The sequence below is a fragment of the Lolium rigidum genome, chromosome 6 (genome assembly GCF_022539505.1).
Source record: "Lolium rigidum isolate FL_2022 chromosome 6, APGP_CSIRO_Lrig_0.1, whole genome shotgun sequence".
Taxonomy (NCBI): Eukaryota; Viridiplantae; Streptophyta; class Magnoliopsida; order Poales; family Poaceae; genus Lolium; species Lolium rigidum.
Window position 1 is genome coordinate 281528704 of NC_061513.1, and position 144179 is coordinate 281672882.

The window sequence follows — 144179 nt, forward strand, 5'->3', positions numbered from 1 at the left end:
CTTCCCAATGGTGTTAACACCGTTTCTTGATGCCACTGCATTTAAAAAAAGAATTAACAAGCAAAAATTAAAAACAAGCAAACAAAGACTAAAAACAAGACAAATAAAATACGATGCAAAATCAAAAAAGAGATAAGAGAGCTCACAGTGATGTTACCTCCCCAAGGTTTGGTGAGACACGGTGGCAGAAATATCTTCAGGCGCCAGAAAATGTCCTGCAATTACAGTGGGAATTTCTATGAGCTTCTCACGCAGCAACCACTATAATGTAACTCTTCTCAGCTCCACGGCAATGGAGCCAGAAAATGTCTTGATGACGTTGGGACTCCAAGTGCAGAGTGGTGTGTCAGCGTAGTATTTTCCCCACAAGGGTGACTCGAGGGTTTATATCGAACTCTCGGGGAATTGGATGTAAGAGAATTCTCCTCTCTCTTCTTCAAGCAATCCTGCAGGTAAAGTAAATGTCTTGTGTCCCCAACTCCACTGTGTGGTTGTCAAACACAAGGTTTCGTGTAAGTAAATAACACAAGTAGAAATAAAACAGGTAAAAACTAAACTGGTTAAAATAACTAAGTAAAAATTGTAAAGAGGTTGATTGTTTTTGGTGTAATGGATGCAAATAGGAAAAGTAAATATTTTTGTATTTTTTGGATTAAAATAGTGCACAAATAGAAAACAAGGTAAAAGCAATATAAATGTGTTTCTTATGATAAAAAGTCGACCGGGATTCATGGGTTCACTTGACTATTCTCTCTTAAATTTGTGGTGGACAAAAAGCAATTCATCAATAAGATATGAAGGTGCATATAATATTATATGTAAGATCAGAATTAATATGAGCATCACGTCCTATCATAGAGATGATACAACACACCTCTCTTATACTCCACAAGAAAGAAACTTCATCAATCTTGTATTAAGAATTAACAGAGCATAGGAATAAGTACTTTGACATGAAGTTTGAATATCAAATATGCTACCTTGAACAAACAAGATCATCATTATTGTCACATGATGAACATAGCACATGCATTCACTTTATCCCTAGTGAGGTAGCAAAAGAAAGGCAAATTCATAATATATCTTGAACATATTGTCAATATCCAATCACTAAAACCATGCTACTCCATCTAATACACACATCACCCCACACACGTTCTTGCACATAAGTTTGATCAGAACAAATACATAAGAACGGGGTACATAATATGCATCTATCAATACATCTCACTGTATAATAAGATCAGATCTCATAAAATAATATCATACAATAAGGATCCACCACATAGGTATTACAAATATGACCATAATCATGATAGGAAGCTCATATGGCACTAAAAACTATGAAGAACATAAGAGAAATAGATCAATCTACTATCACAAACCTGTAGTCCAGAGGTGGACTACTCCCTCTTGGTCATGGAGATGATGATGAAGACGTTGGAGAAGGTGGAAATCCCTCTGGCGGTGATCCCGATGGAGTTTCCCCCTCCAATCTTCTCTGCAGCTGCCTCGGTTTCCGTGTTTTCTGTGTTTGTGCGGCGCTCTCCTCCTGAGAACTCTTCGGGGTCATATAGATAGTCATTTTTAGAGAAAAATACGTCGATTCGCGAAAGATAAGGGCAAACAAGTGATCGACGGCTGAAAGAGGGGAGGGTGGCGCAGCCTCCCTTTCTGGCCGCGCCACCTGGCCTGTTTTGGCCCTCAAGCCTCTCCAGGTGAGTTTCCAGGGCCCATACTGCTTCTCCCGATGAAAAAGTGACGCTCCAAAAATCCCCGGTCAATTTGACTCCGTATAGGTCTCTGAAAGTGAAAAATACACAAAACCTATGGTTTTTCTGTTCTGCAGCGTTATAACCCAAATAAAGGGGATCATTGGTCAATCCCCATAAATCAATGTAAAACATCGTATTATCATCATATATGTTATAAATATGTGGAAATTCAATATGATAAAGGACAAAGTTCATGTATGCATTTTACGTGCATCACATACCCATGTCAACCCCCTTGTCAATGACCTCACATGTCTCATCCTCCAGTACGCGGATACCCTAATTATTATCCGCTCTATTCCACTGCATGTGGCCAATCTAAAAAGAATCCTGGATGATTTCTCCTCTGACACCGGCCTCACCTTAACTTCCACAAAAGCACTTTCGTTCCCATTAAAACTAACCAGCGCACCGTCGTTGTCAAGGCCACTTTCTTTGGTTGTGCTATCTCTTCCTTCCCCAAAAATACCTCGGCCTTCCGATCTGTAACCACAAGCTCCGCATTGTGGACTTCAACCCCAATTATGTCGAAATGTGACATGTGACTTTCCGCGTACCATGGACGATCCTTTCCCATTATGCGTCGTCTTCTCCTTGTCAACTCTGTCGTAACTTCTATTATTTCTTATGTTATATGAGCTGGTCTCCTCTCGGCTGTAGTATCTGATTCAATCAACAAAAGACGACACACCTTTCTCTGATCCGGTGAATAAACACGCAAGGCACTATCTTGTTGCACTTCTGGGTCAGAGGTTTCTCCTCACATCACCATCTACTATGACTACATGACACATGATCTACGACTAAAGTCTCTACTCGAGTCTACGACTTGGGCTACTAACATGGACACGAACCATCTGGTACCCAAAGTAACCATATAGGGTGCGGCCCAACCGGAGGCCCACTTGATGCCCTTCTAAAGACCACGAAGCCCATGATAATCTGGCAACTATGAAGCATTCAGAGCCCATGTTCCTAGCTTGTCGAATAAGGATAAGCCCAAGATTAGCGAACCCTACAGTTCTCCTCTAACTTGTAACCGACCAGCTCATGGTACCTAAGACCTAGCCTCCTATATAAAGGCTAGGAGGGGTCGCCACACGGGAGAAACAATCATAGAACACCATCATAACCATCACATTAACATTGTAACCTTCAATGATAATCAAGATTAGACTAGCAGAAAGTAGGGTATTACCCTGCGGGGGTCTGAACATGTGTAAATCATGCCTTCTACCTCCTTGTTATCCAATTAATTCGCAGTACATCTCTTTTTCCCTAAACCTAAGTTCATCCCATGAACATTTCCATGGATAGCCCATGTCAATTGGTACTCAAAGCAGGCAAATCAGAAGGTTATACCCCCTGACATCTACCAGTTAACATGCTTCTGTTCTTCTAATGCATATTATATATGCTGCATGATATGGTCGTGTTGGCACTGTTGTTGCTGTCGAGTCATGCGGTGATCGCATTGGCAAGAGAATTGTGCTTCCACACATATTTCCTGGTGGTGACTGCGACATGCAGCAGATGTTACTGGATGTGATAGGTCTTCTTAAATGTATCTAAGTGCATAACATTAAATATTTCTTTGTTTTTGATAGGTCTAACACTAGTAGAAAAAGAGGCTTCCGTCCACCCCCATTAGTCCCGGAAATATTCGAACCGCGACTAAAGGGGGCTTTCGTCGCGGTTCGGGAGGCGACCCGCGAATAATGCTCCATCCGCGACGGAAGGGTACCCCTTTAGTCGCGGTTGGTAACATCAACCGGGACTAAAAGGCTATGGAGGGATGCGGCCGGCGGAAAAACCTTTAGTCGCGGTTGGGGACACCAACCGCGACTAAAGGGTACCCCTTTAGTCGCGGTTGGTGTCCCCAACCGCGACTAGAGTTTTTTACTCCCACACACCCTGCACCCCCCCCCCCGTGGATCGCCTTTTTTTGGTTTGTAAAATACAAAAGAAAATGATAGAAAATTCAAAAAAAATTGTTTTCAGATTCTTGTATGTTATGCAACCTACTATTCGGAGAAATTAAGAAATTCGAATTTCCACTTTTTTTGCAAAAAAAGTTCAAAAAATGGTAAAACCGCAATAACCGTAAATGGTTTACCCGGTTAGCCAATTTTTAGATTCTCAAAATTCCAAATGGAAATACAAAAGCAGAAAGATTTTAGTTTTTTCTATAAATTATGGATTTTATTTTTTTTAATTTTTTAAAACCTAAAATTAATAATTTCATTCTGCATAAAGATTACTATCATTTTTACCCAATTTTTAGATTTTCAAATTTTAAGGTTTTAGGTTTGGCAAAAAAAAAATTTAATTAATTAATAAAATTAAAAATAATACAAATTAAAAAGTTAATGTTTATTTATTTATTCAATATTATTATTACATCATTACTTTTGTTTATTAAAATAATTATTTGAAATTCAAACAATAAAAGAAATGTGACATCGATCAACATGTTAATAGGATTGATATGATACTACTATCACATACATGCGCGCGAAGCACTTGGATGCGGAACGGAATGGAACTCGGAAGTTAAGCGTGCTAGAGGTGGAGTTGTGGGAGGATGGGTGACCGAGCGGGAAGTTTGACCACGAGTAAGTAATTTGACTAGAGATAAGTGTAGTTAGAGATAGAGACTAAGCTATGCAAATAACTGAAATAAGAGAAATTCTGAAAAAAAAAGAAAAAAAAACGGAGTGAAAAAAATTAGAAATCCAAATGAATTAAAAAATTTAACGAAATAGCCTTTAGTCCCGGTTGGGGACACCAACCGCGACTAAAGGTCCTTCGCCCAGGCGCACGGTAGCCGCCCACGTGGACGGGCCTTTAGTCGCGGTTCGTAAGCAACCGCAACTAAAGGGGGGGCCTTTAGTCGCGCTCACTGGTAGAAAAATGGCCTTCCGTCCAGCCCCATTAGTCGCCAAAATATAGGAACCGCGACTAATGGGGTCTTTAGTCGCGGTTCGGGTGGCGAACCGCGACTAAAGAGCTGGGCCCAGCGTGCTCGCTGGCCAGCTGTTGGACGGGAGGGGCTTTAGTCGCGGTTGGCCAGGCCAACCGCGACTAAAGGTTCCCGAAGGCCTTTAGTCGCGGTTGGCCAGGCCAACCGGGACTAAAGGCCCATCCCTATAAAAGAGCCTCAGCTCACAGCACTTAGCCATTTGGTGCCACTTCTCTTCACAAGCTTCACAGGGGGTGTAGGTTTGCTTTTGGTTCCTCTTATGCACACAAGGTGTTTGATAAAAATGCCCCAAGAGCATGAAACAAACATGATATGAAGTGTTGGAGCCACACTTGAGCTTCCTTATTTATTTTTTCCTCCTCGATCGCGGTTAGCAACTTGAACCTTTTCATGTGTCATTGATAAAATATGCATGTGTGTAGTTCATTGTTTAATTTATATTGTTTGTAGCTAGTTAGTTTAACAAATGCATGATGGTTAATTGTATATTTTATATTATAATAATGCAGATGAATCGGCAATGGATGTACGGTAACCGACTCTCCGGCGAGTTCACTACGGGTTTGAAAGATTTCCTCGTAGTGGCTAATGCGAACAAGCAGGGGGGTTTTGTTATCTGTCCATGTGTTAACTGTAAGAATCAGAAGGGTTACTCTTCCTCAAGAGATGTTCACATGCACCTGCTTCGGCATGGTTTTATGCCAAGCTATAATTGTTGGACCAAGCATGGAGAAAAAGAGGGGTTATAATGGAAGAAGATGAAGAAGGGGATGATTTCATCGATGAAAGCTATCTTGTTCATTTCGGTGATACTTTCATGGAGGATGCTGAAGGTGAAGGGGAAGGTGAAGGGGAAGGTGAAGAAGAGGCACGTGATGAGCCCGTTGATGATCTTGGTCGGACCATTGCTGATGCACAGAGACGCTGCGAAATTGAAAAGGAGAGGGAGAATTTGGATCGCATGTTAGAGGATCACAGAAAGGCGATGTACCCCGGATGCGATGATGGTCTGAAAAAGCTGGGCTGCACTACTCGGATTTGCTGAAATGGAAGGCACGAGCAGGTGTAGCTGACTCGGCATTTGAAAACTTGCTGAAAATGTTGAAGAATATGTTTCCAAAGAATAACGAGTTGCCCGCCGATACGTACGAAGCAAAGAAGGTTGTCTGCCCTCTAGGTTTAGAGGTTCTGAAGATACATGCATGCATCAACGATCGTATCCTCTACCGCGGTGAATACGAGAATTTGAATGAATGCCCGGTATGCACTCGCATTGCGTTATAAGATCGGAGGCGATGACCCCGGTGGCGATGTTGAGGGCCAGAAACCCAGGAAGAGGGTTCCCGCCAAGGTGATGTGGTATGCTCCTATAATACCACGGTTGAAATGTCCGTTCGAGAACAAAGAGCATGCCTAGTTGTTGCGATGGCACAAAGAGGACCGTAAGTCGGACGGGGAGTTGAGACACCCCGCAGATGGAACGCAATGGAGAAAGATCGACAGAGAGTTCAAAGATTTTGCAGCTGACGCAAGGAACATAAGATTTGGTCTAAGTACAGATGGCATGAATCCTTTTGGCGAGCAGAGCTCCAGCCATAGCATCTGGTCCGTGACTCTATGTATCTACAACCTTCCTCCTTGGTTGTGCATGAAGCGGAAGTTCATTATGATGCCAGTGCTCATCCAAGGTCCGAAGCAACCCGGCAACGACATCGATGTGTACCTAAGGCCATTAGTTGATGAACTTTTACAGCTGTGGGGCAGACCTGGTGTCCGTGTGTGGGATGAGCACAAAGAAGAGGAATTTGACCTACGAGCGTTGCTTTTCGTAACCATCAACGATTGGCCTGCTCTTAGTAACCTTTCGGGACTGTCAAATAAGGGATACAATGCATGCACACACTGCTTACATGAGACTGAAAGTGTACATTTGCCAAATTGTAAGAAGAACGTGTACCTTGGGCATCGCCAATTTCTTCCGAAAATTCATCCAGTAAGAAAGAAAGGCAAGCATTACAACAGCAAGGCAGATCACCGGCCGAAGCCTGCGGAACGTACTGGTGCTGAGGTATTTGATATGGTCAAGGATTTGAAAGTCATCTTTGGAAAGGGTCCTGGCGGACAATCAGTTCCGAAGGGAGCTGACGGGCACGCAGCCATGTGGAAGAAGAAATCTATATTCTGGGAGCTAGAATATTGGAAAGTCCTAGAAGTCCGCTCTGCAATCGATGTGATGCACATTACGAAGAATAGTTGCGTGAACCTCCTAAGCTTCTTGGGCGTGTATGGGAAGACAAATGATACAAAGGAAGCACGGCAGGACCAGTGATACTCTCCGACGTATCGATAATTTCTTATGTTCCATGCCACATTATTGATGATATCTACATGTTTTATGCACACTTTATGTCATATTCGTGCATTTTCTGGAACTAACCTATTAACAAGATGCCGAAGAGCCGATTGCTTGTTTTCTGCTGTTTTTGGTTTCGAAATCCTAGTAACGAAATATTCTCGGAATTGGACGAAATCAACGCACGGGGTCCTATTTTGCCACGAAGCTTCCGGAAGACCGAAGAGGAGTCGAAGTGGGGCCACGAGGCGCCGCCACACTAGGGCGGCGCGGCCCGGGCCCCGGCGGCGCCGACCTAGGGTGTGGGGCCCTCGTGTGGCCCCCGCGTTGCCCTTCCGCCTACTTAAAGCCTCCGTCGCGAAACCCCCGGTGCCGAGAGCCACAATACGGAAAACCTTCCGGAGACGCCGCCGCCGCCAATCCCATCTCGGGGGATTACGGAGATCTCCTCCGGCACCCTTCCGGAGAGGGGATTCATCTCCCGGAGGACTCTTCACCGCCATGGTCGCCTCCGGAGTGATGAGTGAGTAGTTCACCCCTGGACTATGGGTCCATAGCAGTAGCTAGATGGTTGTCTTCTCCTCATTGTGCTTCATTGTTGGATCTTGTGAGCTGCCTAACATGATCAAGATCATCTATCCGTAATGCTATATGTTGTGTTTGTCGGGATCCGATGGATAGAGAATACTATGTTATGTTAATTATCAAGTTATTACCTATGTGTTGTTTATGATCTTGCATGCTCTCCGTTATTAGTAGAGGCTCGCCAAGTTTTTGCTCTTAACTCCAAGAGGGAGTATTTATGCTCGATAGTGGGTTCATGCCTCCATTGATATCCGGGACGAGTGACGAAAGTTCTAAGGTTGTGGATGTGCTTGTTGCCACTAGGGATAAAACATTGATGCTATGTCTAAGGATGTAGTTGTTGATTACATTACGCACCATACTTAATGCAATTGTCTGTTGCTTTGCAACTTAATACTGGAAGGGGTTCGGATGATAACCTGAAGGTGGACTTTTTAGGCATAGATGCATGCTGGATGGCGGTCTATGTAATTCCCAATTAAATCTCACTATATTTATCATGACATGTATGTGCATTGTTATGCCCTCTCTATTTGTTAATTGCCCGACTGTAATTTGTTCACCCAACATGCTTTTATCTTATGGGAGAGACACCTCTAGTGAACTGTGGACCCCGGTCCATTCTTTTATACTTGAAATACAAATCTGTCTGCAATACTTGTTTTACTCGTTTTCTTGCAAACAATCATCTTCCACACAATACGGTTAACCCTTTGTTACAGCAAGCCGGTGAGATTGACAACCTCACTGTTTCGTTGGGGCAAAGTACTTTGGTTGTGTTGTGCAGGTTCCACGTTGGCGCCGGAATCTCCGGTGTTGCGCCGCACTACATCCCGCCGCCATCAACCTTCAACGTGCTTCTTGGCTCCTCCTGGTTCGATAAACCTTGGTTTCTTTCTGAGGGAAAACTTGCTGCTGTGCGCATCATACCTTCCTCTTGGGGTTCCCAACGAACGTGTGAGTTACACGCCATCAACCAGCAACGTTTGAAAGACCCTGATAACCGGCATCCGGAATGGTTTCAAGGTCGTGCCAGCTACGCTCTGACCAAAGAAGAGAAGGTCATCTTTTTTGAATGCCTGAGCAGTATGAAGGTCCCGTCTGGATTCTCGTCCAATATAAAGGGAATAATAAACATGGCGGAGAAAAAGTTCCAAAACCTGAAGTCTCACGACCGCCACGTGATTATGACGCAATTGCTTCCGATTGCTTTGAGGGGGCTCCTGCCGGAAAATGTTCGAGTAGCCATTGTGAAGCTATGTGCATTCCTCAATGCAATCTCTCCGAAGGTAATCAATCCAGAAGTTCTACCACGGTTACAGAACGATGTGGTCCAATGTCTTGTCAGTTTCGAGTTGGTGTTCCCGCCATCCTTCTTCAACATTATGACGCACCTCCTAGTTCACCTAGTCGAAGAGATTTCTGATACGTCTCCGACGTATCGATAATTTCTTATGTTCTATGCCATATTATTGATGATACCTACATGTTTTATGCACACTTTATGTCATATTCGTGCATTTTCTGGAACTAACCTATTAACAAGATGCCGAAGTGCCGATTGTTGTTTTCTGCTGTTTTTGGTTTCGAAATCCTAGTAACGTAATATTCTCGGAATTGGACGAAATCAAGTCCCGGGGTCCTATTTTGCCACGAACCTTCCGGAAGACCGAAAAGGATACGAAGTGGGGCCACGAGGGGCTGCCACCATAGGGCGGCGCGGCCCAGCCCTTGGCCGCGCCGACTCGTGGTGTGGGGCCCCCGTGTGGCCCCCACGTCGCCCTTCCGCCTACTTAAAGCCTTCGTCGCGAAACCCCCGATGCGAAAAACCACGATACGGAAAACCTTCCGGAGACGCCGCCGCCGCCAATCCCATCTCGGGGATTCGGAGATCTCCTCCGGCACCTCGCCGGAGAGGGGATTCATCTCCCGGAGGACTCTACACCGCCATGGTCGCCTCCGGAGTGATGAGTGAGTAGTTCACCCCTGGACTATGGGTCCATAGCAGTAGCTAGATGGTTGTCTTCTCCTCATTGTGCTTCATTGTTGGATCTTGTGAGCTGCCTAACATGATCAAGATCATCTATCTGTAATACTCTATGTTGTGTTTGTCGGGATCCGATGGATAGAGAATACCATGTTATGTTAATTATCAAGTTATTACATATGTGTTGTTTATGATCTTGCATGCTCTCCGTTACTAGTAGAGGCTCGGCCAAGTTTTTGCTTTTAACTCCAAGAGGGAGTATTTATGCTCGATAGTGGGTTCATGCCCGCATTGACACCTGGGACGAGTGACGAAAAGTTCTAAGGTTGTGTTGTGCTTGTTGCCACTAGGGATAAAACATTGGCGCTATGTCCGAGGATGTAGTTGTTGATTACATTACGCACCATACTTAATGCAATTGCATGTTGCTTTGCAACTTAATACTCGGAAGGGGTTCGGATGATAACCTGAAGGTGGACTTTTAGGCATAGATGCAGTTGGATAGCGGTCTATGTACTTTGTCGTAATGCCCAATTAAATCTCACTTGTACTTATCATGACATGTATGTGCATTGTTATGCCCTCTCTATTTGTCAATTGCCCGATCGTAATTTGTTCACCCAACATGCTTTTATCTTATGGGAGAGACACCTCTAGTGAACTGTGGACCCCGGTCCATTCTTTAATACCTGAAATACAAATCTGTCTGCAATACTTGTTTTTACCTGTTTTCTCTGCAAACAATCATCTTCCACACAATACGGTTAATCCTTTGTTACAGCAAGCCGGTGAGATTGACAACCTCACTGTTTCGTTGGGGCAAAGTACTTTGGTTGTGTTGTGCAGGTTCCACGTTGGCGCCGGAATCCCTGGTGTTGCGCCGCACTACATCCCGCCGCCATCAACCTTCAACGTGCTTCTTGGCTCCTACTGGTTCGATAAACCTTGGTTTCTTACTGAGGGAAACTTGCTGCTGTATGCATCACACCTTCCACTTGGGGTTCCCAACAGGCGTGTGCTTTACGCGTCATCAAGCTAAATTTCTGGCGCCGTTGCCGGGGAGATCAAGACACGTTGCAAGGGGAGTCTCCACTTCTCAATCTCTTTACTTTGTTTTTGTCTTGCCTTATTTTATTTACTACTTTGTTTGCTGCACTTATATCAAAACACAAAAAAATTAGTTGCTAGATTTACTTTATTTACTGTCTTGCACTCTATATCAAAAACACAAAAAATTAGTTACTTGCATTTACTTTACTTATTTCATCATGTTTCCTTTTAATTTTACCACAAAAGACATACCGGTAGGACGCGGGTCTATAATTGGGAGAAACAATATAGAAGAATTTTTCACTCATGTTAGTACCACTGAAGATTTTGAAGATAGACACTTGGTAGAACTTGCTCCTACTTATGAAATTGCTGCTGCTGCTTTAGTTCGCATGTTGGAAACTAAATTTGTTAATCACAATCCTATAATCCAACATATGTTTCTTACACTTGGTGATATGGAAGAGGGGAAAAGAAAGATTTTGTTTTAGAAACCCTTCTTAGAGAATTTGGTGGTCTAGCAAGAGAGGCTAGAAAGGTCTTTGCTAAATTTAATATGCTTGGTTCTCATACTAATTTTGTTAGTCTCCTTGAAAAAATGGACATGGATAGAATAAGGTACACTAATAATATTAATGATGGTGGGGAGATCAAAGCACCAATACCATGTAAACTCCTAGCTATGAATGATGCACTAGAAAATAACTATGCTTGGCTTGTTCCTGAAAATTTGTTTGATGAGAGCAGCAAGCCCAAGACTAATGAAAAGGGAGCCGCTGAAACTTATGTATCCAACATACTATGCATGGTTGAGAAAACTCCCAACACCCCTGGTAAGAATGTTGATGCTTCGTCTCTTGATGTTACTTGATATACACTTTCTGCGCCTAGCTGAAAGGCGTTAAAGAAAAGCGCTTATGGGAGACAACCCATGTTTTTACTACATCACTTTGTTTTATATTTGTGTCTTGGAAGTTGTTTACTACTGTAGCAACCTCTCCTTATCTTAGTTTTGAGTTTTGTTGTGCCAAGTAAAGTCTTTGATAGTAAAGTAAGTACTAGATTTGGATTACTGCGCAGTTACAGATTTCTTTGCTGTCACGAATCTGGGTCTATCTCCCTGTAGGTAGCTCATAAAATTAAGCCAATTTACGTGCATGATCCTCAGTTATGTACGCAACTTTCATTCAATTTGGGCATTTTCGTTTGAGCAAGTCGGGTGGCCTAATAAAATCCATCTTTACGGACTGTTCTGTTTTGACAGATTCTGTCTTTTATTTCGCATTGCCTCTTTTGCTATGTTTGATGAATTTCTTTGATCCATTAATGTCCAGTAGCTTTATGCAATGTCTAGAAGTGTTAAGAATGATTGTGTCACCTCTGAACATGTGAATTTTTATTATGCACTAACCCTCTAATGAGTTGTTTCGAGTTTGGTGTGGAGGAAGTTTTCAAGGATCAAGAGAGGAGTATGATGCAATATGATCAAGGAGAGTGAAAGCTCTAAGCTTGGGGATGCCCCGGTGGTTCACCCCTGCATATTCTAAGAAGACTCAAGCGTCTAAGCTTGGGGATGCCTTGGGCATCCCCTTCTTCATCGACAACATTATGAGGTTCCTCCCCTGAAACTATATTTTTATTCCGTCACATCTTATGCACTTTGCTTGGAGCGTCGGTTTGTTTTTGTTTTTGTTTTGTTTGAATAAAATGGATCCTAGCATTCACTTTGTGGGAGAGAGACACGCTCCGCTGTAGCATATGGACAAGTATGTCCTTAGGCTCTACTCATAGTATTCATGGCGAAGTTTCTTCTTCGTTAAATTGTTATATGGTTGGAATTGGAAAATGCTACATGTAGTAACTCTAAAATGTCTTGGATAATTTGATACTTGGCAATTGTTGTGCTCATGTTTAAGCTCTTGCATCATATAATTTGCACCCATTAATGAAGAAACACTTAGAGCTTGCTAATTTGGTTTGCATATTTGGTTTCTCTAGAGTCTAGATAATATCTAGTATTGAGTTTTGAACAACAAGGAAGACGGTGTAGAGTCTTATGATGTTTACAATATGTCTTTTATGTGAGTTTTGCTGCACCGTTCATCCTTGTGTTTGTTTCAAATAACCTTGCTAGCCTAAACCTTGTATCGAGAGGGAATACTTCTCATGCATCCAAAATACTTGAGCCAACCACTATGCCATTTGTGTCCACCATACCTACCTACTACATGGTATTTCTCCGCCATTCCAAAGTAAATTGCTTGAGTGCTACCTTTAAAATTCCATCATTCACCTTTGCAATATATAGCTCATGGTACAAATAGCTTAAAAACTATTGTGGTATTGAATATGTACTTATGCACTTTATCTCTTATTAAGTTGCTTGTTGTGCGATAACCATGTTTACGGGGACGCCATTAACTATTCCTTGTTGAATATCATGTGAGTTGCTATGCATGTCCGTCTTGTATCAAGTAAGAGAGATCTACCACCTTAATGGTTGGAGCATGCATATTGTTAGAGAAGAACATTGGGCCGCTAACTAAAACCATGAATCATGGTGGAAGTTTCAGTTTTGGACATATATCCTCAATCTCATATGAGAATAATAATTGTTGCCACATGCTTATGCATTAAAGAGGAGTCCATTATCTGTTGTCCATGTTGTCCCGGTATGGATGTCTAAGTTGAGAATAATCAAAAGCGAGAAATCCAAAATGCGAGCTTTCTCCTTAGACCTTTGTACAGGGCGGCATGGAGGTACCCCATTGTGACACTTGGTTAAAACATGTGCATTGCAAAGATCCGGTAGTCCAAGCTAATTAGGACAAGGTGCGGGCACTATTAGTATACTATGCATGAGGCTTGCAACTTGTAAGATATAACTTTCATAACTCATATGCTTTATTACTACCGTTGACAAAATTGTTTCATGTTTTCAAAATAAAAGCTCTAGCACAAATATAGCAATCGATGCTTTCCTCTTTGAAGGACCATTCTTTTACTTTTATGTTGAGTCAGTTCACCTATCTCTCTCTACCTCAAGAAGCAAACACTTGTGTGAACTGTGCATTGATTCCTACATACTTGCATATTGCACTTGTTATATTACTCTATGTTGACAATTATCCATGAGATATACATGTTACAAGTTGAATGCAACCGCTGAAACTTAATCTTCCTTTGTGTTGCTTCAATGCCTTTAGTTTGATTTATTGCTTTATGAGTTAACTCTTATGCAAGACTTATTAATGCTTGTCTTGAAATACTATTCATGAAAAGTCTTTGCTTTATGATTCACTTGTTTACTCATGTCATTACCATTGTTTTGATCGCTGCATCCACTACATATGTTTACAAATAGTATGATCAAGATTATGATGGCATGTCACTTCAGAAATTATCTTTGTTATCGTTTTACCTGCTCGGGACGAGCAGAACTAAGCTTGGGGATGCTTGATACGTCTCCGACGTATCGATAATTTCTTATGTTCTATGCCATATTATTGATGATACCTACATGTTTTATGCACACTTTATGTCATATTCGTGCATTTTCTGGAACTAACCTATTAACAAGATGCCGAAGTGCCAGTTGCTGTTTTCTGCTGTTTTTGGTTTCAGAAATCCTAGTAACGAAATATTCTCGGAATTGGATGAAATCAAGTCCCAGGGTCCTATTTTGCCACGAACCTTCCAGAAGACCGAAAAGGATACGAAGTGGGGCCACGAGGGGCTGCCACCATAGGGCGGCGCGGCCCAGCCCTTGGCCGCGCCGACCTGTGGTGTGGGGCCCCCGTGTGGCCCCCACGTCGCCCTTCCGCCTACTTAAAGCCTTCGTCGCGAAACCCACGATGCGAAAAACCACGATACGGAAAACCTTCCGGAGACGCCGCCGCCAATCCCATCTCGGGGGATTCGGAGATCTCCTCCGGCACCCTGCCGGAGAGGGGATTCATCTCCGGAGAACTCTACACCGCCATGGTCGCCTCCGGAGTGATGAGTGAGTAGTTCACCCCTGGACTATGGGTCCATAGCGAGTAGCTAGATGGTTGTCTTCTCCTCATTGTGCTTCATTGTTGGATCTTGTGAGCTGCCTAACATGATCAAGATCATCTATCTCGTAATACTCTATGTTGTGTTTGTCGGGATCCGATGGATAGAGAATACCATGTTATGTTAATTATCAAGTTATTACATATGTGTTGTTTATGATCTTGCATGCTCTCCGTTACTAGTAGAGGCTCTGGCCAAGTTTTTGCTTTTTAACTCCAAGAGGGAGTATTTATGCTCGATAGTGGGTTCATGCCTGCATTGACACCTGGGACAGATGACGAGGAAGTTCTAAGGTTGTGTTGTGTCTGTTGCCACTAGGGATAAAACATTGGCGCTATGTCCGAGGATGTAGTTGTTGATTACATTACGCACCATACTTAATGCAATTGTCTGTTGCTTTGCAACTTAATACTGGAAGGGGTTCGGATGATAACCTGAAGGTGGACTTTTTAGGCATAGATGCTGTTGGATGGCGGTCTATGTACTTTGTCGTAATGCCCAATTAAATCTCACTTGTACTTATCATGACATGTATGTGCATTGTTATGCCCTCTCTATTTGTCAATTGCCCGACTGTAATTTGTTCACCCAACATGCTTTTATCTTATGGGAGAGACACCTCTAGTGATCTGTGGACCCCGGTCCATTCTTTAATACTGAAATACAAATCTGCTGCAATACTTGTTTTTACTGTTTTCTTTGTAAACAATCATCTTCCACACAATACGGTTAATCCTTTGTTACAGCAAGCCGGTGAGATTGACAACCTCACTGTTTCGTTGGGGCAAAGTACTTTGGTTGTGTTGTGCAGGTTCCACGTTGGCGCTGGAATCCTTGGTGTTGCGCCGCACTACATCCCGCCGCCATCAACCTTCAACATGCTTCTTGGCTCCTACTGGTTCGATAAACCTTGGTTTCTTACTGAGGGAAACTTGCTGCTGTACGCATCACACCTTCCACTTGGGGTTCCCAACGGGCGTGTGCTTTACGCGTCATCAATTTCCATTCTCGGTCCTGTATTTCTACACAATATGTTCCCCTTCGAGAGGTTCATGGGAGTATTAAAGAAATATGTTCGTAACCGTGCTAGGCCAGAAGGAAGCATCGCCAAGGGCTATGGAAATGAGGAGGTAATTGAGTTTTGTGTTGACTTTGTTCCTGACCTTAAGCCGATTGGTCTTCCTCGATCGCGGCACGAGGGGAGACTAAGTGGAAAAGGTACGATCGGAAGGAAATCAACGATATGTATGGACGTCCATTCTCTGATTGAAGCACACCACACAGTTCTGACCAATTCCAGCTTGGTGGCTCCGTACTTTGAGAAACATAAGAATATTTTACGCTCGGACAACCCGGGGAAGCCTGAATCCTGGATTAGGAAGGCCCACATGGAGACTTTCGGCAGTTGGTTGAGAAAACATTTAATGAATGACAATAAGGTTGTAGATCAGCTGTACATGTTGGCCAAGACACCATCTTCGACTATAACGACTTTCCAAGGGTACGAGATAAATGGGAATACATTTTACACGATCGCCCAAGATAAAAAGAGCACCAACCAAAACAGTGGTGTCCGCTTTGATGCAGCAACCGAGAATGGGCAAAAGGTCACATATTATGGTTACATAGAGGAGATATGGGAACTTGACTATGGACCCTCCTTTAAGGTCCCTTTGTTCCGGTGCAAATGGTTCAAGCTAACAGGAGGTGGGGTAAAGGTGGACCAGCAATACGGAATGACAATGGTGGATTTCAACAATCTTGGTTACCTTGACGAACCATTCGTCCTAGCGAAAGATGTCGCTCAGGTTTTCTATGTGAAGGACATGAGTAGCAAACGGAGGAAACGGAAAGATAAGAAAACGATCAGTACATCATGCGATGATCCAAAGCACCACATTGTTCTTTCAGGGAAAAGAAACATCGTGGGAGTGGAGGACAAGACAGACATGTCAGAAGATTATAATATGTTTGGTGAAATTCCGCCCTTCAAAGTGAACACCGACCCAAGCATTAAGTTAAATGATGAGGATGCTCCATGGATACGGTCCAATCGTAAGCAAGCGGGGACACAAGGGAAGAAATGATGTGTAATAATTTATTGTACCAAACTTTGTTGAATGGATCATGTGAATTATATTATCCGTGATGTGTTCCGGTGTCCATTTTCGAATGATTCGATTGATTCGAGATAGCACCGATGATACATGAAATTTGGAGTGATTTAGTCATACTCCTGCCTAGGCGTATAATATGCATACTCGTAGTCTTCATAGTCGCCGCCGTTGTGCCGGTAGTCGTCGCCTTCTAAGTTGCCGCCGTCGTCGTCGCTGCTTTGTCGTCGCTGTCGTCGGGGCGGCGCTCGTGGCTCGAACTGAGGGTAGCGCAGGCGGGGGATATCGCCGGCCGTGATGTAGTCCATGACGCTCTGCAGAGTCCGACCGTACCACCATAGCCGACGGCCGGCCTCGTGGAAGTTCCCAGGAGGCAGACCGTCCTCCTCATACCTGGCGAGCGCCCTCTCACTCCGATTGATAAAGAAGGCGTCCCAAGTATGCTGGTTATCGGGATGCCAGCGGGGATTCATCCGCTGCTCCGGCGTGAGGTCGAGGTAGTAGTGGTTCGTGATGGCCGCCCGGCGCGCGGTACCACGAGGGAGGGGAGGGACCGGCACGCCGCCGGCGCTTAGGCTCCAGCCGGCGGGGACACGGTAGCCCGGTGGGCAAGGGTAGTTCGAGGCGCAAAGCTCCTCCACCTGCTGGTAGGTTAGAGTGGGTGCGGTGGAAGCCATGAGAGAGTGATGAGAGATTGTAGAGATGTGATAATGCTGGCCAAGCCGGGCTACATATATGTAGTGACAAATGGTGGGAAAAATGGGAGCGGGAAGACAGGAGGCGGGAAGAAAGTGGTGGGAAGAAAGAGGCGGGAAGACAGGAGGCGGGAAGAAATTGGCGGGAAGAAAGAGGCGGGAAGAGCGGGTCGGCGGAAAGACGAGAGGCGGGAAGAAAGTGGCGGGAAGAAAGAGGCGGGAAGACAGGAGGCGGGAAGAAATTGGCGGGAAGAAAGAGGCGGGAAGAGCGGGTCGGCGGAAAGACAGAGGCGAGAAGAGGGGGCCGGCTGAAAGACAGAGGCGGGAAGAGGGGCCGACGGAAAGACAGAGGCGGAAAGAGGGGGCCGGCGCCGGAAAGACAGAGCCTCCTCCTTCGAATCTGGCCATGTATCCGCGCCGGAAAGACGGAACCACTTTATTGAACAAAAACAACCGAAAAAAACTTTATAGACTAAATTTAAACTAATAGAACCGACAACGACTTTATTGAAATTACAATAAAATAGATAAATTACTAGTCTAGTCTCTACTCGTCGTCGGAGGTTGTCTCCGTCCAAATGTCATCCCATCGAGGGTCGTTTTCGGTCCAAGTTGTATTCTGGTTCTCGAGCTCGAAGGCGGCGACGGCCCGACGGTGGCGCCTGTTGGACCTGCGTTGTGCCCTAAGGTTAGCAAAGAACACGTCGGTGTTGTCGACATTGTTGGGGAACTGCGCCCTCCAGCGGCGCATCAGCGCTCGTCGCGCTCGGCGATGGCGATCCTGCGCTGCAACTGGCGGTGCCGGCGACGGTCCTCGTCATCGACGAGGCACGGCGGTGGCGCGAGGAACTCCGCCTCCTCTAGCGATTCAACATCCGGGAAGTTAATGTCGCGCCCTGGCAGCCGAAAGCGCCACGCCGCCGCGTCGTAAGCGCGCGCCGCCGGCCTCCGGCGTGTTGTACGTGCCGAGGGTGAGGCGGAAGCCACCGGCGCGTATCTCGGCGGTGAACCTACCGCTCGGACGCACTCGAACGCCACGGAAACCGGACGCTCCTCGACGACGTGGAGGCATCCGGGAGATGAATGAGCGGAGGCGGTGGCGGCGTGTGGTTGCGCCCGCACTCGTCGCTCTATATAGCGCACGCGGGGCATGGCACGTGTAAGCAACGGCTACACACGTCGCACGCCGGCGTCGGCGGGGCGAGGCACGTGGAAGCGGTGGCTACACGTCGCACGGGAAAAGACAGGAGGCGGGAAGAAAGTGGCGGGTGGGATAAGGATGTTTGGGTAAGCTTTAGTCCCGGCTGGAGGGTGCAACCGTGATTAAAGGTAGCGGGAAGAACTGGCGGGAAGACTAAATGTTTGGGTATTTTTAACATTTTGAATTGAATTAGTTTTATTTTTCTGAAATTTTTGATATATTATTTGTATTTTAACATTTTGAATTGAATTAGTTTTATTTTTCTGAATTTATTGATATATTATATGTATTTTAAACATTTTGAATTGAATTAGTTTTATTTTTCTTTACTTTTTGATATATTATTTGTATTTTTCAGATTTTGAAATGAATTAGTTTTATTTTTCTGAATTTATTGATATATTATATGTATTTTAAACATTTTGAATTGAATTAGTCTTATTTTTCTGAAATTTTTGATATATTATTTGTATATTTCAGATTTTGAAATGAATTAGTTTTATTTTTCTGAATTTATTGATATATTATATGTATTTTAAACATTTTGAATTGAATTAGTTTTATTTTTCTGAAATTTTTGATATATTATTTGTATTTTTCACATTTTGAAATGAATTAGTTTTATTTTTCTAAATTTATTGATATATTATATGTATTTTATACATTTCGAATTGAATTAGTTTAATTTTTCTGAATTTTTTGATATATTATTTGTATTTTATGATTTTGAAATGAATTAGTTTTATTTTTCTGAGTTTTTCTGTATTTTTAACATTTTCAAAAACAAAAAGTAATTTGAAAATACCTCCAACCGCGACTAAAGGTCTGTGCGCGCGGGAACGAAAAACCCGGCGAAAAAAGCCTTTAGTCGCGGCTGGTCTGGCCAGCCGCGACTAAAGGGTACCCTTTAGTCGCGGGTCGCCTCCCCAACCGCGACTAAAGGGGTGGCGCTATAAATACTCGCGGGCGCGAACGGCCGGCCAGTTCTTCTTCTTCTCCTCGAACCGTCAGGCTGCGCGCGCGGAGATCGATCCTCTCAGACGCCGCCGTTGTCCGTCGCCGCCGTCGTCCGTCGCCGAACGCCGCCGTATGTTGCTGCCCTCCCGTCTGCGTGCGCTAATCGATCGAGCCCCTCCCGGCCGCCGCTCTCCTACCGCGCCGCCGCGACGATGGAGACACGACGGCACCGCCGCCGCCCCTCGCCGCTTCCCCCACGAGTGTCCCCTCGCCGCTGCCGCGCGCCCTCTCCCGGCCGTCGTCCGCTGCACGGCACCGCCGCCGGCGCCCTCGCCGCGCGCACGCGGGGTGCGCCCCGCTCGGCAGCAGAGAACCAGAGAGGAGAGGAGCGAGAGAACCAGAGAGTTTTTTGGTTTTTTTTTGTTTTTTTTAAATCGTAACTAAGTTTTTTTAATTAAGATTGTAACTTAATTAAATTTTAAACGTGTATTATATGTGAAGAAGAACTTAGTAACAATTCAAAAAACTAAAAAAAAACTTAGTTACAAATTCAAAAACCAAAACTAAAACGGAGTTACAAATTTAATTACACTTTTTTGTTTACTGAACACAACAAATTTACTTAATTAACTAAAATCTTGACTTAATAAAATTAAAACTTAACAATTTTGACTTAAAATTTTGACTTTTTTTGACTTAATAATTTTGACTTAAAATCTTGACTTAATAAAACGTACCAGATCTAGGGGGAGACGGAGGCCGGCGGCCGGCCGGGGGCGCGCGCCACACACACTTACTAGGGCGGCGCGCCGCACACACGCACTAGGGCGCCGAGGACACATAACTTAACCACCGCGCGTATATGGAGGGGGCAGCGCTCGTCGCCCCTCCGTATACGCGCGGTGTTTTTTTTTTGGGATCGAGAGGGGGCGGCGAGGGTTATGTGTCCTCGGCACCGCCACCGCCCTTTCGCCACCGCCCTTTCACAACCGCCACCGCGCGCGTATACTGAGGGGGGAGCGAGCCCCTCGTCGCCCCCTCCGTATACGCGCGGTGTTTTTTTTGGGATCGAGATCAGGGGGCGGCGAGGGTTATGTGTGTGTTGTCCTCGCCTCCCTCTCGCGCTCTTCCGCGACACCCTCTCCCACCCCTTCCAGCTCGCCGGCCCCCTCCTTTTGCCACCACCCTTTTGCCACCGCCACCGCCCCCCTTCTTCACTCAATTAATTTGTTTTTACTACATGTTTTCAGGACTGACATATGGCGGACGATAGAACTGACCCGATTATGGACAACTATGATCCGGACGCTGAAGACCTTATGTTCGGCATCATAAACGGCGATATTGTATATGTGCCGACCGGACAAGAAGAAGATGATATCTCTTCTTATCTGAACCTTGACGGTGAAGATGAAGGGCACCGTCAACAAGATGATGTCGAAGAAACGTCGATAAACGACGATCTTCAATTGGAAGTAGCAACCACCTCCGGCGCCGAGGTATATATATACATTGAGCCTCTGGTGATACAAACTAACTGATTTGAATAAATATGTGTGTACTAACGCGCGCGACTCTCTTTCTTATTTTAGCCCTCGGCCGGATCGTCGAAACAATCGAGTACGTCGTCAAAGCGTGGCGCAACCAAGACGATGAAACAAGGAGAAACATGCACCATCGAGGTTGTCGACAGTGCAACCGGCAGGCCGCTGGAGCCCCGCAAGAACGCCACCAAGTTTGTCAACCAATGCGGAGCCATTGTTAGAGACAACGTCTCGATCACCGTCCAGGAGTGGAATGAGACAAAGAAGGCACGAGTTGGTTTCACTTTTGTCGATGAGAGAACAAAAAAAGATTGCTTCAAGAAGCTTATGGAACATTTCGTTCTGCTGCGGTCAGAAACCCACCGGCGGGCAGCGACTGGCAACACCGTAGAGCCGGGAATCTCCCAGGACTGCGGCTGGCCCTGGTCCCTCCGAGCGACGGCCCGCAAAGCCTTCTGCGCACACGTCCGATGCTGATGCAAGGGCGTGCCACCTGACCTATACCTGGTCAGGAAGGTGTTGGATGATGCCTCGCTTAGTTTCCTGCATGGCATACACGTAAACAATAAATACGAGCCTCGATCGGCTCTCAGGTTATCCTGTGAATCCGCTCAAAGAGCCGATCCACCCATGATTCATACAAGGTGTACGAATATATGGTGGTCCTGCTTGATCAAGATAAAGCTAAAGTGATCTACGACGATTTAGGGTTTTCACCGCATAATCGGATCATCCTACTCACGATTGGGCCTCGCGGCCACGCACGGTGATCGTGAGCCGGTCCTAGACAAGGCCTAAAAACCAACACGAGGTTGATCCCGGAACATCCTCGTCTAGGACTAGCAAACGACACCCTACGCGCCGCTGGATCCTCCAACCCTTTGTAAGGCCTAAATATTGCAGATATTAAACTAATCCTTGAAGAACAAGGAGCAATCGTAACGGATCGGATCTACTAAACGATGATCAAGCGGGGTGCTGCCCTTACACCCGTGACAGGCGTAAGGGCGGCTAGATGCCTAAGGGTTGCACGATGATAGCATATGATACGAAGAACAATGCTAACCCTAAAACACCTATGATAACTACGTTGCTCGCCATCAAAAAGGCTTCGAGCACGAGCAACGCATGGGGGACGAGTAATGCGTGCGCTGCCTAGATCGCAAGATGCGATCTAGGCAGCATGGTGCTTACCCGGAAGAAACCCTCGAGACGGGGGAGTTGGCGATGCGCCGAGATTGGTTGTGGTGAACGTTGGTTGTTGTTTATTCCATAAACCCTAGATACATATTTATAGTCCGGGGGACTTTCTAATTTAGGCGTGCACCAAACCGTGCACGGGTAAAACTCTAACTTCTAAACTAAGATGCGATCTACTATGTTACAGATACACGGGCAATTTAGCCCAAACTTGATACACAAGGCCGATTCATGTATTTCTTCCATGTATACTCTTCAAGTCCATCCTGATCGCGGCCCACCTCTGATCCGGTCAAATTCTGGTGATAACACATGCCCCCCTGGTTTTGGAAATGACATTTCCAAAATCATTATGCTTTTCCTTCGTCGGGTCATGTCGTGGCAGAGCAGAAACTGCCGCAGTATCCTTCATCATGATGCCTTACCTCCTCCACTTCTCCGCGTGGCCTGACAAATTTTTTTTTCTGTTGGGCACCACTTCCTCGGAAACTGCTGTGGCATTGAACCTCCACTATATCCCCTTTTATTTAACCGTTCCAAACAGTTCGCTTCTTCATCCCCTTCGCATTAGCACTCCAAAAGCCCTCCTGCGCCACCATGTCTTCTTCTTCCTCCTCCTCATCGGGACTTTCCATCGAGTCCTCTTCCTCCCAAGAGCCGACGCCAGAACAGGACCCGCAGGAGGTCCATGTGGCCAACATCCGCCGCGCCATAGAGGCCGGGGAGGAGTCCTCCCATGACTTCGCCGTCTGGTCCGAGGACGACAAGTCCTCAACGGACGGGGAGAGCGACCTCCGCTTCCTCGCCGACGGGGAATCGGAGGAGGAGAGCGATGACGATCGCTTCTCCTGGGACGACTTCACCTCCTCCGAGGAGGCGAAGGAGGAGGAGGAGGACGACGACGACGGCAGCTCCTCCGACGAGCCGCCGGCCAAGCGCTCCTGCCCCTGGCCGGGGAACTTCAGCGACTTCGACAGCAACGACGACGACGCTGACGAGGAGGACGAGGACAACGAGGGTCCTGTCGGCGGTCGTTACAGCAGCGACGACGAGCCCGCCGGGAGTAGCGCCGACAGCGGCGACGGCGACGACGAGGGCAGCGATGGCCCGTAGATAGGACCACTAGCATAGGATCAGTAGTAGTAGACGGGGCAATGTATCCCCATAGTACTTCCTTTTGGGAGCCATCAGCTCTTTATGTAAGAAATTTCGTTTATCAATGAAGGAATTCCCCCAATTTGATTTTGCCGATTTCCTTTATACCAATTTAGCCGATTTCCCCTCATACTGATTTTGCCGATTGTCCACTTAGCCAATGCTCAATGAACCGATGGCAACGCATCGGTCTCTCATAATTCGTCCTTCATCTCTTCAACCACAGGGTGATCGTGAACTTGGTCAATGCTCAATAAGCCGATGTCAACACATCAATCCCTCAGGATTTATCCTTCATCTTTTCGACCAATGAGTTTGAGTTCTGCTGGATCACCACCTTTGAAGAAAATCACGTCGCAGGACTAGCCGATGGCCACCCAATCGGCTCCCAAAAACAGAGCATCCACCAGGCCAGCTGCCCCCCGAGCCCCAGTCGAGGTGAAAACAGTGATGAGGACACGTAAATCAGACAAATGGACCTGAGCTCGATCATTGCAGAGCCAGTCACAGTCGATCACCCCATCTTGCGTTGAAAGCCGATACTGCAGATGGTCACCAACCAAAACTCCTCTGACAAAGAGTTGGAGGCCCTCGTTGACAAGGGATTAACTTGTCAATGCCTATGAATTATAGGCTAGGGTTTAGTTAGAAGTAGAGGGCAAGTAGATCTCGAAGGTTTCAGCCGAAAAGTACTCGACGAATATGAAAACTAGGGTTTGCAGACAATGATTCGATGATCTTCTCGTCCCTCGACCCCCCCTTTATATAGGTGGAGCCGAGGGATTCGTGCTATACAAGGATTACGGAGTCCGGGACGGTTTCTAACTCATCCCGCCAGATTTACAAATAATACTTCCTATTACAACTCTATCTTTTCCTTAAATACATCTTGGGCTGTCGAGTCTTCTTATTCTTCGGGTAGTGGGCCTTCAATAAACCCCGGGTACTATATTAGGCAGGCCCATTTGGGATGCCTATGTCAGTAGCCCCGAGATTTTGCTTGAATCGTAGAATCGGGGAAAATCTCCATTGTCTATTTTTATTCGAAAGCTTTTAACTTTTATACTTTTTCTCATAAAATTCTATATTGTACAGGGATATTGGTAGTTGGGGCTAGTTCATCCGACGGATCGGGTACTAGTTAACTCGCTCTAGTGGCAATCCGCAAAAACCTACTTCAAAATCACGTCCCTGGACATGATTTCGGGATACTGGTGTAAACTTCGACAGGCGCCGCTTAAGGTCTTACCATTCTGTCGAGTCCCAGTTAAATTTATCGAGTACCTAACGCGTCCGTTAGGATTTTTCTTCGTATCTGTTGATACGGATAAAAGTAGCAGAGCGCAGTCTTCGGCGATGCCACGCCCAGCAGAATAGGTCTGGGGTCTTACCTTCGCAATTTTGCGGCATTCAGAAATTGATCGCAACTTCGGCGTTCGAGAATATATTGTCGAGTGCTTTTCCGGCTGTTGGAATGGCACATTTTATTGAGTCAAATATGACTTATATTGCTTTCCCGATGGGAGTATATGGAGAGTTAATGATAACTCGAAATATACTCTCTTGCTTGTTCTATTTTTCCTTTGTTAATTTCATCGGGCACGCGAACGGCGTTCCCGATGGGAGTAGCTCCCGAGGCTACAGCCAAGAACTTGTGCTTGGTTGTAGGCTCAACATTTTAGTCCACCTTGTCACTATATTGCCATTATCTCTTGATATTCTTTCCTCCTTCTTCTTCTCTCTTTTTTTTTTTTTTTTTTTTTTATTTATCGGGTGCGCGAACAGCGCTCCTGATGGGAGTAGCCCCCGAGGCTACAGCCAAGAACTTGTGCTTGACTGTAGGCTCAACATTTTCTATATTTGCCATTGTCGAAAGTTTTCTTTTTTCGAAGTAGCCCCCGAGCATTTGGGCAAAAACTTGTTTCCGACCAAAGGCTCCTGATGCATTCAAATAACTTATCCTGTCGCCATTCTCCTTTCTCTTGTCGACATATTTTCCCTTGTCAAATTTTCTTCAACTCTATCACCTGGTCGATATTTTTCTGCTTTGTGGGTCCATCGTTCCCACCATGTTGACACGTCGTGCAAGTGGGGGACACACGTCCTCCGCTTTTTCCGGTGCTCGTGCGGTAACGCCTATTCCCGATAAAAATACTTTTTTGCCCTTGTAACCAGAAAATCAATTCTCACCACACGATTTCCTCATCCAACGGTACACTGCTTCACCCAATTCTTATATAAACCTGTCTTCAACCTCCGTTCATCCCCTCGCTTGCGCCGCTCACCTGTTCCTCTTCGCAAATCTTCCTCTCGCGCCCAATCTTCGCCGATTTCCCGCTCTCGCATACATTGCTCAATCCGCTTCCGTGGATGCCGCCGCGTGCGCGTTTGACCCGCCACAGCACTCCAGAGTCCGCGATGGCCGCCGAAGATCTTGAGTGGGAGAGATCCAAGATCTCCAACCAAGACGCCAACCTGATGAAAAGGCTTGGCCTGATGAAGAAGGAAGGCGCCATCCGCTTTCCCAGTGAAGAAAGCTATCCCAAGCCTCCAATGGAGTATCGGGTTAGTTTCGTTGATCATCTTATCCGCGGCCTCTCTACCCCAATCCATGATTTCCTCCGCGGTCTTCTCTTTGTCTATGGGATTCAACCGCATCATCCGACCCCCAATTCCATCCTTCACATTTCTATTTTTATCACCCTTTGCGAATGCTTTCTTGGAGTCGCTCCTAATTGGGCTCTTTGGAAACGCATCTTACGCCTCCGCCGCAATGGCTCCCACAACGTCACTTATAACATAGGTGGCGTTGTTATCCGTATTCGTACTGATGTCGATTATTTCGACGTCAAGTTTCCTGATTCTGTCCAAGGATGGCGCAAGAAGTGGCTTTACATTCACGAAGAAAGCGCCAACTCCGTTGAGCACAACATAATTCCCTTCGACGGGAGTGCCAAAATTCAGCGCCGTCGCTCCCGGGATGCCGAAGCTTCGAGGAAGAGAAAAAGGCGACAGAGGCGCTCATGTCTCGCATTCGCCGGCTTCAAAATACTCGAGGCGAGGAGCTATCCGGTGTTCAAATCACTCGCTTACTTCCTTAGGATTAGAGTGCAGCCTCTTCGGGCTCGCAAAAATCCCCTTTGGACGTACTCGGTGAAAATGACGCCAACGGAATCTCCGGTAACCTTTCCACCAAGGACTTGGAGAAGTTGGTTCGAAGACTTTCTCGCCTGGGCAAAGATCCAGTTCCTTCTTCTTGTCGCGTGGAACCATACAGCTCCACCAATCCACTCCCCAAGGTATTTTGTCTTTCCGCGTTTTTATCTTGTTGCGCCCTTTTTTTTCCTGCATCTCATTGTATTGTCATCTCTTTTCGTTTTCTTTGGTTTCTTATTTTTTCAGGACCATCCTAGTATAACTTCCCTTCCTCCTCTTCCTGAGGGTGGAGAAGTCGAAGAAATGACCGTCGTTGCCGACGATACTCAAGGCTCTTCTGTCCCCGAAAGTGAAGTCGCGGGTTCTCACAAATCTGCGGCTTCTCATGAGAGAGAGGTTGAGTCTGAAGCTAGTGAATCGACTGAATCCCTTCCTCCTGCTGTTTCTCCGAAGAACAAAAGGAAAAGGACTGAAGTCGAGGATTCCGGCATTTCTAAGGCTGAAGAAGTTGTTCCTTCGATCCGAAGGCAGCTTATGATCCTTATTTTGAGTCCCTCATCAGCTCGTAAGTCAATTTTATCTCTCCTCCTCTTTTTGATGTACTCGAAAGATTTAACTCTGTCTTGCTTTTTGTACTCGTCGATTTTTTTTACTAGTGATGAGGAAGAAGTACCGATTCATCGACGTAGCTCCTCGGACCAGCACGTCACGTATCGTGCTTGTTTCGGACACGTTAGTTGAAGGAGATGAAACATCGCCTCCCCAACAAAACGTCGTCACTACTACTCCACCATCGAGCCCCCTTGTCCCTTCGCCAAAAAGGGCAAGGGTTGAAATGATCGTTGAGCCTCCTCCTCAATTGGGCAGTTCTTCCTCGCAGCTCTTGGATGATGTAAGTTTATCGAGATCTATATTTCCTCTATTTTGCTTTTGTGGACCTTTACTTTGTGTAATGCCGAAATTTTTCCCCTTCTTTCCTTCTTCTTTGACAGCCTATGATCAAGGATCTTATCCGCATTGGGTCCCAATTTATTGGGTACCGCGAGTATGCCGACAGAGCCGAAGGTGACGACTTTTATACTTGCTGTTTTTCCTTGGTTTTTTACTGCTGCTTGCTTGTCGCTATTTTTGATCTTTCTTCTCTTCCTTTTCCTTTCTCAACGAGAAAAACTTGCGGAAGCTAACCAACGTGCCGAAATACTTTCTCGGAATCTTGAGAAAAGTGAAACGGCTCGCAAGAAAGCTGAGCTTGCTGCTAGCGAAGCCAGAGCTGAAGCTGATGATGCCAAAGCAAAGGCTGCTAGTGTCGAAGAATTGCAGCAAAGGCTCAAAGATGCTGAATCTGCCTTGCACGAGCAAAAATCTGCACAGGTTGCACGAGAACAAGGGATCATCAAGCGTCTGAATTCGCAAAGTCGACGTACACTGAGTAATATCACTTGTCCCTTCTATTTTGTTTGTACTTCTTGTTTCTTGGTTTTTGACTAATGTTCTTTCTTGTGTGGCAGCCCAAACCAACCAAGATTTTGACCTGGAAAAGCTCGTCAATGACCCTCTTCTTGACGCACTTTCTCTTCTAGAGTCCCATGGACGCGAAATTCGTGAAGGCGTGGCCAATGCCGGTGGGGCTTTGTCGGCGTTGTTCCCCTACTTCTTCCCGAAGAAAGAGGAACCTTCGACTTTCCTTGACCTCGCCAAGATGTTCAATACATCGGAAGATCTTGGGCTGAAAGCTGCGCCATGAGAACATGAAGGTAGCCGTTGAAAATACTGTTGCTGCGGTTGCTGACAGTCGGCAGACTCTCGACTGGACGAAGGTTGGCGACACCGATCTGATAGAACAGTCGAGGTGGAAGTCACTGATGAAGGCGGCCAAGCCCAATACGAAGAAAATCTTGGCGTATCTCGGGATCCGGCCAACGTCGACTCCTAGTTCGTCAAGGCCGGAGGTCTAGTTGCATGCCTCTGTTTTTCTTTTGCTTCTTTTGCTCTTGTCGCCAAAGTAGTCTTTTGGCGACACGTATTTCCCTAGCTCCACTGTAGTGCCCTTGTAATTATTCTCAAGAGATTAATGAAGAACTCTATCTTTGCCTGTTTTTTAATGTTGTTCTGTTTAAATTTCAGTTGATATTTGATAACTATACTCCAATTCCTACTCCTTCCAATGCTTCGCCTTCTTCCCGCGCGGAGAGAACTATGCGATACTGCACTTTGTCGATGATACCTTGTCGCAAGAATTGAATGATCTTCGACAACAACTTCGATATGCGAAAAAGCAAACACTTGCGATGATGGAGCGAGTCTCGTAAATCATCCGAAGCCGAAAAAGTTGCCCTTCGACAAGCCCGCGAGGCTGTGGCTGCTAAGGAGATTGCTGTTTCGAAGCTGAAAAAGCGGTCACTCGAGAAAATTTCATGCTCGAGTTAATGAATGAGGCCAGATGCAGATATGTCGGGTATGTTTGTCTCGTCTTGTGATATCTTTCATCTTCATGCTATTGTCTCCTAAAGGTTGTCCCTTCGTTGTGTTGATAGGTGCCTTTATTGATGCTTGCTGCCGAGGAAGAGAGGGTAAACACTAGGACAAACCTCCTTGTCAATCTTTCCTTGGACCATGGTTCTTTGTTTTGGGCCACTCCGGAGAGGACCCGCCAAATTACCAGATTTCAGGATCGTACCTCTCAAACCCGTGATTTCCTTCACTTACGTACCAAAACCTTATCTATGGTTTACAACTCCATGTTTCCTCGGAATGTCCCACCAAAAACTCTTCCTGAATTGATGGAAAGGTTCAAAGATGCTCGCAGTATCCACGATTTTGTCAAAGCACAAGCGGTAGCCGGTGCCGCATTTGCTCTTATCATGCTCCAGATCTGTCACTCAAAGCTTGACCTTGCCCAAGTTGTCGAGAGGGTTCATCAAAAGGTAAAACGCCGGAGAGTTGGTGTTGATAGGATTAACACGAAGGTTACACCTATAGCCGAAGAAATGATTGAGGACCTTCTTCGGATGGATGCCGACTTTTTGCCGATGGCCATTATGCCGACTTTCTTGGTGTCTGCTCTGAAGAGAACAGAGTTACTCTTGATGACATACTTGAATCAAGACTAGTTATTTGCTTCTTGTAGAAATTTCTTCTTTGTAGTCCATGACTATATTGTAAAGCAACCATTATATTTCTATGTTTGCCTAGCCCCGAGTGTTTCGGTGACTTTTTACTATATTTGTATACTTGCGAGGTTGTGGACCAAGGCATTTATACATTGAAGGCAAATATGAGCCCCGAGCTTTCACTGAGTACTATTTTGTATTTTTATTGACTCACGAGGTATTTGAATACCAAGGCAAGATTTTTTTCTTCTTTTGTTGATGAACTATATTGAAATTCGTCGGAGCGATGACTTTGGTCGCGTTGACAAAGAAAAAGGTGATATAGCCACTATCTTTATTATATTGCAGCACCGCGAGCCCGCCTCATTAAAAACCTTCTCCGGCCCCACTCGGTGCCCCGAAAAAGGAAAAGAGTGCGTCAGAAAACTCGCGGGCGTTTCGAGTACATTGAAGTTTTACAAGGACTATATTTCGACTCTAGGCGTAGAACCGCCCGAGTTGCGCCACGTTCCGGGGTTTGGCTCCTCCACCCCTGTCTTCTTGTCCTTTATCCTGTATGCTCCTCCTCCGATTACTTCCGTGACGATGTAAGGGCCGAGCCACGGTGACTCGAGTTTTTCATGACTTTTTTGCGTGAGCCGAAGAACTAGGTCGCCCACCTGAAAAGATCTTGGCCGCAAACGTCGACTGTGGTAATTCTTCAAGTCCTGTTGATATTTGGTTACTCGAGACAATACTTCATCTCGAGCTTCATCAAGTGCGTCCACATCATCTTCTAATGCTTTTCTCGACGTTTCTTCGTCATACTCCGCGACACGTGGAGAGTTGTGCTCTATCTCGATTGGTAGTACTGCTTCGCTCCATGTACCGGAAAAACGGAGTTTCCTGTGTCGCTGTATTTGGAGTTGTTCGGATGCTCCACAACACACTTGGTAGTTCTTCGGGCCGGGTATGTCGAGCTTTTTCTAGTGGTCCTAACAAGCGCTTCTTGATGCCATTGCGAGATGATGCCATTGGCTTTCTCGACTTGCCCATTGGTTTGAGGATGTGCAAGCTGATGCAAAGTTCAGCTTGATACCCACCTCTTCGCAATAGTCTTTGAATTCATTGGACGTGAAGTTGCTGCCGTTGTACTGTGACGATGTCTGTGGGGCACTCCAAACCTGAAGACGAGGTCTTTTATGAATTTTATCTGCAGATGCTCCGTCCGGTGAATTTATCGGTTTCGCTTCTATCCACTTTGTGAATTTGTCGACGGCTACTAGCATGTATTCCTTTCCTCCTGGCGACGATTTGTGTAACTTGCCAACCATGTCGAGTCCCCATTGTGCAAAGGGCCATGACAAAGGTATTGGTGCTAGCTGTGCTGCTGGAGAGTGAGGTTTTGCGGCAAACCTTTGACACGCGTCGCAAGTTCGTACTATGTCCTTAGCGTCCTCTATTGCTGTCAACCGGTAGAATCCTGCCCGAAAAACCTTGGCTGCGATAGCTCGACTACTTGCGTGGTGGCCACATATTCCTTCATGTACGTCCTTTAGAATTATTCTTCCTTCTTCGGGTGTAACGCACCTTTGCAAGACGCCTGAAATACTTCGCTTATATAATTCTCCCTTAACCACCGTGAAAGCTTTGGAGCGTCGGATTACTCGCCTTGCCTCAAGCTGGATCATCCGGTATTTCTTTCCTGAGGATATATGATATGTATGGCTGCATCCATGGTATCCGTATTACTAGGACCAGGTCTTGCTCTTCTTCTTCTTCCTCTTGCTTCTCCTTGATAGCCCCGAGGGTTTCTTCTCCTTCTTTTTGATTTTGTCGTCTCGGTGGATCTCTCTGTTATCTCCTCCCAAAATACACCTGGTGGGACTGCAAGGCACTGCGACCCGATGTTTGCAAGAACGTCGGCTTCGTCGTTGCTCAATCTGCTAATATGTTTTACTTCGCATCCATCGAACAATTTCTCGAGCTCATTGTACACCTCCTTGTATGCCATCATGCTATTATTGACTGCGTCACATTGGTTCATAACTTGCTGAGCTACCAACTGTGAGTCGCCAAAGATTTTTAGTCGAGTTGCTCCGCAGGTCTTTCGCCATCTTCATCCCGTGTATGAGAGCCTCATATTCCGCTTCATTGTTAGATGCGTTGGGGAACGTCATACGAAGGATGTACTTCAACTTGTCGCCTTCGGGTGATATGAGTACTACTCTGCGCCGGCCCCTTCTAGCCTCTTGGACCCATCGAAGTTCATGGTCCGGGTTCTCGATAAATCTGGGGGTCCTGTATTTGGCAACTCCATCCACTCTGCGATGAAGTCCGGTAGTATTTGCGACTTTATTGCTTTTCTTTTTCATACGTGATGTCCCGAGGGGAAAGTTCTATTCCCCAAAGGGAGACACGACCCGTAGCTTCTGGGTTGTTCGAGTATATTTGACAAAGGAGCTTCATTGACCACTATGATCGGGTGTGCCGAAAAATAGTGGCGCAATTTTCGTGCTTGTCGTGAACACTCCATATGCTAGCTTTTGGTACCGAGGGTACCTGCTGTTTCGAGGGCGACAAGACTTCGCTCACGAAGTATACTGGTCGCTGCACTCCATGGATTTTCCCTTCTTCTTCTCTTTCGACAACTAACACCGTGCTAACCACTTGGGGCGTGGCTGCAATATACGACGGGAGAGGTTCCTTTTCCTTAGGAGCCACTAAGATTGGTGGTGTCGATATTTTTCGCTTTAGATCTTCGAAAGCTCGATCAGCTTCTTCGTTCCACTGGAATTTATCTCCTTGCTTTATCAGCGCATAAAATGGTAGTGCTTTTTCTCCTAACATGGCGACGAATCTGCTCAGAGCTGCGACTCGCCCAGTTAGCTGCTTGTATTTCTTTCAACTTCGTTGGCTTCCTCATTGTTACTATGGCTTGTATTTTGTCGGGATTTGCTTCAATCCCTCTTGCTGAAACTAGAAATCCCGAAGTTCTCCTGCTGGGACCCCAAAGAACACTTCGTCGGGTTCGGCTTGAGGCGGAATTTGTCGAGGTTGTCAAAAGTTTCTTTGAGATCCTCGATCAGCGTTGCCCCCTTTTTTGATGTTATGACGACATCATCGATGTATACTTGCACGTTTTTCCCAATCTGTGTTGCTAAACACTTCTGCATCATCCTCTGATATGTTGCTCCCGCATTTTTTAGACCGAAGGGCATTGTCTTGTAGCAAAACACGCCGTAAGGTGTAATAAACGCTGTCTTGGCTTCATCATCTTCTTTTAGTCTGATCTGGTTATAACCAGAGTATGCATCCAAAAAGGAAAGACGTTCACAACCTGCCGTGGAGTCGATAATTTGATCGATCCTTGGGAGGGGAAAGTGATCCTTAGGGCAATGTTTGTTGAGACACGTGAAGTCGACGCACATGCGAAGGACTGTCGTGTTTTTCTTTGGCACCATCACTGGGTTAGCTACCCATGTGGCTTATGTAGATATCTCTCGATAAAACCAGCTTCCTCTAGTCTATTTATTTCGATAGCATGGATTTGCGGTTTGGTTCCGAAAAGCGCCGCAAAGGTTGTCCGATTGGTTTACGTTGTTGGATCCAAATTTAGGTGGTGCTCGGCAAGTTCCCTGGGTACTCCTGGCATGTCAGCTGGACACCATGCGAAGATTTTCCAGTTCTCACGGAGGAACTCGACGAGCGCGCTTTCCTATGCGATATCCATGTTGTTTGCAATGGATGTCGTCTTTTTTGGATCTGTCGGGTGAATCTGCACCTCCTTAGAATTTTTCTCTGTGTTGAAAGTTGATTCCTTGTTTGGCCTTCCGACGTCTGGCAGTACGTCGTAATCAGTCATGCTCTTCGACGCCAAGTATTCCGCTTGCATCCCGAAGGTTTCTGACAATCGATGGAAATCCTTGTCGCACTTATCAGCTAAAGCAAAACTCCCTTTGACCGTGATTGGTCCCTTGGGTCCAGGCAATCTCCATAACAGGTATGTATAGTGTGGTACTGCCATAAATCTAGCGTATGCTTGGTCGTCCCAACAAAGCGTGGGTACTGCGATGGGAAATCCACGACTTCAAACTCCAGCTTCTCGATTCTATAATTTTCTCGGGTTCCAAACTGAACGTCGAGGTTGATCTTCCCCAATGGGTAACTTGGTTTCTCTGGTGTGATGCCGTGGAACCTTGTGTCTGTTGGCTTCAGGTTTGCTAAGGATATGTTCATCTTCCTCAATGTATCTGCATACATGAGGTTTAAGCTGCTGCCACCATCTATGAATACTCGAGAAACGTCAAATCCTGCGATAACTGCTGGGGGAATGAGTGCTCGACCGCCCCGGTCGAGGAACTTGCTGCGGGTGGTCCGCTATGGTGAAGCCGATGTCTTGTCCTGACCAATTGAGGTACTCAACTGTTGGTGGAGGCATTTTCTCCGCCATGAACACCTGTCGCGAGATTACTTTTTGAGCTCTATTGGATGGCCTTCCCTTCTGAATCATCGACACTGCTCCGTTGGAGTTAGGATCAACATAGGGTGGTGGTGCTGGTGCTGCCGCTATTCGAGCTGGTGTTGATTGCCTTACGTAATCAGCGGGAGGTGGCGGTAGATGAATTTCGCTCCTAGGCTCCCGAGGGTTTCTCTGTGCTGCTCGTGCGTGAGCGTTTCGCACATCTGAACATTGCTTGGAAATTTCGACAATCTTTCGCGAGGTGTCCTGACTGTCTTTTCCCATTGCTATCGAGGAAAAAATGCATATGGCACGGTCCGTTCAGCATTTCTTCGGGAGACATAAAAGGTCGTGGAAACCTTGGCCCACTATTTTGCCTGTTACGGGAGTCGTCCCTATTATCGCCTCGCTGCTCATTGCTTCTCTGATAATCATCTCTGTTGCTTGCTCCTGTATTTGACCGAAATCCTGCCGAAATTTGCCCCGGGGCGTCGTAATTCGGATACTGCCGAGAAATCGTCGCCTCGTCTGATAATTTCGACTACGGTCCTCCTCGGCGACTGTGTCGTTTATTGTGGACAGCGTCTTCTCCGTCTGCCCATCTATTTGCTATCTCCATCAACGCGGATATTGTTTTTGGATTGGTCCTTCCCAAGTCCTCGACAAAATCTCCGCGCCTGATTCCTGCGACAAACGCATCTATTGCTCTCTCGTCAGATATATTTTATGCAGAGTTTTTTATGATGTTCCACCTTTGGATGTATTTTCTCATTGACTCATCTGGCTTTTGTCGACACGCCCTCAGCTCTTCCAACGATGCAGGCTTTTTGCATGTGGATACTGAAGTTTTTGACGAAAACGTCCTCGAAACTTTCCCAGTTGTCGATGGATCCTGGCGGAAGTTTTTGATCCAAGATCGTGCGGCTCCACTTAGGTGCACCTGAATACTTTGCATGGCTGTTGCTCTAGTTCCTCCGAGTTAGCTTTACGCGTCTCGAGGTAATCGATAGCTGATCCTCCGGGTCTTGCGGGCCGTCGAACTTTTTGAAGTGATCGGGTAACTTGAATCTGAGGGGACTCGAGTTTTCGGACTCTTCTCGTGAAACAAGGTAGACCACACATATCCTCGTCATTAAGCTCCGGGGACTGCCGATGATCTCTTCTGCTTTGCCTTGCTGCGTCGACCCTTGCTTGTACTCCTGTGTCTCTTGCTCCACTTGGTCCTTCCGGAGCTGCCGCCGTTGCTGCTTGCAGGTCGTGGACTATTTTGCCTTGCCTTGCTCCTTCGGGAGGCGTTGCTACGACAGCTGTCCCCATAGCTCCAACTCCTGCCAATGCCATGTTGTATAATGTTTCCCTTGGATCTCACGGGGGTGGCTTGGATGCGAGGATGTAAGCTTGTGTCGCCATATACCCGGCTTACGGTGTCCTAGGGATAATATTTCCTCTTGTATCTATCGACATAAAGGACATGTCGAGGTTTTGAACCAAGTACTCTCTGTCTGCCTTCGGGTATGTGTTGTAGCCTTGATCTTCCTCTCGTTCCGAGCCTCCCTGTGGCTATCACCCGAAACTCTAGATTGTCCACTTAGATCTGCCCTTCTCTGCTGGATGCGAAGCTGCCTCCTTTCTCCGTTTAGCTCAGCTGTCTGTTTTTCTATTTCTCGGGCAGTTCGTGCGAGCATATATTGATAAGCTTGCAGTTCTTGAGCTGTAGCTGTTGTCGTCATTGGTTCTGAACCATCTATGGCTTTTGCCGCTCTATCCCGGGCTGCCTGTGGAAGTTGGACTCTGACGCGTGGTGTGGGCCCGACATATTTAGTGCCCATACCTCTCCTTAGATCTGAGGGATCGACAAAAGGATTTCCCAATTGATCGAAAGCCTCCGATGTTTCCTCTTGATCTTCGATAGCATAAATCTGATGATATTTTGTACTCAGATCTATGTTGGGTTCGGTGACATCATTGTTGAGATTGATGAAGACCTTGCCCACTGTGAGAGATTTGTCGACGAAGTCGTAACTGTCGACATCGCTTGAGCCATCGCTTATATATGAGTCCGGAGATGACCCAGACGATGCGTTGCTGAAGATCTTGGCGAGTTTCTCTCTTGCTCTGGTGCTGACGTAGCGTGTTGCCGAAGTTTCTTCTTCTGACTCAGTTGATGATGCATAGCTTGAAAATTCAGAATCGACCGCCGACGATCCCGACGAAATCGGAATTTCGACACGATACGATCCTTCTTTCTTGACGCGAAAGTGGAACCTTCCGAACGTCATCTCCAAGGGCTCCGCCAGATACGCATATGCATCCAAACGGGAGGGTGGGTGAGGAACAAAATCAACAGGACCAGTAGCGATCTGTTTACCTCGATCCATAGTGTTGCTCCCGGTTGACGATGTCGAAGATCTTGAACGTGCCATCGAGATCAGATCCTTACGCCTCTAATCCCCACGAGACGGCGCCAATTGACAAGGGATTAACTTGTCAATGCCTATGAATTATAGGCTAGGGTTTAGTTAGAAGTAGAGGGCAAGTAGATCTCGAAGGTTTCAGCCGAAAAGTACTCGACGAATATGAAAACTAGGGTTTGCGAGACAATGATTCGATGATCTTCTCGTCCCTCGACCCCCCCTTTATATAGGTGGAGCCGAGGGATTCGTGCTATACAAGGATTACAGAGTCCGGGACGGTTTCTAACTCATCCCGCCAGGATTTACAAATAATACTTCCTATTACAACTCTATCTTTTCCTTAAATACATCTTGGGCTGTCGAGTCTTCTTATTCTTCGGGTAGTGGGCCTTCAATAAACCCCGGGTACTATATTAGGCAGGCCCATTTGGGATGCCTATGTCACTCGTGTCTTGAACGCGCAACTGGTAGATCCTGTGTCATTGTGCTAGAGTCGATGGCTATGCATCGGCTTTGTTCCTCATGATGAATTTTTTTTTACGGGCCGATTTCCCTATCAGCCCCCAATGTTTCACTGCACATGTATCGCACATGTTCATCTGATTAGGTGCCCCCCGAGCCGATTCTGCCAGGTAACTGCTGAAATCGGCTCTGTGGTTAGCCAAGACACTATATGTGAACGTCGGCTCTGTTAGGACCAGTGTGGACTTCTTCCAGCTCATCAGCCGACGCAACCCCATTGCCCATTAGATTGGCGTTGAACCCAGGCAGAATGGATGGTGAGGATAATTTTGGCCGATTGCTGGAATCGGCCTCCACGTTGCTTGCTCGATGAAGGTTTTTGCAATGTTCCTTCATCTTTTCCTTGGGGCCGATCGCCTGGATCGGCATCGCCACGTTTGTTCATCGATGTTGCTCTTGTTACACGGTCAGGCCGGTGGATAAAACCAGCCTAACCCCGTTCTTTGTCACGTCGATGCGCTCGCAGTCGTCCAAATTGATGCCTGAGAGTGGCTCTTGGCCTGATGTCTCCCAAACGTTCATGCCAGCCGTTGAAATTTCGGCTGAATCATCTGCGTGGACGACTTCTACTTCATCTCCATCCCACTGTATTAGGCATTGGTGCATCGTGGATGGAATGCAACAGTTGGCGTGGATCCAATCTCTCCCTAGTAGGACATCATAGGAACTTTTGATGTCGACAATGAAGAACGTCGTAGGGACAGTTTTTCTTCCTATGGTCAGATCGACATTCAGAACACCTTGTGCGTCAGATGCTTGTCCGTTGAAATCGCTCAGTGTCACATTGGTCTTGATCAGATCCGAGCTGGAGCGTCCCAACCGACGTAGCATGGAGTATGGCATAATGTTAACTGCCGCTCCGGTGTCCACCAACATCTTGTTGACAGGCTTCCCATTGATGTAACCTCGCAAGTATAGGGCCTTCAGATGCCTGTAGCTTCGTTCTCGTGGCTTCTCGAAGATGACCGGTCGTGGGCCGCAGTCAAGTTGTGCCACAGGTGCTTCGTCTAATCCTGGAGCACTAAACTCCGTTGGAAGGATGAACACCATGTTCGTGCCAGCCGATGTATCATCATCGGTTTTCTTTTGTCTGGGGCGCCACTCTTTCCTTTGTGGCCGACCTTCTTCGTCCAGGGTTCGCTGAATTTTAGCGGCCAGATCAGGCCGCGCCTTCCTCAACGTATGCAGGTACAACCTTTCAGCTTCCTCCAACCCACGTAGTCGTTGAACCCTTCGCTTTTGGGAACGGCTGAGCCCATCAGGGCACCACCTTGGCCGATGATACCTGTCTTCTTCTCCATCATCGTCCTCTAGTTCCTCGAGATCTTCCACCTGAGTGGACTCAGCGTGCTTGTTCCGAGGCGGGAGAGGCCCTAGACGTTTGAATACGGACACGTTAGCTGCATCCTTCTTCTTTTGTTTGCATTCTGGGCAGTTGCCGATTGTAGGCAATCGGCTCATTCCTGAATCCCAGCAGTGTCTGAAGAAGGGGCAGTCCCAGTGCCTATCCACGTCATCTTGGTCTCTCGATTTTCCCTTGGCGTGGCGCTCATATCGCTCCTCGCCGCGATCATGCCGACGACGTCTCCTGTCGTCCCTAGCTAGACGATCTTTTTCATCATCGTCATTGTATCGTCGGCGTTGGTCATATTGACCCACATACTTGTTGAGGAGGTGCTCAGAGAGAGGTCGCTGATATCTCACGTTCTTCACTTCTCCCTCTGTGATGTAGCGCTTGCCATCATGACGGAGCCGATCGCGTGGAGCGGATTCCTCTGTATCCTTGCTATGAGAGCAGCTGCCCTCATCTCCGTCCTTACCGAGTGGTGCCCGAGGTCCTACCATGTTGATATGGCATGAGAAATCTGGCTGGCACCCTCCGGGGTAAGTGCACTCCACCATGTTAACGGCGGGGAAGGGGTGTGTGTCGACCTTCATGGCGTACTGGTTGAAAATTAGCCGCCTTTTTTCTATCGCCATTTGGATCTGCTGACGCCACACCCTGCAGTCGTTGGTGGCGTGGGTGAACGTGTTATGCCACTTGCAGTATGGCTTTCCGTTCAACTCCTGCACCGTGGGGATCTTGTGGCCTTCGGGTACCTTCAGCTGCTTCTCGTTGAGTAGGAGGTCGAAAATCTGCTCAGCTTTGGTCACGTCAAAGTCGAACCCTTTTGGAGGACCTTGTGGCTTAACCCACTTACATGACACGGGGCTTGCCGTCCGAGTCCATTCAGCCACTGCTACCTCCTGATCTCCCGTAACACCTTCATCCTCGTCTGCCTCAACCAGGACCACCGCACGCTTGAATTTGTCCTGGTAAACATCTGGGTGGCGCTGTTCATATGCCGACAGCTTCTGCACCATGTGCGCCAATGAAGGGTAGTCACGCTTGGGAGGCCACGTCCTTGATCAATGATGAGAGACCCACCACCGCCAACTCGATCGCTTCTTTTTCACTTACGTGAACCGAATAGCATCGGTTCCTAACGGTCCTGAAGCGCTGGATGTATTCCGACACTTGTTTCCCCGCGCTTCGTCATACTTGTGCAAGATCGGCAATGCCAGCCTCGGAAGCTTCGGAGTGATATCGTAGGTGGAACCGCTCTTCCAAGCTGCTTCCAAGTCCGGACCGAGTTCGGTGGCAGCGATGTGTACCACCCGAAAGCCGATCCCGTGAGGGATCGTGCGAAGAACCTCACACGCAGCTCGTCTGATGCTGAGATAGTGCCCAGATGTGCCAAATATCGGCTCACATGCTCGATGGAGCTGGAACCATCCGATCCACTAAACTTTGTAAAGTCAGGGAGCAGATATTTGGGAGGTAGCGGGATCAATTCGTACTCGTTGGGGTACGGCTTGGTATAGCCGATTGTCCTCCTTTTCGGCATCATGCCGAACTGGTCTTTCAGAATTGTACAAATCTCATCCGCGGTGATGGCTGAAGGCGTTGAACCCTGAAGATTCGCCGGGGTGGCATACTTGGCCAGCCATGCTTGCTTTTCCAGCTCTGAGCCAACTGCAGGAGCTGAGCTCTGGGGGTTTGTCGGAGTGGCATACTTGGTTAACCACGTGTGCTTCTCAATATCTGCTCCCGACGTTCCTCCTGCTGTTCCAGAAGTCCCTGCTGTTGCAGCCTGGTTCGAGAGTGCCCGATTCATCGCAGTCTGGCATGTATGCGCACGTGTATCCGTGCGGGATCTCCTTGGGCGCCTCATGTAGGAATTGGTAGTCACTTGGGTCACCACCAATCTTGTAGACGACGTAGGCCGATGAGTTCGGCACTTCTGGCGCTGCCAACGCGAACGGCAGCGGTGGACGGGAGTGGAGTGGCATCTCTCCTTGGTACGTCCCCGGAGCCGGTCCCGACGGAGAGTACCGATGGCTCATGATTTCCTGGATCACGCGAAGAGCGACACGCTCCAAAGTGTTCACCGAGCTCTCGTAATGGCGGTGCAGCGAATGAGCCACCATGAAGTTGATCTCCTGACGCAGCGACCTGGTGCGTTCTTCTGACGGGGCGGACAGGTCCACTCCATCGAGCGCGCCTTCAGGTGAGAACCCCTTCCACCTGATGCCATGGGAGCGGGTTCTGTGGAAAGAGCCGATGAGGTCGGCTTCGAGGACTGCCTTGATCTCGTCATGCTTCCTCTTGAGCTCGTCAGTCAGATCCTTGATACGTCTCCAACGTATCGATAATTTCTTGTGTTCCATGCCACATTATTCATGTTATCTACATGTTATATGCACACTTTATGTCATATTCGTGCATTTTCTGGAACTAACCTATTAACAAGATGCCGAAGTGCCAGTTCCGTTTTACTGCTGTTTTTGTTTCAGAAATCCTAGTAACGAAATATTCTCGGAATCGGACGAAATCAACGCCCGGGTTCCTATTTTACCCGGAAGCATCCAGAACACACGAGAACCGCCGGAAAAGGGGGCAGGGCCACCACACCACACCCCGGCGCGGCCAAGGGGGCGCCCCCTAGGGTGTGGGCCCCCCGTAAGCCCTCCCGCGCCGCCTCTCCGCCTATATAAAGCCCCTGACCTAAAAACCTCGGGGCGTTCGACGAAAACCACGAAAACCTTCGAGAGCCGCCGCCATCGCGAAGCCAAGATCTGGGGGACAGGAGTCTCTGTTCCGGCACCCTGCCGGAGCGGGGAAGTGCCCCCGGAAGGCTTCTCCATCGACACCGCTGCCATCTCCACCGCCATCTTCATCACCGCTGCTGCTCCCATGAGGAGGGAGTAGTTCTCCATCGAGGCTCGGGGCTGTACCGGTAGCTATGTGGTTCATCTCTCTCCTATGTGTTTCAATACAATAATCTCATGAGCTGCCTTACATGATTGAGATTCATATGATGATGCTTGTAATCTAGATGTCATTATGCTAGTCAAGTGAGTTTTACTTATGTGATCTCCGGAGACTCCTTGTCCCACGTGTGTAAAGGTGACAGTGTGTGCACCGTGTGGGTCTCTTAGGCCATATTTCACAGAATACTTACTCAATGTTGAATGGCATAGTGAGGTGCTTATTTATATCTCTTTAAGATTGCAACATGTTGTATCACAATTTATCTATGTGCTACTCTAGTGATTTGTTATTAAAGTAGTTTATTCCTCCTGCATGTGTGCAAAGGTGACGATGCGTGCACCGTGCTAGTACTTGGTTTATGCTATGATCATGATCTCTTGTAGATTGCGAAGTTAACTATTGCTATGATAATATTGATGTGATCTATTCCTCCTACATATGCATGAAGGTGACGAGTGTGCATGCTATGCTAGTACTTGGTTTAGTCTATTGATCTATCTTACACTAAAGGTTACTAAAATATGAGCATTATTGTGGAGCTTGTTAACTCCGGCATTGAGGGTTCGTGTAATCCTACGCAATGTGTTCATCATCCAACAAAGTGTAGAGTATGCATTTATCTGTTCTGTTATGTGATCAATGTTGAGAGTGTCCACTAGTGAAAGTCTATTCCCTAGGCCTTGTTCCTAAATACTGCTGAGTTACTCGCTGCTTGTTTACTATTCGTCGCGTTACTACTACTGCGTTACTACTGCTTGTTTATCGTCCTGGGCAAAGCACTTTTCCGGTGTCGTTGCCGTTGCTACTGCTTATTCATACCACCTGTATTTCACTATCTCTTCGCCGAACTAGTGCACCTATTAGGTGTGTTGGGGACACAAGAGACTTCTTGCTTTGTGGTTGCGGGGTTGCATGAGAGGGATATCTTTGACCTCTTCCTCCCCGAGTTCGATAAACCTTGGGTATCCACTTAAGGGAAACTTGCTGCTGTTCTACAAACCTCTGCTCTTGGGGGCCCAACACTGTCTACAGGAAAGGAGGGGGAACGTAGACATCAAGCACTTTTCTGGCGCCGTTGCCGGGGAGGAAAGGTAAAAGGCTTTCATACTACGGTCTCAGGTAAAGTATTTTTCTGGCGCCGTTGTGTGTGTGCTCAAAGCTATTTCCTTTAGATCCTGCAATTGCATCTTGTTGTTTCTTGTTTACACTAGTTTGGCATAATATACAAGAGTGAGCTTCTTATTCTATTTCCTGATTTAAAACATGGATTGTTTGATGCGAAAATTAAAAAACCTATGAAATCTTATTTGCATGCCGGTAGTAATATTAGTATGAACGCTTTGAACACCATTGTTGACAATAATATAGAAAGTTCTAAGCTTGGGGAAGCTGGTTTTCATGATATTTTTAGTCCCCCAAGCATTGAGGAGAAAATTTTCTTTGATGATACTTTGCCTCCTATTTGTGATGATAATGATAGTGGTCTTTTGGCGCCACCTACTATGGAGAGTAAATTTTGTTGTGATTATACTATGCCTCCTACACTTGATGAGAATAATAATGATAGCTACTTTGTTGAATTTGCTCCCACTACAACTAATAAAATTGATTATGCTTATGTGGAGAGTAATAATTTTATGCATGAGACTCATGATACGAATGCTTTATGTGATAGTTATATTGTTGAGTTTGCTCATGATGCTACTGAAAGTTATTATGAGAGAGGAAAATATGGTTGTAGAAATTTTCATGTTACTAAAATGCCTCTCTATGTGCTGAAATTTTTGAAGCTACACTTGTTTTATCTTCCTATGCTTGTTACTTTGCTCTTCATGAACTTGTTTATTTACAAGATTCCTATGCATAGGAAGCATGTTAGACTTAAATGTGTTTTTAATTTGCCTCTTGATGCACTCTTTTGCTTCAAATACTATTTCTTGCGATTGCATCATTAAAACTGCTGAGCCCATCTTAATGGCTAAAAAGAAAGAACTTCTTGGGAGATAACCCATGTGTTATTTTGCTACAGTACTTTGTTTTATATTTGTGTCTTGGAAGTTGTTTACTACTGTAGCAACCTCTCCTTATCTTAGTTTTGTGTTTTGTTGTGCCAAGTAAAGTCTTCGATAGTAAAGTAAGTACTAGATTTGGATTACTGCGCAGAAACAGATTTCTTTGCTGTCACGAATCTGGGTCTAATTCTCTGTAGGTAACTCAGAAAATTATGCCAATTTACGTGAGTGATCCTCAGATATGTACGCAACTTTCATTCAATTTGAGCATTTTCATTTGAGAAAGTCTGGTGGCCTAATAAAATCCATATTTACGGACTGTTCTGTTTTGATAGATTCTGCCTTTTATTTCGCATTGCCTCTTTTGCTATGTTGGATGAATTTCTTTGATCCATTAATGTCCAGTAGCTTTATGCAATGTCCAGAAGTGTTAAGAATGATTGTGTCACCTCTGAACATGTTAATTTTTATTGTCCACTAACCCTCTAAAGAGTTGTTTCGAGTTTGGTGTGGAGGAAGTTTTCAAGGGTCAAGAGAGGAGGATGATATACTACGATCAAGAAGAGTGAAAAGTCTAAGCTTGGGGATGCCCCGGTGGTTCATCCCTGCATATATCAAGAAGACTCAAGTGTCTAAGCTTGGGGATGCCCAAGGCATCCCCTTCTTCATCGATAAATTATCAGGTTCCTTCTCTTGAAACTATATTTTTATTCGGTCACATCTTATGTGCTTTACTTGGAGCGTCTGTGTGCTTTTGTTTTTGTTTTTGTTTGAATAAATTGGATTACATCATGCATGTGTGGGAGAGAGACACGCTCCGCTGGTTCATATGAACACATGTGTTCTTAGCTCATAATATTCATGGCGAAGTTTCCTCTTCGTTAAATTGTTATATGGTTGGAATTGGAAAATGATACATGTAGTAATTGCTATAATGTCTTGGGTAATGTGATACTTGGCAATTGTTGTGCTCATGTTTAAGCTCTTGCATCATATACTTTGCACCTATTAGTGAAGAATACATAGAGCATGCTAAAATTTGGTTTGCATAATTGGTCTCTCTAAAGTCTAGATAATTTCTAGTATTGAGTTTTGAACAACAAGGAAGACGGTGTAGAGTCTTATAATGTTTTCAATATGTCTTTTATGTGAGTTTTGCTGCACCGGTTCATCCTTGTGTTTGTTTCAAATAACCTTGCTAGCCTAAACCTTGTATCGAGAGGGAATACTTCTCATGCATCCAAAATACTTGAGCCAACCACTATGCCATTTGTGTCCACCATATCTACCTATACTACATGGTATTTTCCCGCCATTCCAAAGTAAATTGCTTGAGTGCTACCTTTAAAATTCCATCATTCACCTTTGCAATATATAGCTCATGGGACAAATAGCTTAAAAACTATTGTAGTATTGAATATGTACTTATGCACTTTATCTCTTATTAAGTTGCTTGTTGTGCGATAACCATGTTCACTGGGGAACGCCATCAACTCATTGTTGAATTTCATGTGAGTTGCTATGCATGTTCGTCTTGTCTGAAGTAAGGGCGATCTACACTGAGTTGAATGGTTTGAGCATGCATATTGTGAGAGAAGAACATTGGGCCGCTAACTAAAGCCATGATCCATGGTGGAAGTTTCAGTTTTGGACAAACATCCTCAAGTCTCTAATGAGAAAAGAATTAATTGTTGTCAAATGCTTAAAGCATTAAAAGAGGAGTCCATTATCTGTTGTCTATGTTGTCCCGGTATGGATGTCTAAGTTGAGAATAATCAAAAGCGAGAAATCCAAATGCGAGCTTTCTCCTTAGACCTTTGTACAGGCGGCATAGAGGTACCCCTTTGTGAAACTTGGTTAAAGCATATGTATTGCGGTGATAATCCAGGTAGCCAAGCTAATTAGGACAAGGTGCGGGCACTATTGGTACACTATGCATGAGGCTTGCAACTTATAAGATATAATTTACATGATGCATATGCTTTATTACTACCGTTGACAAAATTGTTTCATGTTTTCAAAATCAAAGCTCTAGCACAAATATAGCAATCGATGCTTTTCCTCTATGGAGGACCATTCTTTTACTTTCATTGTTGAGTCAGTTCACCTATTTCTCTCCATCTCAAGAAGCAAACACTTGTGTGAACTCGTGCATTGATTCCTACATACTTGCATATTGTACTTGTTATATTACTCTATGTTGACTATTATCCATGAGATATACATGTTACAAGTTGAAAGCAACCGCTGAAACTTAATCTTCCTTTGTGTTGCTTCAATACCTTTACTTTGAATTATTACTTTATGAGTTAACTCTTATGCAAGACTTATTGATGCTTGTCTTGAAGTGCTATTCATGAAAAGTCTTTGCTTTATGATTCAGCTTGTTTACCCATGTCATATACATTGTTTTGATCGCTGCATTCACTACATATGCTTTACAAATAGTATGATCAAGTTTATGATGGCATGTCACTCCAGTAAATTATCTTTGTTATCATTTTACCTCGCCGGACGAGCAGAACTAAGCTTGGGGATGCCGATACGTCTCCAACGTATCGATAATTTCTTGTGTTCCATGCCACATTATTGATGTTATCTACATGTTATATGCACACTTTATGTCATATTCGTGCATTTTCTGGAACTAACCTATTAACAAGATGCCGAAGTGCCGTTCTCGTTTTCTCGCTGTTTTTGGTTTCGAAATCCTAGTAACGAAATATTCTCGGAATCGGACGAAATCAACGCCCGAGTTCCTATTTTACCCGGAAGCATCCAGAACACACGAGAACCGCCGGAGAAGGGGGCAGGGCCACCACACCACACCCCGGCGCGGCCAAGGGGGCGCGCCCCCTAGGGTGTGGGCCCCCCGTAAGACCTCCTGCGCCGCCTCTCCGCCTATATAAAGCCCCCGACCTAAAAACCTCGGGGCGTTCGACGAAAACCACGAAAACCTTCCGGAGCCGCCGCCATCGCGAAGCCAAGATCCGGGGGACAGGAGTCTCCGTTCCGGCACCCTGCCGGAGCGGGGAAGTGCCCCCGGAAGGCTTCTCCATCGACACCGCTGCCATCTCCACCGCCATCTTCATCACCGCTGCTGCTCCCATGAGGAGGGAGTAGTTCTCCATCGAGGCTCGGGGCTGTACCGGTAGCTATGTGGTTCATCTCTCTCCTATGTGTTTCAATACAATAATCTCATGAGCTGCCTTACATGATTGAGATTCATATGATGATGCTTGTAATCTAGATGTCATTATGCTAGTCAAGTGAGTTTTACTTATGTGATCTCCGGAGACTCCTTGTCCCACGTGTGTAAAGGTGACGAGTGTGTGCACCGTGTGGGTCTCTTAGGCCATATTTCACAGAATACTTACTCAATGTTGAATGGCATAGTGAGGTGCTTATTTATATCTCTTTAAGATTGCAACATGTTGTATCACAATTTATCTATGTGCTACTCTAGTGATTTGTTATTAAAGTAGTTTATTCCTCCTGCATGTGTGCAAAGGTGACAGTGCGTGCACCGTGCTAGTACTTGGTTTATGCTATGATCATGATCTCTTGTAGATTGCGAAGTTAACTATTGCTATGATAATATTGATGTGATCTATTCCTCCTACATATGCATGAAGGTGACAGTGTGCATGCTATGCTAGTACTTGGTTTAGTCTATTGATCTATCTTACACTAAAGGTTACTAAAATATGAGCATTATTGTGGAGCTTGTTAACTCCGGCATTGAGGGTTCGTGTAATCCTACGCAATGTGTTCATCATCCAACAAAGTGTAGAGTATGCATTTATCTATTCTGTTATGTGATCAATGTTGAGAGTGTCCACTAGTGAAAGTCTATTCCCTAGGCCTTGTTCCTAAATACTGCTGAGTTACTACTACTGCGTTACTACTGCTTGTTTACTGTCCTGGGCAAAGCACTTTTCTGGTGTCGTTGCTGTTGCTACTGCTTATTCATACCACCTGTATTTCACTATCTCTTCGCCGAACTAGTGCACCTATTAGGTGTGTTGGGGACACAAGAGACTTCTTGCTTTGTGGTTGCAGGGTTGCATGAGAGGGATATCTTTGACCTCTTCCTCCCTGAGTTCGATAAACCTTGGGTATCCACTTAAGGGAAACTTGCTGCTGTTCTACAAACCTCTGCTCTTGGGGGCCCAACACTGTCTACAGGAAAGGAGGGGGAACGTAGACATCAATCCTCGTACTTGACCGGAGTGCCTTCCGCCATCTCAGATGTAGATGGCGATGCGGTGGATGTCGAAGATTGTCCCACCGGGCGTGCCAGAATGTGTTGCGGTCAGAAACCCACCGGCGGGCAGCGACTGGCAACACCGTAGAGCCGGGAATCTCCCAGGACTGCGGCTGGCCCTGGTCCCTCCGAGCGACGGCCCGCAAAGCCTTCTGCGCACACGTCCGATGCTGATGCAGAGGCGTGCCACCCGACCTATACCTGGTCGGGAAGGTGTTGGATGATGCCTCGCTTAGTTTCCTCGCATGGCATACACGTAAACATTAAATACGAGCCTCGATCGGCTCTCGAGGTTATCCTGTGAATCGGCTCAAAGAGCCGATCCACCCATGATTCATACAAGGTGTACGAATATATGGTGGTCCTGCTTGATCAAGATAAAGCTAAAGTGATCTACGACGATTTAGGGTTTTCACCGCATAATCGGATCATCCTACTCACGATTGGGCCTCGCGGCCACGCACGGTGATCGTGAGCCGGTCCTAGACAAGGCCTAAAAACCAACACGAGGTTGATCCCCGGAACATCCCGTCTAGGACTAGCAAACGACACCCTACGCGCCGCTGGATCCTCCAACCCTTTGTAAGGCCTAACTATTGCAGATATTAAACTAATCCTTGAAGAACAAGGAGCAATCGTAACGGATCGGATCTACTAAACGATGATCAAGCGGGTGCCGCCCTTACACCCGTGATAGGCGTAAGGGCGGCTAGATGCCTAAGGGTTGCACGACGATAGCATATGATACGAAGAACAATGCTAACCCTAAAACACCTATGATAACTACGTTGCTCGCCATCAAAAAGGCTTCAACACGAGCAACGCATGGGGGACGAGTAAACGTGCGCTGCCTAGATCGCAAGATGCGATCTAGGCAGCATGGTGCTTACCCGGAAGAAACCCTCGAGACGGGGGAGTTGGCGATGCGCCGAGATTGGTTGTGGTGAACGTTGGTTGTTGTTTATTCCATAAACCCTAGATACATATTTATAGTCCAGGGGACTTTCTAATTTAGGCGTGCACCAAACCGTGCACGGGTAAAACTCTAACTTCTAAACTAAGATGCGATCTACTATGTTACAGATACACGGGCAATTTAGCCCAAACTTGATACACAAGGCCGATTCATGTATTTCTTCCATGTATACTCTTCAAGTCCATCCTGATCGCGGCCCACCTCTGATCCGGTCAAATTCTGGTGATAACACGTTCTACCTCCGGAATACAACAAATTCGATGAGGAGGGTAACAAGATTGAGGAAAACAAGGAGATGAGGAGTCTAGTCAAAAAGTTCGCTCTTCATAAGATGTCCGCGGCATTCCGGAAATTCAAGCAAAATCTAGCCCATGACTTTGTCAAGGAGAACAAGACTCCGGATTTCAAAGCACAATATGAGAAACTGAAACATGATTGGCCAGAATTTGTGAAGCAAAAGAAATCGGAGCAGTTCCTTGAAATATCGAAAAAAATAAGGAAAATGCGGCTAAGAAGGAGTACAATCATATTATGGGGCCAGGAGGGTATCGCCTTTGGGAGCCTAGGTGGGAGAAGATGGAGAACGAGCTGAGGGCGTGAGGAATCCGTCCAGGTATGGAGGGATGGGACCCAAGGGCCAAAAGCTGGTGGTACGGGCATGGGGGATCGCTGAACCCGGAGACAGGGGAGTGTGTTTACCGGGGCAAAATAATTAAACCCACCCAAAAGCTTATTGAGGCAATGAGGGATGCTCAAGAGGGGAAGATCAAGTTCAACAGAGAGAACGACGCGCTGACAAAAGCCCTTGGGAATCCTGAACACGGAGGATGTGTACGAGGCATGGGGCACATTCTGTGGAAAATAGGGTTCCCCCAGAACGATGACCCGTACGGTTACAGAAGCCGTAAGAGAAAGATGGATCGGGAAGCAGATGTTGTCGCACGGTTGGCATCGGAAATGGATGTGATGAAGAAAACCGTGAGTTTACTAGTAGCCGAAAGAGATGCAGCTCGGGCACAGCATGAAGATCATCCATTGGATCTCGGAAGCCAGCAGCAGAAAAGCAGCGTGGCTTCCACGGAGGCCCCACCGGCTGGTGCACCGACGATCGAAATTACTGCACCGGAGCCTCTGGTGGTGGAAATTACTGCACCGGAGCCTCCTCGCTACCCCGTGGATGATATAAAGGAGATGAAAGAATGTCATCTGTATTATCCTATCGGGAACATGTCCATGAAGGTAGCCATCGGCAGTGCTTTACCATGTTTACCGGAGCACTCCACCACAACAACCCCATTCAAGATGGCTATGCTCGTGTCACGGTGGAGGACATAGTCCAAGGGTTTGAGGACCTGGACATTGACATTGCTACACCTGAAGGGGCGAGAAGACTTGGAGATGTCAAGCGCCAGTTCATTCTATGGCAAAAGAAGTTTATCAAGTTTCCAGGCGAGGCGCCAACAAGTCCACCCCCCTACGGTGGTGGTGGCGGTGGCGGTGGTGGTGGTGGTGGTGCTTCACCTACACCTCCTTCGCGTCAGCCGACGCCGCCCCCCAATTCACCTCCGGCGGGTAAGCAGCCGCCGCCCCCCAGTCCTCGTCCGGCGGGTGATCAGACGCCGCCCCCCAATCCACCTTTGGCGAAGAAGCAGAAGCAGTCCTGGGTTATTAACCCGGACCCTTATGTACCTAGAACCACAAAGGTACCGGAGCCATCACTGAAGCCTCTCCCCACGAGGCCTTGGGAACGTACTGCCGAGGAAGTCGACGCACACGCGGCTGCTGATTATGAGAAATGGAAGGCGGAATGCAAGAAGAAAAGAGAGCCCGAGCCCAAGCCAGTATTTTCTGATGAGCAAAAGAAGTGGGCTAAGTCATTTTTGAGCACACCGTCCCAAGCCGCGAAGAATCTGCTCGACGACTATGCACGTGAACTTCGTAGGCAAGCACTCGCGTTCAAGAGGAACCAAGAGTTGGCGGAGAAGCAGGAGAAGAAAGCCTTGGAGGAGGCCGAGAAAAATTAGAAAAGGGGAAAGAAGTTGCCCAGCTCGGGGAACAAAGTAAACAATCGATCGCCCCGCTCATAGTGCAAGCCGCCGATCCGGATGCCCCCGATATCATAGCAGCTGCGGCAGCACATGGATTGACTGTAACGAGTGCCAGAGAACAAGCGGCCAACTTAGGTATCACTCTTCGTGCACTCTGTTAGGCCTTGATGAGGCGCCAATGAAGGACGTAGTATTTACATATGTGGAGAATGGCCCTCTCGTCGAGCCTGCGCAGGAAGAGGATCTACCTCGACAAATGAAAGGTCTGCTAAATTGGTACAAGGGTTACATAAAACTTAAAAACGCCAAAGACTATATTTATGCGGAAGTTAGATATGAGCATCACTTCAAACATTACTATATAACAATTCATCGGAGTGAATTGTTCCAGCTGTTCAATCTGCGCGAGCTCGAAAAATCTATCATCATTTGCTACGTTCTGTAAGTGATTTATTAATTTCTACCCCATCTCGTTCATTGCCTGCACTATATATATATTGTCCTAACTATCTTGTTGTGTACGCTATTATGCAGAATGAAGAAGCGGGAAATGCGAATAAGGAACATCCATGATGTTGGGTTCATTGACCCACACATCGTTAATTCATATGTGTTAGAACACCACCCCGCCGACGTGGAGGAAGACTTGTGGCGGTTTCTTAGAAAACAGGAACTCAAAAGTGATATTCTATTTCCTTACCATTTTGGGTGAGTGTTTATGTCTTGAGCACATTCTCATTTGTTTACTCCATGCATGGTATGTGGCTAATCGATGAGTTATGCATGACTGTGCATGTATCGTGTCCGCAGGTTCCACTGGATTCTGATGGTAATTCAATTTCACACCTCCACAGTTCTCGTCCACGACTCTCTCGAATATGGATGCGGCGCTTTGGGCCGACATGAGAAAAATTATGCAAAAGTAATTGTTTTCATTCATTTGCGCTCTATATCGATCGGCCTATTTCGTTCATCATTTCCTAATATCAAGTAACTAATTAATAACTCTCTTGTTCATTTAATTTTCTTTGCCTCGTAGGGTTTGGAGACGGTTCGTAGATGAAAATGTCGGTGAATTCAAAAAAGAGCTACATTTTAAAAGGGCAGTGCGGACGACCGGGGATATTCAGCCACCGGGGACCAATCTATGTGGATACTATGTTTGTGAGAGGATCCGGAGATACACCAATGAGCGGGACCAGTCGTACGAGATCAACATCAAGAGGAATAACCTCCGGAAGACGCTTAGTCCGAAGCTCGCTTCCGACCACTTCAAGAGGAACTAGCTGGATGGTTCGCGAGGAAGTCATCGATCCTAGAGGAGAACACTATGTAGAGGACGTAGAACTTCATATGCACTAAATTATGTATGGAAAGTTGTTCAAAATTGTATATGGTCATCCGATATTGAATATATATTGTATATTTCTCTTGAATTCTTTTTGGTTCTAATTTCAAATTTGTTTGAAATTGTACATTCATATGCATGTATATATGTAGTGCCGTAGAATATGTGAAACTCCTTCAAAATTAAAACCCAAAAGAAATAAAACAATACAAATTAAAAAGAAACCAGGTTTGGGGGGGGGGCTAAAACCCTAAACCTGCGGAGGCCTTTAGTCGCGGTTGGCCAGAAGAACCGCGACTAAAGGTCCTCCGCCCAGGCGCTCGCCTGCCGCCCACATGGACGGGCCTTTAGTCGCGGTTCGGAAGGAACCGCGACTAAAGGGGGGGGGCGACTAATGGCAGTTGCGAACCGCGACCAATGGCCGTTTTTTCTACCAGTGGCTTAATTGGTCGCGGTTGCGCAACCGCGACTAATGACAGTTGCGAACCGCGACTAATGACAGTTGCGAACCGCGACTAAAGGCCATTTTTCTACCAGTGTAAGCAGGCCGGATTACTCTCCATATATTCACAAGTTTGTTTTGTGGGTTAGGTGCATAGTATATTTCAATCCACAAGTAAATACACGTCAATATGTTTTTATACAAGAAGCTGTTGTTATGAATTGGCATGTTCGATATTATTCAAATTGTATGATTAGATGTGTTACAAATTCTAATTTTTTAATTATATACAATTATTTTAGTTGTAGTTTTACATATAAATTAATGGCCAAATTTTCATAATGGAGATTATATGTGTCCACCTCTAAATCTCACATAGTTAATAAAAAATAAATTTCATTTTTTAATTATATATACTTATTTTAGTCGTATGTTCACATATAAAATGATGGTCATATTGTCATAATGGAGATTATATATGTGCATCTCTAAATCCCACATAGGTACTCCCACCATACCGTTTTACATGGAATTACGTATTTCGAGAAAAAGTTTAACTGCAAATTTGGTCAACAAAAAGTAAGATATAGTAGCATGCCATAAAAATTACACCATTGGAAACTCCTTTTGAATATGAATCCAATAATGGTATAATTTTTATGGTATATATCTTATTTTTTGTTGATCAAATTGTAGTCAAACTTCTTTCTCGAAATGCGTAATTGCCCTGTAAACCGGTATGGAGGGAGTAATAGAAGTTAAATAGGCGATTCTTAATTGGTATATCTATTAACGAGGAAAAGTTGTTTAATTATACTTTAGTTTATAAAAAATGTTACATTTCCAGAGTTCAGAGATCATCTAAATTGCAACGATATGTTGCTCTGGTATACCCTCATTCTTATGTCAACCACAATATGAAGGTTTTCATAACTATAGGTATACTAATAACATTAACCATACTGATATAACATATCATAACAAATATAGCTCCATTTGCTGATATATTGCAGAAAGCACCACCCGTAATTGCTGACAGAAATAATATTTGACATATAATTAAAGACGACTAAATATGCTACCCATGTATATCATGTTTTTTACCACATCTTTGTTGTAGTTATATAATGGTATTATTTTTTATTACATAATGTGATAATTATAAAATCATAAGTTCATTCCTCGGACCCTTTTAACAAAATAAAGACGATGCCCACGCATTGCGATTGCGACCGTGCTAGTAGTATTTAGAAAGTCATGTACTCCACTGATGTACTCCCTCCGTTACAAATAAGTGTACTTCTAGCTATTGTACTAAGAGCATCTCCAACAGGCGCGCTATATCGCGGCGCGCTAAAACTAAGAATCCGCGATAAATGGGTGTCCACTTGTGCTCTTCACCCGGCCTATGCTTAAGCATGGTGATCTCCAAAATGAACTGAGCTTTCCATACTTGGAGAGTAGGTCTGACATTCTTAAAATCCATCTATTTCTCTGTTTCCATATGCACCAACAAGGCAACAAACAACTATATCAGTTTCTGTGAAAAGGGGGACCAGGGAAAGATTTTTTTGCTGCCATGAGATAATCAATAGTTGCTCCAGGTTACAATATATATGTAGGTAATTCCAAACCCTGGTGCTGAGAGTGAAGTTAAAAACAAATGTCTCCAATCCTCATAATGACTCCCAGGATAAATAACACAACTATGATCATTAGTAACTTCCAATGTCTCCTAAGCAACATATCCTTCGTATTAATTATGTCATATAGAATAAGCCATGCAACGAACTTATGTTTAGAAGTGCACGCTTCCATATCCGTAATGAGGGAGGGTGATTATCAATATTATTTAAAATAGTGCGAATAAACTTTTAGGGTTTGAAAGTTCATTTGCCAAATTGGGAAATTCAACTTCATTTTCCTGAGAGTTTGTAGAAACATCCTGTAGCAAGACCAACATTCGTAGAAACATCATGTAGCAAGACCAACATCTATTCTAATTCAGAGAATGCCTCCATAGATAAATTCAAATAAAAACCATCCAAACAATAGTTCAGGCATGAAACTCCTTAATAGAAATTGACATGTCATTTGCAAAGGAGAACAAATGTGGAAATTTAACATCAAGCATTCTATCAAACCAAAGGTCTGAGCAGAACAAAACTGAGGAACCATTTCCAATCTCACATGTAGTAATCGCTCTATAAGAGTTAGAGAGATTCATCACAGAGAGTGATCGGATGTGGCACCAAGTCATAGAAATAATAGTCTATGACTAAGAGTCATATCATTGCCCCAAACTTTGTGCATATGTTTCAAAAGTAATGCAACATTTTGCACTTTGAGATTAATTATTCCCAACCCTCCTTTCTTCTTGGCTCACAAATCCAATCCCATGCAGCTTAAGGTTGCACTCTATCTTTATCTTTTTTCCTCCAAAGACAATGTCTCCTTGCCGTATCCACGACATCAACAACTCCAGCTGGAATCATAAGGGTGAGCATGAAAAAGGTTGCCAAAGAGGACATCAATGTGTTAACAAGAAACCTATCACCGTAGGACGAACATGAGGCGAGAGAAGATAACGTTCTCTTAAATCTATCAACTAGAGGTGAGAGATCCCTATAGTTGGTTTAGTAGTGCCCGTAGGAAGGCCCAAGTAAGTGAATAGCATGGAGCTAAGTTGACACTCAAAATCCATGGCAAGGGCAGAAGATACTTCATCCCGTGTGATACTAAAAGGAATCAAGGAAGCTTTGTGGTTTATTTGCAAACCAGAAACTCAACATATTGCTACAAGACGTTTTCGAAAACCAAAAAGTGAGTTGAATATGTCGGCATTACAATAATAGTGTCATCAACATATTGGATTATTGGGTAATCACCATTGATGGGAATAGGGGCATATAAAGTCCTTGTTGAGAAGAAAAAATAACCAAATACTTAAGAAGAATAGCAACTTCAGCAAAAAGAAGGGCGACAGAGTATATCCTTGCCCGACTCCCCTTTTGCCGTAGAAGATTTACCAGTAACACCATTTAATAAAATTGGGTAAGCACCATAGGTAAGGACCTCTTTCACCCAATTCAAGAATCGTTCAGGGTAACCCTCTGCTTTCCTCACTTGTAAAATTGCATCATGATCTAAGGTATCAAAGGCGTTCTCAAATTCAATCTTAATAATAACAATCTTCCTCTTGGACCACTGACATTGATAAATAAAAATCGAGACACCATGCAATATAATCATGTATTGTTCTATTTCTGATAAAATCATACTACTTATCAAGCATAGTTTGAATAATGGCATCTTTAATTATATTGGCAGCCAACTTGGGCAAGAATTTCAAGCACGTATTAGTTAGATAAATTGTTCTAAAATCATTGGCAGTTTCATGGCAATGTTTCTTAGGAACAAGACTTATAAACGACCCACTGGTACTTCGTAAAGGAGTTGTAACAACATGAAAATCTTAAAAAATCTTAAATAAATCACTTTTTACTAGATGCCAACACTTATTGAGAAATAGGCCACTGAAACCATCAATATTTTCAGTCTCACCAACATAGAAAGGATCAGCCAAAGATTCTAGTACAGGGATTGAAGGTAACAAAGAATGCATATCGAAAAGAATTGAGGTATAAATTTTGACACCCATTCTGCTTTTAAAGATTTGTATGAAAGCATTCCCTTTTTCATGGTGATCAGTCAACATAATGCCCTCATTAGATTTGATTTCAAAAATAGTGTAATACATCGGAAAATCAAATCTGATCCCGGGTGCATATGCACCCGGTATTTATAAAACATATTTCCAAACCGTAAAAAATTTAGGAAAAAAATTTAGCATGTAGAGGAACATGTTCTATGTGTGCACGTAAATTTTCACCTAAAACCAATATTTTTTGTACCCTGTGTAAAAAAGGCAAATAATGCCTCAAAAAATAGACTATTTTAGCACCTAAGATTTGTCTTTTTTGCACAAGGCATGAAACATATCGGTTTTTGCTGAAACAACTTTGTAAGCATGTAACATGTCAAGGTATACAAAAAAAAATTTATTTGTATTTTTCTAACATTTTTAAATATATTTAATATGTGTTTCAAATAAAGGGTGCATATGCACCCGGGTGTAGAAACACCCTGTCCGTAATACATGAACTTCTCAGTGGCCTTATAATGAAATAACTTACACTACTAGGAAAAGGGCTACTGCCGGCACACCAAAATCGGCTTCTACCCGCGCACCAGAGCCCGCCGATGGGTACATGCCAGTGGTATCGAGCTACTGCCGGCGCACCAGCGGTAGGTGGGTTAGTGCCGACGTATCGGGCTTGGTGCGCCGGCAGTAGTGTTGTACCACCAGCGCACAAGCTCTATGCGCTGGCAGTAGTGCTTGGAGCAGTGGCGCAAGCCGATGCGCTGGCAGTAGAGGGTTAGGTGCGCCGACAGTAGACGTCGAATTTTCTTTTTTTCCTACGTATTTATACGGTCCAGTATAGTTGATATTTATATAGATTGAGTACACATACAGTAAGAAAAACAGATATAGCCATGTCTTGTTTCGGTATCAATACAAAAATATCCAAGTCTCGTTTCGAAATCATGATTCATACAATACAACACCGAACGAAGTTGTAGAAGTGACAAAGTTAGAATTCTCAACATAGTCACAAGTGGGTAATCTAAACTACAATCACATAACACATTATCATTGTCACGATGAGCATCATCACGAAGCCATGGTCTTCATCCGGTTCCTCTTTATCTCTCTCATCTCTCCCTCTAGATAGGGCAAGTATGTTCCTTCTACCTCTGCCCTATTGTGGTATCCTTTGTAGTTGTTTTCCGCTGAAATGATACACCTGTCCTGACAATCTTCCCAATCATCGTAGAATCCAGGAACCCTCCCCTTGTACACACTAGTGGAAAACAGGGCTTCCGTGGGAGCCTTTTGTCGCGGGCGCGCCTGCACCCGCGACAAATGGCCTGGCCACGTCGCCCCGAAACCATGTGGAGCGGGCAGGGCCTTTTGTCGCGGGCCGTATCACGACCCGCGACAAAAGGGGTCTGAGGGCTGGCGCTCCGTCGGCACCCCTTTTGTCGCGGGTCGTAATACGGCCCGCGACAAAAGGGTCATGCCTATATAGAAGCAGCCAGCCACCCCCCACCTCATTTTTTCCTTGGTGGTGAAGGTGGAGGTGTATGCTAGCTCATTTTTTCTACATGTGCACAAGAGATGTTTGATGGAATGCTTGTGAGAGGGATGCCACTTGGTTTTATTTGATAAGATTTCTCCTCTTTTTGATCCTAAAAGGTTAGCAACTATTTTCTCGACTATATATATATATATGCATAGTCCGTACAATACTAATTTTAGCAAGGTGATTGCATCTGATACATATATAATTGTACTTATGATGCAGATGAGTCATCCATGGATGTACGGTAACCGATGTGCTCCCGCTTTCAGAGAGGGCGTGAATTCTTTTCGCTTGTGGCCGAGGCCAACAAGTCGAAGCAAGGTTTTATGTGCTGTCCATGTCTAAAATGTAAGAACGAGAAGGATTACTCTTGCTCAAGAGACATTAAGAGCCACCGCTTCGGTTAGGATTCATGTCCGGCTATAATTTTGGACCAAGCACGGAGAAGAAGGGGTTATGATGGAAGACGGCGATGAGGAAGAAGATAATGATGACCAGTACCGATCTATGTTCTCTCGAATGCTTTGATACCGCAATGGACGACAATGAAGAAGAAGGAGGTGAAGAACAGGCATCGGATGATCCTCGTTGATGATGATCTTCGTCCGGCCATTTCGATGCAAGAAGAGACTGTGGCACGGATAAGGAGAGGTTGCAGTTCGACAAGATGTTAGAGGACCACCACAAATTGTTGTACCCAGGTTGTGAAGATGGGCATAGAAAGCTGGGTAGCATATTGGAATTGCTGAAATGGAAGGCAGAGGTCGGTGTGACTGACTCGGGATTTGAGAAATTGATGATAATATTAAAGAAGCTGTTTCAAAGAAATAACGAATTGCCCGTCAGTACATATGAAGCAAAGAAGCCTGTCTACCCTCTAGGATTAGATGTGCAGAAGATACATGCATGCATTAATGAATGTATCCTCTACCGCGGTGAGAAGTACGAGAATTTGAATAAATGTCCGATATGTGGTGCATTGCGGTATAAGATCATAAAAGATGACCCTGGTGATGTTGAGGGCGAGCCCCCCAGGAAGAGGGTTCTCGCGAAGGTGATGTGGTATGCTCCAATAATACCACGGTTGAAACGTTTGTTCAGAAACAAAGAGCATGCCAAGTTGTTGCGATGGCACATGGAAGAACGTAAGAAAGACGCGATGTTGAGGCACCCCGCCGATGGTCGGCGAGTGGAGAAACATCGGGAGAGAGTTCCCGGATTTTGCGGGTGAGGCAAGGAACTTATACTTTGGTCTAAGTACGGATGGCATGAATCCTTTTGGGGAGCAGAGCTGCGATCCACGAGACCTGGCCCGTGACTCTATGTATCTACAACCTTCCTCCTTGGTTGTGCATGAAGCGGAAGTTCATTATGATGCCGGTGCTTATCCAAGGCCCAAAGCAACCGGGCAACGACATTGATGTGTACCTAAGGCCATTAGTCGATGAACTTTTGGAGTTGTGGGCCAAACCAGGTGTACGTGTGTGGGATGAGCACACGGAGCAAGAATTTGACCTACGAGCGTTGCTATTCGTAACCATCAATGATTGGCCTGCTCTCAGTATCATTTCAGGACAGACGAACAAAGGATACAATGCATGCACACACTGTTTAGATGAGACTGAAGGTAATTATTTGGGAAAAAGCAGAAAAGTTGTGTACCCGTTCAATCGTCGTTTCCTTCAGCGCAAGCATCCCTTAAGGAAAAAAGGCAAGCATTTCGATGGCGAGGCAGACCGCCGTCCGAAGCATGTCCCCTGTAGTGGTGCTGATATATTTGACATGGTCAATGATTTAAATGTTATCTTTGGAAAGGGTCCGGGCGGTCGACTCGTTCCGAAAGACGATGACGGACACGCGCCCATGTGGAAGAAGAAATCTATTTTTTGGGAGCTAGAATATTGGAAAGTCCTGGAAGTCCGCTCTGCAATCGACGTGATGCACCCGACCAAGAATCTTTGTGTGAATATTCTAGGTTTTCTCGGGCGTGTATGGAAAGACAAAAGATACACCGAAGCACGGGAGGACCGGGAACTTCATAAAGGACGAAACGGCAATCATCCAGGGCAGTTTGTAGGGCCTGCCAGCTACGCTCTTACCAAACAAGAGAAGGAGATCTTTTTTGAAGCCCTATTCGGTATCAAGGTTCCGTCTGGTTTCTCGTCGAATATAAAGGGGATAGTAAATATGAAGGAGAAAAAATTCAAGAACCTGAAGTCCCATGACTGTCACGTGCTTATGACACAATTGCTTCCGATTGCATTGAGGGGACTTCTACCAGAAAATGTTCGACTAGCCATTGTGAAGATATGTGCATTCCTCAACGCAATTTCTCAGAAGGTAATGGATCCAAAAACTTTGTCAGGATTACAAGAAGATGTGGTCCAATGTCTTGTCAGCTTCGAGTTGTTGTTCCCACCATCCTTCTTCAATATTATGACGCACCTCCTCGTTCACCTAGTTGAAGAGATTAGAATTCTCGGTCCTGTATTTCTACACAATATGTTCCCCTTCGAGAGGTTCATGGGAGTCTTAAAGAAATATGTTCATAACCGAGCTAGGCCGGAAGGAAGTATCTCAAAGGGCTACGGAACTGAGGAGGTCATTGAGTTTTGTGTTGACTTTCTTCCTGACCTTAAGCCGATTGGTGTTCCTGAATCTCGGTATGAGGGGAGGCTGACCGGAAAAGGCACACTAGGAAGGAAAGCAACGGTGTGGAGGGACAAGATTTCTTTCAATCAAGCACACTACACAGTTCTATACAATTCCAGCTTGGTGGCTCCGTACATCGAGAAACATAAGAATGTTTTACGAGAAATAAACCCGGGCCAGCCCGAGTCCTTGATTACACGTCAACACATGAATACCTTCGGCAGTTGGTTGCAAAGACATCTCATTAATGACCCATCTGTTGTGGAGCAGCTGTACTTGTTGGCCAGGTTACCATCTTCAAACATATGTACATTCCAAGGGTACGAGATAAATGGGAATACATTTTACACGATCGACCAAGATAAAAAGAGCACCAACCAAAACAGCGGTGTCCGCTTCGGTGCAAAAGACGAGAATGGACAGACCACCACATATTATGGATACATAGAGGAGATATGGGAACTTGACTATGGTCCCACTTTTAAGGTCCCTTTGTTTCGGTGCAAATGGGTGAAGCTCAGCGCTATACATATTGACGATAAGTACGGTATGATAACAGTGGATCCCAACAATCTTGCGTACCTGGACGAGCCTTTTGTCCTAGCCGGCGAGGTGGCTCAAGTTTTCTACGTGAAGGACATGTCTAGCAAATCAAGAAAAAGAAATCAACAAAAGAATACATCAACCGAGGAGCCAAAGCGCCACATAGTTCTTTCGGGGAAAAGAAACATCGTGGGAGTGGATGACAAGACGGACATGTCGGAAGATTATAATAAGTTTAAAGAAATTCCGCCCTTCACGGTGAAAATTGACCCAAGCATCTTGCTAAATGATGAAGATTCTCCATGGCTACGGAGTAGAAGATCACAACACTAGATGGCGATGTAATAATGTATTCTTCATACATAGTTCCCAAGACAATCTCTACATTTATGTAATAATGAGAACCCTTTCCCCAACACTGTTAGAGGAGACGGAGTCTTTCACGGGCTTGCATGGAAATTTTTCCGAGGAGCAGCTTCCGAAGATGCCGTAGGGCGTGTGCACCAACGACATCTTCGAGAAGCTGCGCCACGGAGGTTTCCCAACCCTTTCCTTCATCCATGGGAATGAAACTGTTCTTGGCTTGTTGATCCGCTTGGCAAGGCGTATCGATGCTCCTTTTATAGGAACGGCACCGCTTCTACTTTGTCTTATTCCTTCGACGAGCCGTCGTGCGCTACATGCTTTATCTCATCGAGCAAGTGCATCCACCCACGCGTCCTTATCCTGCCGACACCTTTAGTCGCGGTTGCAGCCACCAACCGTGACAAAAGGTTACCGACACATCCTTATCCTGCCGACACCTTTAGTCGCGGTTGCAGCCACCAACCGTGACAAAAGGCCCTCGTAGATAAGCCTCCCCCAGTCTTTTGTCGCGGTTTGAGCCTCCACCCGGGATGAATGTTTCGCGCGCCACTTCGTTCCCGCCTATTTTCTTCCCGCATTCCCGCCATTTTTCCACTATATATATGTAGGCTTGGACTCATATCTGCAAACCTCATCACTCTCTCCCATGGCTTCCATCGTATGTCTAACACCCCGGGAGGCGGAGGCGCTTTGCGCCTCGAACTACCCCTGCCCGCCCGGCTACCGCGTCCCGACCGGCTGGTTGCTGAGCGTCGGAGGCGTACCGGTCCCTCCTATCCCTCTTGGTGTGACACGCGAGATGGCCATCACGAACCACTACTATTTCGAGCTCACGCCTGAGCAGCGGAGGAATCCCCAGTGGCATCCCGACTACAGCCCGACTTGGGACAGCTTCTTCATCAATCGGCGTGAGAGGGTGGTTGCCAGGTACGAGGAGGATGGCCCGCCTCCTTCGAACTTCAACGAGGCCGGCCATCGGATGTGGTGGCGCGGCCGGACTCTCCAGAGCGTCATGGCCTATCGCGGCCCCCGCCTGCGCTACCCTCAATCCCAGCCCACGCGTGGTCATCCGTCGAGGTTCGACAACCGCGACCCCGATGGTAGCGACGATGACGTCGGCGACTATGATGACTACAAGTGGCGACTATTATAGGGCTAGGCACGACTATGATTGAATGGCTCCAACATTCGAATCTGGCCATGTATCTTATTTTTCAGTTGAGCTCTGTACTTTAATTTCAGTTCAATCATAATAAATTTCGTGTCAACGCCGACTTGACCAGCAGCAGCGGGAGCTTCAGCAGCAGCAGCGGGAGATAAATGAACTAAAAGGACAGCGCCCGCCAGATAATACCGCTGACATATCTCAGCGACGAGACAGCAGCGTGGCCGACTCGGAGGCCCCTTCTACACGGATGATGATAGATGCTCGGTCCTGGTGACCCCTTGGATGGAATCAAGGAGCAAACACCTTGTGATCTCCATGAGGTGTTCGGGAAGGTTTCGTTAAGGTGGCGGTCGGCTATGTCTTACCGGCATTTGGACCTGAAGGTGAGCCGGCAACATGGCATGGCAATCCGATTCCAGCTGGCTATGCTCGTGTCGGGGTGGATTCAGTTGTCCCGTCGTGGGAGACATTGGAGCTCGAAATCCCTGGAGGTGATGGGGGGCTTACACTCAGAGAGGTGCTCGGAGAAATCATTCTCTGGGAAAAGAAGAACATCAGGCTGCCGGTGCTGGGTAGCCCCTAGTACCCGCCGTCCGAGCAGGTCACCATCACCTCCTCCAGGTGATCGCAGGCCACCATCACCTCCTCCTACCGATCACATGTCGCCACCATCACCCCATGGGTACGACGTCGACCACGACATCCGTAGTCCATCTCCATCTCCAGCGCCGCCGCCTCCGCCCACTAAGACTCGGAATGCACCCAGCCGGAAGCGTTTTAAGAGTCCCGTCCGCAAGATGTCGCCCCTCCCAAAAGTACCAAAGGTTCCTCCCCCCGTCCTTACGATCGTACTCGCAGAGGAAAATGAGGCCATTGTTGCGAAATACAACTATGAGCATTTTCATAAGCCAAAACCTCCTGCGCCAGAGCCATACACCGAGAAGCAAATAGCATATGCTACTTCTTTTCTGAACACACCATCGCAGTATGAGTTACACGAGAAGAAGGATGACTATACACGCCACCTTAAGAGGGTAATTGATGACAAAAGGGAGCAGAATGAAAAGGCTAAGAAGAACAAGGATGACAAGGCTAAGAAGAAGGATATTGCTAGCACGAGCAAATCATCAGCTAGAAGTGCAGCCGAGAAGAAGTCAAGTTCAACAAGTGCACCCCTCAAGGCCAAGCAAACGACAAAAGGCAAAAAGAGCAAGGAATTTCCCCTCCTCGGAGATCAGCCCAAACAATCGATTCCAGCACTCAAAGTGTTCAATGTTCCCAAGGTGTACCAGCCGGAACATGGTGATTTCGATATGGAAGAAGCTGCAAGGCTAGCGGTTGCCCGTAACGTTACCGTGGATGAATTGATGTATGCAGCAGATGCTGCACTACCCACTGCTGATATAGCTCCTAAATTTGTCTACGGGGCCGACTTGGTCAGCACATAGCAGCTGCATAAACTGCCAACACATATGCGGAATTTGCATCAGTGGTACCTTGATGCATGCAAGGAGAACATAATGTACATCGTGGCGACTATACCATGGGAATATTACTACCGAAACGAGGAGATCCATATTGAGATGAATGAACTCTGGCGCTTATTCAATTTAGAAGCCCTCGACAAATCTCTCATGAGTTGCTATTGCTTGTAAGTTGTTAACTACATATAAGTTCATTTTCATTCAGTTCATGTTCGTTTTCATTGCATATACTCATTATATCTTATGTGTTCTCTATTATGCGATCGAAGATCGTTGAATGCAAAAGTAATAATATTATCAATATTGGGTTTGTTGACCCGGATAAAGTACATGTTCAAACGGTAAAGAATAATGCCCAAGACACCGGGGAAACCTACTAAGGTTTTTGGGGAGCAATATTTCTGTGATTCAATATTGTTTCCTTACAACTACGAGTGAGAGTCTTAATGATCTTTTATGCACATTCAATTTTTCTTACTCGATGTTAAGTGTAATTCCCGACGTATATACATAACATGTGCACCTTCCACTGGATTCTACTAGACATTCAACCCGATAAGGGAATAGTTGAAGTAAGAGACCCACCGAGTAGAGGCGTGGACGGGTTCCACGACTTGCGTAAGTTGCTCCAAGTGTAATTTCCTTCATCGCCGCGCTATATCTTTCGTGAGATATCAATTAATTATCCACTCATTCAATCATTCTTTTGCCTGGCAGGGCTTGGACCGCTTTCAAGAGACATCGTAAGGACGGTACCTGGGCAGAGAAGTTAACATTTACTCCTGTACCGTGCCCTCAGCAGCCACAAGGGACGAATCTATGTGGATACTACGTTTGCGAGTCCATTCGCATGTTAACCACTGAGACGCAGAACAAAAATAAATTCAACGTAAGCAATAACACTCAAAAACTTTATTTATTATCGTCAATATTCCGTTATCAAGATTGATATAGTCATACTCATCTCATTTTCGTATATAGGTCGACTACATGCGGGACAGACTCCAACCAAAGGAACACCTACTAGGAATTGCGGAGGAACTGGCGGGACTTTTGGTTAAAGAAGTACTAAACAACAAAGGCTTGTTTAGTCCAAATAGATGCTCTACCTCCAAATAGACGGTCGTTAGTACCGCTTGTCGATCGTGAGCTAAATGTATATATATATATATGTAAGGGGAATCTACATGTAAGGGGAATCGACTTTTGCTTCCAACATTTGTTTGATCGATCTATATATATATAATGAATGAACGTGTACCACTGATCTAGTAGCGTACAAATATATCCAACTTTTATTTTCGAATGAAAAAAATGAAATAACAGCTGGTCGGTGGCGGGGGGGGGGGTGCTGCACCCCTCAAACCGTAAAGCAGCAGCGTTGTGCGCGCGCCATGTAGAGGTCCTTTTGTCGCGGGTGGTAATACCGCCCGCGACAAAAGGGAATGTCCCCTGCGCGCCCCGCGCCTGCCACGTGGTCGACCATATGTCGCGGGTGGTAAGAGACCCGCGATAAAAGGTGGACCTTTTATCACGCCTTCGTTGTCGCGGATGGCCGCCCGCGACAAAAGGGCCTTACCACCCGCGACATTAGGCCTATTTTCCACTAGTGACATGACATATGTCGGCATCTCCATGCACAAGACAAATAAAACGTCAGTAGCAAAATCATAGATGATATATATATATGCAACATATAAGCATGAGACGAAAAGCCAATGCAATTCATTCAAAAGTGCCACTTAAGTAGGATCAACTAAATAATGTGCCTCATATATTCTTGTTTAGTTAAAACACTATAACATTCTAGGGATGGAAGAAAGATCAAAGTAAACGAAGAATGCCAACTCAAATACGAGCTGATAACTGCAAGAACACATATCATTTGTAGCTAGTTTCGAAATAAGAGTATCGAACCACGAGGAGCTACTAGTTAGGGTCTTAATCCCCCTTGTTACTACCTATTAAATATTACTTGTAAATTGTTTTATAATCTCAAAATGTTTTATGGGGATGGTCGTGATTGGTTGAAATAAAATAAATAAAGTAGTAAAATGCGTTATAAAAAATGGGTTGAAAGTTAATAAGACAAAGTGTTCTCTGGGATTATTGGATCCACTTCTAGCGTTAGGATTCATGTTAATCAAGATAAAGTATACTTTTAATTATATTGTATGTGGGAGAGCTCCGTAATAAGATACGCCCAGAAAGCTATCGGTCATCGCATCTCTAAATAACCACGACAGCCACTGCAAGCCACATGTTGACTATTGCTATTAAGGTTTTTACCTCGTGGTTATCGATATGAGCTTGGTGTGTCCCTCTTAGCCCCCCTCACCCATGTGTTAAAGTGCTGATACGGCAATGTCACTTCTCGTCGTTCACTTTACAATACTTCAAAGAGTATTTCCCTCTCGAGACCTTAAGGTAAATACTACATGGTGAACAACACATAATATCAAGAGAAAGAACTAACACATATTAATACTTAAAACCATAAATCATCTTAGATTCATCTCATATTCATGCTAGGGTTTCTCCATCTCCCCAAGAACTAAAGGAACTAGTCACACATGGAAGCAATCAAGAACATCATCATAATCTTATGAGGAGGATGAAAGGAATGGAATGCATTTGAACACAAATCCACAATAGCAATTAAGATTACAACTACAGTTGGAGGTGAATGGTGTCAGTGATGCAACAGTTGATGATGAAGGGGATAATGCCTTATCCTCCGAGGATCTACGTAGCAGCCTGAATATTGTCTTCTCCAAAGTTCCTTCTCTAGATCTGGTTTGGGACTGTCTTTCTCTGTTTTGCGGAGTTGTGTGTCTTACATCTCTGTGCCGTCTGTGCGAGATGAAAGTATTTGACGAGGCGGTTCTCCTGACACACCGTACAAGTGAACAGTATGGGCGGGCTCCCCCCACACCGATGCCCGCTAAACTTACTGGAAGCTGTCCTCGCATCCTCCTTTCGCCCATGTGCGTACACTGGTGGAAAAAGGGCCTTTGGTCACGGTTCGCAACTGCCATTAGTCGCGGTTGCGCAACCGCGACCAAATTAGCGCGACTAAAGGACCCCCTTTAGTCGCGGTTGCTTACGAACCGCGACTAAAGGCCCGTCCACGTGGGCGCCAGGCGACCGTCGGGGCGGAGGACCTTTAGTCGCGGTTCTTTCCGGCCAACCGCGACTAAAGGCCGCCGCGAGGTTTAGGGTTTTAGGCCCCCTAAACCTGCCCCCCCTAAACCTGTTTTCTGTTTAATTTGTATTGTTTTATTTATTTTGTGCTTTATTGTAATTTTGAAGGAGTTTCACATATTCTACGGTACTACATACATGCATATGAATGTACAATTTCAAACAAATTTGAAATTAGAACCAAAAAGAATTCAAGAGGAATATACAATATATATTCAATATCATCGGATGACCATATACAAGTTTGAAGAAGTTTCCATACATAATTTAATGCATGTATAGTTCTACGTCCTCGTAATGGTGTTCTCCTTTAGGATCGAGGACTTCCCTCCGGAACCATCCAGCTAGTTCCTCTTGAAGTGGTCGGAAGCGAGCTTCTGGACTAAGCATCATCCGGAGGTTATTCCTCCGAGCATTGGTATCACTCGGAACACGCTCGCAGGTGTATCTCCGGATCATCTCACGTACATAGTATCCACATAGATTGGTCCCCGGTGGCTGAATATCGCCACCATTCTTAGCCTTTGACCGCATGAAATGTAGCTCTTTTTTGAATTCACCGACATTTGTATCTGAGAACCGTCTCCAAACCCTACGAGGCAAACAAAATTAAATGAACAAGAGAGTTATTAGTTAATTACTTGAAGCTTAATTAGGAAATGAACGAAATAGGCCGAGCGATATAGAGCGCAAATGAATGAAAACAATTACTTTTGAATCATTTTTCTCATGTCGGCCCAAAGCGCCGGATCCATATTCGCAGAGTCGTGGATGAGACATTCTGATTTGTCAATTTTAATTACTAGCGGAATCCAGCGGAACTCGCGGACACGATACATGCACGATACGTCATGCATAACTCATCGATTAGCCGGCCACATACCATGCATGGAGTAAACAAAAGAGAATGTGCTCAAGACATAAACACTCACCCAAAATGGTAAGGAAATAGAATATCACTTTTGAGTTCCTGCTTTGTAAGAAATCGTCACGAGTCCGTCTCCACGTCGGTGGGGTGATGCTGTAACGTATATCCATTAACGATGTGTGGGTCAATGAACCCAACATCATGGATGTTCCTTACTCTGCATTCCTTAATCTTCAATCTGCATGTATAATAGCGGACACAACAAGTATAGTTAGGACATATATATTGTGCAGGCAATATGAACGAGATGGGGTAGAAATAAATCACTTACGTAACGTAGCAACCGATGATAGATTTGTCGAGCTCGCGCAGATTGAAAAGTCTGGAACAATTCACTCAGATGAATTTGTACAGACTAATGTTTGAGGTGATGCTCATATCCAACTTCCGCATGAATATATTCTTTGGCGTTTTTATTTTTTATGTAACCCTTGTACCATTTCAGCAGACCTTTCATTTGTGGAGGTAGATCCTCTTCCTATGCAGGCTCGACGAGAGGCTCATTCTTCACATATGTAAGTACTACCTCCTTCACTGGCGCCTCATCAAGGCCTAACAGTTCACGAAGAGTAATACCTAAGTTGGCCGCTTGTTCTTTGGCACTCGTTACAGTCAATCCCTGTGCTGCCGCAGCTTCTATGATATCGGGGGCATCCGGACCAGCGGCTGTCACTATAAGCGGGGCAACCGATTGTTTACTTTGTTCCCCGAGCTGGGCAACTCGTTTCCCGCTTTTTTTACTTTCTAATTCCGCTTTCTCGGCCTCCTCTTTCTTCTCCTTGAACATGCGTGCCTGATTATGAAGTTCACGTGCATAGTCGTCAGGCAGATTCTTCGCGGCTTGGGACGGTGTGCTCAAAAATGACTTAGCCCACTTCTTTTGCTCATTAGAAAATACTGGCTTGGGCTCGGGCTCTCTTTTCTTCTTGCAGTCCGCCTTCCATTTCTCATAATCGCGAGTCGCGGCCGCGTCGACTTCCTCGGCAGTATGTTCCCAAGGCCTCGTGGGGAGAGGCTTCAGTGATGGCTCCGGTACCTTTGTGGTCTTAGGTACATAAGGGTCCGGGTTGATAGTCCAGGACTCGCTTCGCTTCTTCGCCGGAGGTGGATTGGGGGTCGGCGTCGCTGCACCCGCCCGGGCGGACCGGGGGCGGCGGCTGCTTACCCGCCGGAGGTGAATTGGGGGGCGGCGTCGGCTCACGTGAAGGAGGTGTAGGTGAAGCACCACCACCACCACCACCGCCACCACCACCGTAGGGGGGTGGACTTGTTGGCGCCTCGCCTGGAAACTTGATCAACTTCTTTTGCCATAGAATGAACTGGCGCTTGACATCTCCAAGTCTTCTCGCCCTTCGTGTGTAGCAATGTCAATGTCCAGGTCCTCAAACCCTTGGACTATGTCCTCCACCGTGACACGAGCATAGCCATCTTGAATGGGGTTGTTGTGGTGGAGTGCTCCAGGTAAACATGGTAAAGCACTGCCGATGGCTACCTTCATGGACATGTTCCCGATAGGATAATACAGATGACATTCTTTCATCTCTCCTTTATATCGTCCACGGGGTAGCGAGGAGGCTCCGGTGCAGTAATTTCCACCACCAGAGGCTCCGGTGCTGTAATTTCGATCGTCGGTGCACCAGCCGGTGGGGCCTCCGTGGAAGCCACGCTCGCTTCTCTCGCTGCCGGCTTCCGAGATCCAATGGATGATCTTCATGCTGCGCCCGAGCTGCATCTCTTTCGGCTACTAGTACACTCACGGTTTTCTTCATCACATCCATTTCCGATGCCAACCGCGCCACAACATCTGCTTCCCGATCCATCTTTCTCTTACGGCTTCGTAACCGTACGGGTCATCGTTCGGGGAACCCTGTTTTCCACGGAATGTGCCCCATGCCTCGTACACGTCCTCCGTGTTCGGGATTCCCGAGGGCTTTTGTCAGCGCGTCGTTCTCTCTCGTTGAACTTGATCTTCCCTCTTGAGCATCCCTCATTGCCTCAATAAGCTTTTGGGTGGGTTTAATTATTTTGCCCCGGTAAACACACTCCCATGTCTCCGGGTTCAGCGATCCCCCATGCCCGTACCACCAGCTTTTGGCCCTTGGGTCCAATCCCTCCGTACCTGGACGGATTCCTCGCGCCCTCAGCTCGTTCTCCATCTTCTCCCACCTAGGCTCCCAAAGGCGATACCCTCCTGGCCCCATAATATGATTGTACTCCTTCTTAGCCGCATTTTCCTTATTTTTTTCGATATTTCAAGGAACTGCTCCGATTTCTTTTGCTTCACAAATTCTGGCCAATCATGTTTCAGTTTCTCATATTGTCCTTTGAAATCCGGAGTCTTGTTCTCCTTGACAAAGTCATGGGCTAGATTTTGCTTGAATTTCCGAATGCGCCGGACATCTTATGAAGAGCGAACTGTTTGACTAGCCTCCTCCTCTCCTTGTTTTCCTCAATCTTGTTACCCTCCTCATCGAATTTGTTGTATTCCGGAGGTAGAACGAAATGTTCCATAAGCTTGTTGAAGCAATCTTTTTTGTTCTCTTATCGACAAAAGTGAAACCAATTCGTGCCTTCTTTGGCTCATTCCACTCCTCGTACGGTGATCGAGACGTTGTCTCTAACAATGGCTCCGCATTGGTTGACAAACTTGGTGGCGTTCTTGCGGGGCTCCAGCTGCCTGCCGGTTGCACCGTCGACAACCTCGATGGTGCATGTTTCTCCTTGTTTCATCGTCTTGGTTGCGCCACGCTTTGACGACGTACTAGATTGTTTCGACGATCCGGCCGAGGGCTAAAATAAGAAAGAGAGTCGCGCGCGTTAGTACACACATATTTATTCAAATCGCGTTAGTTTGTATCACCAGAGGCTCAATGTATATATATACCTTGGCGCCGGAGGTGGTTGCTACTTCCAATTGAAGATCGTCGTTTATCGACGTTTCTTCGGCATCATCTTGCTGACGGCGCCCTTCATCTTCACCGTCAAGGTTCAGATAAGAAGAGATATCATCTTCTTCTTGTCCGGTCGGCACATATATAATATCGCCGTTTATGATGCCGAACATATGGTCTTCAGCGTCCGGATCATAGTTGTCCATAATCGGGTCACCTCTATCGTCCGCCATATGTCGGTCCCGAAAACATGTAGTAAAAACAAATTAATTGTGTATATGCATTATCACATCTCTTCTACATATAAAGAGAGAGGGCGACGAGGGAGGCGAGAGGGGGGACGCGTGTTATATGCGGACGATCGACCTCGCAGTGACCGCGTGACCGAGAGACCGGTGGCGGTGGCGAACCGGTGGCGAAAGGGCGGTGGCGGTGCCGACAACACATAACCCTCGTCGCCCCCTCTCGATCCCAAAAAAAACACCGCGCGTATACGGAGGGGGCGACGAGCGCTGCCGGCCCCCTCCGTATACGCGCGATGGTAGCTGGTCACCGCGGCAGCGCGTTCCCATGCCGAGTTGGGCGCCGTCGGTGGGAAAGGACGACGGTACGGGGAAGAAAAGTCGACGAGCACGGCGGGTCCGCGTGTTGAGCACGTACGGTGGTTTTAATTTTTAGTTTTTTTTAAGTCAAACTTTAGTTCTTTTTTGAGACAAAAATTTTAAGTCAATTTTTAGTTTTTTTTTAAAGTCAAATTTTAGTTTTTTTTACACAATCTTTTTTAAGTCAAATTTGTAGTGCTTTTTGAGACAAAATTTTAAATATCAATTATTTGTTTTTTTAAGTCAAATTGTAGTTCTTCTTTTACACAAACTTTAAACTCAAATTTTAGTTATTTTTAATTTCAAAATTAACAAGAACAAAAACTAAAAAACAAAGAAAAAAAAGGCAGGGGATCTGCTCCTCCCCTCTCTCTCTCTCATGCGCACCGCGCGGCCACACGCGGCGGCCGCCGGCCTCTCTCTCTCAAGCGAGCAGAGCGGCGCCGGCGAGAAGAGCCTGCCCCTCTCCTCTCTCTCTCTGCGAGCGGCGGCGGCGCCGGTGACGACGAGGGGCCGGCGACGCGCGCGTATGGGCAGGCCGGGGCCGCGCGCGCGCGACAGTACGGTAGGCGGGGGGCGGCGACATACGGGATGGCGCGACGAGAGGGCGGCGGCGATGGCGTTTGCGGCGACGGCGAGGCGCGGCAGCCTGACGGCGCTCGGCAGAGAGACGGAGGCGACGGTTCGCGCGGAGAAGACGATGCGGAGAAGACGATGTGGAGGCGACGGTTCGCGCGGAGTATTTATAGCCCCCCCTTTAGTCGCGGTTGGGGAGGCAAAACCGCGACTAAAGGGTACCCTTTAGTCGCGGTTGGCCAGACCAATCGCGACTAAAGGCTTTTTTTCGCCGGGTTTTTCTTTCCCGCGCGCACAGACCTTTAGTCGCGGTTGGCGAGGCCAACCGCGACTAAAGGTATTTTTCAAATTACTTTTTGTTTTTCAAAATGTTAAAAATACAGAAAAACTCAGAAAAATAAAACTAATTCATTTCAAAATCATAAAATACGAATAATATATCAAAAAATTCAGAAAAATAAAACTAATTCAATTCAAAAATTTTAAAATACATATAATATATCAATAAATTCAGAAACATAAAACTAATTCATTTCAAAATAATAAAATACAAATAATATATCAAAATATTCAGAAAAATAAAACTAATTCAATTCAAAATGTTAAAAATACAAATAATATATCAATAAATTCCAAAAAATAAAACTAATTCATTTCAAAATCATAAAATACAAATAATATATCAAAAAATTCAGAAAAATAAATCTAATTCAATTCAAAATGTTAAAAATACAAATAATATATCAAAAAATTCAGAAAAATAAAACTTATTCAATTAAAAATGTTAAAAATACAAATAGTATATCAAAAAATTAAGAAAAGTAAAACTAATTCAATTCAAAATGTTAAAAATACAAATAATATATCAAAAAAATCAGAAAAATAAAACTAATTCAATTCAAAATGTTAAAAATACAAATAGTATAACAAAAAAATCAGAAAAACCAATTTCTTCCCTCATCCGTCTTCCCCGCCCCCGCTTCCCACCAGTTCTTCCCGGCCACCTCTGTCTTCCCATAAGTTCTCCCCGGCCTGTCTTCCCGCCAGTTCTTTCCCGTCTCTTTTTTCCCGCCTCTTTCTTCCCGCCACTTTCTTCCCGCCACTTTCTTCCCGCCACTTTCTTCCTGCCTCTTTCTTCCCGCCACTTTCTTCCCGCCTCCTGTCTTCCCGCTCCCATTTTTCCCGCCATTTGTCACTACATATATGTAGCCCGGCTTGGCCAGCATTATCACATCTCTACAATCTCTCATCACTCTCTCATGGCTTCCACCGCACCCACTCTAACCTACCAGCAGGTGGAGGAGCTTTGCGCCTCGAACTACCCTTGCCCACCGGGCTACCGCGTTCCCGCCGGCTGGAGCCTAAGCGCCGGCGGCGTTCCGGTCCCTCCCGTCCCTCAGGGTACTGCGCGCCGGGCAGCCATCACGAACCACTACTACCTCGACCTCACGCCGAAGCAGCGGATGAATCCCCGCCGGCATCCTCGATAACCAAGCATACTTGGGACGCCTTCTTCATCAATCGGTGTGAGAGGGCGCTCGCCAGTATGAGGAGGACGGTCCGCCTCCCGGGAACTTCCACGAGGCCAGCCGTCGGCTATGGTGGTACGGCCGGACTCTGCAGAGCGTCATGGACTACATCACGGCCGGCGATATCCCCCGCCTGGGCTACCCTCAGTTCGAGCCACGAGCGCCGCCCGACGATAGCGACGACATCAGCGACGACGACGGCGGCAACTTAGAAGGCGAAGACTACCAGTACAACGGCGGCGACTATGAAGACTACGAGTATGCATATTATACGCCTAGGCAGGAGTATGACTAAATCACTCCAAATTTCATGTATCATCAGTGCTATCTCGAATCAATCGAATCATTCGAAAATGGACACCGTAACACATCACGGATAATATAATTCACTTGATCCATTCAACAAAGTTTGGTACAATAAATTATTACACATCATTTCTTCCCTTGTGTCCCCGCTTGCTTACGATTGGGCCGTATCCATGGAGCATCCTCATCATTTAACTTAATGCTTGGGTCGGTGTTCACTTTGAAGGGCGGAATTTCACCAAACATATTATAATCTTCTCGACATGTCTGTCTTGTCCTCCACTCCCACGATGTTTCTTTTCCCCGAAAGAACAATGTGGTGCTTTGGATCATCGCATGATGTACTCGATCGTTTTCTTATCTTTCCGTTTCCTCGGTTTGCTACTCATGTCCTTCACATAGAAAACCTGAGCGACATCTTTCGCTAGGACGAATGGTTCGTCAAGGTAACCACGATTGTTGAAATCCACCATTGTCATTCCGTATTGCTGGTCCTCCTTTACCCCACCTCTTGTTAGCTTGAACCATTTGCACCGGAACAAAGGGACCTTAAAGGAGGGTCCATAGTCAAGTTCCCATATCTCCTCTATGTAACCATAATATGTGACCTTTTGCCCATTCTCGGTTGCCGCATCAAAGCGGACACCACTGTTTTGGTTGGTGCTCTTTTTATCTTGGGCGATCGTGTAAAATGTATTCCAATTTATCTCGTACCCTTGGAAAGTCGTTATAGTCGAAGATGGTGTCTTGGCCAACAGGTACAGCTGATCTACAACATGATCGTCATTCATTAAATGTTTTCTCAACCAACTGCCGAAAGTCTCCATGTGGGCCTTCCTAATCCAGGATTCAGGTTTCCCCGGGTTGTCCGAGCGTAAAATATTCTTGTGTTTCTCAAAGTACGGAGCCACCAAGCTAGAATTGGTCAGAACTGTGTGGTGTGCTTCAGTCAGATAATGGCCGTCCATACATATCGTTGATTTCCTTCCGATCGTGCCTTTTCCACTTAGTCTCCCCTCGTGCCGCGATGGAGGAAGACCAATCGGCTTAAGGTCAGGAACAAAGTCAACACAAAACTCAATTACCTCCTCATTTCCATAGCCCTTGGCGATGCTTCCTTCTGGCCTAGCACGGTTACGAACATATTTCTTTAATACTCCCATGAACCTCTCGAAGGGGAACATATTGTGTAGAAATACACCAACTCGAAACTGACAAGACATTGGACCACATTGTTCTGTAACCGTGGTAGAACTTCTGGATTGATTACCTTCTGAGAGATTGCATTGAGGAATGCACATAGCTTCACAATGGCTACTCGAACATTTTCCGGCAGGAGCCCCCTCAAAGCAATCGGAAGCAATTGCGTCATAATCACGTGGCAATCGTGAGACTTCAGGTTTTGGAACTTTTTCTCCGCCATGTTTATTATTCCCTTTATATTGGACGAGAATCCAGACGGGACCTTCATACTGCTCAGGCATTCAAAAAAGATGACCTTCTATTCTTTGGTCAGAGCGTAGCTGGCACGACCTTGAAACCATTCCGGATGCCGGTTATCAGGGTCTTTCAAACGTTGATGGTCCTGCCGTGCTTCCTTTGTATCATTTGTCTTCCCATACACACCCAAGAAGCTTAGGAGGTTCACGCAAATATTCTTCGTAACGTGCATCACGTCGATTGCAGAGCGGACTTCTAGGACTTTCCAATATTCTAGCTCCCGAATATAGATTTCTTCTTCCACATGGCTGCGTGCCCGTCAGCTCCCTTCGGAACTGATTGTCCGCCAGGACCCTTTCCAAAGATGACTTTCAAATCCTTGACCATATCAAATACCTCAGCACCAGTACGTTCCGCAGGCTTCGGCCGGTGATCTGCATTTTCGGAAGAAATCGACGATGCCCAAGGTACACGTTCTTCTTACAATTTGGCAAATGTACACTTTCAGTCTCATGTAAGCAGTGCGTGCATGCATTGTATCCCTTGTTTGACAGTCCCGAAAGGTTACTAAGAGCAGGCCAATCGTTGATGGTTACGAAAAGCAACGCTCATAGGTCAAATTCCTCTTCTTTGTGCTCATCCCACACACGGACACCAGGTCTGCCCCACAGCTGTAAAAGTTCATCAACTAATGGCCTTAGGTACACATCGATGTCGTTGCCGGGTTGCTTCGGACCTTGGATGAGCACTGGCATCATAATGAACTTCCGCTTTATGCACAACCAAGGAGGAAGGTTGTAGGTGCATAGAGTCACGGGCCAGGTGGTATGGCTGGAGCTCTGCTCACCAAAAGGATTCATGCCATCTGTACTTAGACCAAATCTTATGTTCCTTGCGTCAGCTGCAAAATCTTTGAACTCTCTGTCGATCTTTCTCCATTGCGTTCCATCTGCGGGTGTCTCAACTCCCCGTCCGACTTACGGTCCTCTTTGTGTCATCGCAACAACTTGGCATGCTCTTTGTTCCTGAACAGACGTTTCAACCGTGGTATTATAGGAGCATACCACATCACCTTGGCGGGAACCCTCTTCCTGGGTTTCTGGCCCTCAACATCGTCACCATGGTCATCGCCTCTGATCTTATAACGCAATGCAGTGCATCACCGGGCATTCATTCAAATTCTCGTATTCACCGCGGTAGAGGATGCAGTCGTTGATGCATGCATGTATCTTGAGAACCTCTAAACCTAGAGGGAAGACAACCTTCTTTGCTTCGTACGTACAGGCGGGCAACTCGTTATTCTTTGGAAACATATTCTTCAACATTTTCAGCAAATTTTCAAATTCCGAGTCAGCTACACCTGCCTGTGCCTTCCATTTCAGCAAATCCAGTGTGCAGCCCAGCTTTTTCAGACCATCATCGCATCCGGGGTATAGCGCCTTTCTGTGATCCTCTAACATGCGATCCAAATTCTCCCTCTCCTTTTCAGTTTTGCAGCGTCTCCGTGCATCAGCAATGGTCCGACCAAGATCATCAATGGGCTCATCACGTGCCTCTTCTTCACCTTCCCCTTCACCTTCCCCTTCACCTTCAGCATCCTCCATGAAAGTATCACCGAAATGAGCAAGATAGCTTTCATCGATGAAATCATCCCCTTCTTCATCTTCTTCCATTATAACCCCTCTTTCTCCATGCTTGGTCCAACAAGTATAGCTTGGCATGAAACCGTGCCGAAGCAGGTGCATGTGAACATCTCTTGAGGAAGAGTAACCCTTCTGATTCTTACAGTTAACACATGGACAGATAACAAAACCCCCATGCTTGTTCGCATTAGCCACTACGAGGAAATCTTTCAAACCCGTAGTGAACTCGCCGGAGAGTCGGTTACCGTACATCCATTGCCGATTCATCTGCATTATTATAATATAAAATATATAATTAACCATCATGCATTTGTTAAACTAACTAGCTACAAACAATATAAATTAAACAATGAACTACACACATGCATATGTTATCAATGACACATGAAAGATTCAAGTTGCTAACCGCGATCGAGGAGGAAAAAATAAATAAGGAAGCTCAAGTGTGGCTCCAACACTGCATATCATGTTTGTTTCATGCTCTTGGGGCATTTTATCAAACACCTTGTGTGCATAAGAGGAACCAAAAGCAAACCTACACCCCCTTATGAAGCTTGTGAAGAGAAGTGGCACCAAATGGCTAAGTGCTGTGAGCTGAGGCCCTTTTATAGGGATGGGCCTTTAGTCCCGGTTGGCCTGGCCAACCGCGACTAAAGGCCTTCGGGCCAGGCCTGAGGACCTTTAGTCGCGGTTGGCCTGGCCAACCGCGACTAAAGCCCCTCCCGTCCACCAGCTGGCCAGCGAGCGCGCTGGGCCCAGCTCTTTAGTCGCGGTTCGCCACCCGAACCGCGACTAAAGACCCCATTAGTCGGGTTCCTATATTTTGGCGACTAATGGGGCTAGACGGAAGGCCATTTTTCTACCAGTGGTAATTAAATGCTAAAATATTTTCTATCAACATGATGAACATGTCAATGTTCTCTATTGAAGCTACATCATCTCTTGTGATGATCGGACTTGGTGTAGTGGATTTGGTTTATGTAATAACTAGAACAATGCGAGGGATGTTGTTTTGAGTAGGAGTTCACATAGTAATTTTAATTAACTAGAACTCAATATACCATGAACATAGTCTTGGTTGTATTTGCGTGAATCGTTGTAGTAATGGCATCCATTAGACTACCTATGCACTAGGCTTGTTAGTTGAGATTAAAAAAAGTTAAAACTAATAATCATAGTAGGGAATGGTACCGTGTTGTGAAAGAAAGGACTAGAAAATATAAAAGTTCTATTGCAAACTTTCGCATACCTCAAATTGCTCCACGAGATCAGAAATCTAAAGAGCAATAATTTCAATTAGCATCTAATACCATAATTCTCCCCCGCTCCCCCGCTCCCCCGCTCTCACCACGCAATGTACTGCGCTGCTCGCTACCGTTGCTTCGGTCGTTCGAGGCGGACTCTCCCTGCAGTCTCGCCTGACCCACGCTGCCTCCACCGGCCTAGGCGCGGTCACCTTGCTCATCGCATCCGTCTCCCTACTCTAGGGCAATGATTGACGCACCATCGACTCCCTGTCCTCACCTCCCTTCTCTTCCTGTGAGGCCTACCCTATGTTTTCGCATGTGCATCCTCGCGACATGTCTGCCTGCACGGGCCTAGGCGTCCAGGCTTCCCTCAAAGGTGAAGATTTTCGCTTACACGACAGGTTGACTACGCGGGCCAACCTCTACCTCAAAATCTGCGCTCCATCCTCGACTTATGCGGCTTGCCCGATTGTGGAGACTAGCCACCACCGCTTCTTAGACTGTGTGCTGGCGTCGGCGGTGTGTGCTGTGACGAGGGTGACTATCCCTGCCGGCCAGTTCTCCGGCTGGGAGCTCCCTCGCCCTACGTCGGCTGCCGCGGCTGTTTGGCAGGCCGGTTGCGTGGTGCTGCTTTGGCATATTTGGAAGGCCCAGAATGATATGGTCTTCAACAACAAAACCTGCGCTCCCCAGGTTGTAATTCACGTAGCTGCGGATGACTTGCTTGTTTGGAGATGGCGGTTCGTTGTGGCTGATAGTGCTGCAGTTGACTCGCTCCGGTCCCTCCTCCTCTCCAGAGTGTGACTCTCCTGTTGTACTCCTCCCATGTACCCCAATGCTTTATCTGAGATCTTATATCTGACTGACTGCCAAGTCGTTTCGAGTAATATAAACAAGTGGTGTGGTTTTTCCCTGTCATTCTCGATTTTTTTTTTAACTAAGACAAGATAAAGCAGTACTATGTACATTGCATATTAACTCCTGGTAAATGGTATCTCCTAATCAAGTACATGGAACTAACCGCCTGTTCCAAGTTTCTATTGCTGAAGCTCCTGGTAAATGGTATCTTCTAGCCTAATTCAGAGCATACTTGACGATTGTGGCCAAAGACACAACTGCTTCCAAATACCTCGACGAATGATCTCTATTTCGTCCGAAGTGCCACTGAACTGTGGAACACAATCTTGTCATTGTTTTTAATTCAAGCAAGATATACAAATTCCAAAACACTCATACGTGTTGTGTTGCATACACTAGACGTGTGAGAAACTTACCGCAAGATAATTATGCATCCACTCCGCAAACTTGGCCTCCATTTTTTGTTCTTTCTCCGCCAACGCCTCCTTTAACATCTCGTCCATAAGATGCCTCTCTTCTGTCACTTATGCATACAATATGCGTTTGCAGTCTCATCGTCATTCGAACACATGAATGTAAATACCAGCAAGACTGAACTTGAAAGAACGAATCACCTTGACACTACTAGGAAAAGGCATATAGCCACAAACATTATTGCCGGCGCACCAAAAATGAGGCACCGGTGCTAAATACTACTCGTGCACCATGTTTCGACCGCGCTGGTGATGACACAATAACGCCCGCGCAGAAATTTTTTAGTGCGCCAGAAATAAATGTGAACCAGGTAAGGGCCAAACTGAAAATCGAAGCCCCCTTACCGCCGGCGCACCACTATGTTGGTGCGCTGGTGGTAGTTTGTTTACCACCGGCGCACACAAACATGGTGGTGCGCCGGCGGTAAGGGGAGCTGCGCTCCCCCCCCCCCCCCCCAACCGCCTTTTCAGTTTTGACAAGAATTAAAGAAAATGATAGAAAATTCAAAAAAATAAATCCTTTGAAATGTCCATGTATTATATCATCCAGTTTTAGCGAAAATTTAAAAAAACATGAATTTCGATATATTATGCAAGATGGCGTCATATTTCGGTAAAACGGGATTCCTGGTTGCATACGACCTCCGATGAAAAACTATTTTATATCAAAAAATATCTACGCGAAATTTCTTATTTGAATTGGATTCGGCAAATTCAAAACTGAAATGCGACTTTTTTCAGGTTTAAGATTTCGATGAAAGAAAGGAAAAATTATTGCCACTGCACCACCATATTTGGTGCGCCGGAGGTAACCTTTCCCCTCCTCCTCCTCCTCCTCCTCCTCTTTTACACCGACGGTCTCCTCCGGCTGCTGCTCCATCAACCTCCTCCACCGACGGATGTCTCCAACTGATGCACCGTCGACCTTGGCCTCCTCCTGCAAGGACGACCACGACCACCTCCGACCTACTCCACCTCCGACTTCCACAACCTCCTCCGGCCTCCTCCACCTCCGCAATCCTACTCCTCCTCCACCTCCGGCCTCCTACTCCTCCTGTCTCCTCCACTTCCGGCCTCCTACTCCTCCTATGGCCTGCTACACCGTCGACCTTGGCCTCCTCCTACTACACCAACGCAGTGACGACACCACACCCACAGCTCACGAGCTAGATCAAGATTTGATTTATTTTTTTGTTTTCTGGTATAACTTACCGTCGGCGCACTAGGTAGGTGCGCCGGGGATAACTCGTGTTATTGCCGGTGCACTAGTTGGTGCGCAGGCAGTAAGCGATTACCACCGGCTTGTTCCCACTGGCGGGCGCTAGTGTGCTGGCGGTAGCCATTTTTGGTGCGCCGGCAATAGAGCTTTTCCTAGTAGTGGGATCTCAAGCTGCATAGTTGTCGGGCGAGAATGTATGGAAGGACTTGACCTCATCTGCCGATCCTTGATCTGAGGGAGAGTAGGAACGGATGCCGTGGAGAGGAGGCTTCCCCCCATCATGAACCGGCCATGCTTCTTGCCTTCTCCCGCCACCATAACCACTTTCGGGTCAAGTGGTTATATGGTCGGATCAGAATCAGCCCCATGTGTCACTTGAAACACCTCCTTGTATTGTTGTGTATTTATGTAGGAGGTCAAGCTGGTGTATACCTCCGATGGGTCCTTGTCATTATAAGGCGCCATGACACTTGCCTTAGCCTTATGAGACAAAGCTGGTGTATACCTCCGACGGATGTCTCCAACTGATGCACCGTCGACCTTGGCCTCATCCTGCAAGGACGACCACGACCTCCTCCGGCCTACTCCACCTCCGACTTCCAAAACCTCCTCCGGCCTCCTCCACCTCCGCAATCCTACTCCTCCACCTCCGGCCTCCTACTCCTCCTGTCTCCTCCACTTCCGGCCTCCTACTCCTCCTATGGCCTGCTACACCGTCGACCTTGGCCTCCTCCTACTACACCAACGCAGTGACGACACCACACCCACAGCTCACGAGCTAGATCAAGATTTGATTTATTTTTTTGTTTTCTGGTATAACTTACCGTCGGCGCACTAGGTAGGTGCGCCGGGGATAACTCGTGTTATTGCCGGTGCACTAGTTGGTGCGCAGGCAGTAAGCGATTACCACCGGCTTGTTCCCACTGGCGGGCGCTGGTGTGCTGGCGGTAGCCATTTTTGGTGCGCCGGCAATAGAGCTTTTCCTAGTAGTGGGATCTCAAGCTGCATAGCTGTGGGGCGAGAATGTATGGAAGGACTTGACCTCATCTGCCGATCCTTGATCTGAGGGAGAGTAGGAACGGATGCCGTGGAGAGGAGGCTTCCCCCCATCATGAACCGGCCATGCTTCTTGCCTTCTCCCGCCACCATAACCACTTTCGGGTCAAGTGGTTATATGGTCGGATCAGAATCAGCCCCATGTGTCACTTGAAACACCTCCTTGTATTGTTGTGTATTTATGTAGGAGGTCAAGCTGGTGTATACCTCCGATGGGTAGGCGCCATGACACTTGCCTTAGCCTTATGAGACAAAGCATATGTCTCATACTCCGAGACCGGCTGACCAAGCCTCTTTGACTCTCACAAAAAGCAATATGGTAGTACAAATGAAGATCTCGCACATAAAGTTGAAATTAATGGAAGTAAACACATACCATGGCATTGTCGTATGACCGGAGGTTCCGGTTGACTTGATGGTGTGGTATCCATATCATCTCTCTGAAGTTGCCTCGCCTCGATTTTTCCTTCCATTCATCGATACACCACTTGTCCACCATTTTCTCCCAGCACACACCCTCATTTATAACCCACCTCGGTGGCACCTAATCTATTATATATTAAAAGTATATTACGGGTTAACCAGAAATTAGAGAATTCGCTAGAAATTCCCACAATAATTAGAGACATCCAACCGTTTATCTGATAGACTAAAAATCCACAACCGTTAGATTGGACTTAAGCTAAAAATTACCCACCAATCCACAACCGTTAGATTGGACTTAAGCTAAAAATTACCCACCAATGCCATTACGTCATGAGTTACTTTTATAATACCCTTTTAATCTATTCGACAAACCAATCTGGACAATTGTGTTTCATTGTGGTTGCCCACCGCCGCCAGTTCCATGAATACTGCATGCATGAGTTGCAATCTAGCATCTGGGCGAAGAAAGAATCCAGGTAGAGCGATGCGCGGCTGACAGACACAGGTATACAAGATTAATTTGCTATGTTTGTCCGGGTGTGCTTTGGCTGCTCCGATCCTCGCGATCGTAAAAAAGCTAGGTGTAGTGCAGGATCCCTTCTTCGATCAGATGGCTAGGCCTCCAATTAATCATACATCCCACCCAAAATCTGTCTAGAATTAATTAGCGCTGTGGCGTGGCGGCAAGGCACACAAAGCGGACCAGGCTCAGCCGCAGCAGATTTTGTTTGCTGTTTTTTTAATGGGATCCTACCAGAATCGATGTTTCCATGCAAGACTATGCTTTGCCTTTTTCATGTCAGATCTGGAAGCTTTTACGTGGCTACCACGACCAGCTAAGGATAATTTGCATCAGTTTTTTCTAATCCTCTTAAACGTCCAGGCCACTAACAAGTTAGTTTTCAATCAATAAGGTACCATTTTGTAATTACTGATATAAGCCAATATTCCATGGTGTTCAATTGGTTGGTGTTCACGATGATTTAATGGTGTCACGCATGTGTGAATCCATCCGTTTAGGTTTTTGGGTTTCAGACTTTCTTCAATAATCTGTACCTCTGCATTACGCTATGCCGGTGCGGAAGACACCATTCGACCTGCGCACAGGTGGGGCTTGCAGGTCAACCTATGCAGAATCAGCTACTCCCACCGTCAAAGCATGTCGGAGATTTATCTAAATCCGGATAATATCTACATACTAGATATATCTAAATTTAGATAAATTTGGGACATTCTTCTATGGAAAGAGGTAGTACATAAGATGGTGAGCTGTATATTTAATTTATAATTACCTTATTTTAACAATCGAGATGGTGCTCACCAACATAAGATGGTGAGTGATAATTTTAACCTATAAGTACCTTATTTTAACAATCGACATCAAGATCTCTACATAAGATGGTGAGCAGTAATTTTTTTGGGAGAAGGTCTACAGACAGTAAGTGTTACTGGAAATTATACTTGGTTAATATGAAATAAGGGCTTCTTGAGAAAGGATAAATGGTGGTATCAGGTATCTACATAAATGACCATAATAATGCGGGCAGAGATGACCATAATTTATAGTCCGACTGGTCGACGAGATGCCTCGAGCAATCAGGAAAATAAATAAAAATGTTGGGCATCTCTTCTTGCTTTCTAATATATATACATGCTAAAATGTATACTACTAGCTACGTACTATACAAACTACAAGGTTTAGTTATAATTTATCTTATTTTAACTCTATATGGGGTAGTTTTAAGTGGTTTTTATAAGTTGTATATACATGTGAATTATATATAAATGGTTTAGTCAACTTTGTTAATTAGGTGGTGAGAGGATAGTGCTCAACCACTAAATGTTGTAAGTAGTTGAGTTAGCCTTCCTCAGTTCTCTTGACTGAATTTAGTATTACAAATATGTAGGACTACCATGGGTGGCATAAAAATCAGGAGTTACTCGAGGAAGGATAAATGGTGATATCGACAGAGGTGACATGAATCATACTTGCCATGATAAGCCTCTATATATATTCAAGGTCAGTTATGGACAAAATTCCTGCAACAAGCAGAGAACTTAAGAAGGTCCATTTTCTCATATATTTGTCATATGAGGTGAATTGTGGTAGTTACTCTATTAATCATAAATATAATTTAACGTTAACATGTCCTATTTCTGTTTCTATATCTATGTGGCACAGGTGTCTTATTTCTGTTTCTACATCCACGTGACACGACTTATTAGGTGCTTATGTTTCTTCCATCTTAAGGCATGTCTATGTAACTCTTCCGTATGGTGTTAATACTACATGATAAATGGTAATTATCTTCGAATGCTGGGTTGAATAAGATGTATAATGGAAGATGACTGAAAATGGGAACACTGTTTCACTTCGTATGGCATCATTACTCTTACAAATATGAGTATTTATATGCCACTATTAGGAAAAGGCCTTCCCTATTAACATGAGGTTATATAAATTTAGTTGTTAAAAGTGCTTGAGATATTAGAAATCAAACAAATAATATTTTGCAACCATTCTAGCTGGTATTATCAATGCTAACTAGCTTTCCCAGATCTTACTGTACAAAATTGTGATTTGAGAATTATTATTTTAACACTACTCCCCCCGTCCCACCCGCGAAACATGTCAAAGATTTATCAAAATTCAGATGTATCTAGACACTAAATAGTAATAGATACATCCAAATTTTGACAAACCTTCGACATGTTTGGTGGGACAGAGGGAGTACAAAAGTTGTTATTCATGCATCCATCTGAACAATATTTGAGTTCATGAGTTCTATATGGTTATCTATGCGACAACCAATGTAACGTTTTTATTTAGCTTCGGCACTACTAAAACTCGCATGACCTTTCTACCTACAGGGGACATATATCAGAGCAAGGAATCATAAATCAACCTTACAATTTTAAGTGTTTTTCAAAATTATTACTTGAATTTCATTTTAGCTACTGCTCCCAATAATTTCATCTCTCTATGAGATTTCTATTGTCATGTTCAGTTCATTTGTCCTGGCAATTAGTTACCCTCACTAGCTACAATAAAACATGAAATATGTACCTTATCTATGTATCAAATTCCTATCTAAATGTCTTGGAAAATCCATCTTAGATAAGTGTCATCATTTATTTTGTGATTATACGTTAGCATCATTGGTTACATCGATCGAATACCTACCGCTAATAAAAGTTATGTGTTCCAATTTTAGTAAAAAATTTAACAAAATGATCTTGGTAAATATCACTGCACATAACTTACAATTAAATATATTTATAAATTTTGGGAAAATTTATTTTTAAAATATCATAGCAGATTTGATGTCTGGTTAAGGGCATCAATACCCAAAAGACAATTCTTAATTTTAGTATTAATGTGGATTTATCTTATTATAAAAGATGGTTTAGGATCCGCCCTCGCATTTGCAAGGGCCATTGTGCAATTACAGAACTATAGTACAAGTGTGTGAAAATGTAATTACATACTTATTTCTATTGTTGGGTAATCCTTCAAATTTCTATTTATTATGAAATATTTGAATAGTAATTTAATTTGTAATATTATATAAGCAGTTTTCTCTAGATTTATGTAAGTCACACATATGTGCCAATTATGCCAACACAAATCCAAACTAACACAGATATTAATGGATATATGATATGGCCATTGATCGTTGAGCAAAGAATACGTAGCAACAAAAAGTAATTTAAATGGGTAAAATGCATTAAACACTAAGTTTTGTTAGTTTTAATAAATGTACAACATTACTTCTATAAAGTTACAATTTATAAAACATTATAGAAACAATGAACAGTTAGAAGTAAATAGCCTTTTAAGAGGCTGCCCTCGCATTTGCGAGGGCCACCTTTCTAGTTAATTAGTAACATCATGTTACATGGAGAATACATGTTTAAGCATAATAATAAGAAAATATCAACCATGTATGTACTTTACCTGCATGTACTCCTCCTTCGTAAGAGTCATTGCAACTCCCTTGACAAGCATCACTTTGTTATGCTCAAAGTCATAGTTTATCACCCTCTAGTTGTGAACCTCGTAGTGCATATCTAACGCAAGTTTCCTGCAAGCATTCTCCAGGACATACTCAGCTGCTTGGTCGCCCCAGGCCGCGCCGTTGTCTTCTAGAGGGCCGGGAGATTATGGAGCAATTGTATCTTGGCTTAGCGAGGCAGGGTCCTTGGGGCTATGAGATCGAGTTCCTAGAGAAAGCGGTTGAATTTCTTTCCAATAAAGGGCGACTAATTACTCAAAAGTTTTAAGCAATACACCCGGCCTGTGTATAGCCAATATGACACACGAAAAACACTATAAGATAGCAGAAAAAAGAAAACATCTAGACATCTGACGAGGCCACAGGAGGCAAAGTCCTACGACTATGTAGCCACCCATGTTGGGTAATAAACTCCTTGACCATACGCTCCAACCGTGTAGACACCTCCGTAAATAGGTTGCGGTCCTCCAAACGTTGAAAGAGGTTAAATTTAGCAGAAGCTTGCCGGATTCAGGCGAGTTCAGAGGCATAAGGACAATAACGCATCCTAAATTTTCACTCCTGCCAACCATTTGATAGTATATATGGCGCTGTAAAGTTTTCACCGAAAAGTAGGAACCTGAAATTCTCAGGCGTGGATTATATGACACACTAAGTAGGAACTATTTGAATGGACACATTTTTCAACCAAAACCGTAAAAGGTTGTTATTTTAACGTTTTGCCCTCTTTTACGGGATCTATTTGAGTTGCTCTAATGGAAAACATATGGGCATCAACACCACTAGATGGATTTGGAGTGTTTAAAAATTAATCACATTCAGATTGTGTTAGTAATCCAAATGGATCAACTTGAATTCTTGGAATCCAAATGAGGTGTTAGTACAATTTTGACATATCAAATGAGGCTGAAACAAGCATGAGTTTGCTAGTTTACTATTCGGGTGGTGGAGAAACGGACGGACCAAACAAGAGCTATGCCCTAGAATGCTCCTCCCTCCGTCCAAAATATAATGTGTCTAAAAACTATTGAAAAGTCAACATTTTCTAAGTTCAACCAAGTTAACACACAATTATATGACCAACTATAATACTGAATCACTATTAATAGATTCACCGTAAAATATTTTCTTAGTGTGTCCACTGAATATTATAGATGTAGATATGTTTTCCTATATATTTGATCAAATTAGGTAAGATTTAACTTTTACTAATGCTTAGGAGCCTTATATTTTAGGAAGACAGAAGGTGTACAAATCATGGCATCAAGAAGAAGAGGCATCGTTTTGGGACACACGAAAAACACTATAAGATAGCAGAAAAAAGAAAACATCTAGACATCTGACGAGGCCACATGAGTAGTTGCAACAATCAATATGACTAATGAGAGCATTGGAACTTCAGTGCATAGATTCATGTAATGTTTGAAAACTGAAAAGAAATTACATGATTCGCTTTATTTTTGTTGCATTTGTCTTATTGATTGCTTGCAACTACTCTAGAAATTTGTTGCAGGATAATTGATGTTCTTCGACTACGAAATGGAGTGGGTGGGTTCTTGTAAAATTTTGAACTAAGTTGGTTATTTATTTTGCAACAAAAGAATACTAGGAGGAAAATAAGAAGACGGTGAGTCAGGCAGCATGCATGAGAATGCAAATAGATTATGGAAAGTAACAGCGATGCACACATACATATATTGTTTCGGTCACGAAGCATGTCATCGTTTATTCATGCAGTAGCTACAACATAATGGACTGAGAGGTTAGATGTCCATCTTGACATAGATTCCAATCGCATCAAGATACGAACCGGAGCGTCCGTAGAAGCCGACAATTCTGCCCCCAGCTGCTGCTGGGAGCTCGAACGGTGTACCATCCTCCTCCCCGTATGGCCCAAATGTGTGCAGGTTAGTGACGAACGTGAGCGAACTCACACACAACCAATCACCATAATAGTCTATGTGCCCTTTCACGCCGGTGAGGTACTCGTCCTGCTCCAGACAGATGTCCACAACCTAATAAAAATAAATTGAAAAAATTTAATCACCCCCAAGTCTTTTCATGAATAAAAAGTTTCTCCAAACTACAAAGGAAAAACAATTTGTGATGGTTATACTTATACCTCTGAGGGCTTGCCATAACATTCAGTCACAGGAATACCCCATCGGTCTGTCTTCTCTTCCCGTCCATCCCGCTCATAGAACACTGTCATGGCATCGACCGTGTTGACGCGGTAGCAGACAACCACCTTAACAATACGGTTGACGCCGTGCACGTCCATTTCCCTAACTTGGCCACCAATGCCACCGCAAGGACCCATCTTCAACACCAATCTTGGAACGACGCTGGGGCATGTCTTCTCGTGCTCCGCCTTCTCATGGTAGAGCATCTTCCCGGCAGTGGATTCGGAGATAGCGTTGGGGCAGGCAACACAAACGGATCGAAGTATAGCCTCGACGGCGTGGCAGCGACTGTAACTCGTGCGGACGAAGGAGGTGACGACGCACGATGCGCACTTGTTCTTGTCCGGCAGGTTGTCGTGGCAGGACGAGCAGATGAGGTGACCAGCTGCACACTGTTCCGCGGGAAAAATAAGTAAACTGAAAGTTGCGTGCAAGTTAAATCCACTTGCAGAATGTGGTGGGTACCTGTAAAACTGGAGGTACGAGGAGGTGAAGGCATCTGCGGCAGCGAAGAATCTGCAGATCAACGTCGGCAGTATCCCGCATGCTCCCTTTGAAGATCGCCGTGGTGCTGTGGGTCTTCTGCATCTTGTGTTATCTCCTTGATCAGCACTCCTTGATCGGCACTATACAACTTTGCGTATCAGGTGCAATATATATACACACATGTGGAAGTCCAATCGATCAGACTTCCAAATCTACCGCGCCGAGATGGTAGTAATGGTGCTGGTGGCTGTACCGTACCGAGAGGGCATGGAGCTGGGTTGCTTTCATACGGTTAGCAGAAAACCAGGCAACGTTTTAACCCATTGACAGAATAGGAGTAATAAATTATGTTTCCCAGAGGACGAGAAAAACGGAAACGATTACGAGCAGTGGCCGCCTCCTCGGTGTTGATGGAGTTGCATGCATGTCGTTAGTGGGTGTCATGCGAACGTTTCGGCTGAAGAGAGGAAGCAACAAGCAACAATGCTACCGAGCCTCTCCAACTTCCGCTACCGCATCGCTATATATTCGAATCTGTCTCCTCATTACGCTCCTAGCCACCAACTCCCACTCGCACTCTCCAAGATGGAGAGGACCGGCACCACCAAGACGGTTATCAAAGAGGAGAAGCAGCACCATCATGACGGTGAGAGCAAGTCAGCAGCCGACGCCAATGCGATCGTCGATCCGGAGGCACTGGATTATCTCAGATGCCTTCACACCCTTCTACCGCTAGTGTACCAGGTACAATTACAATACATGAACCTACTCCAACTTGATTTAACTTGCAAGAAACTTCAGTACGTAAAACATCCCTTCTTTCTATCGGTTATCAGGTGCAGTGCGCAGCTGGGCATGTCGTTTGTTCCTCCTGCCACACCAAGTGCACGTCGTGCTTCAGCAAAATGGTCGAGCGCACCTGGCAATCCATGAGTCTCGCTTGCCCCAATGCCAACCATGGGTACCAACAGAAGACATGTTCCAAAACAGCCGGCTCTGGCAACATCGCCAGTCGGGTTGTGAAGATGGGCCCATGTGGCGGCGGTGGCGGTGACGCTTGGGAGATGGAGCTCCGTGGGGTTAACCGTATCATGGAGTTGCATCTCTGGCACGGCATCATGGTGGACGCCATGCTGGTGTTGTGCGAGCATGACGTTGGGTTGCCGCAGATCAAACTATGGGGATGTCCTCAGGCCTCCAGCTGCTCAGAGGTATACTCATCACACCTTTTGTACTCTTTTTGAGAGACACTTGTACACTATATATTTATGGAACGGCTTGTAGACTTTGTAAGTTTCACTGGTTCGATATTTTTGCATCTCCAGATCTATTTGGAGCAGGATGAGTACCTCACAGGCGTGAAAGGGCATGCAGGTGAATGTGAAGGCTGGTTCCGTTTGAGATCCTTAACTTTCATCACCAACGAGCGCACTCTGGGGCCGTATGGGACAGAGGAAGGTGCTCCGTTCGAGCTTCCGGCGGCGGGCGGCAGGATTATCGGCTTCCATGGGCGCTCTGGTACCTTCCTGGACGCCCTTGGCACCTACGTCAACATGGACGCTTAATGCTTACCATATGCTACAATCCTACGGCATGAATAAATCAAGACGTACATTCGATCAATGTATTGGATAATCTATTTCCATGGTGTATGTTGTCTTGACCGATCAATGTATTGGACAATTATTTGCATCTCGCATGTTGCCAGACGTGTGATTCTTGTCTTCATGATTTTATCACTAGTTTATTTTTTAGAATATAATTTCCAAATTGTTGAATCCTACTCTAGTTGATGAATATCAATCATCCAAAAAAACAAAATTATTATCTTTTGCAAAAAGAAAATTGTATATGCGTGAAACAAATAAGTACTCCATAAGAAAATTCAACATTTGCTGTTTTGCTTTGCAACCTATTAGGAATTTAGGCAATAATAGTTTTAGTAGACTGACTACTCCTAACACTCATCTCGATCATACTGATGTGGCTGCAAAATGACACTTCCTCTTGACCTCCCATCCTTTTAGTCTTGCTAAAAGCTTGTGCCTAGCTATATACACATATCTTTATAGTTTAAATACCCGGCAAAAGATTCACCATTGCATCAAAATTAACCTGCATGTCCTCCATTAAAGGCCGACGTGTTAGTTTTTCATTCCATTTTCCAAAATGTTTATGGCTAATAGTTTTTGTTTCGTTGTTCCATTGTATTTGATGCCATAACGGTACATTTTTTATGAAACATTAAGAAAACATAGGAGTGTCATGTTTGTGTGAGGAATATTGAATATCTTTAATGTGTTATGTATTCTTATAATAAATGAACATATTGCATTCATGGTGGAATATATTTAGAACAATATTATTTCATAAAATTATAATTTTTATTTGTATGAATAACTTTCAGAGCTGAGATAAAAAAAATTGCATACGTTAATGCTTTCCATATAATATTTTTACAGACATTTCTCGATACTATAATGTGACACCCGTCACACTTTGCATAGACTAAATAATATATTTGCAGAAGAATATATGTGTTTTCGCTCAAGTTTGACGAATAATGTGCTAAACCTTTTTTAGATGATTAATTAATTGTGAATTTCCATTTTTCTTTGTAAACAAAAAAGTAAATAGAAATACAAGATGATGGATGCACATGCACTCATGTCTGGTTTTTAACGGAGGTGGCCACCCATGGGTATTCTGGTTGGTGAGGATCAGCACAAGGGGTTGTCGGTGCTAGTGGAGAACGAGGCGGACATGCAGTGGTCGGCGCCCTCCTCTTGCCGCTGCCATATATACGTGGATGGAGCTTCGCTAGGGAGTAGATGCGATGCCGCTCATGGCAGTGGAGAAGCGTGGGTCAGCCGTGTGCTCCATGGTGGACGACGACTACAATTTAATGACTTGATGAACATGCCCATCCGATAGGCAGGAGCTCGCCGCACAAGAGAAGAGACCAGGGCACGTCTCCTAGATGTTGGATGGTTAGGAGTAGTAACTTCCGAATGAAATATTAGGAGGTACTCCCTCCGTTCTGAAATAGTTAAAATTCTAGCCTCAAATTTTATTGGTTATTGTTATTTTCAAAGTAGCTTGGATTGGTTGTTCGCATATCCAAATAGTATCAATAAATGCAATACTAGTTTGTCTCTTTTTTTTTCTAAATTGTAGACTAAATCAGAATGGAGGGAGTACACGTGTTCCTTTTTTTTACCAACACACCTACTCCATTGTGGGTCCCATAATAATTCATTGGTCTTGGTGCCAAAGTAATACAACCGTAGAACATATTTCATGCTAAAGTGTAAGTTCCATTATTTAGCCAATATATAAAAATATATAAAACAAATCGGCATGACATTTGGGGCCTATCAACATTGTTGGGAGATCATATCTACTTCGCAACAACAAATTATTGTGGCAATATGTCCAAACTATTACCACATAAGTACTTTTGTTGCAATACCTATTCTGTTTTGCAAAAAAAAAAATGTCAACAGAAGAAAATGGTTGCATATATCTTAAATATTGCCATGAGCTAGTATTTTCTTGCACTAACTACCCTCTATTGCAATGAAAGTTTAGCTTCCCTCAACGAGCAGTAAAATTGTGGGAATACATGACCCCTATTACCACAACAAGAATTTACATGGAAATAATGCAATTTACTGCAACAAAAATAGTTTCATTGCAATACACCAAAATCATTGTAGTGCGGGCGACAAAGGTGGGGCTACTTCAAGAATCAATGGAGAGAGAGAGTGAGTAGTTGACAAATGATAGGGAGGGGTTGATGGGAACACAAAGAAGAGCGGCATGTATTGGAAAGATTCGGGAGGAAGAGAGGATAAATGGGAATTGGTTGCAGTTTCCGCCAACGGCTTATCATTTGTTCATCAGTGATATATCTTCTATACATTGATGGTTTTCCCGTTAGTTGTTACCGTGCAATAGAGGGTTAATCTTAGGTACTCTAGGGCAAGGTTTTGGTTACCGACCGGGATTTCTAGTTACCGGCCGGGAACCGGGTTTCCCGAGCACCCACGGGAAATGGGCCTCCCGGGCAAAAAAAATCGAGGCTTTTTGAATTTAGCCCGGCCCAAAGAAGCCTCTGCCCAGTCCATCCCTAACCCTAACGAAGCCCTCTCCCGCATTGCATCTCCTCTCAGTTGACCGACCCAAAACCCACGATTCGCCCCCTCCCCAAAATTAGGCGACTTGGTGGCGGCGGCCCGACTGTTGGATTGCGGCGGCGGATTTCTCCTCCATATGACTCTCGCCGTCGCCTTTCCCTAGCCTGCTTCCTCTTCCCCGGCTTGGGCGCCACTCAGAATGCCCGGTAGTGGAAGGGGGAGGCCTCTAGGAGCAAGCGTGCAAGATGAGGTCGACGCTGACGTGCAAGGCGGCAAGGGTGCAATGGGTAGGGGAAAAAGACTGAGGGAGAGGAGAGCAAGAGTCCACCAATGTTGGTGGTCGAGGTCAAGGTAGAGGTCGAGGTAGTGGCAATGTGATGCTCTTTGTCGGCCATGAAGCATCGAGCCATTCATGGAGGGCAAGCGTCCCGGCGGTGACCTACACAAGCGAATTTACCACTTACGAAGCTGGTCAGGGTGGCTTAAGCAGAGGTCCAGAGGTTCCACTACCGTTTGGAGATGATCCACGTGCTGGTAATTATGTGGGCAAAGTCTTTGTTCAGACTGGAAAATGATAAAATAAATGTTGTTTAATCACTCGAGAGTACGTAGGCGTGAGTGTATTCGTGTGTTTGTGAGCGTCTGCGTTTGTACTGTGTTTCTAAAAAAATATTATTTAAAATGGATTTTATCAAAGAAAATCAATTTTTAACTGCTATGGTCCCTAGGGCATCTCCAACGGGGAGACCCAAACCGGACACGTTAGCCATCCGAATTTGGTCGGTTGTGTCATCTCCTGCGCACGCCGTGACCCATTTTCTCACCAACGGTGCAACCCAAATCCAGCACCTTTTTTTCTGGCTAAAAATCTCCTGCCGCAGAGTCCCTTGCACGATAAGATCCTGAAGACGGAGCTTTTCAGCAAGTCCTCAGAGCTCAAGACAAGCACGCCGCCGCGCACGATAGCCACGCTGCGGCCGCTGCTGCTCCGCACCGTCGCGGCAGCTGCAGGGAGCACTTCTGCGGATGTCCGTGCCTGAGCCGTGCTATCGCGTCGAGGCGCGCACGGCCATGCTCACGGCGAGCTCCGCCTCCTGCCCGCGTGGAGGTTGCGAGGCGCGGCCGGCCCCGTGCCTGCAGCGGCGTGGCGAGGCGTGGCCGGCCCCTTGCCCGCGTGGCGGTGGCTAGGCGTGGCCGTCACCCATGCCCACGCGGCGTGGCGAGGCGCTGCTGGCCGGCGGCGCGGAGCTTGTTTCGCCTCCAACGACTTTCGGCAGGTGTGAAAAAGGAGGCGCCAGCGACGGGTGCCTCCATGCATAGACGACGGCTGTAGTCCACAAGACGAGCCAAACTCTGGCGGCTGTACCCATGATTTCCATGGAGGAAAGGAGGACAGAGAAGAGAGAATGGTGCGGGGTCTACTGGATTTCCTTTGTCTCTCTGTCAAATGGGCCAGAACGCGTATCCGCTTGGAAAGAACCGGACCAAAACGCTTCCAGATTTGAGCAGTTTTGGGTCAAACCGGCGCCGGAAGCATCCGCTTTTAGGATGGGTTCCCCGCTAGGTGCAGTTTTGACACATCTGTTGTCCGTTTTTAGGTTTGGATCTGTCGTTGGAGATGGCCTTAGTCCTTACAATTTTACGCTGTACAGTAGAGATTTGTACGAACTCAAAAGTTCAGTGAACTGCATGCCGTGTACTAGGAGAAATTTGCACCCGGCGCATGCAAATGGATATTAAACTTGACAATAAATTCGGTTTTCTCGAGATGTATGAAGACGCATTAACGGCGCATGTTCCATAGAAGATGAAACAACTTGGGTAGCTAGAGGGAGTCCATCCTACACCAACGCTGCCTCCATATATTCCATCTTCTTCCACGGCCAGTTCCCATCACCTCCCACTAGCAGGGCGCAGTACTAGACAGCCCTCTCAAACATTGGTCAAGCAGAGGGAGCAGATGGAGAAAACCGACGCCAAGGCGTTCGTCGAAGCGGAGCAGAAGCAGCTGCCTCACGGCGGTAGCAAGACGGCCGCCGCAGAGGTGATCATCGTCGATGATCCGGAGGCTGTCAGTTGCCCGAAATGCCTTCAACCCCTCAAACCGCCAGTGTTCCAGGTACAGGCACACAAACTTCAATTGGATTTGCTAAGTTTTCTTGACGCTTCATATTACCTGCTTATATCCCACTATCTGAATATGTTTCGTACTGTACATACAGTGCGCAACTGGACATCTTATCTGCTCCTCCTGCCACGACATGCTCCCGGACAAGAACAAGTGCGCATCGTGCTTCATCAATACGGGCTACTCCCGCTACTCCCTCCCCACAAGCTACAGCCGCTGCCATGGGGTTGAGCGCATCCTGCGATCCGTGCGTGTTGCCTGCCCCTACGCCATCTACGGGTGCACTTCCGGGAAGATGCTCTACCACGAGAAGGAGGAACATGAGAAAACTTGCCCCATCAAAGATAGCTCAATGAAGCGGCAGGGACGTGTTCTGAAGATCGGCCCATACGGTGGTAGCGGCGGCAAGCGGAGAGAGATGGACGTGCGCGGCATCGACCGTATCATTAAGGTGGTTGTCTGGCACCGCGACTTCACGGTTGACGCCATGACCGTGGTCTATGAACGGCATGGCCGGGAGGAGCAAACAGAACAATGGGGCACACCTGCAGGGGAGTGCTCAGAGGTACCCCACTGTTTTTTTTAGACAAACTTGTACTACTTCCCGAAACGATTTTGCAGTGACAAAGATTCACTGATTTGTTTTATTGCCCAGATCTGTCTGGAGTCGGATGAGTACCTCACTGGCTTGAAAGGGCACCTGATCCACTACAACAACGTCTTCATGATCAGATCGCTCATCTTCGTCAGCAACCGGCAAACCTTCGGCCCGTATGGGAAGGAGGACGGTGTGCCGTTCGAGCTCCCCGCGGCAGGAGGTAGAATCGTTGGCTTCCATGGACGCTCTAAGGATTACCTCAATGCTCTTGGCACATACGTTAAGATGGTAGTCTAATCGACAATCTGAAGCCGTATCATCAATCGTGCTGCAAGAACAAGTTTAAAGACGTACCTTGTGACTATATTGTAAACGTGGGCAATCTATCTGCATCGTTACTATGCATGCTGCAACGCATGTGGTTATTTTGATGGTGAATATGATTACCGAGTTTCATGTTTGCAAAGTAATTCAGCAGCAGGGACTATATGTACGACTATCAACGGCCATCCATCAACAACAAAAATTAGCGTGTGAAACAACTGTGTAACTGTTGCATACAATTAGTGTGTACCCCAACTATATTTTTGAAGAATACTTCTGCCAACTATTACGTATTTACCGAAAGAAAACTGCACTCAATACTCCTACACTGCATGCTGTAACTTGACACGTAAAGGTTTTTCCTATGCTAGCGGCTTTTTATCTGGACCATCTGCACAGGGTAACTTGTGCCGACGGCCCGTCATTGAAAAAGGACTCGGCACAGGCCCTGTTTGGCCGGCGGCACTGAAAACCGTGGGCACTGTGGTCTCCGCTGTGATGGTGAGGCCCCGTCGGCATAATTTTTTTATTTAATTTTCCTCTTAAGCCCTATGCCGACGGCACAAGTTTATTTTTCGTCCACACAACCCCAAGAATCGCCTTTTAATTTTCAAAAAGTGCCCTCATTTTGAACAAGAGGATGAATAGGTTTCTCCAGTTTCTGCTATTAGCGACACTGTGAAAGTATGTTGTATTCAAGTCTTCTTCCAAAATAAACTAGACCTTATAAGGTTGATATCATTTGACCTTCTCTTCTCTAAGGAGTCCAGCGATCGATCGACTGTGTGGCCTAGATAGCCCGCTAGAGTGTTGTCACCTCGGCACTCGTGAGCTGTCCTTGGACGAATTCAAGTTCACCATTTGTGGTGTACTGGTGTACATACTATTATAAAAGATTTACGGTGTACAAAAACAGTCTCTTAAAAATGTTGTCTACCTCAAAACATACCGTGTTCATATTCATAACAAAAATTGCATACCGAGCGGGCACTGGATGTGAAACTTCTATAATTCCGATTTTCGCAACCGAGATAAACTAAATTACAGGATCCTCCTCCTAGATCGCTGTAAGTGCTGCCTGCCATGCTTTATTCCTGGACGAACCAGCTGTTCCGTGGAAGACGAAACAAGTGCCTCCCGTCCCCCAGCTGTCGACCGAGCCCACTGGGTCCAGACCTTTGGTCGCGGGTCGCCTCCCGAACCCCGACTAAAGACCCCTTTAGTCGCGGTTCGAATATTTTGGGAACTAATGGAGGTGGATGAAAGCCTCTTTTTCTACTAGTGATGGACGCTCCGGTATCTTCCTAGACGCTCTCGGCACCTACGTGAAGATGGACGCCTCACCCTTACCATAGGCCATGATCCTGTACCGATGTACGTAATATATATACCCCGTGTCCGAAGTCCGAACAATGCACTTGCGCAACGCGCATGTTGCTATAGACATGTGGATGTGTGGTTCTTGTGTTCTTGATTGGCAAATTTTACGGTACCTTCTACTCCTCATATGAGAGTGACCAGTATAAAATTATTGGACGGCTGAGATTCAGCTTGAAGATTAGGCCCAGTATGCCCAAGAACCACTAAGTATCAGAAAAAAACGGATTAGGACTTCCTCCATCGCCGGAGAACAAGCTCGTCTGCACTGTCGTCCGTGCCCCGCCCCAAGATCGTCGGACCGCGGAAATTAACTTGGTGTCAGTGTGTCACCGTCGCCGTCCTCCACGAAGAAAGTAGTGGAGCCGGAGGCCCGGAGCAACTTGGGACGCCGACGCCGCTACGGCCGCCGTCTGCCTAACCTCCTGCCCGCCACCTAACCCACCAAGCTCGTCGCATTCTTTGTGCCGAGCTCCGCCTTCATCCTCCACTTCTTCCCCATCAATTTCATGGTCGGTAGGTCTCGCTCCGCTTGTTCCCGGTTGTGCCTCCATGAACGCTGGAGCTCGAGCTCGTTCTGCTCCCCTTGTACCCACGCATGTTACAGAGGCAGAGACGGGAACAGAAACCGATAGCTGTTGTGGATTGATTATTCACCGTGCCGTGCATAATATGCCTATTCCTTAGCATGTACTTCTACGATTTGATACTACAGAATACATAAAGCAATTCCCGACGCCGACAATCAATAATCTAGCGGTCCTGCGGCAAGCTCGTGACCATGTTCTTCGCCCGGGGGCAGCGGAGAACTCGCTGCGTGACCGGTCTTGCTCTGGTGGGCCGCGAGTCGCGTCCTCGTGCGGCGTCTGGAGTGACCTGTTGTGCCTGCTGAAGCTCGGCTTCTGTTACGCCATCGTCGACGACGTGTAGAGAGCTGAGGCCTCCATTGTCGATTTCCGTGGCGACCCCGACGAGTCGCGCCACCCGATAAACGAGTGGGTCCGCAATCGACAAACAACTTCATCAACGGTTCCCCTCTCCTCGTTCTGTTTCCAGCGCCAGGACGCACGGCGGCGAAGTCCAACACATCGATGATCACTACAGGAATCCACTACAGGAATGGGAGGCTATGCCGAGGGCCAGGCTATACGCCGACGGCCAAAAGTCGGGGCCGTCGGCGTATGGCCCGGCCAGGTCAGCCTGCCCTTTCAACCACTCGGCGAAACGTGGCCGTCGGCGTAGCGACCTCTACGCCGAGGGTAGCCCTCGGCATATCTTTGGTCCTAGGCGTAGACAGGGCTACGCCGACGGCCACCCTCGGCGTAGGCTATTTTTTAAATTTGTCTAATTTTGTAAAAATCATAACTAATTCATATGATGTCAGAAAAATGCGTATGAGGTATCAAAATGTTCAGAAAAACATCCTCTATCCGTTTATGTCAAAATCATGCATATTTGAATCATGTAATTAATATAGAAACAATTCAATCACTTTCTTATATGTTCTCAGGTTCCCGTTTTAGCCAGATGGCAATTTAAACGAAGTCAGAAAATCTCGCGGAGCCGCATGGAATCATTTTATGTGTCCTAGTAACCACTCCAAATGATGGAATTGGGATACGACAATTATTTTGGAAAACCCTTCACGAACAGGGCTATCAAGTCCGGATTTCTATGGCTTTTAGGGCAATGAGTAGGAAACGGCCCGTGACACCGCATAGTTTGTCGGAACGAGACCATATTTGGCACGTGCGTGGTCCTTGGGATGGGAAGCAATGCCCCGGGAGCGCATTTCCAATCCGACCCATGGGCGATGGTTTTTTCATTTTTGGGGTGCCAAAACAGGTTTTTTTTGTGAAGGAACTACATGGGGAGCATTTTAGTATTGCGCGAGACCTCTGCGTAGTGGTAGGACACCGCCTTCGCACCCCATATCACATGCCATATGTGCGCGCTAGCTATCTGGAAATCCATGCGGCTTCCTGCGGTGTCCCGCCGAATCCGCTGGAAAGTGACCGGATTTGAACTAGGGCTACACTTTCCGTCGCTCAATAAATTCCGCAAAAATTGTTTTTAGGTCTATGACATATCAGTTTATGTGCTAATTTTTGTCCGTTTAGCGCGATGGTAAACGGGTGCACCAGCGCGCCCGGTACAGCCATACCGCATCTCCGTGGGGGCCCCTTTTGGCAAAATGACAATTTAAACAAAGTCAGAAAATCCCGCGGAGCCGCATGGCGTCATTTTATGTGTCCTAGTAACCACTCCAAAAGTCGGAATTAGGATACGGCAATTATTTTGGAAAACCCTTCACAAATAGGGCTATCACGTCCGGAGTTCTATGGCTTTTAGGGCAAATGAGTAGGAAACGGCCCGTGACACCGCATAGTTTGTCGGAACGAGGCCATATTTGGCATGTGCGTGGTCCCTGGGATGGGAAGCAAGGTGCCGGGAGCGGATTTCCAATCCGACCGATGGGCGATGGTTTTTTCATTTTCGGGGTGCCAAAACGGGTTTATTTTGTGAAGCAGCTACATGGGGCGCATTTTAGTATTGCGCGAGACCTCCGCGTAGTGGTAGGACACCGCCTTCGCACTACATATCACATGCCATATGTGCGCGCTAGCTCTCGCGGAATCCATGCGGCTTCCTGCGGTGTCCCGTCGAATCCGATCGGAAAGTGACCGGATTTGAACTAGGGCTACACTTTCCGTCGCTCAATAAATTTCGCAAAAATTGTTTTTAGGTCTATGACATATCAGTTTATGTGCTAATTTTTGTCCGTTTAGCGCGATGGTAAACGGGTGCACCAGCGCGCCCGTACGGCCATACCGCATCTCCGTGGGGCCCCTTTTGGCCAAATGACAATTTAAACAAAGTCAGAAAATCCCGCGGAGCCGCATGGCGTCATTTTATGTGTCCTAGTAACCACTCCAAAAGTCGGAATTAGGATACGGAAATTATTTTGGAAAACCCTTCACAAACAGGGCTATCACGTCCGGAGTTCTATGGCTTTTAGGGCAAATGAGTAGGAAACGGCCCGTGACACCACATAGTTTGTCGGAACGAGGCCATATTTGGCACGTGCGTGGTCCCTGGGATGGGAAGCAAGGCCCCGGGAGCGGATTTCCAATCCGACCCATGGGCGATGGTTTTTTCATTTTCGGGGTGCCAAAACGGGTTTTTTTGTGTGAAGGAACTACATAAGACGCATTTTAGTATTGCGCGAGACCTCTGCGTAGTGGTAGGCCACCGCCTTCGCACCACATATCACATGCCATATGTGCGCGCTAGCTATCTGGGAATCCATGCGGCTTCCTGCGGTGTCCCGCCGAATCCGCTGGAAACTGACCGGATTTGAACTAGGGGTACACTTTCCGTCGCTCAATAAATTCCGCAAAAAATGTTTTTATGTCTATAACACATCACTTTATGTGCTAATTTTTGTCCGTTTAGCATGTTGGCGAACGGTGCACCAGCCCGCCCGATACGGCCATTTCGCATCTCGCGAGGGGGTCGTTTTGGCCACATGGCAAATTGGGCGTCATATTTGGATTCCTCTAATTTTTAGGTTCAAATGATGATATGTATGTTATATTTAGATTCCTCTCATTTTTCTGATCGATTTAGACATATTATTTGTGGAATTTTGATTTTCCGATTTAAAGATATTAATTATTCAATATTAAATAGAAAAAAGACCAAAAAATAAAATCATTTTATTTTTATTTGAATTCAATATTATTATTACTTAAATATATTCATTGTTGTCTACTTAAGTAATTGTTTGGGATTCAAAAATAAAGAAGTGTGCATCACGGTTCAAGGGTTAATAGGGTTGATATGCTATTATTATCAGCAAGAGGTGTCAATTCTATAATGGAAGCTCATCCGAATGGAACCAAGAAGTTAAGCGTGCTGAGGCTGGAGTAGTGTGAGGATGGGTGACCGACTGGGAAGTTTAACCATGATTGTAATTTGACATAAGATTAAGTGTATTTAGAGTTAAAAGTGTATTGGGTGAAAGATAAACAAGTAAAAAATAAGAAAAAAAAGAAAAAAAGGAAAAAATTGTGTAAAAGAAATTAAAATTTTAAAATTTTTAAAAGTCTATGCCTAGGGTTTTGCCGTCGGCATATAGAAAAAAATATTTTTTTTTCGAATTTTTTTTTTTGAATTTTTTTGGAAACGGGAAATTTGAAATTTTTAACAGTCTATGCCGAGGGTTTTGCCGTCGGCGTAGCGTGCTACGCCGAGGGCCGGGCTACGCCGACGGCGATAGTGCCTTTGCCGAGGGACTTACACGCCGAGGAGCTATGCCGAGGGAGGCCCTCGGCATAGCCTACGCCGAGGGCCAAAGCATGCTACGCCGAGGGTTCCCGGCCCTCGGCATATAGCCCCATTCCTGTAGTGATCTCTACCTATGCCGACGGCCTCCGGCCCTCGGCGTACCACAGCCTAGCCCTCGGCGTACGGTACGCCGACGGGGACCCTCGGCGTAGCTCCTCGGGGAAGATTGGCCTCGGCAAAAGCCACGTGGCCCTCGGCGTATTAGCGACCGTCGGCGTAAAACGAGAGGGCCGAGGGCCAGGCCACCCGTCGGCGCACTAGCACTCGGCGTAGTACGCTAACGGGCGCCGTCGAGCTGACGGCCGTTACGGCTACGCCGAGGGGGCAGCCGTCGGCGTACCGCGCCACGCGTCGCATCCTGGCGAGCTGTGCTGCACGCTACGCCGAGGGGCGCGGCCGTCGGCGTACCCCGCCACGCGTCGCGTCCTGGCGAGCTGTGCTGCACGCTACGCCGAGGGGCGCGGCCGTCGGCGTACCCTGCCACGCGGCGCGTCCTGGCGGGCCGTGGCGCATCCTACGCCGAGCGGGTGGCCGTCGGCGTACACTGCCACGCGTCGCGCCCCTGTTTCATCTCGACGCTACCCCGAGGAGGAAGCCGTCAGCGTAGCATGTGCCATATGGTTCATGTCGACGCTACCCCGAGGGGGAACCCGTCGGCGTAGGTCAGACCATTTTTTTCTTTTTTTTGCTGGTTTGGTTGTTTCCCAGGATTAGCAGCACATTAAATAACAAATTGTTGACGTCAGAAACCCCCTAGCGGGCAGAGACGGGCAACACAGTAGAGCCGGGAACAACTAGGGCTGCGGCTGGCCCCAGTCCCTCAGAGCGACGGCCCGCAAAGCCTCCTGGTCACACGTCCGATGCTATCGCAAGTGCGTGCCACCTGACCTATACCTGGTCAGGAAGGTGTGGATGATGCCTCGCTTAGTTTCCTGCATGGCATACACGTAAACATTAAATACGAGCCTCGATCGGCTCTCAGGTTATCCCGTGAATCGGCTCAAAGAGCCGATCCACCCATGATTCGAACAAGGTGTCCGAATATATGGTGGTCCTGCTTGATCAAGATAAAGCTAATGAGATCTACGACGATTTAGGGTTTTCACCGCATAATCGGATCATCCTACTCACGATTGGGCCTCGCGCTCGCGCACGGTGACCGTAAGCCGATCCTAGACAGGGCCTAAAAACCAACACGAGGTTGATCCCCGGAACATCCTTTCTAGGGCTAGCAAACGTCACCCTACACGCCGCTGGATCCTCCAACCCTTTGTAAGGCCTAACTATTGCGGATGTTAAACTAATCCTTGATGAACAAGGAGCAACCGTAACGGATCAGATCTACTAAACTATGATCAAGCGGGGTGCCGCCCCTACACCCGAGATAGGTGTAAGGGCGGCTAGATGTGCAAGGGTTGCATAACGAAAGCATGTAATTCGAAGAACAATGCTAACCCTAACACATCTAAGATAACTACGTTGCTCGCCATCAAAAAGGCTTCAGCACGAGCAACGCATGAACAACGTGGGCAGGCTTGTGCTGCCTAGATCGCAAGATGCGATCTAGGCAGCATGGTGCTTACCGGAGAAACCCTCGAGACGAAAGAGTTGGCGATGCGCCGAGATTTGTTTGTGTTGAACGTTGGTTGTTGTTTATTCCATAAACCCTAGATACATATTTATAGTCCCGGGGACTTTCTAATTTAGGTGTGCACCTAACCGTGCACGGGTAAAACTCTAACTCCTAACCGACACGTAATCTAATATGGTACAGATACACGGGCAATTAGCCCAAACTTGGTACACAAGACCGATTCACGTATTTCTTCTATACATATACCTTCAAGTCCATCTTGATCGCGGCCCACCTCTGACTCGGTCAAATTCTGGTGATAACACATGCCCCCCTGGTTTTGGAAATGACATTTCCAAAATCATTACGCTTTCTTTCGTCGGGTCATGTCGTGGCAGAGCAGAACTGCCGCAGAATCTTCCATCATTACGCCTCGCCTCCTGGGCTTCTCTGTACGAATTGACAATTTCGGCACCATGTCCTCGAGAACCGTCATGGCATTAAATTTCCACTACACTCCCTTTATTTATCTGTGCCAAACGGTTCACCACTCCATCCCCTTGCTCTGCTCTGTTCACCAGCGCCAAAAACCCTCTTCCCCTGCAACCATGTCTTCCTCTTCCTCCTCTGCCTCAGGCCTCTCCCTCCAACCGTCGCCGAAGAACAAGAAAGAGGACGACCTCCACCCCGGGGCGAACCCCATCTCCTCTGACAAGGAGAAGACAGAAGGAGAAGTAGAGAAGACCAAGGCCTCCCCCTCCGCCAGGCTCCCGTCAAAGAAGCGCTCCCGCATGTGGGCGGACAGCGAGAACGACGATGACGACGAGGAAGGAGAAGATGAAGAGGAGGAAGATGATTCCTCCTCCTCCGCTGGGTATCCTCCAACGAAGCGCTTCCGCAGCCTCGGGCGGATAGCGAGGATGATGATGATGACGAGGAGGAGGAGGAAGCCCCAGCCGACGGCTGGGGCAGCAGCGGCGAGGACTTTTCCGGCAGTAGCGCCGATGGCGACGCCGATGACGACGCTAGCGAGGAGTAGTTATGTAGGATCAGTAGTCCCTTGAGCAATCGGCTCTTCTTTTGTTCTTCTTTTGAGCAGTCGGCTCTTCATTGTAAGAAATCCCAATATTAATGAAGAATTTCCCTTAACTTGATTTCGCCGATTTCTTTCATGCTGATTTAGCCGATTTCTCCTCATCTGACTTTGTCGACTGTTGGCCTAATCCATGCTTAATGACTAATGGCAACGCATCAGTTTCTCACGATAATCTGCGAGACAGGCCAATTCAGTCATCCCTCCAAGCTAGCCAGCTCTGCCGATGACGATGGCACAGCCGATCTTAGTAGGCTGGCGACTTGATCTTGAGCAGGCGTCTTTAACAGAGCCCTGGAACTGTCTTGGATGCTCAAACTGATGACTCTGTAACAAAAAACACCACTCTCCAGACCAGTTGCGATGTAGGGCTAGCCGATTCCAACCAAATCGGCTCCCCAGAGTAAGGAACTTTAGGGCGAGCTGCCCCCCGAGCCTTAATCAAGGCGAATCAGCCAAATGTGCCGCCATTGGCCTCAAATCATGACGTAGCCAGCCGATTTTAACAACATCGGCTCCCCGGAGCGAAGAACCTTCGAGGGTGAGCCGCCCCCGAGCTTCTTCGGTCTACTTCTTGCGCCTTGCTCGGTCGGATCGGCTCCTTTCCTTTGGTGGATCTGATGCAATCCATCCTTACCCTGATCCGCACGTCCATGCTGCTCTTGGCATTGGCATTGGTCCATCGAGTCTCCTCTTGAGTTGATGGCCATGCATCCTTAACCTTAAGACGATGTCTGGTGCATCGGCTGTGCTTAAAAAAAAATTGAATTTTTTACGGCCAATTTATGTATCGGCCCCCATACCTCAATACCCATCATCAAAGAATATCTTGGGCTGCTGGGTACTTGCAAGACATTCCTACTGCATATCCTCGTGTTTCATCCACCTGGGTGCCCCCCGAGCCGATTCTGTCAAGAGAATTGATGGTATCGGCTTTTCAGGTATCCCCTGTTGGATTAAATGCTGATCCCAGGCAGAATGGATGGTGAGGATAATTTTGGCCGATTGCTGGAATCGGCCTCCACGTTGCTTGTTCGATGAAGGTTTTGTAATGTCCCTCCATAAAAATTTTGGGGCCGATCACAAGGATCAGCCTCGCCACGTTTGCTCATTGATTTGCTCCAGCTACATGGTTAGGCCAGTGGATAAAACCAGCCCAATCTCTGACTTTATCATGTTGGAGCGCTTGCTGTCGTCCACCTCGGGTGCATCGTGTAATCGTGGAGCCCTAAGCTTCGTCGGAAGGACGAGCACCATGTTTGTGCCAGCCGATGTTTCATCATCGGCTTTCTTTTGCTTGGGGCGCCACTCCATCTTCCGTGGACGACCCTCTTCATCCAGGGTTCGCTGAACTTTCGCGGCCAGATCAGGTCGTGCCTTCCTTAGCGTATGCAAGTATAACCTTTCGGCTTCCTCCAGGCCGCGCAATCGCTGAACCCTGCGCTTTTGGGAACGGCTGAGTCCATCAGGGCACCACCTTGGCAGGTGGTACCTGTCTTCTTCTTCTCCCTCGTCTTCTGAATCCTCGAGATCTTCCAACCGAGGGGACTCAGCGCGTTTGCTTTGTGGCAGGAGAGGCCCTAGGCGCTTAAACACGGACACGTTGGCTGTCTCCTTCCTCTTCTGGTTGCATTCTGGGCAATTGCCGATTGCGGGTAATCGGCTCATTCCCGAATCCCGGCAGTGTACCGAAGAAGGGACAGTCCCGGTGTCTGTTCTCGTCGTCTCGCTCCCCTGACTTTTCCTTGGCGCGGCGCTCGTGCTCCTCCTCATCGCGATCGTGCCGACGATGTCTTCTGGCTTCTCTAGCCAGACGATCTCTTTCATCATCATCGCTGGATCGTCGGCGTTGGTCATACTGACTCACATACTTGTTGAGGAGGTGATCAGAGAGAGGTCGTTGATATCTTATGTTCTTCACTTCTCCCTCTGTGACGTAGCGCTTGCCGTCTTGGCGGAGCCGATCGCGTGGAGCGGCTTCCTCTGTATCTTTGCTATGAGAGCAGCTGCCCTCATCTCCGTCCTTACCATAGTGGTTCCCAAGCCCTATCATGTTGATATTGCACGAGAGATCTGGCTGACACCCTCCATGGTAAGTATACTCCACCATGTTCACGGCGGGGAAGGGATGTGTGTCGACTTTCATGGCGTACTGGTTGAAAATTAACCGTCCATTTTCTATCGCCATTTGGATCTGCTGCCGCCACACCCTGCAGTCGTTGGTGGTGTGGGTGAACGTGTTATGCCACTTGCAGTATGGCTTTCCGTTCAGCTCCTGCACCGTGGGGATCTTGTGGCCTTCGGGTACTTTTATATGCTTCTCCGTGAGTAAGAGATCAAAAATCTGCTCAGTTTTGGTCACGTCGAAGTCGAACCCTTTTGGAGGGCCTTGTGGCTTCACCCATTTGCAGGACACGGGGCCTGCCGCTCGAGTCCATTCAGCCACTGCTACCTCTCGATCTCCCGCAGCACCTTCATCCTCGTCTGCCTCAACCAAGGTCACCGCACGCTTGAATTTGTCCTGGTAAACATCTGGGTGGCGCTGTTCATATGCTGACAGCCTTCGCACCATGTGCGCCAATGAAGGGTAGTCTGCTTGGGAGGCCACGTCCTTGATCGATGATGAGAGACCCACCACCGCCAATTCGATCGCTTCTTTTTCACTTACGTGAACCGAAAAGCATCGGTTCCTAATGGTCCTGAAGCGCTGGATGTATTCCGACACCTGTCTCCCCGCGCTTCGTCATACTTGTGCTAGATCGGGCAATGCCAGCCTCGGAAGCCTCCGAGTGATACTGTTCATGGAACCGCTCTTCCAACCGCTTCCAAGTCCGGATGGAGTTCGGTGGGAGCGATGTGTACCACCCGAAAGCCGATCCCGTGAGGGACTGCGCGAATAACCTCACACGCAACTCAACTGATGCTGAGATCGTGCCCAGCTGTGCCAAATATCGGCTCACATGCTCGATGGAGCTGGAACCATCTGATCCACTAAACTTTGTGAAGTCCGGGAGCCGATATTTGGGTGGTAGCGGGATCAGTTCGTAATCGTTGGGGTACGACTTGGTGTAGCCGAACGTCTTCCTTTTCGGCATCATGCCGAACTGATCTTTCAGAATTGTACAAATCTGATCCGCGGTGATGGCTGAAGGTGTCGAACCCTGAAGATTCGCCGGGGTGGCATACTTGACTAGCCATGCTTGCCTTTCCGGTTCTAAGCCAACTGCGGGAGCTGGGCTCTGGAGGTTCGTCGGATTGGCGTACTTAGCCAACCACGCTTGCTTCTCGAGATCGGCTCCCGACGTTCCTCCTGCTGTTCCGTAGGCCCTCGCCGTTGCAACCTGGTTTGAGAGTGCCCAGGTATTGCAGTCTGGTACGTATGCGCACGCGTATCCGTGCGGGATCTCCTTGGGTGCCTCAGGTAGGAATTGGTAGTCACTAGGATCACCACCAATCTTGTAGACGACGTATGCCGATGAGTTCGGCACTTCTGGTGCTGCCCATGCGAACGGCAGCGGAGGATGGGACTGGAGTGGCATCTCTCCTTTGTAAGTCCCCAGAGCTGGTCCCGACGGAGAATATCGGTGGCTCATGATTTCCTGGACCACGCGCAGAGCGACACGCTCCAAAGTGTTCACCAGGCTCTCAGAGTGGCGGTGCAGCGAATGAGCCACCATGTAGTTGATCTCCTGACGCAGCGACCTGGTGCGTTCTTCTGATGGGGCGGAGAGGTCCACTCCATCGAGTGCGCCTTCAGGTGTGAACCCCTTCCACCTGACGCCATGGGAGCGGGTTCTGTGGAAAGAGCCGATGAGTTCGGCTTCGAGGACCGCCTTGATCTCGTCATGCTTCTTCTTGAGCTCGTCAGTCAGATCCTCGTACTTGACCGGAGTGCTTTCCGCCATCTCGGATGTAGATGGCGATGCGGTGGATGTCGAAGATTGTCCCACCGGGCGTGCCGAATGTGTTGACGTCGAAACCCCCCGGCGGGCAGAGACGGGCAACACAAGTAGAGCCGGGAACAACTAGGGCTGCGGCTGGCCCCGGTCCCTCGGAGCGACGGCCCGCAAAGCCTCCTCGGTCACACGTCCGATGCTATCGCAAGGGCGTGCCACCTGACCTATACCTGGTCGGGAAGGTGTGGATGATGCCTCGCTTAGTTTCCTCGCATGGCATACACGTAAACATTAAATACGAGCCTCGATCGGCTCTCGGGTTATCTCCGTGAATCGGCTCAAAGAGCCGATCCACCCATGATTCGAACAAGGTGTCCGAATAGATGGTGGTCCTGCTTGATCAAGATAAAGCTAATGAGATCTACGACGATTTAGGGTTTTCACCGCATAATCGGATCATCCTACTCACGATTGGGCCTCGCGCTCGCGCACGGTGACCGTAAGCCGATCCTAGACAGGGCCTAAAAACCAACACGAGGTTGATCCCCGGAACATCCTTTCTAGGGCTAGCAAACGTCACCCTACACGCCGCTGGATCCTCCAACCCTTTGTAAGGCCTAACTATTGCGGATGTTAAACTAATCCTTGATGAACAAGGAGCAACCGTAACGGATCAGATCTACTAAACTATGATCAAGCGGGTGCCGCCCCTACACCTGAGATAGGTGTAAGGGCGGCTAGATGTGCAAGGGTTGCATAACGAAAGCATGTAATTCGAAGAACAATGCTAACCCTAACACATCTAAGATAACTACGTTGCTCGCCATCAAAAAGGCTTCGGCACGAGCAACGCATGAACAACGTGGGCAGGCTTGTGCTGCCTAGATCGCAAGATGCGATCTAGGCAGCATGGTGCTTACCGGAGAAACCCTCGAGACGAAGGAGTTGGCGATGCGCCGAGATTTGTTTGTGTTGAACGTTGGTTGTTGTTTATTCCATAAACCCTAGATACATATTTATAGTCCCGGGGACTTTCTAATTTAGGTGTGCACCTAACCGTGCACGGGTAAAACTCTAACTCCTAACCGACACGTAATCTAATATGGTACAGATACACGGGCAATTAGCCCAAACTTGGTACACAAGGCCGATTCACGTATTTCTTCTATACATATACCTTCAAGTCCATCTTGATCGCGGCCCACCTCTGACTCGGTCAAATTCTGGTGATAACACAAATTAATTCACACGAAATAAAGTAAGTGCAAATAGACATAACACGAAGTTCAAGTCTCATAACATAGTTGCGGATACATAGTCGTAGTCTCATAACATAGGTACAAGTGTCATAGTGTCATAGTGCGGATACATAAGTAGCTACTATGGGACTACTAGAGGAGCTCGTCGCCGCTAAACACCGGCCCGGGCCGATTCCTTCCGGTAGAAGCTGCGGAAGAACCACCGGGAGAAGGACCGGGAGAAGTACCGGGAGAAGTACCGGGTGTAGCACCGGGAGAAGGACCACCATGATGAACCGGTGTCATGTCCCTCCCACCACCCTGGTTTCCGGAACATCCCGTTCCCTACACACATGTTCCCGAGATGTTAGCAATTTGCGAGGCAAAGGAAAGCCGTAGTATTCGGTTTGGCGAAGAACTTACCGTTGTTCTCCCATAGTACTCCGCAACGAAATTTTCCTTCGATGGCATGTTTGGCGCCGGCCCCGGAAAGGGAGGCATCGGCCCTAAATCCACTGTATGTCCAGTTTGATTGCCCACAAACGACGCCTGCAAGATAGTTTACATGTCAGTCTTTGCAGAAATGAAGCATCAAACTAGGGGAAAGTGGGACTTGTCATCATTTGCGAAAACAAAGGTTGGAACTTACATGTATATATGCCATGTACTCCATGAACTGCTGCTGGTGCTGGTTGAAGGCCACCTGATATTCTTGATGAGCCACGTAGGCCGCCTTGAAGTCGGGCTACAATTTCACAAATTCATGTCTCGTTAGCACTTAGCAATGTATGAACGAAAGGCGGAAAGAGGATGGAAATGAGGGAAACTTACGTCGTATGCGGGTTGTTGCCGAGCCCGGCGACGAGGCGGGAGAGGGGGCTGTCCTTGGTGAGTCCCGCCTTGAGACGCGTGAAGGTCGTGGTGAGGGTATGCTTGACGGCCTTGTTCAGCATGGCGAGACGGCCATGCGGCAACCCTCCGGACGACAGGACCAACGACTCCTCGTCGACCTCCGCGCTCATGGGGTCATCCACCTCCGGGTGACGATGCCTCACCATCTCGCAGTAGTTCTCGGCGTCCTCGGCGTAGGTGCCGAAGTACTTAGGGAGCGAGGGCTGAGGCTGCGAGAGATCGGGCTTCTTAAGCCGCATCTTGTTGTATATCTCGAGGTCAGACATCTCCTCCTCGGGTCCTAACGCGGCCCTCTCGCATCGCGAAAGGAAATGTTGTGAGTACCAACTTTGAACCTGAAGGAAAATAAAATGTATACATACCGTCTTCCCCTTGTAGCGCTCGTAGCCGAGGTTTCCCCACACTGTGTGCCACCGTCGCCTCGGTTCTCCGCGTTCCGCCTCGCCACGGCTGCAAAGTCCTCGTCCATCTTGAGCCACCTCGTCCTAACCATCTCCTCCCATGCCTCGGCATGCGGCTCGGCCCAATCGGGGATAACCTGAAAATGCAATACTCAACTCAATCTAATGCAATCGCAACTTAGTAGCAATGTAGAATCTCATTGACATTTTACTCACCGACATGTAGTCCTCCACCGTCATCTCGTACTCGGCCTTAGCATTCTGTTGACGTCAGAAACCCCCTGGCGGGCAGAGACGGTCGACACGGTAGAGCCGGGAACAACTAGGGCTGCGGCTGGACCCAGTCCCTCAGAGCGACGGCCCGCAAAGCCTCCGGGTCGCACGTCCGATGTTTATCACAAGGGCGTGCCACCTGACCTATACCTGGTCAGGAAGGTGTGGATGATGCCTCGCTTAGTTTCCTGCAGGGCACACACGTAAACATTAAATACGAGCCTCGATCGGCTCTCGGGTTATCCCGTGAATCGGCTCAAAGAGCCGATCCACCCATGATTCGGACACGGTGTCCGAATATATGGTGGTCCCGCTTGATCAAGATAAAGCTGATAAGATCTACGACGATTTAGGGTTTTCACCGCATAATCGGATCATCCTACTCACGATTGGGCCTCGCGCTCGCGCACGGTGACCGTAAGCCGATCCTAGACAGGGCCTAAAAACCAACACGAGGTTGATCCCCGGAACATCCTTTCTAGGGCTAGCAAACGCCACCCTACACGCCGCTGGATCCTCCAACCCTTTGTAAGGCCTAACTATTGCAGATATTAAACTAATCCTTGATGAAACAAGGAGCAACCGTAACGGATCGAATCTACTAAATTACGATCAAGCGGGTGCCGCCCCTACACCTAAGATAGGTGTAAGGGCGGCTAGACATGCAAGGGTTGCACTACGAAAGCATGTAATATGAAGAACAATGCTAACCCTAACACATCTAAGATAACTACGTTGCTCGCCATCAAAAAGGCTTCAGTACGAGCAACGCATGAACAACGTGGGCAGGCTTGTGCTGCCTAGATCGCAAGATGCAGCATGGTGCTTACCGGTAGAAACCCTCGAGACGAAGGAGTTGACGATGCGCCGAGATTTGTTTGTGGTTGAACGTTGGTTGTTGTTTATTCCATAAACCCTAGATACATATTTATAGTCCAGCGGACTTTCTAATGTGGGCGTGCACCAAACCGTGCACGAGTAAGATTCTAACTTCTAAACTAAGATGCGATCTAATATGTTACAGATACATGGGCAAACAAGCCCAACTTGGTATAAAAGGCCGATTCACGTATTTCTTCTATATATATACTTCAAATCCATCTTGATCGCGGCCCACCTCTGACTCGGTCAAATTCTGGTGATAACACATGCCCCCCTGGTTTTGGAAATGATATTTCCAAAATCATTACGCTTTCTTTCGTCGGGTCATGTCGTGGCAGAGCAGAACTGCCGCAGAATTTCCATCATTACGCCTCGCCTCCTGGGCTCCTCTGTATGAATTGACAATTTCAGCATCACACCCTCGAGAACCGTCATGGCATTAAATCTCCACTCCACTCTCTTTATTTATCTTTGCCAAACGGTTCACCGCTCCATCCCCTTGCTCTGCTCTGTTCACCAAACCAAAAAACCCTCTCCCCCTGCAGCCATGTCTTCCTCTTCCTCCTCTGCTTCCGGCCTCTCTCTCCACTCGTCGCCGAAGAACAAGGAAGAAGACGATCCCCGCTCCGGGAGGAACCCCATCTCCTCTGACAAGGAGAAGAAAGAAGGAGAAGCGGAGAAGACCAAGGCCTCCCCCTCCGCCGGGCTTCCGCCGAGGAAGCGCTCCCGCATGTGGGCGGACAGCGAGGACGACGACGAGGACGAGGAAGAAGAAGATGAAGAGGAGGAAGACGATTCCTCCTCCTCCGCTGGATATCCTCCAACGAAGCGCTTTCGTAGCTGGGCGGATAGCGAGGATGATGATGATGACGAGGAGGAGGAGGAAGCTCCAGCCGACGGCTGGGGCAGCAGCGGCGAGGAGCTTCCTGGGAGCAGCGCCGACGACCTCGACGACGGCGATGATGAGGATAGCGACGACTAGTAGAGTAGGACCAGTAGTAGTAGTGCACTAGGCACCAGATCCCTCTTTTGAGAGCCATCGGCTCTTCTTGTAAAGCCGCTCCTTTGAATTAATGAGAATTGTTCTCTCAATTTCTCCTTCCATTAATCCAATTTCCCTCCTTCCGCTTGTCACACCAAGACCGATAGCAACGAATCGGATTATTGTGTTTTTCTTGACCGTGGTATTTCGCAGTCCCACAGCCGATGACAGTTCACCGGCTAATTTGAGAAACCAGTCTCCTTTCTTTTCTTGCAGCACCAGCACGGTCCAAACCTCGTACAAGACGACGGCTCTTCCTTCCCAGTTCCTCCCTGAGAAGATCATGATGCAGTGGCAGCCGAGGTAACTCCAATCGGCTCTCAAAAATAGAGCACCTCCCAAGTTAGTGGCCCTCCGAGCTTTAGTCAAGGCGAGAAAGGTAGCGAAATAGCCAATCAGGTCGCCATTGACCTCATGCCACAATGCAAAGCCAGCCGATTTCAACAAAATCGGCTCCCCAGAGCAGAGAACCTTCAGGGTGAGCTGCCCCCCGAGCTTTTCAGTCTACTCCTGGCGCCTTGTTGATTAGATCGGCCCCCTTCCTTCGGTAGATCTGAGGCAATCCATCCTTGACCTGATCTGCACGTCCAGGCTGCTCTTGGCATTGTCCTTGAAGAGAGGATCCGAGCCCTTAAACTACTCCATTGAGGAGTTCTTCCATTAAAATCTCCCTTCGTGCTCCATTGACCCTCTGAACGTACCAGTTATTCCTCTTGAGTCGATGGCCATGCATCGGCTTTCATATCCTCAAGTCGATGTCTGCTGCATCGGCTGTGCTCAAAAATTTTCGATTTTTTTTGAATTTTCTTTTTTTTACGGCCGACTTATGCATCGGCCCCCACACTCCAATACCCATCACCAAAGGATGAGCTACTTCTACTGCATATCCTCGTGTTTTATCCACCTGGGTGCCCCCCCGAGCCGATTCTGTCAAGAGAATTGATGGTGTCGGCTCTGTTGGATAACATGTTGAACCCAGGCAGAATGGATGGAGAGGATAATTTTGGCCGATTGCTGGGATCGGCCTCCACGTTGCTTGTTCGATGAAGGTTTTGTAATGTTCCTTCATGGACTTTTTTTTTGGGGCCGATCACAAAGATCAGCCTCGCCACGTTAGCTTATTGACGAGCTCTTGCTACTCGCTCAGGCCGGTAGATAAAACCAGCCCAATCTCTGATTTTATCCTGTTGGTGCGCTCGCTGTCGTCCACCTTGAGTGCATCGTATAATCGTGGAGCACTAAGCTTCGTCGGAAGAACGAGCACCATGTTTGTGCCAGCCGATGTTTCATCATCGGCTTTCCTTTGCTTGGGGCGCCACTCCATTTTCCGCGGACGACCCTCTTCATCCAGGGCTCGCTGAATCTTCGCTGCCAGATCAGGCCTTGCCTTCCTCAATGTATGCAAGTATAACCTCTCGGCTTCCTCCAGGCCGCGCAATCGCTGAACCCTGCGTTTCTGAGAACGGCTGAGTCCATCGTGGCACCACCTTGGCCGGTGGTACCTGTCTTCTTCTTCTTGTCCCTCGTTTTCTGAATCCTCGAGATCTTCCCATCGAGGGGACTCAGCGCGTTTGCTTTGTGGCGGGAGAGGCCCTAAGCGCTCGAACACGGACACGTTGGCTGCCTCCTTCTTCTTCCGGTTGCATTCTGGGCAATTGCCGATTGTTGGCAATCGGCTCATTCCTGAATCCCAGCAGTGCCTGAAGAAGGGACAATCCCAGTGTTTGTCCTCGTCGTCTCGCTCCCCTGCCTTTTCCTTGGCACAACGCTCGTGCTTCTCCTCATCGCGATTATGCCGACGATGTCTTCTGGCTTCTCTAGCCAGACGATCTCTTTCATCATCATCGCTGGACCGTCGGTGTTGGTCATACTGACTCACATACTCGTTGAGGAGGTGATCAGAGAGAGGTCGCTGATATCTTATGTTCTTCACTTCTCCCTCTGTCACGTAGCGCTTGCCATCTTGGCGGAGCCGATCGCGTGGAGCGGCTTCCTCTGTATCTTTGCTATGAGAGCAGCTGCCCTCATCTCCGTCCTTGCCAGCGTGGTGTCCAGATCCTACCATGTTGATGTTGAACGAAGATCCTGGCTGGCAACCTTCATGGTAAGAATACTCCACCATGTTAACGGCGGGGAAAGGGTGTGTGTCGACCTTCATGGCGTACTGGTTAAAAATCAACCGTCCATTTTCTATCGCCATTTGGATCTGCTGCCGCCACACCCTGCAGTCGTTGGTGGTGTGGGAGAACGTGTTATGCCATTTGCAGTATGGCTTTCCGTTCAGCTCTTGCACCGTGGGGAACTTGTGGCCTTCGGGTACCTTTATATGCTTCTCCGTGAGTAAGAGATCAAAAATCTGCTCCGTCTTGGTCACGTCGAAGTCGAACCCTTTTGGAGGGCCTTGTGGCTTCACCCATTTGCAGGTCACGGGGCCCGTCGCTCGAGTCCATTCAGCCACCGCTATCTCTCGATCTCCCGCAGCACCTTCATCCTCGTCTCGCCTCAACCAGGGTCACCGCACGCTTGAATTTGTCCTCGGTAAACATCCGGGTGGCGCTGCTCATATGCCGACAGCCTTCGCACCATGTGCGCCAACGAAGGGTAGTCCGCTTGGGAGGCCACGTCCTTAATCGATGATGAGAGACCCACCACCGCCAACTCGATCGCTTCTTTTTCACTTATATGAGCCGAAAAGCATCGGTTCCTAATGGTCCCGAAGCGCTGGACGTATTCTCGACACCTGTCTCCCCGCGCTTCTGTCGTACTTGCGCTAGATCGGCAATACCAACATCGGAAGCTTCTGAGTGATACCGCTCATGGAACTCGCTCTTCCAACTCGCTTCCAAGTCCGGATGGAGTTCGGTGGCAGCGATGTGTACCACCCGAAAGCCGATCCCGTGAGGGACCGTGCGAAGAACCTCACACGCAACTCGTCTGATGCTGAGATCGTGCCCAGCTATGCCAAATATCGGCTCACATGCTCGATGGAGCTGGAACCATATGATCCACTAAACTTTGTGAAGTCCGGAAGCCGATATTTGGGTGGCAGCGGGATCAGTTCGTAGTCGTTGGGGTACGGCTTGGTGTAGCCGAACGTCTTCCTTTTCGGCATCATGCCAAACCGATCTTTCGAGATTGCACAAATCTGATCCGCCGTGATGGCTGAAGGTGTCGAACCCCGAAGATTCGCCGGGGTGGCATACTTGACCAGCCATGCTTGCTTTTCTCGGTTCTAAGCCAACCGCAGGAGCTGGGCTGTGGAGGTTTGTCGGAGTGGCGTACTTAGCTAGCCACGATTGCTTCTCGGGATCGGCTCCCGACGTCCCTCCCGCCGTTCCGGAGGCCCCCGATATTGCAGCCCGGTTCGAGAGTGCCCGGGCGTTGCATTCCGGTACGTATGCGCACGCGTATCCGTGCGGGATCTCCTTGGGTGCCTCAGGTAGGAATTGGTAGTCACTAGGATCACCACCAATCTTGTAGACGACGTATGCCGATGAGTTCGGCAGTTCCGGTGCTGCCCATGCGAACGGCTGGGGCTGGAGCGGCATCTCTCCCTTGAAAGTCCCCAGAGCTGGTCCCGATGGAGAATACCGGTGGCTCATGATTTCCTTGACGACGCGCAGAGCGACACGCTCCAAGGTGTTCACCAGGCTCTCAGAGTGGCGGTGCAGCGAATGAGCCACCATGTAGTTGATTTCCTGCCGCAGCGACCTGGTGCGTTCTTCCGACGGGGCGGAAAGGTCCACTCCATCGAGTGCGCCTTCAGGTGTGAAACCCTTCCACCTGACGCCATGGGAGCGGGTTCGGTGGAAAGAGCCGATGAGTTCGGCTTCGAGGGTTGCCTTGATCTCGTCATGCTTCTTCTTGAGTTCATCAGGCAGATCCTCGTACGTGACCGGAGCGTCTTCCGCCATCTCGGATGTAGATGGCGATGTTGTGGATGTCGAAGGTTGTCCCACCGGGCGTGCCAGAATGTGTTGACGTCAGAAACCCCCTGGCGGGCAGAGACGGTCGACACGGTAGAGCCGGGAACAACTAGGGCTGCGGCTGGCCCCAGTCCCTCAGAGCGACGGCCCGCAAAGCCTCCTGGTCGCATGTCCGATGTTTATCACAAGGGCGTGCCACCTGACCTATACCTGGTCGGGAAGGTGTGGATGATGCCTCGCTTAGTTTCCTCGCAGGGCACACACGTAAACATTAAATACGAGCCTCGATCGGCTCTCGGGTTATCCCGTGAATCGGCTCAAAGAGCCGATCCACCCATGATTCGGACGACGGTGTCCGAATATATGGTGGTCCTGCTTGATCAAGATAAAGCTGATAAGATCTACGACGATTTAGGGTTTTCACCGCATAATCGGATCATCCTACTCACGATTGGCCCTCGCGCTCGCGCACGGTGACCGTAAGCCGATCCTAGACAGGGCCTAAAAACCAACACGAGGTTGATCCCCGGAACATCCTTTCTAGGGCTAGCAAACGCCACCCTACACGCCGCTGGATCCTCCAACCCTTTGTAAGGCCTAACTACTGCAGATATTAAACTAATCCTTGATGAAACAAGGAGCAACCGTAACGGATCGAATCTACTAAATTACGATCAAGCGGGGTGCCGCCCCTACACCTAAGATAGGTGTAAGGGCGGCTAGACATGCAAGGGTTGCACTACGAAAGCATGTAATATGAAGAACAATGCTAACCCTAACACATCTAAGATAACTACGTTGCTCGCCATCAAAAAGGCTTCGAGTACGAGCAACGCATGAACAACGTGGGCAGGCTTAGGCTGCCTAGATCGCAAGATGCGATCTAGGCAGCATGGTGCTTACCGGTAGAAACCCTCGAGACGAAGGAGTTGGCGATGCGCCGAGATTTGTTTGTGGTTGAACATTGGTTGTTGTTTATTCCATAAACCCTAGATACATATTTATAGTCCAGGGGACTTTCTAATGTGGGCGTGCACCAAACCGTGCACGAGTAAGATCCTAACTTCTAGACTAAGATGCGATCTAATATGTTACAGATACACGGGCAATTAAGCCCAACTTGGTATAAAAGGCCGATTCACGTATTCCTTCTATATATACATTTCTTCAAGCCCATCTTGATCGCGGCCCACCTCTGACTCGGTCAAATTCTGGTGATAACAATTATACACTTCTTTTAAACAGGATATATTTGTTTCAATAGTGTCTAATCTATTATTCATACTAGCATGAGATGGATCAAAATTATTATCGGAGCTAAATGATGTAATCAATTTCCTTATAGCATTAAAAGCTTGATCCCCATCACAATGAAGGAAATCTCCTCCAACTACAGCATCTAAGGCATATCTATAACGAAGAATAAGCCCGAAATAGAAATTACTAAGAAGCAAACTTAAGGTCATTTTAGGTTCGGTTTTACTATAAGCATCAAAAATTCTAGACCATGCTTCTTTAAAATTCTCTTCACCTCCTTGTTTAAAGGTGAAGATTGATTCCTCGAGTGATAGAGTAACAACTACGGGAATAGACATTATAATAAGGTAAATGCAAGTAAACTAATTTTTTTGTGTTTTTGATATAGCAAACAAGATAGCAAGTAAAGTAAAACTAGCAACTAATTTTTTTTTTGTATTTTGATTTAGTGCAGCAAACAAAGTAGTAAATAAAACTAAGCAAGATAAAAACAAAGTAAAGAGATTGAGAAGTGGAGACTCCCCTTGCAGCGTGTCTTGATCTCCCCGGCAACGGCGCCAGAAAATATGCTGTTGCCGTGGGAGTTGGCAATTTCCGTGGTGTAGCTTTTCTTCAGTTCCCCGGCAACGGCGCCAGAAAATATGCTTGATGGCGTGTAACTCACACGTTCGTTGGGAACCCCAAGAGGAAGGTATGATGCGCACAGCAGCAAGTTTTCCCTCAGAAAGAAACCAAGGTTTATCGAACCAAGAGGAGCCAAGAAGCACGTTGAAGGTTGATGGCGGCGGGATGTAGTGCGGCGCAACACCAGGGATTCCGGCGCCAACGTGGAACCTGCACAACACAACCAAAGTACTTTGCCCCAACGAAACAGTGAGGTTGTCAATCTCACCGGCTTGCCGTAACAAAGGATTAACCGTATTGTGTGGAAGATGATTGTTTGCGTAGAAAACAAGTAGAACAAGTATTGCAAGAGATTGTATTTCAAGAAAGAGAATTGGACCGGGGTCCACAAGCTCACTAGAGGTGTCTCTCCCATAAGACAAACAAGCATGTTGGGTGAACAAATTACAGCTTGGGCAATTGACAAATAAAGAGAGCATGACCATGCACATACATATCATGATGAGTATAGTGAGATTTAATTGGGCATTACGACAAAGTACATAGACCGCCATCCAACTGCATCTATGCCTAAAAAGTCCACCTTCAGAGTTATCATCCGAACCCCTCCAGCATTAAGTTGCTAACAACAGACAATTGCATTAAGTATTGCGCGTAATGTAACTAGTGACTACATCCTTGAACATAGCACTAATGTTTTATCCCTAGTGGCAACAAGACATCCATAACCTTAGAGGTTCTTGTCACCCCTCCGCATTCACTGGAGACATGAACCCACTATCGAGCATAAATACTCCCTCTTGGAGTTACTAGCATCAACTTGGCCGGAGCATCTACTAATAACGGAGAGCATGCAAGATCATAAACAACACATAGATATAACTTTGATAATCAACATAACAAGTATTCTCTATTCATCGGATCCCAACAAACGCAACATATAGAATTACGGATAGATGATCTTGATCATGTTAGGCAGCTCACAAGATCCGACAATGATAGCACAATGGGGAGAAGACAACCATCTAGCTACCGCTATGGACCCATAGTCCAGGGGTAGACTACTCACACATCACACCGGAGGCGACCATGGCGGCGTAGAGTCCTCCGGGAGATGATTCCCCTCTCCGGCAGTGGTGCCGGAGGCGATCTCCTGGATCCCCCGAGATGGGATCGGCGTTGGCGGCGTCTCTGGAAGGTTTTCCGTATCGTGGCTCTCGGTACTGGGGGTTTCGCCATGGAGGCTATTTGTAGGCGGAAGGGCAGGTCAAGAGGCGGCACGGGGGCCCCACACCACAGGGCCGCGCGGCCAAGGGGGGCCGCGCCGCCCTAGGGTGTGGCCCCTCGTGGCCCCTCTTCGTCTCTCCTTCGGACTTCCGGAAGCTTCGTGGAAAAATAGGCCCCCGGGCTTTGATTTCGTCCAATTCCGAGAATATTTCCTTACTAGGATTTCTGAAACCAAAAACAGCAGAAAACAAAGAATCGGCACTTCGGCATCTTGTTAATAGGTTAGTTCCAGAAAATGCACGAATATGACATAAAGTGTGCATAAAACATGTAGATAACATCAATAATGTGGCATGGAACATAAGAAATTATCGATACGTCGGAGACGTATCAATGGGCTAACCTTAAGTTCCTTTGTCTGAAGGATGATGAGTTGAAGGCTAGTTGTACGGCTGGCCCGTCGTCCCAGGGGTCGACGGAACCGTGGGACACGCCTTTCAACAGGGCGACGAACAAATACAAGGAGAGGGAGCTGGACAAGCCACCGACGTCGGGTGGCCGTGTGTCCGGCTTTGGCACAAGTATGAAGCTATCCGAGTACTACGGATCGGATGCCAAGACGAGAAAGCTGGAGAGGAGGTCGTCGGCTAAGAATAAATCCAAGGTTCAGGAGCTGAAGAAGAAGGTGGAGTCACTAGAGAAGCTGGTGGCCGAAAAGCCTGTGGAGAACACGGAGATGATGAACAAGTTATTGGACGAGAAGATCCGGCAGATCATCCCCCTGGGTTGATGGAGGGGTTAGCTGCTTGGAATGCGGGAGGTCAAGTGGGGCCGATACATGTGCCCAGCATCAGCGGCAGCAACTCAAGCTTCCACGTGTCGTCGACGCTGCAGCTCCACCCGACGCCGGCGTCGGGTGCCCCGGCCCGACGCCGGCGTCGGGGCTCCACCTGACGCCGCCGCTCCACCCGACGCCGCAACTTCAACCACCGCCGCAGCTCCAACTGGTCGCATCGATGCCCCCAACCGCCGCCCTTGTATCGACAGTAGCTGAGATCGACGCCATCCAGAAGGTAAACTCATTAGTTACTCCTTCGCGTCATCTTCTTTAACTATATATGCCTTTCGTGATCGCCATCTCACGATGCCCAACATGGCGCCCCGACTCGGGATGAACGATGGCATACTTATCGCAAACGGTGGAGCCCGGCGGCAAGTTGGTGGAAGTTGCTAGCGGCATCGTCATGGCTTCCTGTGTTATGCACGGCAATGCATTGGCGGAAAACGTGGTGAAGGTCAAGTTGGTAATGGTAGTGCTGGAGTACCGCTACGCCATCCCCCTTTCAACCTCCGAGCATAGACGAGGGCGACGTTTTGTCCCTTGGGGATTGCACCTCATGGCTTATGAAATGGCCGAAGAACCAGATTCGTCTGGGGGGGTCTTCCGAGTGCTAAGAAAAGCACCGGCGCCACCTCCCCTATCATCCGGCCCAAGATCGCCAGCACCGACGACACCCTTGAGGAAACGGCGGTCACCGCCCCCACTACCCTGAAGGAACCGGCGGTCACCGCCGCCACCCGGAAGGAACCGATGATCGCCGCCACCACCACACGCCACAAACAGTTGTTGGGAGCGCTACCGCAACGACCGTCGACCAGACGCAACGTACGCCAAGCGGCGGCATCGCAACCGCCACCACCTAAGGTCCAGGACATGGCGCCACTTGATGGCAACGATGTAGATGATGATGATGACATCGATGCCTACATCAACACTAGCGCCTGCAGCCAAGATATGTACATGCCTCCTATGGATGAACAAGCCTTCCGCACTCACGGCGATCATCTTGGTCGTCCCACTACAGTCACGAAACAGTGCCTGGTCTTCACGGGTTTTTCTCAAGACACTCCTCCGGAGGCTGGCAATCCAGCTCAAGTCAATCCTGCTACCGTTTTCAGCCCTAACACGCTGCGTAACACGATCATCGGGGAGCCACCCAAATCAACCCCAGCAACCTCAGAAGCACCACCAACACCGACCCCAGCAGCACCCGAAGCACCACCATCAGCACCACCAGCACCCCCAGTAGGTCAGGTCAAGAAAGGCAAGGAAGAGAGGAGCCAAGAAGGGCGCATCTTCGAGCCAGCCTGCTCCTAAGAGGATCCAGGCCGACGACATGGTACCACCTACACCGAATGGCTTGCCCCGGTGTCATGAAGCTGGTAAACCGATACTACCTCCAGACATGGAACACCTCGCAAGTGGACTAATGCTCCCTTTGCAGCACTCTATTAATTATCTAGAGAGCGTCCTTCTTAAAGAAAAGGATCCAAATTACCCGGTGTTCTCGGTCAAGGTGCCGTCCGACCAGAAATTCGTCCATGAAGACCCCGCGGATATCTTCTTCATAGCGTTCGAGGACGTCTTCAATCTATTTCACTCGAAACGGCTCGACTATAACTTGGTCCGCCTATACGCGATCAATCTTCAGATGAAGATCAACAGAGAGAGACCCCGCCACATCGCGGTAGCGGATCCCTACTACATGCGCGATAGCCAGCTCCAGGATGGCTCAAGGACACGGACCAAGGCGGTGCGGTACCTCCAGAACTTCATGCTCATGTACAAAGAGAGCAACACCATTCTTCTGCCTGTCTTTCCCGAGTAAGTACACATCCGCTCACGGCCGTCATAACTTATGCTTTCTTATATATTTCTTCCATTTCTGATCATTTCCAACATTCCATTTCAATTGCATGTGTTGAGCAGGGACAAATATTGCACACTCATCATCCTAGATCCGAAGTGATCACTAGCCCAGTATTTGGACTCGTCGAGTATGACGACGAAGAAAGACTACAAGAGAATAAGGGGTGTTCTCGATGAGGCTATCCTTGGCTACTCCAAAAATGGAGGCACCTTCGACAAGAATGGGCAATATATCAGGCCGGACACTAAAAAGCTCGGGTTCAAGCACGTGATCGACTTCCCTTGTATCAAGCAGCCAGCTGGCAGCATTAAGGAGGCCTTCTATGTCCTCCATCACCTTAAAGGGTTTGTCGAGGATGCATAGATGATGTCTCTGCCACCTAGTAAGCGAGACCCCATTAAAATGTCGAGGCAAATCAATGATGATGATCTTAGAGAAGACTTCCATCGCATCCAAGTAAAGCTCTCGGAAATTATCTTACAAGATGTATCCAACGCATCGGGGCTCTTACACCAAGTCAGAGGGTTGTCTAAGAGGGATATCGAAGAACGCCTACATAGGCAGGGTGATGGAAGGACGTGGACGACGAAGGACTTGTACAAGCCGATCCCGGAGCCGCTCAAGAAGACGTGTCGTTGACCGAGGCCGGTGTGCCTAGCATTACTTTGAATCGATGGAAAATTTGTACCGTGTTGTAAACTAAACTTGCTTAATTTGCTCGAAACTATGGTCGTCGTTGTTGGACTTCAATTACTATTGCAGTCGTTATCGTTGAACCATATTACTTATGTGATACCGATGCTATATGTATTTTAGGTTTAATATTATTTCCTTGCTTTAATTCTTGTGAATATGTATGCATGTGAACCCTCTAACTCTTTCCATTGCGTTATATACTAATATGCCTTGTGTCCATAGAGATTACGTACTACGTCGTGTTCGAGGGGCGGGTTCCAGGAGTGTACGAGGAGTGGAAGGAGTGCAAGAAACAGGTGCATAAGTTCAGCGGCAACTGCTACAAAGGGTACCCGACTAGACACAAGGCGGTTGCCAAGTGGAGGAAGCACCAAGCGAACAAGAGCAAGATGAAGACCTTCCTTGTGCTCTCGCTCTTGCTCACCACCGTCGCGGCGGTACTCTATTTCATCCTAGTGTAGGCGGCGGCCGGTGTCACTTCATTTGTATCTAGAGATGATGAACTTAATTAATTTGCATAGATTATGAGTTGTATGGAGCTATATGTATAACTCGATCGGGCTCTAAGTAATGTGATGATGATGTGATGATTATATATGTCCATATTATATCTGTCTATATTATATCAGTATATAACTTGTATACGGTGTATAAAACCAGTATAAAACCTGTATAATACACCAGGGAGCACACAATCGAGTATACATGTAGATTGTTCTGTGGCGCACCAAAACATAATTCTGTGGCGCAGCTATACACATGCGCCACAGAACTACTTATTTCTGTGGCGCACCAGTCACAGTGCGCCACAGAAACCTTATTTTTGTGGCGACGTTTCTGTGGCGCACCTCCCATGCGCCACAGAATCTCATTTCCGTGCACCACTGATGAGGCTTTTCCTACTAGTGATTGAAGCACTGGATGATCGGCTACATCAGCAACGAGATCTAATCTCGTAGGTTTTGGAAATCTTCGAGGGTTAGTCTCACATACATCTCGTTGCTTTGATATTCATAGATTAGATTTGGCTTTTCCTAGATTGGATCTTGGTTTTGTTCTTGTTCACGGTAGAAAATTTTTGTTTTCTATGCAACGAACCCATCACCCCACTCCCACCCGACCCGTAGCACGAGCGTCGACCACGGACCGGCCCGACGACCGAGCACCCCACAACAAAGCATGCAACCACCAGCCACCTCTCGAACCACTGCGACACCGGTGCAAATCAGCACCGCCCTAGGCCACCGTCCCCAGGGTAGAAAGCCGCCGCCATCGCCACCAGATCTGGGCCCGCCTGGCCCAGATCTGGCCCGCAACACGCATATCCCGTCCCGGGAAGCTTCACACGCCTACCACCCCATCCCTTGCACCGCCAAGCTCGGGCACCGCAGAGATGGACTCAGGCCACCGTCGTCGCCATGGACAGCAACAGTTGTGAGCCCCACCACCTGGCCCGCCGCTGCCTCCACCTGCGGGCAGCCGCCCCTGACGCAGCATGCCGGCTGCTGCCATGCCAGGCCTTGCCGACCACCGCCGAGCTACACCGCCACCAAGGAGAGCGTTGCCCCACCCGGATCTCCTCGTGTCGGGGAAAGAAAGGCCCTCCGCCGGCGGCACCGCGCGGGCTTTGCCCCGCAGCGCACGCCAGCGGCGGCAGGGAGGGGAGGGGGAACGGGGTTGGGGGAGATCTAGGGTTTCCGCCCTAGGTCGCGCGCGGGGGTGAGCGGGGGACGGTTTCGAAGCTGATCATATCCACTCGTTAGCATGTCTGAGGGGTTCATGGCCCAAAATAACATGTTTGTTTCTCCGCAACCAATTTCTCCATCTGGGTTCTATGGTCCTGCAAACACACTCGGAAGCATAGCTAAATGTTTGGCTGCCAGCAGTTTACATTTTCGGTTAAATTGTTGTCGTTTGGTTATGTCTAGTCTTGCTAGTGTGGTTACCTCCTCCGTTGACTGGTAAGCTTAACAAACAGTGGAATAGAACAGAGAAAGTATAAAGAAATTATAAAAAAACGACTAATGTAATAGGTTAGTAGTAGCACACAATCTAAACGGTCTACGAGATTACCGCGGCACCATGAGTTCAAGGACAACTGCTTGTTGTGATGCAACTGTAACATACATCTGAAAATGTCGGAATAGTTAGAGATTTTTTTATTTCAGAAGGCAAAGTGATTGAGATTTCTCTCTACATGACGATTTAAATCTACTTCACCCTGGCAATGTTATAGATTTCAACATGGTCTTTAAGTATTTTTCAAACTTGGGGATTTGAATCTCAACATTTATTTGAAAACTGAAAGTAACATATTACATTCTAAGACATAAACATATTCATAAATATAGATGAATAAAAGATTAGCATTTGAATTTAAAACGGAGTTTGAATCTTAATTTTGATTGAATCCAAATGTACAAAGTCATCACTCAATGGACAAGGGGGTGTTTGTGTTGGGTTCATATCTAGATTGAACGGTGTAAATTATTATGTTTATAACAATGTGTATTTTGTGCCAAACGCTCGTATAGGCGGCGAGGCGAAGCTCGCCTATTCATCTAGTGTAAAGAGTAAAACGGTGTGAAAAGTACCAAGGGCGCCAAAGGCAACAATACCCCTGCCCCTACTGCTATGACATAGCCCAATTCCAGTTCCATCTCCCAATAATACGGTATAATCTCACCCGCTACAGGAAATGACGCCTGCGACACACAAACTTGAATCACGAAAGAAATTTTGTCCATATCAAGTTTAAAAAGAGCAACTGAGCGGTGGAGAGCAGATCGCGATGTAAAAGGTATCTTACCCATACTTTAATATCACAAACGGTGCTACTACTATCTCTGGTTCATATTAATGAACTTTACTTGTCTAGATTCATATAAATTTAGTTAAGTTATTTGAACTAGATGCATGTGTATCTATATAAAGTTAAATCATTAATTTAATATGAACAGTTTTTTCTAGGAATTTGGTCAATGTTAAATAAAAATTAACTTAAGACATGTCCAAACCTACACTTATTTAAGTGCAGCGCGTGTGTTAGACAACTAGTTGATCTCGGGCGTTCAAGTCTAGGCTCCAAGGCGGCTTGTTCGTCTTTGACTTGTTCGGATTCAAGTATTACCACACGCACATTTTAAATATTGAATCGCTATTGGGCTCGTATCGAACTCGCTGATTGAGGAATCCACATACTTAGGACTCCTTTGATTTACTCCCTCCGTTTCTAAATATAGTGTGTATAGTTTTTGGCACGGAAATTTTCTAAATATAGTGTGTATAGTTTTTGGCACGGAAATTAAGAAAAGTACATTGAGGACAAGTTACACGAGTTTTGGGCAAGATTACCCCGAAATTATTGCTTTGAGAAAATAGAGGAGTTTGCATGAGCTAAGAAAATGCAATCGAATCTGTAAAAAATGTCCAAATGAGTGGTTCTTGGAAATACACTTTATATTTTGAAGTTTTTTGGGAAAAATTATACACCTTATATCAAAGAACGGAGGGAGTATATAATAAGAAAAAAAATAGAAAAATAGAAAAAAATCATAGGAACCGAAAAGTTGTAGGATTGAGATGATGAAGATGAAGAATGTTTGATTGTAGAAAAAGAATTTTCCATAAGGTATGACCTAATTTTTTTCTATAGAATTTGCAATACAATATTTTTATAGGGCTAGTTTCTATAAATTATGTTACTATTGTTAAATCTCTAAGATCAACTAGCAGTAGATCAATGTCGGTAGATCTAACACTGTCAAGGATATCTGCTTGTACTGTGTGTGTGTGAGAGAGAGAGAGAGAGATCGAGGAAAGGGGGGCATACCTTCTCCTTTGCTTGACGAACATTACTCGACATGTTGTGAGCATAAAATATCGAGGCTGATTGTCGCAGTACATCTTTAGTGGTTTGTCAATACAATCTACCACTTTCAAGTCGGATATAAATTTCTTTAACCATAATGTCTGCCCAGTGGCTTCACAGCATGCTATAAATTATGCATACATCGTGGATGCAACTATTATCTGGCTGGAGCTTCTCTACGAAATAGCTCCCCTACGAGAGTGAATACATATCCAAATGTGAATTTTCTATCATCTTTTTGTCCCGCAAAATATGCAGCTGAATATCCTCTTATTTCTAGGAAATCAGATCTTATGTATGTTAGCATGTAGTTCTTTGTGCCTTTAACATAACTCAATGCCTACTTTACCATTTTCCAGTTTTCAAAACCTGGATTTTCTTGATATCTACCGAGTACTCCGGTGAGAAAAGCTAAGTGAGAACGTATGCACACTTGTGCATACTGTAGGCTTTCAATGGCCGAAGCATATGAAACCGCTTTTATTTAATCAAGCTCGTATTAATTCTGGGGACTTTGAAAATTTCCAAAACTGTCACCCTTGTCTATAGGGCACTACACCAGATATTATATTTAGTGACAAATTTCCTTATGACAAATGTCTGGTCTGTCATGTATTAAGGTAAGTCGGTGAAGGATTAGCTTTTTTGTCACGTATGATCATACATGCATGACGGCATGAAATTGTGTCATTGTTAACCGTCACGGATAATCTTGATGACGAAATTGAGTTCGTGGTACATTAGTCCGTCACTGATTAGTGGTGGGACCAGGTTGTCAATGTGAATGTAGAAAAGCAATAAACTAGTTCAAAAAATAGGAAAAAAGCAGGCGCATATGAGAATCGAACTAGGGATGTTTGAAGTCGAATTGATTGGGAAGTACTACTGTTATACTACAATCCGTTTGTGTTACTAATTTCGTATGTGATAATTTTTATATAATTATTTATGGCAGTAGCAACTGGATTAATGGACATGTTTTTCATAACAGGAAAAGATATTTTGCAGTACTAAATATTTTGTGATGTTGTTACCTGTAGTTGCTTGTATTTTTCTGATTACCAACACAGATTGTATTTATGAAAACAAAACTTGAAACTAACAATAGCAACTACAAGTCCAAAAAAGGAGACATAAAAGTAGTAAACTTGTGGGACAAAGGGATATGTAACCTACACAACTCTGGTGTAGCCAAACATTGGTAGTCGAAATTAACTCGAAACTTGCTTAGCTACGGAATAAAGCATCTACACAAATGCAGCGTGCATCAACATGAAAAAAGAGATAACATGTGCAGCAGTAATGCTTCTGCAACAACAAACAACATATAAACATGACATAGTCTTAAACAATTGGGTATGATTGCCCAGGTTCCAAATAACAAAAGTAGAACATAGTTTTTGAAACATGACATAGTTTAACCATGAACCTCCAGGGGAACAACTAAACAGAAACTAAATTTAGTGGAGAACATGAGGGCCAACAGCTGGACCGATGAGCGGGATGAGGCCAGTCTTGACGTAGTCCCTGAGGAACTTGCCAAAGGCAGCGTGCTTTGCCTTGCTAGCAGGCTTGTGCTTGTGGTCGCTACCTTTTCCAACTCCCGCGTGCTGGATCAGACTCTCAATGTCCTTCGGGAAAACCCTGCCGCAGAATGGGCAATTAAGCTGACCGTTCCGGCGGAAAGGAATCTGGCCAGTCTTCAGCTTCTTCAGAACGAAGCGGCTCTTACGGTCCCGGTCCTCCTTGTCGTTGTCCATGTCCTCAGAGTCTTCCTGCGAATTTCAAAGTAAAGAAGAAGTGAGAGAAGTAAATTAACTGAAATACAATTCAAGCATTAATTTTTTTTTGAACATTATTAAGAATTAATCATCATGTAGAATCAACATTTATGATTCAGATCCAACCATAGATAATTAGTTCACTAATATAAATAAGCACCAATTTAAAGTGCTGGCACAAATTGTTCATGGGTAGTCCAGTCATTAGTTCACTAATATAACTAAGCACCAATTTAAGAGAAAATGGTAATTATAAATTTCATGGATCAGGGAGCAATCATTTGTTCCCTGAAGATGTACTGATTCATAAAACAATATAGATTCATGATGTCAATAAGCAGGAATTCAAGAAAAATGGTGGTCATAATTTTTTGCTTGGTGCACCAACTGAGTTGCGTACGTGTCGACCTGCATGTGCATGCTTGCCGCGTGTCCCTGGCTTCCTACGCGTGGCAACGCGGTCGGGGCGGTTCTCCTTCCAGGCTATACAAGGAGACAGATCAGATCTGGAGAAGATAGCTCTCAGAACTCTCTAGTCTGTCTCTCTCACGAAGTTCCTTTTGCTACTTTACTCTCTAGTCTTCCCCATCCCAGCGACTGCGTGCACAGCCGTCCAGGAGAGCAGGCCTCCGAAACCCCGTCCGTTGAGATCCTGCACCGGGGGACGGGCGATAAGGTTTTTGGGGAGCATCTCGGCGCGACTGCTCGCTGCTGTTCGTGTTCTTCTTCGCCGGTTCGACTGCTTCATCAACGACTCCGACTACACCATGGACGACATCAACAACTCTCATGGTGGTGGTGTTGCTGCTGGTGCGACCTTCCCGATCGCGATATATGTGTTTTTCCTCTCCTACTTGTTCCATGTTCAGATCTGATGCATGTTCTTAGTCTGATGTGTGTGGTTAAGTATGCTTGTGCATCTGTAATATTACTTTCGGTAATTAAACTCGCACGAAAATTATCTAATAATCTAACAGGTTATTGACAAGATTACAGAAAGCAAACTTCGAATGAAGCTGCCTTGGTAATAATTTGCTCTAGGCCTGGTTTTGACGATGGTGATAGCTTAGAGGAAGATGAGGCTGCAAACTTTGCTTTAAACCTTGATAAGGTACAACCCTCATAGGCTCAATGTTTCTTGTTCAAGTCAACGGCCAAGAAACAATACACTCTTTATGGGCTAAACATTTTATCTAAACTGTACCTTAGTTGTATCTTTATATGTAACATAAAATTCTCGAGTTCCCTATATCTTCGAACAGCCTTTTTGGAAAGACTGGCTATGATGGCTTTGGTGCAACCAAAAACTAGACAAGAGGCAATCGGAAGAGAACGGAAGGGCAGCGGTGGCGAACCATTTACGCCATTCATCGCACGAACAAACTGCAGCTATCTCGACGTGGCGGCTCCGTATCACCATGGCCTTTGCCTGCACTGCCGCTCAGCCTATTTTATTTAATCAGAACGCCTAAGGCTGCTACATTTTTATCAAGAGAACAGTACCTTACAAGGTGAAATCATTACTCCTTTTATTTAGAAGTCATCTTCATTGCTTCTTCAACATCTTAGGCTTAGCAACTACAAATTTACCAAGAGAAAGTTCTGCTTACTACTTTGTGATTGAGCAATACCGGTGTCACCAGGTACCAAAAGAACAGAACTCTCACAATGTTAAATAGAGATTGAGCAATACTGTTGTCATCTAGCAACATAAAAAAGTATACAAAGAACATGCTTTATATTCAACTAATTGGAAGAATATGTGCGATCCTGTTCACAAGAATCAACATTCGGAATTTATTACTGAACTCACCAATAAATATCAGAAGCAGGATTAACACAAGAATACATGCAATTTTAATATAAATTACTCTTGGTGATATTAGCAGTCAGTTAATTTTGTCAGGTGGCAACTTAAAAAAAATCAACTACTATAATTTATCTTGCGAAGTTTAAAATATATCAATTGTTGTATTGAAGCTTTAGCAGAAATGATCTCACATGATTTCAGAATTTTCAGTCAACTACTTACACTGTACAAAGTAAAATGTTGCTAATTTTCTACAGGCTTCTATCTAGAAAGAGGCGGTAGCTTGTGATTATCAAAGCATAAAAGACAGTTAGCCGTTTTGAACATTCAGAATCTAGAATTTAGTCAGTTTACCCTATTTAGTGGTTCAGCATTTGATCTGTACAATCAACATCATTAATCAATAAATTCTGTAAATCTTACCAGATTAACAAAAGTACAATCAAGCAGTAACATAGTCATACTTGTAATCCACATTGTATATCAGATTTTTTTATACCAAGTATATTGTAATTGGTGCCTTGGTGGTTTCAAAAGCGTAATATTACAATTTTGGAATTCCTTGATATTTGAGATAATTGCTTCCTCTGAATGGAAAAAAAATATGCAAAGAACATGCTTTATACTCAACTAAATGGCAAAAGATGTGCCATCTTGTTCACAAGAATCAACATTGGGAATTTATTACTTAACTCACAAATAAATATCAGATGCGGAATAACACAGGAATTTATGCAATTTTATACAAATTACCATTGGTGATATTAGCAGTCAGTTAATTTTGTCAGGTGGCAACTTTAAAAGACAAACTATTATAATCTGTCTTGCCAAGTTTAAAATATATCAAGTGTTATATTGAAGCCTTAGGAGCAATTACCTCACATGATCACATGGGTACATGATTTCAGATTTTTCAGTCAACAACTTACACTGTACAAAGTAAAAATATAGCTAATTTGCAACAGGCTTCTTTTCTAGAAAGAGGCAGTAGTATTTAATTTTCAAAGCATAAAAGACAGTTAGCCGTTTTGAACATTGAGAATCAAGAATTTAGTCAATTTACCAGATTCAATGGTTCAGCATTTGATCTGCACAATCAATAGCATTAATGACTAAATTCTAGAAATCTTACCAGATTAACAGCAGCACAATCAAGCAGTTACATAGTCATCCTTGTAATTCACATTGTATATCAAATTTGTTTATACCAATTATATTGTAATTGGTGCCTTGGTGGCTTCAAAAGGGCAATCTTACAATTTCGAAATTTTTTGATATTTGAGATAATTGCTTCCTCTGAAGTCCGTATGTATTCTTGCAGTGATTCAATTTCTTTTTTTTAGTTGAAAATTTTAGTATTGGTTCTTCATGATATCTGGTATACTTATAATCTAACAGCAACGATTATTCTCTGTATGTGTGCCCGTATTTATGATTAAATTCTTCCTACAAATACCATATCTGGTATACTTATAATGGAACAGTAATGATTCTTCTCTGGCTAGAATATGCTGAGCCTTAATACATTTCATTGAGAATCATAGTACACTGGACAACTAGTGCTCTGTGCTGGTCTCAGTTTCGGCAGAAGCTCTACAGCCATTTTTTGTTTATATTTAAGCCTACCTCAAGCATGTTGCATCATCAGTGCAGATGTACCCCTCAAAAAAATCTGTGCAGATGTAAAGTATGCTGGAAGGTGCAAGAAAAATACTTGTGATCTAACTTTGAAACAACAGTTGAGTTGCTTAAATTCTGCCCCACCTTTCCCATGTTTGTATGGTATACTTATAATGGAACAGTAATGATTCTTCTCTGGCTAGAATATGCTGAGCCTTAATACATTTCAATGAGAATCATAGTACACTGGACAACTAGTGCTTTGTGCTGATCTCAGTTTCGGCAGAAGCTCTACAGCCATTTTTTGTTTATATTTAAGCCTACCTCAAGCATGTTGCATCATCAGTGCAGATGTAGTGCAGATGTAAAGTATGATGGAAAGTGCAAGAAAAATACCTGTGATCTAACTTTGAAACAACAGTTGAGTTGCTTAAATTCTGCCCCACCTTTCCCATGTTTGTATGAAACAAGATAACTGCTGAAGCAACTTGTTGCCATGCAGATGATTCATTGTTGTGGGAATTCTTTATTGATGAATATGATTACCAGAAGAATTTTCTCGGAGGAGCTTTAGGCGTCAAAGCAGCGGGAGATTTGAACCTGAGGATCATTGAACATGTACTGCTTACTTGCTCTATATTACATATATTTTTAATTCTTGCTTTGTGTTTGTCGATTGATTTTCAATTGCTCTCTTCACGTTCAGAACATACAGGTTGTTTGGAAACACAATTGAAGGATTACCCTGAAGAGGCCTGAAGATCTTCTTTGCTTGAGCTTGAAGGTTTGTGTTTCCAAGCTCTCCCTAGCGGAGTTGCAGCTTATTTTTCCCTGTCAGTACTCTGTCACTTGTCACTATGAGTATGGTGTATGCTGCATCTAATTTGCCCTGCATTTGTCCCTTTTCAGGAAGCAAAGAAGCATCCCTGATTGCAAAGATGGACAAGACGATAGGGATTGTATCATTCCGGACAGCAATGGGTTATTCAACTCATGGGCATCGAACCTTGAGAAATTTTTGACCTGGTTGAGAAGATGGTGAACTGGAGAAGACGATGACCCAGGAGGCGGTGTTGAAACTTGAAAGCTTGATGTGTGACTTGTTTTTTTAGGACCATAACAACATGTATTCTACGAGAAAATGACTAGATGTTGAGGATTTTGTGCTGCTGGACTATCCTCCTCGAAATAGGCTTTCGCCTTGCTTTATAAATAAAGCGCAACACCGAACCGATACAAGATGGAGAGGAGAACCTCTTACAAAGCAGATCAAAGAAAAACAAAAAAGAACACAGAGACCCCAAAGTTGGAGGACATTGACACGAGACCGAGTCAAAACGGGGCTCCACAACGACGCCCCCAAGAGGGAAAACGACGCATTGCGCCGCCGTACCGCGGGACGGATACCCACAACGACGCCCCCAAGAGGGTTGCGATACCCGCAGGCACCGCCGTCGTTGGCGCCGAGGCGCTGAGCTTTCGCCCGGAAGCATCCACACACCACGCCCGACAACTCAGCCGCCCGTTGTCCCTAAGTTGGGCATCCCAAACACGATCTGGGGGTTTCCGAGGCCGAAGCGCCGTCAACACCAGGATCCCCCACCGTCCGCTCCACGCCATCCTCATGACCGAAGAGAGAGACCACCACCGCCGCGTTGCCCGCCGAAGAGCCAACCGCGCAGTCCACCTTCCAGGGCCGGCGCCCCGGCATCCCCACGAACTCGAGCCCATGGATTAACCAGCACACCGCAACTCGAATTGGGCAGGGTAGGCAGGCACCATTGACATCAGCCATCAAAGCACACGGCAGCCCAAGGGAGGGGATCCACCCTCCGACACCCGAGGTGCCCGCCGTCCGGGCGCACTAGCATGGTCAATGTTGCCTAAATCAGGCCCGGCCGCCTGCCACGCCTCGATCACGCCCCATTATCCGTGCCACCGCACTGCTGCGCCTAGGTCGCCGTCGCCATCCACCTGCAGCACCGGGCCGGACCAACCCTTGCCACCATCGAACCGCCACGTGCTAGGCAGACACCATGAGCGGCATCGCCGCAACCTCACTCCTCGCAAAACGGCCTTGGCCGAGACCGCGCACCGCCGCCAAGAAGCACCCCCGCCACGATGCCCGGGGACAGAGCCGCGCCCTTGTTGACGCTGCCATGCCGCCGGTCAAGCCGGACACTTTTGGCATCGAAGAACTCGCCACCGAACTCAAGCAAGAGCCTCACCTCGGCCCACCCGGACAGAAGATGGACCGCGCAGCTGTACTGCCGAGGACCGCCGGATCTGGGCCCACCTGGCCCAGGTCTGGCACCATCGGCAGTGCAACCTGGGAGGAGCCCCGCCAGTGCTGGCCACCTCCACGGCCCTCCTGGCCCTGGACGCGGCCCGTCTGGCCCAAATCGGGGCCCACCTGGCCCAAACCCGGGCCGTCACCGCCAGCAGCCTCCTCCGTTGTCGCCCTCCGCCGCCGCCCGCGGCCATACGCCGCGCCAGCCCACACCTCCACCGAGAACAGTTGCCGCCAAGCCTCGCCGTTGCCGTCGGACCGAGCTCCACAAGCCCCTAGGAGCACCGCTGCCGACCGCGCCTGCCTCGCATAGGGCCCCTGCGAGCGGGTAAAGAAGGTCCCGCCGCCGCCAGCACCGCGCGGGCTTTGCCCGGCAGCCCTCGCCGGCGGCGGCGGAGGAGGAGGGAGGGGGAAGGTGGAGACGCGCGCGGGCTAGGGTTCGCCCCTGGCGTCGCCCACGGGAGCGGTGCGAAGCGTTTTTCAGAGAATCTACTATCTCTGTTTATCGCTGCTGGACTATTATAACCTCTATTTTCTGTAATGACTTTGTTCAAAAATAGAATATAACCTCTGTATGTGTCTCAGTTTTTTTGTAAATTGACTCACTCTGAACTATTCCTTTCTGTACAAAGTTGCCAACACTGATGATCATGGACATTTATTTGAACAAACCTGCAACTCATACAATCCAAATTCAAGATTGCATTCCAGAGGCTAGTGTCATAAACGGGAGACATTCTAAAGCACAAATCAGCAGGAACGTTTAAGTTCTCGTCATCAAGAGTTGAAATTCTGAAGAGTGGCTATCGGTTGCAAAATCAAATCGGAGAAGTAACACGAACGCCGCAGCAGGGGCAGGTCTGGCGCTGCATGTAGCACCCCTCACAAAGGGCGACGTGCGAGCAAGGCCTAAGCATGACCTGGGCGGGCCGCCGGAGGCAGTCACCGCAGAGTCGATAGGGGTGCTCACCGGAGCCGAGACTGCCGCTGCTGCTGTGTGGGTGTGGCACCGGCGTCTGAAGAAGGTCAAGTGCGTGGCGAAGGCGCCAGCACTCCTGCTCCAGTGCCAGGATGTTCATCTCCTGCAGGTCCAGCTGTCCGGCGAGCTCGTGGCTGTGCCGTCTGAGCTCATGGCACTCTTGCCTGCGCTCCTGCAGCTCAGCCCAGCAAAGTTCAGCGGCGGGGCGACTCGGAGCGATCGCCAGGGGATGCCGCACGGGCTGCTGTGACGGCGGCTCGATCCCCCGGAGTCCCGCCCGCTCCAGCGCTGCTTGAAGAAGTTCTGGTCCTGTGGGCGGCGTAGGCGCCGGCGCGAGCGCGGGGATCAGCGTCGGCCGCGTGCCATCAGCTTCATCCTGACGGCGCGCTAGCAGTAGCCAATCCAGCGTTCCCCGCCGAAGCTCTTCCCCCGCGCGGATCATCGTGATGCCCGCCGGCTCGGGCAGCGTGCCAGCGTGCGGAACCCATGGCACCATCGCCATGTCAGGAGGCCGAGCGCCCGCGGGTCCGCGAGCAGCCGGCACGCCGACGTAAGCGTCTGCAGGACCAGGCGGAGTCCATACCGGATCGGTGGCGCGTGTCTGCAGGAACGTGTCCGGCACCGGCGGCTCCGGCAGGGGCTCTTGCTCTTGGATCCCCTCGCCGCTCTCCCTCGCCGGCTGGTCCTCGGCTTCCTCCCGCAGCGGTTCGTTGAACACGAAACCCCCACTCTCGTCGAAGCCGTCCCAATCCTCCAGCCCTCCGGTCGCATCGAACTCGAACGGCATGCCTGCAAAGCTATGTTACTACCACAACCTAGAACTGCACAAGTAAGAACCAACATCGATGCCGAGCGAAGCTAGGTACCTGCAGCAGCAGAGGAATGCGATGCCCCCGAGCGCGAGGCCACGTCCTGATCGCTCTCCGGAGGTGGTGGTGCTGAGCGGAACATAAATCCGCTGCCGCTCTCGAAGAACCCCTCCCAACCGTCGGCTGCATCGTTCACGGCGTCCTGGGGCACGTAGACGGCGGAGGAAGGCGGCGATCGGATGGCCCCTTGCTCCAGCGGTGCCGGGTCGACGAGGGCGGGCGCGAGCGTCGTGGACGCCGGTGCGGGCGTACTCTCGCCCCGACGAGCGGAGGACGCGGTCGCGGGAGCCATCTTGCTGCTCTCGACGCCTTCAGCCTCCATTGCCGCTGCACGCTCGCCGATCTCTCTCTTCTCTGCGTCGCGAGCGCGTAATTTTGAGGAGTGGAGGAGGTTGAAGACGATGGGAAAGGCGGGGGTTTATAATGCCACCTGGGATTCACTGGTTTCCTGTCTCACTGACAGCATGACCCTCTCAGCTATTTAACATTGTTTTACCGCTGGTAACTCAGCGCAACGCTGAGTTCGGCCGCACGCGAGGTAAAAAGGCCGTTACAGCCGCGGGCCCACCTTGCCAGCCTGGCATTCTCACGGCCGGAAGATCAGTTAGAGTTTCTTGATTGATTTTTCATTGCACGTATTACCCCAAGAACAAAGTTTTTTACTTAGCGGCTCATCAATTCTGCTCTTGTTGGATGATCCTCAAAGTTCTTTAAGCACCGTCAGAAATACACCAAGGATACTGAATAACGACGAGAGTACCTACAGTGGTCAACTTATATACTTATAATGTATGTTCACAAAATGTGTATAAATCTATGTATGAGATGAAAAATATTTGCAAGACGGATATAACCAACACCATTTATATATCCTGAAACCTTATAATTTTGTACATACTAGAGAGATCACTAGCACGTACCAAGAAATTGCTGGGAGGGGCGAAGGTTCCTTCCACACATTGGAGAAAACACACTTCGGCCGTTCCTCTGCCCCCCTCACCCCCTCCCCCGCGCGGGTGAGCAGGGACGAAACCCTAGTCCTCCCCGCCCCAACCCCTCATCCCCTCCGCCGTCGCCGATGCGGCCCGCCGGGCGCTTGCCTGCGCGGTGCCGGCGGCAACGGCCGGCCATTCCCCGCGAGCGCGGAGTCGCGGCGTTGCGCGCGACGAACCGTGGCGAGTGAAAAGTCTAATGCCACATGAAAACTTTTGACGTTATCCAAGAACCGACATGTAAACTCCATCTGTAAGAACCCAATAAAAAATAGAGCTGTGTTACGGTGATTGGCGAGTACTTTCGAGTACTACCCAGTACTACTGGTCTAATTTTTCCGTCCGTCCGATCTAGCAGTTAAATATAGATTTTTAATTAACTTAAGCATGGGTAATGTGGTAATTTTCGTAGGGTAACCCACCCCGCACGACCGGCCGCTAGCTGTAGACAGAGATGCAATGCTCGATGTATTGATCGGATGCATATGGCGGTGCATATATAGACCACGTCCTCGACTATACAAGGAAGGAGGCGGGCCCAATAGTAAATACAAAGATATGTATCGCTATATGCATCCGATCAATACATCGAGCATTGCATCTCTGTCTACATGGTATCAGAGCTAGAAGGAAAAGGAGTGGAGCCAATATGAGAGATGGGAAGACCAGCACTGTTACCGACGATGATGCGAGAGGAAGTGGATGTCGGAGATGAAGTGGAAAGGTTACCCGGGTGAGCAGCCATGTGTGCGGAGGCTCCGGTGTCCATGAACCAGTCGCCACCGCCAGAATAAGCGCCCGGCGAGGGGGCGTGCTGAAGGGCGGTGTACAGCGTGGGGTCCCAGTGGGCCGTCGGGGCCGGCGGCATCATGCCGCCGTAGGGCAGGCCGGCGGGAGCGTAGGGCAGGCCGGCGGGAGCCTGCGGTGGCGCGGCGATGAAGGCCTGGTGCGTCGGTGGGCAGGGGCCGACGGTGCCGGGAACGGGGGGCGCGGAACGGGCATGGTGTAGGCGTGCACGACCCTCGTCCAGGGGTTGTGTCCGCCCGCCCACGACGGAGTGGGGTGTGAGTACCCAGGGCGCGGACCGACGATGTCGGGGCCGCCGTTGTTGCCACCGCCACGGCCACCACCACGGCCACGGTGACGGCCGCGGCCACCGCCCCCTCCTCCTTGGTGTTGTTGCGGCTGAGGCGCAGGTTGTGGAGGGGCGGGGATGGGTGCCGGTGGAGCTCCTCCGCCATGGGGAAGAACGTTGTTGCCGCTGGCCCAGAGAGCGGTGTGAACCGCCCGGGTGCGCACACCCTTCAGCCGCCGTTCCTCCAGCCGGAGGTAGTCGACCGCCCGCTCGAACGTAGGGTTGGTCATGAGGGTGAGGTTGGAGGCGGCGTTGCCGAGGTCCTCGTTGAGGCCGGCGGTGAGGGTGGAGAGGAGGAGCTCATCGCCAATCCGTAACCCAAGGTCCTGGAGCTCGTCGGAGATGGCCTTGAGGCGCAAGCAGTAGGCGTCCAAGGTTTGATCGCCCTGGGGTGAGCCGAAGAATTCCTGCTGCAAAAAGACAACACGTTGGAGCTTGTTATTGGTGAAGAGGCCGTTGATCTTTCCCCACCGACGAGGGCCGGGACGCCGCCTAGGGCCGGGACGCCGCCTCCGAGGGAGAGGGCCGGGGGGCCGCCGCTGACACCGGCGACGATGACGATACCTGGGACGACGCCGCCGAGACCGGTGAAGAGACCGGTGAAGATAACGCGGCCAAACGCACGGAAGGTGATAGCGGCGGCAACCCTCAGGAGGGTAAGAAGAAGAGGACGGCGAGGAGGCCAAGGAGGGATCGGAGGCCACAAGTGCTCGCCAACGTCATCGATGCTTTCACGGTAGTCTCCGAAAGTGGCCTACCGATGGAGCCTTCGTGGGTTGCCAAAGGGTACGGCATGCAACTAGGGTGCATCGTCCGGTGAAACCGTGCCGATCCTAACTCAGGACCTCAGAAGCAAGGAGAACGCGGCTATCGCCCAATCCCTCCTCCAGAAGCTTCACCAACGATACACGTTCCCGGAGCCGTTCAATAAGAAGGTGGACTCTTTAGCTCTCACGAAGATGAGCACCGCCTTGAGCAGCTGGAAGAACCGGCTGAAGAGCAAGATCGAGGCCGGTGAAAGCTGGGAGAGGATAAGTAGCAAAGACCCGTCGCTCTCCTTAGAAGACTTTAATGCATTCAAGTCTTACTTAGAGACTGACACTGTTAAAAAATGGACCGCTTGGGGGAAGAAAATGCAGGATTTGAACTTAGGGACCCACCATTGCGGAAGCGGCGGTTACCGAGGAAAACAGCCCACTTGGGACAAGGAGGATGCCGAGATGGTACGTCTGGGGAAAGAAAAACCCTGGCACAAAATCGAGGATGTACAGGCTAGGAACTTTGTCCGGTCCCGCTACTACTTAGACTGGAAGATGGGGGAATTTATTACGGATCACAAAGACGTGAAGAATTTCGAGAAGTACCTGGTAAGGATAGTCTATATTATTTCGCTCATCTCATTAGGTAATGAAGCCAAATGGGTGATGGCGTGTAACTCACACGTTCGTTGGGAACCCCAAGAGGAAGGTATGATGCGCACAGCAGTAAGTTTTCCCTCAGAAAGAAACCAAGGTTTATCGAACCAAGAGGAGCCAAGAAGCACGTTGAAGGTTGATGGCGGCGGGATGTAGTGCGGCGCAACACCAGGGATTCCGGCGCCAACGTGGAACCCGCACAACACAACCAAAGTACTTTGCCCCAACGAAACAAGTGAGGTTGTCAATCTCACCGGCTTGCTCGTAACAAAGGATTAACCGTATTGTGTGGAAGATGATTGTTTGCGAGAAAACAGTAGAACAAGTATTGCAGTAGATTGTATTTCAGTAAAGAGAATTGAACCGGGGTCCACAGCTCACTAGAGGTGTCTCTCCCATAAGACAAACAAGCATGTTGGGTGAACAAATTACAGCTTGGGCAATTGACAAATAAAGAGAGCATGACCATGCACATACATATCATGATGAGTATAGTGAGATTTAATTGGGCATTACGACAAAGTACATAGACCGCCATCCAACTGCATCTATGCCTAAAAAGTCCACCTTCAGAGTTATCATCCGAACCCCTCCAGTATTAAGTTGCTAACAACTGTACAATTGCATTAAGTATTGCGCGTAATGTAACTAGTGACTACATCCTTGAACATAGCACTAATGTTTTATCCCTAGTGGCAACAACACATCCATAACCTTAGAGGTTCTTGTCACCCCTCCAGATTCACGGAGACATGAACCCACTATCGAGCATAAATACTCCCTCTTGGAGTTACTAGCATCAACTTGGCCAGAGCATCTACTAATAACAGAGAGCATGCAAGATCATAAACAACACATAGATATAACTTTGATAATCAACATAACAAGTATTCTCTATTCATCGGATCCCAACAAACGCAACATATAGAATTACAGATAGATGATCTTGATCATGTTAGGCAGCTCACAAGATCCGACAATGATAGCACAATGGGGAGAAGACAACCATCTAGCTACTGCTATGGACCCATAGTCCAGGGTTAGACTACTCACACATCACACCGGAGGCGACCATGGCGGCGTAGAGTCCTCCGGGAGATGATTCCCCTCTCCGGCAGGGTGCCGGAGGCGATCTCCTGGATCCCCCGAGATGGGATCGGCGTTGGCGGCGTCTCTGGAAGGTTTTCCGTATCGTGGTTCTCGGTACTGGGGGTTTCGCCACGTAGGCTATTTGTAGGCGGAAGGGCAGGTCAAGAGGCGGCACGGGGGCCCCACACCACAGGGCCGCGCGGCCAAGGGGGCCGCGCCGCCCTAGGGTGTGGCCCCCTCGTGGCCCCTCTTCGTCTCTCCTTCGGACTTCTGGAAGCTTCGTGGAAAAATAGGCCCCTGGGCTTTGATTTCGTCCAATTCCGAGAATATTTCCTTACTAGGATTTCTGAAACCAAAAACAGCAGAAAACAAAGAATCGGCACTTCGGCATCTTGTTAATAGGTTAGTTCCGTGAAAATGCACGAATATGACATAAAGTGTGCATAAAACATGTAGATAACATCAATAATGTGGCATGGAACATAAGAAATTATCGATACGTCGGAGACGTATCAGCATCCCCAAGCTTAGTTTTGCTCGTCCCGAGCAGGTAAAACGATAACACGTATAATTTCGGAGTGACATGCCATCATAATCTTGATCATACTATTTGTAAAGCATATGTAGTGAATGCAGCGATCAAAACAATGTATATGACATGAGTAAACAAGTGAATCATAAAGCAAAGACTTTTCATGAATAGCACTTCAAGACAAGCATCAATAAGTCTTGCATAAGAGTTAACTCATAAAGCAATAATTCAAAGTAAAGGCATTGAAGCAACACAAAAGAAGATTAAGTTTCAGCGGTTGCTTTCAACTTGTAACATGTATATCTCATGGATATTGTCAACATAGAGTAATATAATAAGTGCAATAAGCAAGTATGTAGGAATCAATGCACAGTTCACACAAGTGTTTGCTTCTTGAGGTGGAGAGAAATAGGTGAACCGACTCAACATTGAAAGTAAAAGAATGGTCCTCATAGAGGAAAAGCATCGATTGCTATATTTGTGCTAGAGCTTTGATTTTGAAAACATGAAACAATTTTGTCAACGGTAGTAATAAAGCATATGCATCATGTAAATTATATCTTATAAGTTGCAAGCCTCATGCATAGTGTACCAATAGTGCCCGCACCTTGTCCTAATTAGCTTGGACTACCCGGATTATCACCGCAATACATATGCTTTAACCAAGTATCACAAAGGGGTACCTCTATGCCGCCTGTACAAAGGTCTAAGGAGAAAGCTCGCATTTGGATTTCTCGCTTTTGATTATTCTCAACTTAGACATCCATACCGGGACAACATAGACAACATATAATGGACTCCTCTTTTAATGCTTTAAGCATTCAACAACAATTAATTCTTTTCTCATTAGAGATTTGAGGATGTTTGTCCAAAACTGAAACTTCCACCATGGATCATGGCTTTAGTTAGCGGACCAATGTTCTTCTCTAACAATATGCATGCTCAAACCATTCAACTCAGTGTAGATCGCCCTTACTTCGTACAAGACGAACATGCATAGCAACTCACATGAAATTCAACAATGAATAGTTGATGGCGTCCCCAAGAAACATGGTTATCGCACAACAAGCAACTTAATAAGAGATAAAGTGCATAATTACATATTCAATACCACAATAGTTTTTAAGCTATTTATCCCATGAGCTATATATTGCAAAGGTGATGATGGAATTTTAAAGGTAGCACTCAAGAAATTTACTTTGGAATGGCGGAAAATACCATGTAGTAGGTAGGTATGGTGGACACAAATGGCATAGTGGTTGGCTCAAGTATTTTGGATGCATGAGAAGTATTCCCTCTCGATACAAGGTTTAGGCTAGCAAGGCTTATTTGAAACAAACACAAGGATGAACCGGTGCAGCAAAACTCACATAAAAGACATATTGAAAACATTATAAGACTCTACACCGTCTTCCTTGTTGTTCAAACTCAATACTAGAAATTATCTAGACCTTAGAGAAACCAAATATGCAAACCAAATTTTAGCATGCTCTATGTATTTCTTCATTAATGGGTGCAAAGCATATGATGCAAGAGCTTAAACATGAGCACAACAATTGCCAAGTATCACATTACCCAAGACATTTATAGCAATTACTACATGTATCATTTTCCAATTCCAACCATATAACAATTTAACGAAGAAGAAACTTCGCCATGAATACTATGAGTAGAAACCAAGGACATACTTGTCCATATGCTACAGCGGAGCGTGTCTCTCTCCCATAAAGTGAATGCTAGGATCCATTTTATTCAAACAAAACAAAAACAAAAACAAACCGACGCTCCAAGAAAAAGCACATAAGATGTGATGGAATAAAAATATAGTTTCAGGGGAGGAACCTGATAATGTTGTTGATGAAGAAGAGGATGCCTTGGGCATCCCCAAGCTTAGACGCTTGAGTCTTCTTGATATATGCA

General features: G+C 46.8%; 1 protein-coding gene across 1 annotated transcript; it reads left to right on the forward strand.

Annotated features, from left to right (window-relative positions):
- Positions 1 to 95308: 95308 nt before the first annotated feature.
- On the forward strand, positions 95309 to 96371 carry LOC124664249 (jacalin-related lectin 3-like). Its single transcript, XM_047201814.1, has 3 exons — positions 95309 to 95467; positions 95571 to 96041; positions 96132 to 96371. The coding sequence occupies exons 1-3, from the start codon at positions 95309 to 95311 to the stop codon at positions 96369 to 96371; spliced, it is 870 nt and encodes a 289-aa protein (XP_047057770.1).
- The last annotated feature ends 47808 nt before the right edge of the window (positions 96372 to 144179 follow it).

Bases quoted from the DNA above. Each gene is read 5' to 3' on its own strand.
- LOC124664249 (XM_047201814.1), top strand. From the start codon at position 95,309: ATGGAGAAAACCGACGCCAAGGCGTTCGTCGAAGCGGAGCAGAAGCAG. The intron at 95,468-95,570 runs GTACAGGCACAC...CTGTACATACAG, and splicing joins TCAAACCGCCAGTGTTCCAG to TGCGCAACTGGACATCTTAT. The intron at 96,042-96,131 runs GTACCCCACTGT...TTTATTGCCCAG, and splicing joins CTGCAGGGGAGTGCTCAGAG to ATCTGTCTGGAGTCGGATGA.